The 144,179-nt window shown below is 38.6% G+C and overlaps 6 protein-coding genes and 2 long non-coding RNA genes across 19 annotated transcripts; 5 read left to right on the forward strand and 3 right to left on the reverse strand.

The window, feature by feature from the left end:
• The first annotated feature begins 34,113 nt into the window (after positions 1-34,113).
• LOC145791291 (uncharacterized) lies at positions 34,114-34,578 on the forward strand. Its single transcript, XM_082871635.1, has one exon. It carries the CDS (start codon positions 34,114-34,116, stop codon positions 34,576-34,578), a length of 465 nt encoding a protein of 154 aa, XP_082727761.1.
• An 8,611-nt stretch (positions 34,579-43,189) lies between these two features.
• Positions 43,190-48,870, forward strand: LOC114292062 (uncharacterized). Of its 11 annotated transcripts, none has more exons than XM_082868468.1 (6): positions 43,449-43,489; positions 43,623-43,692; positions 44,804-45,135; positions 46,157-46,261; positions 46,348-46,395; positions 48,381-48,870. In XM_082868468.1, the coding sequence occupies exons 3-6, from the start codon at positions 44,869-44,871 to the stop codon at positions 48,618-48,620; spliced, it is 660 nt and encodes a 219-aa protein (XP_082724594.1). In that variant the 5' UTR covers positions 43,449-43,489; positions 43,623-43,692; positions 44,804-44,868; the 3' UTR covers positions 48,621-48,870. The 11 variants fall into 11 exon arrangements, with proteins under 11 accessions (XP_028091768.2, XP_028091771.2, XP_082724595.1 ...); XM_082868473.1 differs by having other exon boundaries at positions 44,857-45,135; XM_028235967.2 differs by lacking the exon at positions 43,623-43,692 and having other exon boundaries at positions 43,190-43,459.
• An 866-nt stretch (positions 48,871-49,736) lies between these two features.
• Positions 49,737-59,763, reverse strand: LOC114292064 (C2H2 and C2HC zinc fingers superfamily protein). The gene is made up of 5 exons (XM_028235973.2): positions 59,545-59,763; positions 59,309-59,373; positions 51,475-51,538; positions 51,078-51,137; positions 49,737-50,066 (listed from the first exon to the last, which is right to left on the reverse strand). The coding sequence occupies exons 1-5, from the start codon at positions 59,687-59,689 to the stop codon at positions 49,957-49,959; spliced, it is 444 nt and encodes a 147-aa protein (XP_028091774.2). The 5' UTR covers positions 59,690-59,763; the 3' UTR covers positions 49,737-49,956.
• Positions 59,764-63,996: 4,233 nt separating this feature from the next.
• LOC145791292 (uncharacterized) lies at positions 63,997-69,660 on the forward strand. Its single transcript, XM_082871637.1, has 2 exons — positions 63,997-66,730; positions 66,773-69,660. Exons 1-2 carry the CDS (start codon positions 63,997-63,999, stop codon positions 69,658-69,660), a joined length of 5,622 nt encoding a protein of 1,873 aa, XP_082727763.1.
• A 3,014-nt stretch (positions 69,661-72,674) lies between these two features.
• On the forward strand, positions 72,675-73,353 carry LOC114305761 (uncharacterized). The gene is made up of 2 exons (XM_028250892.2): positions 72,675-72,764; positions 72,949-73,353. Exons 1-2 carry the CDS (start codon positions 72,675-72,677, stop codon positions 73,351-73,353), a joined length of 495 nt encoding a protein of 164 aa, XP_028106693.2.
• Positions 73,354-90,262: 16,909 nt separating this feature from the next.
• LOC145790515 (uncharacterized) lies at positions 90,263-90,724 on the forward strand. The gene is made up of 2 exons (XR_014329289.1): positions 90,263-90,526; positions 90,568-90,724. It is a non-coding gene; the product is annotated as an uncharacterized LOC145790515 (long non-coding RNA).
• Positions 90,725-90,941: 217 nt separating this feature from the next.
• LOC114292060 (shaggy-related protein kinase alpha) lies at positions 90,942-99,622 on the reverse strand. 2 transcript variants are annotated; one of them, XM_028235964.2, is made up of 13 exons: positions 99,391-99,622; positions 96,089-96,255; positions 95,895-95,987; positions 95,659-95,718; positions 95,282-95,554; positions 94,684-94,758; positions 94,006-94,062; positions 93,761-93,901; positions 93,585-93,635; positions 93,137-93,232; positions 92,964-93,047; positions 91,397-91,499; positions 90,942-91,294 (listed from the first exon to the last, which is right to left on the reverse strand). In XM_028235964.2, the coding sequence occupies exons 2-13, from the start codon at positions 96,200-96,202 to the stop codon at positions 91,212-91,214; spliced, it is 1,230 nt and encodes a 409-aa protein (XP_028091765.2). In that variant the 5' UTR covers positions 96,203-96,255; positions 99,391-99,622; the 3' UTR covers positions 90,942-91,211. The 2 variants fall into 2 exon arrangements, with proteins under 2 accessions (XP_028091765.2, XP_028091766.2); XM_028235965.2 differs by having other exon boundaries at positions 96,089-96,258; positions 99,391-99,566.
• Positions 99,623-134,024: 34,402 nt separating this feature from the next.
• LOC145790062 (uncharacterized) lies at positions 134,025-134,680 on the reverse strand. Its single transcript, XR_014328702.1, has 3 exons — positions 134,601-134,680; positions 134,312-134,473; positions 134,025-134,218 (listed from the first exon to the last, which is right to left on the reverse strand). It is a non-coding gene; the product is annotated as an uncharacterized LOC145790062 (long non-coding RNA).
• Between the last annotated feature and the right edge of the window lie 9,499 nt (positions 134,681-144,179).

The raw sequence follows: 144,179 nt of genomic DNA on the forward strand, positions 1-144,179 counted from the left end.
CCTCCGTTTGCTCCGGTTTTTGGCATACATCTTATTTTCTCCCTTTTGAGGGACACTGTGGCTCGAAAAACCAACTTCGTGATCGAACACCACTTCCGGTGCCTAACAGTCAGTTTTCGGGGCCTCGGGCTGCGCGTTTCGGCCCCCGAACCTTCATTTTCCATCGGTTTGGGTTCATTTTTGGCAGGGACCTCTGTTTCATTGTTAAGAAGGTCGTAGAAGGGTGGGAGGCCAACAATTGTTCTGACAACCAGTTTTATTCCTCCGTCGCCCTCTGTCGCCCGTTTTTTCTCACTTGAAAGCCAATGTTGACCACCCTAAGGCCACTTTTTCTTGCCCCAAACCACATATTTGTGTTGTACACACCTGGGAGGCCACCAATATCATATGGCCGGCCAGTAATTCTATGTGACCCTTTTGAACCCCTCCTAAAAGTGGCCTTTTCTCTCTCCTGGTTCACTTTCTCCAATTTTTGACCACATGGTTGTGTTGTGCACACATGGGAGGCCCTCTTTCTGGGGTGGCCGGCCACTAATCATGATTGACCCTTTTGACCCTTGGCCGACCGGCCATAGGGAGAGCCGGCCGGCCACCTAAACCCTAGAAAAGCAGCCGGCCATGATCCTCTCTCCAAGTACTTTACAGATATGCATTCTGTTTCCCCCCAGATTTCGTATCCGGGGGGCTGCACTTTTGGGGGGAAACTTGAATTCTTTCCCCCCCATTTTTCCCCCTTTTTCTCCCCTCTTTTGCCTATATAACAGCAGCTCCAGCTCCTATCTGAGGGTTACAAAAATTTGCCCTAAGCCTCTTGCATTGATCCTCCATTTTCTCCTCTTCCAAGCACCAAAACCTCTCAAGTCCTACACCATTTACCCTACACCCCTTAGCACAAGGCCTCCATACTCCATACCAGTAGCTTGAGGCTGTTTTTTAGAGCTTAGGAGCACCCAAACTTGGTCCAAAAGGCTGTCAAAGATTAGTCTTCAAGGGTAAGTCTCTTTCTCCTCTTCTTGGCTCTTTTTTTGCATACAATCTAAGCTATACTTGCTTGCATATTTGGGCTCCGACCCTAACTGAAAATAGTATTATTTTGAGCTCCTTTTCATGTTTTTTTGAGGGCCTCTCCCTGTTTGAGGCTTTCTTTTAACACTTGCTTCTTTACCTCTCTTGTATGCCTCTTTCTTGCATAGTATTTTTGGCCTATTTATAGACTGTTTTGAGCTTGGTTATAAACTATGAAGTGGCTTGTTTTGAGCCCTTCTTCAACATTGTTGAAGGTATCTTCACTGTTTGAGGCTTTTTTTTGTCACTTGCCTCTTTATCCCTCTTTTGGCTTCATTTTTGCATGTTTTGTTAGCCCCTTGTGCTTGTGTTTTTGGACTCTGGTCCAAACTGTAAATAGCCTTATTTTGACCCCCTCTTCATGTTTGATCAAGGGATCTTTTCTGTTTGAAGCTCCCTTTTTGCTCTTTGTGTTTAAACCTCTTTTTAGGCCTTATTTTGCATAGTATTTTAAGCTTGCATGTGTACTGTTTTGGGTTTGATCATAAACGGTAAAATACCATGTTTTTGGGTCCCTCTTCAACTTTGTTGAAGGGCTCTCCTATGTTTGAGGCCAGAAACCATCACTTGCTTCTTTATCTTCCTTTTGGCCCATTTCTTGCACATTGTTTTAGGCCTGTTTGTGTTTAGATCCGTGGCTTGTTGTAAACTGTAAAGTGCTTCATTTTGAGCCTCTCTTCAACTTTGTTAAAGGGCTCTTGGATATTTAGGGCCAGAAGCTGCTACTTGCTTCATTACCTCTCTTACGGGGCCATTTTTGCATGCTAGTTTAGTCCTATTTGTGTCCATTGTTTGGCCTTGCTTAAAACTGTAAATATGCTTTTTTTGGGACTTCCTTGAATCTTTCTTCACACTTCATGTTCGAATAATGCATTCTTTCTATAGCTATAGGCCATTGCGTGTGCCTAGTTTTGCGTTTCGGGTCTCATTTCATGCATCGAGTGCCATATTGCCATGTTTCGGGGCTATTTTGCATCATATTTTGGTATTGAAATCTGCATGCTAGTATGCCATATTCCATGCCTTGCCATGTCTTGTTAGAGTGGCATTTGTGCCTTAAGTTCGGTCCTCAGTTTGCATGCATGTGTGCACGCATTTCGAGTGTCTCATTTTCATCTTATGGCCTCTTATGTGAGTGTGGCTGAGGTCCACTCATGTTGGTGTAAGTCCATCATGCATTGTGTATGCCATTTCATTTCATTGCATTGTGTATGCTAGGTTGTATGTTAGCGCATTGTATATGCCATGTTATCTCGTGCATCGTGTATGCCATTTCATAACATTGTGTATGTTAGGTTGTATCTTAGTTGCATTTCATGCATATCATGCATATTGCATCGTTCTTGGGATAGGAGTTAGCCCGAGCACGAGAAACGAGGGACGTTTCGTACTTCGAGTGACGTAACGTGTCTCAATTCCTTGTCACCGACACTCCGGATTATCCATGATGGAGTTTAAGCCTTGTCGTGTTTTCATGTGCATTCATTTCATATTGCGTCGTGCAATTCGACTCCTCAGCCATCATGCATTGATATGCGTGATTGGTGGCACGAGGACCGAGGACTACACTCCTGAAGGGTAGTCATGCATATATATGTAAAAATACTTTGCCATGCCCCTTTCTTGCTCTCTGTTACGGCAAATCAAGAGTCAGCAGCCTTCCAGAGCTTGGCACGCATCCCAAGAACAATTACAAATAGAGGCTAATTGGGGCATCGCAATGGATTTCTGCACAAAGAAACCCGGACATGCATCATTCATCATCCGAAGCAGCGTCGAGGCAGTCCCTAGCTTGCATGCTAGTTTACAGCTTACCAAGTTTAATTTGTTAAGTAATTAGGATTTTGTAATTATTTGGACTGTAATATTTATTCAGGACTGTATATTATTTATTGGGATCCTCTGCGCGAGGACACAACTGTAATAAGTGTGCGTGTGTGTGATGTATGTCTTCCAACCCCACGTCTTTCTCCCTTTTATTTACCCGCTTATGATGGTTAGATTAGGGCATGTTTCAATTAGCATACAGTATGATAGCATGTTTGCATTCATTCATCTGTTTTGCATGCACCGGGCTCAGCGCATCATACTAACTGCATTGAATTTTCAATTCCAAGTTTAATACATGTTAGCTGTAGCATTTCATATGCCATGTCTATAATAGCTGAGCCTGCTATAGTTGCACTTTTGCATGTGTTGCATTAGGCATTTCTGTATAATTAGGATCATGCATGGATTTCTAATTAGTTTCTGTTTTGGCTTGGAGTACTCGGTAAGTTTTACGCTTTAGCATCCTTGTATACGTGTGAGTGAATGCCATGATAGCATGCTTACCATGAGGCTATGTGCTTATGTGATATAAACTGCCTGAATGCCTGTGAGTGAAGGTTGGGTTATTTGGATTGGAACAATTCATTCACTGTGTGTTTTAAAGCCCACTAGATAGTGGTAAAATCATGTTTTCTAAGCCCACCTGAGGGTGGCAAATCCACGTCTTAGCCTACTTGCGAGTAGCACCATCAAACCATTTTCAAACAAACAAACATGAAATGTTTCGTTCCAATTCAGGCGATCCAGTCTATACTTGTATGATGTGCGCATCACATAGTAAATCTAGGCTAATAACCGGAATAAGAACACATAATGTTTTCAAAAATAGATATCATGGTTAGTAGAGGCCGATCTTTGATCGGGCGAGCGGGGGTGCTCACGAAGTGACCTTCCCCAATCGTACCCAAGTTCCCGAGCCAAGGAAACTTTGGTGATGACGGACACGTGGCCTTAGGCAAACGAGTCAGGGTTTCCTAAATTTCTCCAAAATAAAACATTTAGGTGGCGACTCTATATCTGGCAAAGCAGTCCATGTTTGGCACTTCTTTCAAAAATCTGTTTTCTCAAAATGATTTGCCGGATTTGGACTCTTTGGTTCAGACTTAGAACCGTGAAAAATTGAGAGTCCTGAACTGTAGTGAGCCCAATATCGAACGGAACAGGGGGACTCGTTCCTCCCCGGGGCGTTCGGGGACGTCTACAACCGAGATACGTCCCTATGTTTCTCCTCCTTGTTCATAACACTGGGATACGTCCCTAATCTTTGGGATACGTCCCTAATCACTGGGATACGTCCCTAATCCTTGGGATACGTCCCTAATCTTTGGGATACGTCCCTAATCTTTGGGATACATCCCTAATCCTTGGGATACGTCCCTAATCTTTGGAATACGTCCCTAACCTTTGGGATACGTCCCTATGTTTCTCCCTTCTTTCCGAAACACCGGGATACGTCCCTATGTTTCTCCCTCTTCGGTTAAAAGCGTTCGGAATACGTTCCAATGCTCACACCATTCCGAAACACCAGGATATGTCCCTATGTTTCTCCCTGTCCCCTTTCCCCACACGATTTCAGTGTGTTTGGAATTCATCTTAGGTTGCATTGTCATGCATACCTTTTCACTTGCGTTGTCACGCACATTCCACTTGCATTGTTTTGAATTTTCAAACCGGCTTCGCGTAGCATATAAGTCCAATTATCAAAATCTTCCTGCATATCATTCTGCATCTTGCCCCCTGCCTGCGGGCACATCGTTGTCGTCTTGCCTGTTTGTCTAAGTCTTCGGCTTTGTCAAAAATGGGTCGTCTCTGGGCTTTGACATTCACTCCCGCCACTTACGACTTCCGAGTTCTGTCAAAGAGGGGCAACTGCAGACACCCCATTTTTGACCGACCATAAGACTCAGACGTCACCAGTTGAGCGCTCGATGACATTGCATATAGTGCTCGTTCAGAAGTTTCAGAGTCTCGGCTGCGAGCCTTGCCTCCGGACTTCCGGACTCTTTCATGCTTTGCCTCGGTTTGCGAACCAGGCTCTATTTTCTCTGTTTTCTCTTCCCGAAGGGAGGGAGAGGTCTCGTAGATCATTTCTCAGTGGCCGTAGGCTACGTTTCGTGGTCGTAGGCCATTTTGCCCGTTTGGAGTCCGGTTTCCGATTTTGCGGAGCCGTTGGCCGTGTGCCTCGGTTCGGGACCGCTTAACCACCTCCGTTTGCTCCGGTTTTTGGCATGCATCTTATTTGCTCCCTTTTGAGGGACACTGTGGCTCGAGAGACCAACTTCGTGGTCGAACACCACTTCCGGTGCCTAACAATCAGTTTTCGGGGCCTCGGGCTACACGTTTCGGCCCCCCGAACCTCTATTTTGCATCGGTTTGAGTTCATTTTTGGCACAGACCTCTGTTTCATTGTTAGGAAGGTCATAGAAGGGTGGGACGCCAACAATTGTTCTGACAACCAGTTTTATTCCTCCATCGCCCTCCGTCGCCCGTTTTTCCCACTTGAAAGCCAATGTTGACCACCTTAAGGCCACTTTTTCCAGCCCTAAACCACATATTTGTGTTGTACACACCTGGGAGGCCACCAATATCACATGGCCGGCCAGTAATTGTGTTTGACCCTTTTGAACTCCTCCAAAAAGTGGGCTTTTCTCTCTCCTAGTTTACTTTCTCCAGTTTTTGACCACATGGTTGTGTTGTGCACACATGAGAGGCCCTCTTTTTGGCATGGCCGGCCATTAATCTTCATTGAGCCTTTTGACCCTTGGCCGACCGGCCACCTAAACCCTAGCAAACCAGCCGGCCTTGATCCTCTCTCCAGGTACATTACAAATATGTATTTTGTTTCCCCCCAGATTGTGTATCCGGGGGGGCCAACTTTTGGGGAAAAACTTGAATTCCATTCCCCCCCCCTTTTTCCCCCCTCTTTTGCCTATATATCTAGGCCATTCCAGCAGCTTTTGGGGGTTACAAAAATTTGCTTTGAGGCTCCCACATTGTATCTCTCTCTCTCTCTCTCTCTCTACACTCCAACCCTCAAAATCTCCCAACCCTACACCATTTCTACACCACTACATAGCACCACACCACCACCATCCTTTCCAACACTTGGAGCTGGTTTTTCAGGGGCAAGGAGCACCTTTTCTCAAGCCAAGAGCTGCTGAAGCTTGGTCTACAAGGGTGAGTCTTCATTCTCCCTCTTTTGTGCTTTATTTTGTTCTATATCTAAGCCATACTTTCTTACATTTTTGGGCTCCGACCCTAACTGAAAATAGTCATGTTTTGATGTATTTTTCATGATTGATTAAGGGTCCTTCCATGTTTAAGGTCTCTAGCTACCACTTGCTTCTTTACCTCTCTTGTATGCCTCTTTCTTGCATAGTATTTTAGGCCTATTTTTAAACTGTTTTGAGCTTGGTTATAAACTGTAAAGTGGCTCATTTTGAGCCCTTATTCAACATTGTTGAAGGTCTCTTCACTGTTTGAGGCTTCCTTTTGTCACTTGCCTCTTTATCCTTCTTTTGGCCTTATTTTTGCATGTTTTGTTAGCCCCTTGTGCTTGTATTTTTGGGCTCTGGTCCGAACAGTAAATAGTCATATTTTGACCCGCTCTTTATGTTTGATCAAGGGTCTTTTTCTGTTTGAGGCTCCCTTTTTACACTTTGTGTTTAAACCTTCTTTTAGGCCTATTTCTTGCATAGTATTTTAAGCTTACTTGTACATTGTTTTGGGCTCGGCCATAAACTGTAAAATATCTTGTTTTGAGCCCCTCTTCAACTTTGTTGAAGGGCTCTTCATTGTTTGGGGCCAGCACCTGCTACTTGCTTCTTTATCTCTCTTTTGGAGCCATTTTTGCATGTTAACTTAGCCCTATTTGTGTTCACTTTTTGGCCTTGATTAAAACTGTAAATATGCTTGTTTTGGGACTTTCTTGATTCTGTATTCACACTTCGTGTTCAAATAATGCATGCTTTGCATAGCCATAGGTCATTCCATGTACCTAATTTCATGTTTCGGGTCTCATTCCATGTATCGGGTGCCATGTTTCCATGTTTTGGGATCATTTTGCATCAAATTTCAGTGCTGAAACTTGCATGTTTATATGCCATATTTCGCGCCTTGCCATGCCTTGTTAGAGTGGCATTTGTGCCTTAGGATCGGTCCTCGATTTGCGTGCATGTGTGCACGCATTTCAAGTGTCTCATTTTTCATCTCATAGCTACTAATGTGAGTGTGGCTGAGGTCTACTCACGTTGGTATAAGTCCATTTTGTATTGTATATGCCATTTCATTTCATAGCATTGTGTATGCCAGGTTGTATGTTAGCGCATTGTGTATGCCTTGTTACCTCGTGCATCGTGTATGCCATTTCATAGCATTGTGCATGCTAGGTTGTATATTAGTTGCATTCATGCACGTCATGCATATTGCATTGTGTTTGGGATAGGGGTTAGCCCGAGCACGGGAAACGAGGGACGTTTTGTACTTCGAGTGATGGAACGTGTCTCCATTCCCAGTCACCGACACTCCGGATTATCCATGATGGAGTTTAGGTTTTGTTGTGTTTATATGTGCATTCATTTCATATTGAGTCGTGCAATTCGACTCCTCGGGCATCATGCATCGATATGCGTGATTAGTGGCACGAGGATCGAGGACTACACTCTCTGAAGGGTAGTCATGCATACATATGTGAAAATACTTTGCCATGCCCCTTTCTTGCTCTCTGTTACAGCAAATCAAGAGTCAGCAGCCTTCCGGAGCTTGGGACGCATCCCAAGAACAATTGCAAATAGAGGTTAATTGGGGCATCGCAATGGATTTCCGCGCAAGGCAACCCGGACATGCATCATTCATCATCCGGATCAGAGTTGAGGCAGTCCCTAGCTTGCATGCTAGTTTACAGCTTACCTAGTTTAATTTGTTAATTAATTAGGAATTTGTAATTATTTGGACTGTAATATTTATTCGGGACTGTATATTTTTTATTCGGACCCTCTGCGCGAGGGCACAACTATAATAAGTGTGTGTGCATGTGATGTATGTCTTCCAACCCCACGTCTTTCTCCCTTTTATTTATCTGCTTATGATGGTTAGATTAGGGCATGTTTCAATTAGCATACAGTATGATAGCATGTTTCCATTCATTCATCTGTTTTGCATGCACCGGGCTCGGCGCATCATACTAACTGCATTGTATTTTCAATTCCAAGTTGAATACATGTTAGCTGTAGCATTTCATATGCCATGTTTAGAATAGCCGAGCCTGCTATAGTTGTATTTTTGCATGTTTTGCATTAGGCATTTCTGTATAGTTAGGATCATGCATGGATTTCTAATTAGCTTCTGTTTTGGCTTGGAGTACTCGGTAAGTTTTTATGCTTTAGCATCCTTGCATGTGTGTGAGTGACTGGCATGATAGCATGCTTACCATGAGGCTATTTGCTTATGTGATATAACTGCCTGAATGCCTGTGGGTGAAGGTTGGGTTATTTGGATTGGAACAATTCATTAAATGTGTGTTTTAAGCCCACTAGATAGTGGCAAAATCATATTTTCTAAGCCCACCCGAGGGTGGCAAATCCACGTCTTAGCCTACTTGCGGGTAGCACCATCAAACCATTTTTAAATAAACAAACATGAAATGTTTTGTTCCAATTCAGGCGATCCAGTCTATACTTGTATGCTGTGCGCATCACATAGTAAATCTAGGCTAATAACCAGAATAAGAACGCACAATGTTTTCAAAAATAGATATCATGGTTAGTAGATGTCGATCTTTGATCGGGCGAGCGGGGGTGCTCATGAAGTGACCTTCCCCAATCGTACCCAAGTTCCCGAGCCGAGGCAACTTTGGTGATGACGGACACGTGGGCTTAGGCAAACGAGTCAGGGTTTCCTAAATTTCCCCAAAATAAAACATTTAGGTGGCGACTCTGTATCTGGCAAAGCAGTTCATGTTTGGCACTTCTTTCAAAATCTGTTTTCTCAAAACGATTTGCCGGATTTGGACTCTTTGGTTCAGATTTAGAACCGTGACAATTTTAGAGTCCTGAACTGTAGTGAGCCTAATATCGTACGGAACGGGGGACTCGTCCTTCCCGGGGCGTTCGGGGACGTCTACACTTATGTACCATTTTGTAACCTTTAACTATGTCATAAGGTAAGAGGTTGATGTTCTGCTACTTTGGTATGTTGCCTGCGGTCATGTATGATTCGGCCTTAAGAGATATTACTGGAAAAACGGTCAATTCTAACTAAATGACATGAAGGCGAAGGGAAGATCATCTAATATTACACCACTATTGTGTATTCACTGTCGACAACTCACGTCGCTCTATATGAGAGGCGAATTAAGTGTGAATATATTACAAAAATTAAAAGGGTCAAACATACTCTTTTGAGGGATTAGAGATATTTTCTGGACTAGTGTAATTAGATGGGTCTAGGGTATATGAGACACTATTTTTATATTTGGGTTGATATCTCTATGCTGGCCCTTTTTGAGTTTCTAGTGTAGAGCTCCCACATGCAAGTGTTCTCAGGAGCCGCACGGTCCATTGGCTAGTATGATCGTGTTTGATAGATAGATTGAGATAAAGGAAGCACGTTGTCATGCTACCATATGTTCAAGTGGGAGATGTTGGAAATTGGGTCGAGGTTTAGAATCCATACCCGATTAAGTCACCTATGGTGGCATGACCCAAGACCCATAAGGAGAGATCCAGTCAAAGTGGACTTGGATTAACTTATCTTTGGGATAAATGTGATTAACCCACTATCTCATCTGTTGAGGAGATAGAGTTGTGGGTGGTTATAACACTCACATATAATATAAGTATTATATGGTGAGAGTTAATTTTAACCATCTATGATCAGTCTCCTAGAGTCTTCTCTATATTTCTTCTCTCTCCATAGCAACACATAATAGCCTTTGTACTGTAAAAAGTGTAGGTAGTTCTCTAATAGTTCTACTCCATTGTTGGGAATTATTCAAAGATATCAATGGAGGCACGTGGTTCACCCACATGATCTATGGATTCAGTTTAAGCGTAAAAGGTATGGCTAAAGCCGTTTATTTCCGCTGTATATTATTTCTTATTTTTTCTACAAAATTATTAGGACAAATTACAAACACCCCCCTCAAGATTTGGTGAAAATACAGATTCTCTCCTGAGATTTGAGAAATTACATCCCGTCCCCTGAGGTTTATATTTTCATAACAAATTGCCCATTGAGGTTTTTATTTTCATACAGATTCCCCCCTAATTTTCCCTAATTTGTTATGAAAACTTGACCCTCAGGGGGCAATTTGTAATTTCTCAAACCTCAGTGGGGAATCTGTATTTTTACCAAACCTTGAGGGGGTGTTTGTAATTTGCCCAAATTATTATTTTTTAAACAAGTGTAGAAAAAAAATGAAAACGAAAATTTTTTTTGGTTACAAGATATTAGTAAATTATTCGTAATTTTTTGGAGACGAAAATGAATTCCAAATGATTTTTGTATGCAACTTTCAAACCTTTATAAATATAAACAAAAGAAAACTATAAATACAAGCATTGCCAAACTAGCCCTATAAGAGCATCTCCAACGGTGAACTGTTTTTTTCATCAAATCTGATGAAAAAAAAAGGCTCTTTCTTCAATTTGATACGAGTTGCTCCAACGGTGAACACTGTTGCTTGCATCAAATGCCTAGGAACGTCCGATGGGATGACCGGCCAATCTACCGATTACACCACTGAAATTATTTTTTTTTCCCTTCATTTCTGTTCCGATTTTGTTTCCCTTCAAGAGCTTTCCTAAGCTTGTGCCCTTGCAATTTCCTCAAAAATGATGGGTTTCTCTTGATTTCTTCTGTTGAATTGTTAGACCCATCTCTTTTTCTGGTCTTCTTGTCCATGATCACAGCAGCACAGTGACAAATTGGCTTCCATAGTGAAAGACGCATTGAAAGACCTATCTTTTCTTCTGTTTTTCTCAATTCTCACTAATCTTTAACCACATCAAATAGAAACCCTAGATTTGACTACCTTGAAAATCCAGTAACTAAAGATTCAAGCCAGATTAAGAGAGCAAATTTGGAATCCAAAAATGTAGGAAGAAAAAAAAAGTTAAAAAAAAAAGAAAAAAAAAAAAAGAGGATAAAATCTACCCACATATTTTAGGGTTCAATCAGTGAACTAATGGATTAGTTCAACATTTTGGGAAAGTGACAAAAAAAAAATAAGATTAGGAGAAAAGAAAAATAAAAAATAAATAGAGAGAGAGAGAGACTCAAAACTATGAGAAATTCAAGACCCAAGATTCAAAAGATTTATGAAATTACAAAACCCCAAATTCATTGAAATTCGAAAGTCAAAACATTACCATCGAATTGGGGAAAAAAACCCAATATAGAGATGAAATCAAAGCCTCAAACCCTAGAACTCAAAACCCATATCTCAAAAAGATTGGCAAAGAAAACACAGCAAAAAATTGATTCAGCGAAATGTACCAAAAAAAGAGTTCAGAAAAATAAAAAACCGACTTGAACCCCCTGTTCAGAAAGAGCTACAAGCTCTCTCTTTCTTCTATCTCTAACTTTTCTGCAACCCAATTAAATGCAAAGCCTCCACATACAATGCCTCAGTTCTATGTGTACATTAGAGAGAGAGAGGAGTCGAAACTTGAAAGTAGACAATGGTTGTATTCGGAGAATTGTTCAGTTAGCCGGACGACCGGTGGGACAGCCGGCTGGACGTCTGGCCGGTTGTCCGGTGGGGCCACCTCCAATGTAAACGCACAGTATTTTGGTGACAACTGCTCAAGGTTTTCATTTTGGTGAAAGTTTTGACTGATTCTCAATTTGATATCATTTTGGTGAAAGAGTTGGAGAGATAAAAGTTACTTTTTCATCAAATTCAAATCTGGTGATGAATCTGATTCACCGTTGGAGATGGTCTAACACATCAAAAACTAGTTTCAATTCAAAAACTGCTCTCCCACAAAAATAAAAAACAATTGGTGTTCTTTCAAATTTTTTGTTATTTTTATTTCCAAAACATGAAAAACAAACCAGAAAAATAAAAACACAACCAAATAATCATTGTAATCCTCTTGAGCCCACATTTCTCTGTGATAAAAAATGCTGTGGACAAACAATATACATATATATATATATATATATATATATATCTATATATATATTCTTCTCTTGCTTTCACTACTTATCTTGCTGATAATGCTGTCTTTTCAAAAGACTGTATTAACATTTGGATCAATTAACAACCAACCATACATGTTAACATGCAATGTCCATTTTCCATTAGTGTACATATTCTTGCTTTTGCTTTTGCTATTATTACAAAGAGAGCTTGAGGTCTAAGCCTTTATCTTCTTCTAGAGTCTCATCTTGTCTCTTTGAAGGTCCTGCTAGGCTTGCCTGAGAACCTCCTCCACCCTCCATGAAGTCCTCTGGTTGGAACGACGGGTTCCAAACCCCCACCGGCAGCTTCTCTTCCTCGCCTTTTTTCTTCTTCTTCTTCTCTTCCTCTATGTCAGTTATGACCATACGTTTGCGCACGTCTCGCGTGCTTCTGATCAATGCAAAGAACTTCTCCATCTTCTCTTCCTCATCTTCATCTTTCCCCACCTTCCTCTTCCTACTTTCACCCTCCATATTATATCACACACACAGAGAGAGAGAGAGAGAGAGAGAGAGAGAGTTGGTGACTTAGAACACACATAGAAATAGAGAATTGATTGGTGATTGGTGAACTACTTCAAAATGACTCTATATAGAGGGAGATAGAGTTGATGTTTTTATGGCTGTAGTGCATATATGGGGAAAATGAGTGAAACCCTTTTTGAGGATTTTCACAACTTTAAAGTGATCTATATTATTTATGATGTGTGGCGCTCATTTATGTATATGTAAATTTATATTATGAGTGATGTAAATTATTTTAGAGATTATAAGAGTGGGTCTTTATTATTGTTGGTATGTATAAATAAGTCTTAATCACATAAATCAAATATAGAATCAAATACAGAAAATAAATAAATAGATAAAGAATCTTTAATTTTTTATTTTTAAATTTAAAATTTTGGTTTGCGACATTGCCCGTAACGTAATGTTTGTACCCATTATGTGACACCATAACATGACATATACTAGGTGGCGTCTTATCAGGGACTTGTTTTTCTTTATTGGAATATATAATGAGCAATAATAGATTCTTTTAATTTTGAAATTTTAATTAAGTTTTAATTATATGATAGAGAATAAAAAATTTAAAAAAATAAAATCATAGTCAAAATCTCACATCACAGTGAGATCCACTCTCATTAGAGGTCATTAGAGTTTCTTTATTAGAACTCCCAATCATTTTTCATATCTAAAAGCCTCCATTGGGTAGAGAGTTAAAAATTATTTTTAAATTTTTAATTTATTTTAGATCATTTTTTAAAAAAAAAAAATTTAACATATTTTTTTTAAAATAATCAAAAAATTAATTTTTAACCAACTTATCATAATAATCCAAAGTCGGCAATGTCCCTACTATTGTCTAAACTCAACCACTAAGCTACATTGATGTGGTGGTTTACCATGAATATGATGATGATTAACTTGTTTATCTAACTTTTTTTATCAGACTATTTATTAACTTTGAAGTAAATTACAAATATATCTCCTGAGGTTAAATTAAAATACAAATTACCACTTGCAGTTTTAGAAATTATATTACACCCACTAAGGTTTTTAATTTCATAATAAATTGTTCCTTTTATTAATAAGTCATCAAGCCAATTAACAGTTTTTAAAAATATTGTAAATATGTTTTAATTAATAATTTAAGTAATTTTATTATTGTATAGGAGAGCAATTATGAATTTCTTTTTTTTTAGTTAATTATGTTAAGCGCAGGTTTGGCAACTCAAAAAAAGTCAAAAGTTATCAAAAAAAGTTAAAAAATTATCACTATTTACCAAAAAAAATATTAAAAAAATTAATATATAAAATACTAAATACCAATCAACTTCACGGCAGCCTATGTACAAACCTGAAAGCATAAGAGTGAAAGGAAAAAATATATATTACAGGTGTATATTCATTAAATTCGATAGTAAAGTTGGGCCCATGGGGCCCACCACGGGTCCCTTTTTCTAATCAGAACCGTTAATGTGTAAAATTTGTCGAGTACTATATGCCTATAAAAAATCACGTCTATCGGATATCGCTAACTACATGATCAAATCAGTTTTGTATTAAAAAAAATGGATGTTGTTATAGTTAACATGTGACAAACAAAACTAACACGATCAGAGAGCTATCAATATCCAATGAACATGATTTTTTACAAGAATATAGTACTCGACGAGTTCAACACATTGAACGGTTCCGATTAGAAAAAGGGGACCCGTGGTGGGCCCTCACAGGCCGAACAACACCGTCCAATCAAAAGCCAAAAAGTAGGCAATCTTTTCCCATATCCTTTTCAGCCAACACAGTGCCCAACCGTACGGTTTAATTAATTATCTTCTCTTACACATTATTTATACAATATTTTAATACACATTTTTTCATAAAAAGTCAAAAAGTTAACCTAAACATTCATATTTTCTTTCTCAACTTTTTAGTCCAAAAAGTGAACTTATTTAGGACACAAAAAACAACCCCTAAATAAAAAAATTTAATGAGGAGGTATTTGTAATTTTTCAAACTATAGGAAGCAATCTGTACTTTAAGAAATATATTTGTAATTTACCCTTAACTTTGTCTTACAGTTTGGTTAGTTTCAGGGTTTGTACTTAGCAAGATATAATGTAATGGGGAATGGACCATTCAATCCGGTCTAGTGAGTTTACTTTTGAGTCTTGTTTCGATAATTTAAACTGTTCACATTTTAAGATTCTTCGAATATATTATCTTTGTAAAAAATCAAGTCAATCGGATAATGAAAACTATGTGTTGTGTGCGAATTAATTTTCAATAAATTGTTTATTTTCTCAACATTTATTTTTTTTTATACGAAACTGATTTGAACACATGATTACTATTATTTGATCAAGTTATTTTTTACAAAAATAATATAATCGACGAATTCTAAAATATGAACGGTTCAGATTATCAAAACAGAGTCAAAAAGTGGGCCCAATTGACCCAACAATACCTCTTCAATTCAATTTAGGACTAGAGATAAGCTAGTCCCAATATGACAAATACAGATGTGTTAAGTTCACCATAAATATTAAAGGCTAGTTTGGCATATACTAAATAAGCCAAAAAGTCAAAAAGTCACTATCTTATTTAAGTCACATCATCTTATTTAAATCACATCACCTCTCTAACACATCACATCAAACCCAACCCAAACCCAACCCAAACCCACCAATAAGTCAAAAAGTACACTTTTTTAAGACATCCCAAACCAACCCTAAGTTTGACTTGTTTATTTATTTTTATTTTTTAAATGAGAGCAGCGCCTCTCATGTCTTTGATTGGATGGGAGAGGTCTAGTCCGATCCATTGTGGCTCACCTTGGGCCCGTCTTGATTATCTAAGTAGTACATCATGTAGGGCCCGTCAAACACATTATTTATATAAAAAATTAAACAAATTAAATATTAATAGTCACTTAATTAAATCATATTTATTTAAAAAAATAAATGTATTATATGATTTTAAAATATTAGATTGTGCTCAAGATGGGAGAGAGAGGAGTTGCTCCCTTCATAAACTTCTCACCAAGCTTGATTTGTGTCATGGTTCTAACTCGACCAAGTTATATATGTAGCATGGTGATCAAGCGTAACTCATTATTTATTTAGCGAATCTTAACGAGTAATATGCATTGATGCCCAATTGACTAATCTATCTTTTTAAGTGACTTCTTAATTTGTGAATCTTAACAAGTGATATGCATTGATATTCGATTGACTCATTTATCTTTTTAAGTGAATCTCTTAATTTAACGAGTAATATGTATTGATATTCAATTAATTCAGTTACCTTTTTAAGTGAATCTCTTAATTTGCTTGATTGATGTCATGGTCCTAACTCAATCGAGTTATATACATTATTGATTAAGCTTCGCTTTTTTATCTATCTTGAAGTAAATCTCTTAATTTGCTCTATTACTGTCATGGTCCTAACTTAGCCGAGTTATGTGTCTTGATAATTGCTTAACTCATTATCTTTAGACAAATATCTTGGTTGGTGCCATGGACCTAACTTGGCCAAATTGGATGCATGACTTGCGTAGTTTGTAAAAATTAAGATATTTGTCACTTCAGTTGGGGCCAAGAGAGCTTAGAGTCAGATATAAAAATTCAAAGGAAAGGTGTATCATGATTGTGATTTTAGGGCCAAAATGGAATTGATTCGATCTTGAGGGGTCTGAACCAACATGAATATCTGATTTGGCTCCAAAATCCTCCGCAATCATTGGCAGAATGAAAATATCCAACTTAAATAGTCCTACAAAAGTCTTCACAAACAAAAATGGATCCAGTTAATTACAGCTTTAACAATGATTAGTAAGAAGTATAAAATGTCAAAATATTTATAATTTTAATATATTTTTATATATTTATAATTCTAATTTTATTTAATATACTTTATATATATTCTCAACATTAACAACCATGTCAACAAAAATAATAAAAATAATTGAAAATAATAAATTTTGTTTAGAAATAGCTTTTGAATATATTTTTTTTTTTTTGATATTTTTTAAAAAGTGAGTTGTTTTATTCTGTTTGACTTTGAATTTTTAAAAATAATTTTTGAATCTTCGAGTTTTTATTTTTGTATTTTTTGGGTTTTGTTGTCTTCCGTGAGTTTTTTTCCTTTTTTTTTTTTTTTTGATACACTTAATCTAGATTTATTAAAAAATTAAAATATTTGTAAAGAAAATCTTTAAAAATTTAATAAATACAAAATTTTAGTGAATTTATATTTTTTTATTAAATGAATTTTAAAAAATTGAAAAATTTTATATTTTTAAATATATCTAAATTAAGTGAATTTAAAAAGTAAAAAGGATTTGATTAAAATATTTATAAAATTCACTGAATATCTAAAATAAAAATATGAATTGAAATTTTAAAAATCATTTTAAAAAACTCCTAAATCAAATAGGTGATTTTTTTTTTTTTTAAATGAAAAAACAATAAAAGAGCAACAAATCTAAGTTCATAGAGGACTAAATACAAAATAAGACATAAATGTCTTACAAAAGGGGAGACTCACTATTCACCCAAAAAAAAAGAGTGAGACTCACATTATCTGAGAGAATGTATGAAACACACCCTTTATATGAGGCATTTGTGTCCCATTTTATATTTGCTCTATGTGTTGATAGCATTGCTGATTAAAGAGGCACCCATTCCTGAATAGCTTAGAACAGAGCTTAATGGATAAGGATGGCAAAGCAAGCTGACTCACAAACAACAACAAACAATGACATCTTTTATTGCTCATATAATGGGTTTGTTGTTAAAAGCGAAAGACAAAAAACCATGGTATGGGTTAAGAGTAACAAACAGCTCTCCACATAGGGTGTCACGATCCAAATCCAGTATTCAGAAGTTAAGCGTTACGATAGGACAAAAACATAAATCAATACTAAAATATATTAGATGAAAAACACAGCGGAATAAAATAAAATAGACACTCAAACATTTACTTCATTAAAATATCCATTGAAGCTTTTCATTGTATACAATAACAGAGCTAGACTATATTACAATGTGCTCCGTGTCTACCTAAGCCCTAGTCCAACTATACCAACAAATGGACAAGGGAACAAGTCCCTCCTTAAGCTTCTTTGCATGATAGTGGTTAACAACTATAAGCACATACCAGAGTAAAAAATATTATACTAAGAGTATAAGGGTATAAAATCACCATGAAAATTTATTTGAGCTAAACAGAGATTTGTTTGATAACAGAAATATATAAATCATTTTAAATAACAAAAGCATAATATAGAAAATCATATAAGCAAATAAACATAACCATGATACAGAACAGAATAGAGCAGATGTATGGACTCAAGAGGTGGATTGTACGAATTCTAGAGGTGGCTCCCACAATAGTGTAGCACTTAATTTCGCATAACACTTTGCTCCACACCAGAAATCAGAGGGTCAGTGGATCTATGACAACAGATTGTCACTTAAAGTGACAACAAAACAGAATAGAAGGTCACCTAAAGTGACAATACAGAGGGTCAATGGTTATTTAAGTCGCCCAAGACATGGGATCTCCGTGGTAGTACTTACAAAATAATTGTCCAAAACACATTTAATAAATAATTATATCCATGGATTTCCTTTTTTAAGCAAATAGGATTCATTTAACAAATAATATACTTTTAAAAACTAATATGATTTGCAAAACATAATTTACATAAAACAATTTACGGTAACTCAAAATATAATAAAACTCATCTCAAAGTGGATCCTTTACTCTCACTTCTGATTTGCATTCTCTCATATACCCCTCGTTTGTTATTTCTAGGGTTTCATTACCATGCAATTCACTTATTCATAGGTAAGATGACCTTTACTATGCAGTACTATGCTGCACTATGCAAGATTGTGCAGGCATGTGGTGCCATCCATGAGGTTTCTTGAAACAATTGAATAAGTTTCTCTAAATTTGACTATGGCCCAAAAAAATGTTGTAATTACAATTTTTTTTTTCAAAGATTGAGTAAATATATTTTGGGGTGTTACTTCTTTCCTCCTAAATAGAAGTTTGTCCCCAAACTTGACGTACCTTGATTCTCAAACAGATGTGGATATTGGGCTCGCATTTGATTCTCAGTTTTCCACGTAACTTCTTCAACACACCATAACTACAGAATAAAAGGTTTTAATAAACCTAGTCCAAAATTCCTATGCTCCAAAGTGTTTGTTATTAAAATGCAGAGTACATAATATGGAAATCATTTTGAATAATAATCATATAATACAGAGATCATATAAACAAAATAATCATAATCACGGTACAAAACAGAACAGATATATGGATTCAAGAGGTTACTCGTACGAATTCTAGAGGTGGCTCCCACAATAGTGTAGCACTTAGTTTCGCACAGTACTTTGCTCCATATCAGAAATCAAAGGGTCAGTAGATCCATGACAATAGAGAGTCACTTAAAGTAACAACAGAACAAAACAGAGAGTCACATAAAGTGACAATACAGAGGGCCAATGGTTATTTAAGTCCCCCAAGGCATGGAACCTCCGTGATGGTACTTACAAAATAATTATCCAAAACACATTTAATAAACAGTTATATCCATGGGTTTCCCTTTTTAAGCAAATAGGGTTCATTTAACAAATAATATACTTTTAAAAACTAATATGATTTACAAAACATAATTTACATAAAATAGTTTATGGTAGCTCAAAATATAACAAAACTCATCTCAAAGTAGATCCTTTACTCTCACTTTCTGATTTCGGCTCACTCTTTCATATACTCCTCGTTTTGTGATTTCGTTACCATGAAACTCACCTATTTATAGGTGAGAAGACCTTTACTATGTAGCACTATGCAGCATTGTGCAGCCATGTGGTTTCACCATATGGCTTAGCATGCGATGCACGAGGTTTTTTGAAACAATTGAATAAGTTTCTCCAAATTCGACTATGGCCTAAAAAAATGTTATAATTACAAAAAAAAATTCAAAGATTTAAGTAAATAAATTTGGGGGTGTTACATATGGTATGACGTCCTTTTTTGAATTTCACACTTAAGTGAAATAATTGTATCTAATTTTGTAATTGGGTCTGTATAAGTTGAAGAATATATTATTGACCTTGAATGAAATGACACATCATTTAAAATTAGGATTACAACTCGAACGAATCTATCGACTTATCTAACCCCAATTTGAGTTGTACAAAGAATAACCCAAGCCCAACCTTATTATCTGAACTTGTCCATCCCGGATCAGGCTTGAGTTCCCCCCACAAATTTTCGACTTGGTATTTTTACTATGTTGTAGTTAGGTTGATGTTCTTTTTATTTTTATTTTTAAGTTTAACTATTGTTTTGGACTATTAAATTAATTAATTTCTTTTTAGCTTTTACTGTATGTTGTGTTTTTTGCAGATGCTCTTTCTTTAATACAACAAATGTTGAGAGCTCAATACATAAATTTTTTAGAATTACAATAATTTATAACAGTTTATGTGAGATCCTGCAATCTTCTCACATAAATTGATGAGAGGTTCAATGAATAGATGAGTTTTGCCCCATTGATCTACAAAAATAACTATGGTTGACACTTACCAACCGGTGGTTTTTGGCCAGAGATACTCCGATGATAAAGTGAGAACTCTACGTTTTGAGAGAGAAAAATAAACTTGAAGAGTATTGTGTGTGTTGCAGAATAAGGCATACCTATGCCTTGCTTTTATAGTAATGGTTGTGCTTGCCTTAAATATTGGTTTGGTGGGCCTCTTGGTTAGGCTTGGCCCACTTGTTCAGACTTGTTTGGATTGGACTCAAGTGGGTAAATTTGGGGCTCTCTCAATTTATATGTTTATATTTAATTAATCCAATAATTTTAAAACATTATTCTAACCTAACTGTGATTTGTAGTTTTATAAGTAGATAATTGTGTGTGCTAAAAGTATGAAAACACAACCAACTCTGATCTTTCTCCTGGAATTCTGGAAACAAAGTCGAAGAGCTTGTTGTCGAGATCTACGCCTGCAAAACTAAGATTAGTACTAATCCGATTACTTTTCAACTGGAAGGACATTTCGTACTAAAGTCAGTAACCACTCACAAGAAATATATTGCACAAATAACTTGAATACTCTAATTCACCCATACTTCTGACCCTTGGGGGTACCTATCTTTATATGTAAGTGTCCTGCCTCCTCGAAATCACTTTCCTCCTAAGAATAATACATTGTCTAAGATTCTTCTCCTAATTGGGTTAGGATTAATTTGTTAGAACAGTCATAAACACACCCACCTAAGAGTCCTTCATTCATTAGGACTTGGGTCCTTTACTGAATATCTCGACCTAAACATGGATTGTTTCCATATCTTGACCAGTCGCATTCCCTCGCGTGGCACCTCGGCCCGAGGTCATGCCACATGGACATGTTAGAAATTTTTTATCATTAAACATAAAAATAATGAATTTAGCATGTATTTATTTATATGAGTGTCATTATATTTATATCTAGTTAACAATATATATATATATATATAAGAAGTCCTTTTATATATAGCATTACTCTAATTATTGCTATCAGTCACTTCAATTTTTTTTGGAAAAACATTATAAAGCATAAAGAGAAAGAAAATGCTTAAGGCCTCTAAAAGGTTAATGGCTTGAATTGTTCCATGTTAAATATAAATTTATTTAGGAATCAATAAAGTAAAATTTAACAAAAAAACAAAAACTATAAGAAATCCTTTTATATGTAACATTACTCTAATTATTGCTATCAGTCACTTCAATTTTTTTTTTTTTTCTGGGAAAAACATTATAAAGCATAAAGAGAAAGAAAATGCTTAAGGCCTCTAAAAGGTTATTCTTAAATTTACCTCCAGTGGTGTGAATTGTTTCATGTTAAATATAAACTTATTTAGGAATCAATAAAATGAAATTTAATCTCTTATCACGTCAATATGAATAAATTTAGAAGTGATGTTTCCCTTTAATAGACAACCCCACCCCACTAGACTACAAGGAAAAAACATAAAACCGAAGACTCAAAAAGAATCCTTGCATTGATCTTCTCAAATTTCACTACAGAAAATAGTACTACAAATTTTGTTAGGAATTAACTTTTTCTAACTAGAATTGATAAGACACGATATAAGAAATAAGAAAGATAAAACAAAGCACACACAATAACACAAAGATTTACGTGATTCATCCCAGAATATGGCTATGTCCATGGTTGTTAGTATTTTCATTATTTTCACTATGATTAGAAAACAAAACAACTATTTACAATACAAGAGGCGCCCTTTTCATCTATTTATAAATATAAAATTAGGGCTTTAGACCTCCCGAATTAGGGCCTTAGACCTCCCTTCCCTTGGCGAAGACCCCGCAAACCAACCCTTTGGGCCCACAAATTTCACTACGAAAAATTGGAGATTAATGAACAAGAATACCACTACTAATAACAAACAAACGCGAAGAGAAAAATCCATTGAATACTACATCCTGTGGCTCTCTTACCAGAGGCTACCTTTGTTGGATTTTCAGAATTTTAGATTAGCCAATTAAAATTCACATAACTATTTCAATATTTGATCCCAAGAATGGCCTCTAGTCCTGATAATAATATTTTGTCTGTACCTTATTTGGCATGGTCAATAAGAAGTCGTCACGTGTCACGTGATATCATAGTCTAATAAAAAAAGAGTGTACAAGGTCAAGTCGTGATATTTAAAGCTTTAGTCATTACCTTATATAATGGGTAGAAGTTACTTCCTAAATAGTAAGAGGCAATTATAGATCTTATCCCTACTTTCTCTCAGCATATAACAGCAGCAACAATATATTTAAATTTAATGGTTACGCCCATGCTCTCATGTAGTGTAACCAGTGGCTGATACAGGGGCTGAACTACATATACATTTAAAGTTGGCAATAAAGTCCTATAAAAAGAGTATTGTATAAATATATATTTTTTTAAATTGTACAAAACAAAATCAAAAGATCAATGGAAGATTATATGGGAAATGCTTGTGCACTTGCACATTGTGATAAAAGTTATGATTTTTGTGATAATGTTATAAATGATGAAATTATGATGTGCATTTAAATATTATATATAATCAAAGTTTTACTTTTTATGATAAAAATAATACATTTTTGTGAGAAGTAAAAGGTAATATTTTTTGCGACAATGCTACGTAGCTCAAATTTTGTGACTCAAAAGTGGCTCAAATGGCCAAAACGATGTCGCTTTGAGTACAGAACAACATAAAAATGGCCAAAACGACGTCGTTTTGGCCATTTGAGCCACAAAATTTGAGTTACGAGACATTTTCCTATTTTTTGTAACAAAAATTATACATTTTGTGATAAAAGATATTTTTTCGCATAAAGTACATGCCATATACACTTAAAAAATGGTGCACATAGTAACCTTTCCAATATTATATACATACTTTTTTCACAATGATATAAAACAAATGAAAACATAAATAAATAAATAAATAAAAGTTACAAAATATAATGTTTTCGCTATTCAAGACTTTAGAATGTACACCATAAAGTAACATAAAATACACACCACAAGCAGTGTGACTTTCACCACAAGTTTTTTTAACTTCATTACAATTCACACTTTTTTTAAGAGTGAACGCAGTAAATTTCTCATTAGATATATGATAGGGAATATAGAATTTCCATTTTATATTAGTATGGAAACAACCCTTCTTTTCTCTTTTCTTTTTTGGTACAAGCTTTCTTTCTTTTGTCTCATAATGCTTTATAGCTTTTTGACCATAAGGGTTCTCAGTCTATTTGATCTATAACTATTATGGAGGTGGATTGCCTCTACTCCAAAATTTGGATTAGAAGTTGTTATTGATGATTTAAACTATCTATTTTATTAAACATTTTATATATATTATTTATACACACAAAAAATAGGTCTATTCAATAATTATAAGCTATTCAATTTATCGCAGTTCTCACAAAAAAAAAAAATATATGATAAGTGTAATTTTAGGAATAAACTATTTATTTTTTGTGAGAAACACGATAAATTAAATATGTTACGATTATCGAATTGACCTATTTTTTTTATGAATGATATATGTGAAATACTTGACAAAAATAAATAGTTTAAATCATCAAAACAGGACTCGTCGTGGACCTCACAGACCCAAACAGTGCCCTTATCTAGAGGCAATCCGTCCTCAATTATTATAATGGTAAATTATAATAACTTTTCCTTAGATCTTGAGAAAATATAATAAGATCCATAATTTTGAAAAAATTATATTAAGTTCTTTTAACATGACACTTATCTCATTTTTATCACAAATTCATTAGTAATTCAAAAACTGATATTGTTATGTATTTGACATTGAAATGTACATTGTACATTATTTTAGAGGGCTGCTATTAGTAGTTACCTCTTTACTTTGGTCCCCCTATTTCTTTGTGAAAAATCTAAAATCTCGGAGATATTAATTTGTGATTATGTATCAATTTTAAATAATAAATAACAATCCCAATCAAAGACTAAACAACACAATGATTTAACGTGGAAAAATTACAATTAGAGCACCTCTAATTGTGATAAAAAAATCATGGGCCAAAGCCACAAAACAATCCACTAAGAAGACAAAAAGAAATTACACAAGTATACTCTCAATTACCTAGCGAATTCATGTCTGAATTGAACCGACCCCAATGTGTCTCTTCCAACATTGTCTTCACCTTCGAATTGTCTTATCCAACATTGAATCCACAACGCCGATGTTGAATCACGATAATGAGCCACTCTAGAATCCACCAAAGTTTCAGGCCCAAATTCTCCGGAATCTACCGAAGAACAACTCTCTCTTTTGTATTGAATAAATAAAACAAACAAAACAAACCCTTTGATATAATCTACTCAATTCATTATTAAACTCTCATAGATATCAAAGGAAACAAGTAAAGAAACTCCAGATAAAAACCTTAATACCCAAGAAGAAAATCTAGAAGCCGTACCCTAAAAACATATTGAAACGCAGATTTAGAGTAATCAAAATTGCGATCTCCGCTCAAGCGCAAGAATGGCCGCTCGAGCGGATTGACTAAAACGCGTGTTTCAGAACAAGGGTCTACGCTAGAGCGCAGGAAGTACCGCTCGAGCACAAAAACACAACTCCCAGTACTTGTGCAGACAGTTCAGCTCGATCCCCAACATAGTCAGCGTAGTGGCAAACATGATATGATTAATAACAAAAACTTCTCTACTCTGCATAGGCACAATTCGGGTTGGATTCGCATCTAAATACTTATAGCCTCACTGAAATAAAAGAACAAATAAAATTACAACTGAAAAGAGTTTTGTCAAACGGGATTGCTAATAACAAAAACCTAACACTTTGAACACCTATCTAACAAAATGAATCCCTTCCTTTTTCTCTTTGAAACCCCACCTTAATACCAATTATACCAGTAACCCCAAACCTAAATCCAAACCTTAGCTCCAATACCCGACAACCACCTCCGGCACTACTGCTGCTACCTCCAGCAACCAATTCGCAACCCACGCACCAGCGACCTATTCCCCTCTACGTCTGAACGACGAGACCATTCCTTGTTCTGAAACTCACCATACACATTATAACACACAGGGTGTCATTCCTTGTCGAAACAGTGCATGAACACAACCTTTTCGAGATCTTCACCGAGGTCCTCATCGATTAAGGCATCAATATTGAACTCTTTTCTCCAAAGGATTATGTTCTTGAGAATTGCAAGTGCATCCCTTACCTTGAAATCTATGGCTCGTAAGAATTTCAGTAAAATTACATCAGTTCTATTGTCCTTGAGCAAGGGCACACCCCAAATAGAAATCTCCTTAGGTGGGGAATTAGTAATCTCAATCTTCGCAGTCTCAGCAATCTCTTTCTCTACAATTCAGGTGACTTTTCTTTGGGTTTCGGTGCAATTTCTTTGACAATCCTTGATTTTTTGAAGATGTAGGTTTCAGTATTTGAAGGTTTTGGTGCAATATCCGAAGTGGGTTCAATTGTTACTGTCAGAATCTCTTGGGTTGGTGGTGGCTCTTCTACTTTGATCACCACTGGAAAAGGCGGAAGAGGTGAGTAGATGAACTCAAGAGCCTTTCTTTTGGAATGTGAAAGATCTGCAACTTTATTGCTCTCCTCCTTCAATGAAATCAACGATTCAGGGACTTTTGGGGGGTTTATTGGCTTTGGTTTCTCCAATTCAATTACTTCTACTACAGTAGGCTAGGGTTTTGGCCGTGACAAATAGTGATGGGAAAGGTGGGCGACGATTGGAGGTGTTGGGAATGGCTAGGGTTAGGGTGTGGGAAATTAGGATCATAAGGTTAGGGATGAGGGTAAAATGGAACTTCATGTTTGGACAAAATTGAAATTAAAAGGGCAAATCACAAACACCCCCTTCGAGGTTTGGTAAAAATACAGATTCCTTCCTGAGGTTTGAGAAATTACAAATTGCCCCCTGAGGGTCAAATTTTCATAACAAATTAGGGGAAATTAGGGAGGAATCTGTATGAAAATAAAAACCTCAGGGGGCAATTTGTTATGAAAATATAAACCTCGGGGGGCGGGATGTAATTTCTCAAATCTTAGGGGGGGAATCTGTATTTTCACCAAATCTCGAGGGGGGTGTTTGTAATTTGCCCAAATTAAAAATAAAATAAAAGAGATGGGGGATTCAAAAAAAAAAGGTAAGTGCTAATAGCAGCAATCTTGTTTTATCTTAGATAAATTACAAATATATCCCTCAAGGTTTACTTAAATACAAATTGCTTATGTTATTTTAAAAATTACATCTCACCCCTTAAAGTTTATAATTTCATAATAAATAGTTATTTTTATTAATAAATCATCAAATCAAGTAATAATTTTTAATGATGTCAGAAATTTATTTTAATTAATAATTTAGGTTATTTTATTATTGTATAGAAGAGCAATTATAAATTTCATTTTTTTCAATAGATTCTGTTAAATAAAAAATTCTGACAATGAAGTATTTATAATTTTCCAAACCATAGGGAACAATCCATATTTTAAGCAAATCTCAAGGGATATATTTGTAGTTTATCCTCTTATCTTTGTATCTCTTTTTTTTTCAGGATTATTTTATATTTGTCTTTACATTGTTTGCATTAGTTCAAGTTCCGTATTTTAAAAAAAAAATTAATATAATTTTATCGAAATTGTGAAACTTGTTATATATTTCTTAAAGGAGAATTTTTTTAAGGCCCCTAATATGATGATTTTAGAGGATAAAGGACATCCAAAAAGTTCATAGTAGCTCAGGTCCGTAAAAAAAATGTGCATTTGTATCAAGTTTATTTGACCAAAATACCCTCACGTCATTCTCTCTTCACGATCAACAGAGAAAAACCTAGGCTCAATTTCTTTATGTGATGGCCAAAGAAATTTGTAAAACTGAAATTTCTCTGTCATTTTAGAGAAATTTGTGAAAGCGTTACTCCTTGTTCAATTGATTTTCTCTGGAAAAAAGCCATGGCTAAATTTCTCTATCATCATATTGAATTGTAACAATATTACCCAATGTTCTTTTGATTTTCTTTGCTTAAAAACCCAAGCTAAATTTCTCTTTGTGTGATGGCCAAAGAAATTTGTATTCAGTTAATTTTCTTTGGCTAAAAACCTGGGCTAAAATTCTCTGTCATTGTTGTAAAATTTGTGACAACATTACCTCTTGTTTAATTGATTTCTTTGTCTAAAAATCTAGGCTAAATTTCTCTTTGTGTGATAGCCAAAAAAAATTGATTTTCTGCCCATTTTCATGTTGATTTTCTCTAGCCACATTACACTCCCCAAGCTAAAAAAATTGATTTTCATCCCATTTTCATGTTCATTTTCATGGAGTTTCTTTGGTATATTCATTTTCTCTGGCCATCACACACTTACTTAGTACTCTCTTGTGCATTTGAATTTTACTGGATACATTACAACCCCCTTGAGATATGAAATTTATCTGAATTCATGTTTGTTCATATATATGTGGAATTTCACTGACTACTTGCTATTGAGATATGGAATTTCTAGATCATCAAACACTTACTTAGTACGTGTGGAATTCAGATAAATTTAGAAATCACATAAAAACACATTAAAAAAAATACAAAGAAATTCCAAATCAAAATTGTCCAACTCATAAAATAATATGTCTAGAGAAAATTACACAACACAAAAATTTACAAACTTAACAAATAAAACATCTAACATAGAAATTTCTCTCTACTAAAATAACTAAAACTAAACAACTTGTTCAATTTACAATATATAATTGAGAGAGATTTACAAATCATACACACATAACAAACTCACCTTATAAATTTAAATTAACTTCGAAAATCACAAAAACAAAAACATATTCAAATCAAAAAATTACAGAGAAAATTTTATTTGCTAACTATTCCACAAGTTGCAATTAATTTTCCCAATCCATAAATCTAATCCAGAGACTGCTCCAATTCACAGATAACATGTCCAGAGAAAATTAAAAAGTTATAAACATGTCAAAGAAAAATACATCACTACTCCAATACACAAAAACTAATCCAGAGAAATTTACAAATCATAAACATATTGCACACTAAACTGTTCTCTCTGTCAAATTCAATCACCACAAACTATTTTTCCATTAATACAAATAAAAAAAGTTATCTTCCAAAACAAAACTCTCTAACAATGAAATCGAAAGTACGAACACCTCCACTAGAACAAAAACACCACGATCAAAATCGAAATCAACTCGAATAAAGCTTTCAAAATCTGAATTAACTACAAAAAAGCTTCAATACAAATAATAAAAAAAAATACATATCTTCAATAACAGAGAATTAACTATAAAAATACATATCTTCCAAAACAAAACTATCGAACAATGAAATCAAAAGTATGAACACCTCCACTGGAACGAAAACACCACGATTAGAATTGAAATCAATTCAAATAATGTTTTCAAAATTTGAAAACCTAACGTGAAATCCAAAAAATCACAAATTGGAATTGAAATCGGAAGAAATCACAAATCAAAATCAAAATCTTAACATAAAATCGAAACCCAAATGTCAAATTAGAATCAAAATCACAAAAGCTGGAGATACATCGAAGAGAGAGAGAGAGAGAAAGAGAGAGAGAGATACATCTTAGAGAGAGATTGATTTAGAGAAAAAAAAATTAGGGTTTATAGGATTGAAAGGGCATTTTAGTCTATGTATGTCAAAGTTTGTCCTTATTCTTTTACAATTTTAAATCTTAGAGACCTTAACTAACAAACTAATTTTTGTTGTCCTTAAACTCTTATACAAAATGAAAAGTGATTGAGACTCCCTCCAATCATCACCCCCACCCCCCCTCACACACACACGTGGTGGGTGGTGATTGGAGGAGAAGGAAAAAAAGAAAAAGAAAAAAGAAAAACTGGCCAATCAGAGAGAGAGAGTTAAAAGAGGTGCCTCCTTGAAGGGTCCAACTCATTTTCCTATACAAAAGGGAATATGAAGAGTTCTCTTTAATTTTCCCTTTCAAATCTTAAAGGATGTTTGTTAATATATATTTCTTAAATCTTAGAGGATGTTAGAGTAATCTACGCTCATTATAAACAGTGTTTCTAATCGTTCTTTTTAAGAAGACAAACACAACCTTCCTTTCTCTTCTCTTTGTTCTTTATTTTTATTTTTATTTTATTTGTTTCGGCTGCACATGCGTAGACAACACGTCGTCGTTATAATATTGTTTATATATGTTCAATTTCAGTGGGCTTGCCTTTCTAAAAAAAAAAATAAAATTCAGTGGGCTTATATTTATAATCTTACAATGTTATGATAGAGGTGATCTGTTTTGACATGATCGTGTGATTAGTTTTGGGTCAGATATGTGGGGGTTAAACTTATCTTATTCGGTTGTTAAAAAATAGATAGATGAAAAATTTATTCATAAATTTCATGGAAGGGAGTATTGATTCATTTAGTTTTAAGATATTTTTTATGAATTAATTTTTTTTTTGTTTTAAAAATTTTTATTTATTTGATATGGTGTCATTTGAGTTTAATTGAATGCCATTTTTTGATTATTTTTTTAATTTTCTGATTTATTTTTGGAATGAAAATGGAAAGGTAAGATGTTGGAGATTCTTTTTTAGGAAATTGGTAGTGAAGTATTGGTTATCAAACGTGAAAATCTATATTTATGTTAATATGATTTTTTGGTGTTACATTAGAATGTTACATTAGAGAACTACGTTTGGAAAAATTACATTAAGGAGCTTTTGTGTATTACATTGATTGGAGTATTACGTTTGAAAAAAATACACTTAAGGAGTTTTCTAGTGTGTTACATTAGAATATTACATTTGAGAAAAGTACACTAATGAGTTTTTGTATATTAGATTGATTGAAGTGTTACGTTTCATAAAAATATACTAAGAAATTTTCTTGAAATGTTACGTTATTACGTTTAAAAAAAAGTACGTTAAGGAGTTTTTAAATGTGTTACATTAGAGTATTACGTTTGAGAAAAATAAATTAAGGAGTTTTTTAGTATGTTATATTGGAGCATTACGTTTGAAAAAAGCACACTAAGGAGTTTTTTAGTATATTACATTGATTGCAGTGTTATGTTTGGAAAAAGTAAATTAGGGAGTTTTTTTTTAAATGTTGCGTTGTTACGTTTGAGAAAAAAATACACTAAAGAATTTTTTAGTATGTTACGTACTTGGAGTGTTATATTAGAGTGTTACGTTTAAAAAAAATACAGTAAAGAGTTTTTTTTAAGTGTTACGTTTAATAATTTCAATATTATGAGAAAACCCACATTTGTTTTATAAGATCACTATTTGGAATTTATTGATATTTCACCCAAAAATTGATTCTAAAAATATAAATTTTACACATTGAAAGAAAAGAAAATTGACACAATTTTATTTAGGCTTCGTTTGGGAAGTGGGTTAGCTTTTTGGCTATTTTAACATGAGGCTAAAAAGCCTCGTTTGGGAATGACTTTTTGGTTTTTTTAATTTTTTGTGAGAGAAATAATGTAATGATTATGGGTTAGATGTAATGTTTGTCTTATTCGGCTAAAAAGTCTATTTTATCTTTTTTGAAGCTAAAATAGCACTAAACCCAACCCAGTCCAACCCAACCCTTCTTCCCAAACGAAGTCTAAAATGCTTAATTTTATATTTTGAAGCAGTTTCTAAAATGCTTAATGTATTGCTGTGGGTGGAAGCGTTACTAATGGGTTTTTGGTTAGAATTTAAGTTCGAAAAATTAGAGAACTTAAGAAAAATTAAATCCCAAGGGTTAATAAATTTTTATTTTATATCTTTATACTAATAAACTATGGAAAAATTATTTATAAGTCTTATTAGAGAGACTTATACTATGTTAAGTCCTAAGAAATTTCTTATTAAGTGTGAAGTCCTATTTAAATTACAAAGTATTCTATTAAGTCTCATCTATTGTGTTTTAATTGAATTAGTTTACTATTATACCCTTCATACAGCTTGCAATGTGTTAACCGTTTTCTTTCCATATTGTTTGGTGCCGTGATATTCGCCATGATCGCGGAGTGTGTTAGGTTTTCAATTGGTGAGTGTTGCTCTGGTTTGGTTGTTTCATCTTGCCGCTTTCGAGTCAGATTGTTTGAGGGAAGGAGATCAAGTTGTCTGCTTATTCAATTGGTGAGTGTTGATCTAGTTTTTTTCCGAATGTTTTGTTTTCAATGTCCTCATATATCGTAAGAATTTCGCAATCTGTCATAGCAATCCATTGGTAGACTTTGTTATGGTAATCTTGCATCAACTTCCGTGGTAATGATATTGTGTTATAATGTTCACATACATGTCACATTTCGTTTCGTAATAGTATTTTACGATAGCTTATTAGATTAAAAATTGGGAATGTGAGAATGTTGCTGCGTTCTGCGAAATGGTGCAGCCTTACATTGGCGCAATTCTATAGATTCGAAAGTCGTTATGTGGTCATGGTCTGTGTTACATTCGTATGTATTTAGTTTATGTTTTGCAGTTGTGGCACTTTTTCAAAACATATGTGTCACGTTACGAATCGCAAAATTATTGGGCTTCATTTTTTTGTTTATCAATGTCATATTTGCTTGTCTGTGGATACTATTGGAATATATGTGAATGTAGGTAACATACACATGGAGAAGTACTTGGTTTTTGTATTGTGTTGTCTGATTCTTGTATTTTTTGTGGAAATATGTGTCACATTTCGTTTCGCAGAGTCTTTGGTTTCTATTTTTTACAATTGAATGTGAAAATTGTATCGGTTGATGGAATTTATTGGAATGTATATTAATGTTAATCTAACTTCTCTTTGTATGTTATTTAATTTGGGTTGTCATTGTGCAGATATAAAATTGAATGTGATTGAATGTGGGTTGGGCAATGTTGTGATTGCTTTTTGTAGGATGTATGCCACGATTAATGTTTCATTCATTTTGTTGTGCAGGATATGGACATCATGCTTTTTTGCACCTTCGGTTCATCCACGATTGCTGTCAGGGGTGTTAATGGATTGACATTAAAACGTTTGATACAAAATTTATGTGATAGGTGGGTGGATGTGACACCATCATTGATTTCAATATCTTACAAATTGCTGTGTCGCGAGAATCAAGTGATATTGTGTAATGATGTGGACATGGAAAACATGTTTTCCATTGCAAGGTCCATTGGTGTTACCCATATTAACGTTGTGATTGACTTGCAAAATGAGGTGGATGATTAGAATCGAGGTACTCAATTCAGTGGGACTATGTCAGCAAATCATTTGGATCCTGACAGTGAACCATTTACAGGTTCCCAATGTAGTGTAGATTTGTTGGCCAATTAGTGTCACCATAGTGAGAAAATGTTGATGATAGTTGATTGGTCACATGGCATTAGTCATGTCGGCCAATGTTTCGAAGGGGGTGTTGCTGCTTTCCGTTTGGTTTTGTCCAAATATGCTATTGAGTGTGGGTTTGACTTCAAATTTGTTAAAAATGACTCAGTTCGGGTTACGGCAGTGTGCACATTGCGAGAGCAAAAAGGGTGTTCATGGTTGGTACATGGAAGGGTTCAAACATGCAATGGTTATTTTTACTTGAAGAGGTTGAACAACTTGCATAGTTGTGGTGCTGTTGTTCACGCTGGGAAGAATAACAGGCTTAACTCTGAATTGGTTTGCAATGTTATCGGTGATCGGTTACGTGATAAGTCGCTTACACGTCCTACTGACGTCGTGTTTGAGATAAAAAAGGAGTACAGCCTTAATGTTAGTTACCATGTAGCATGGTTAGGTGTGGAGAAGGCAAGAGTCGAGGTGTATGGTGACTACCATGCATCATTTGATTAACTTAGGTGGTACGCGGATACAGTTATGCATTACAACCCTGAGAGTTATGTCAACTTGGATTTTGAGCAGTCTACCGGCCGATTTAAGCGGTTCTTCATTTCATTCAAAGCTTGCATTGACGGATTCAACCATATCTGCCCATTATTGTTTCTTGATGGCACTTTTTTAAAAGGGAGATTTAAAGGCAATTTGCTTGCAACGACCGGGAAGGATGGCAACAAGGTATGTCTCTTACGATGATTACTTTATACTTCCATATAGTAATGCATTACATTGTGGCTAATCTTTTTTTTTTTTAAGTCCACTACAGTAGTGGGTGATTCCCAATTGCAAGTTTGTTTCCAATTGAATGTTATTTTACTAACATTGTGTGTGGTGCGATTCGAATTGTGAACAATTGTTAATGTGGACGTAAACTTTGTTAAAAATATTTCATCTAAGGTAAACCTGTTGAATCTGGCAGGTTTATTCCCATTAGCTTTTGCTATTGTTGACTCTAAAACAACTGCAAATTGGACTTGGTTTTTACAGCAACTGACAAGGGTTGTTAGTAGTGCTCGCACATTAACTTTCATATCGGACCGTAATATTAGGCTGCTTGAATCCTTGCCTGCTGTATTCCCATCTGCACACCATGCGTACTGCTTATAACATCTCCAAGCAAATTTAAGGGACAAATTACGATGGGTTGACAACCATGTACGTTTTGGTTTAATGGCGAAGTTGCGTGAATATGTGTATGCTCCAACCGAGGCTTCGTTTCAGCAGCATTGGAAGAAGCTAAAAGGAACAGGATGATCTGGAATAAATAATTTCTTGGAAGATATGCCACCGAAGCATTGGGCCAATGCATGTTTCAGGTTCGTACGAGACTTACATGTGCTAACATTGCAAGTACCCAATATGTGATAGTATTTTCATTATGTTTTCATAATGTAGGGGCAGATGGTATGGGGAGATGACCTCGAACGCTGCAGAATCGTTTAATAAATGGATACTTGATGCCCATAATTATCCAATCACAAGGTTGGTTGATACAATCAAAAATCAAATAATGACTATGAGGACTTAGCGTAAAGTTTTGGCTACTAATTGGAATGGTTTACTTTGTCCGAAAATGGAAAGCCGTGTTAGGGAGGCGTACTCCACTGGTTGCACATGGATTGTTAGCCAGTCAAATGAAGACACATATGAGGTTCATTCATTTCTGACGGTGTTGGTAGACGTTGGCAAGCGTTCATGTTCTTGCTTCCAGTGGCAATTGAACGGATTCCCATGTGCACATGCGGTGGTTGCAATACAGAGTAATGGAAGGGATTTCAGTACATTTGTTGAACAATTTTTCATTGTGGATCAGTATAAAGCCGCTTATTCTGGATACATTCAGCCAATACCAACAGTTGACAAACCCCCCTTTTCGGAAGACGACTTCATCATATATCCACCAGCAGTTAAACGTCCTCCAGGGCGACCCAAGAAGAATCGAATACCATCTCGGGGAGAGAAACTAAGTCAGTTTAGGTGCGGTCGATGTGGGCGTATGGGCAGCCACAACCGAAAGACATGTAAAGAACCAATTTAGTAATAGGCATTTAACATTCACTTTTGTAATCTGTTTTGAACAGCAGCATCGTATTCTTGTAGTAGCATGTATTGAAGCCAATTGGTGACAGATTTTAATAAGTGAAGACATTGTTTACAACTGATCATTCAGCTATTTTTTCTTTCACACTGTCTCATTCATATGTTGCTGTTACATGTTTACTTATTTGGTGATGCAAACGTATGTTTCAGACCTGCAGAATACGTTAGACAAAATGTGTTGCACACTGGCCTTGTATGTGAGAAGACATTTATTTTGTAACATAGGTGGTGTTGTTATTGTCTCCATCTGACAGGTTGTCGTGCAACCGGTTAGTCAATGTTAAATTACAGCAAATTCTTGACATTTTAAATTGTCAAAGCCAATCAAGATTCCTTATCACATTAAATTTGGCAATATCATTTACACAAACACATTCGCATTCCTCTTTTTCCCACTCAGTAAGAAAAGTGCACGAAACTGTTACACATTCGGCACCACGATCTTGCTATTAAGTGTAGACAACAAAACCTGTTCTAACAAACACAATCACATCGTATTTCATATTCACTATGATATAAACATAATAATTCACATTCAGACAACCACATTCACATATGTATTTCACATTCGCAAAAATAGTGCACAACACAGTCATACATTCGCATTTCCATTTTGGGCGTAATAGGTATACAACCAAACCTGTTATGTTATTCACAATCACATCCAATTTCACATTCACCATGACATAAACGTAACCATTCACATTCACATAACCACATTCACATTTGTATTTCACATTTCCAAAAAAGTGCAAAACACTGTGACACAGTCACATTTGCTTTTTGGGTGTTACAGTTACACAACCAAACCTGTTCTGTTATTCACATTCGCATTCGTTGTCACAATCACCAACACATTTACATACAACTTCACCCTCAGTCAATTACTTTCACATTTTCAATTTCACAGTCCCTAATACAAGTACCAAACACTGACATACATTCACGAACACAATCTGTGTATTAGAAATGAACAACCCTCACTGTTTTGTGGCATTACCATTCACAATCAGCTCACATTATGAGTCGCATTACCAATTACATTCACGTTTAGACAACCACATTCACACTTATGTAGGCAACATTCCTGGTGCCCTTAAATTCCTATTCACATTACTGAATGACACATAAAGCCATATTAAGAAAATAAATTGCATTCCCAAAAAAGTCAATTATCCATTGTTGCTTATTCCCAAAACAAAATACACTAATTAGTAATCCATATTCACCATGCTACGAAAAACATCATAAACTTCCAATTATTCCTATGCCAGCAAGCTTTTAATACCATTCCAAAGCAAAAATAGTGTGACTATATACCCAAAATATCAAATTTGCACCTATATACCACCGTCAGTAGACAGTCAATTGGCAGCCACAAATGACCTTCTCCTGTCATTCACAAATGACTTCACCATACCGGCTCGCATTGTTCTGCAGCTCTCCCCTCCCATTGACTTATCAACATCTACGTGACGCACAAGTTGCTTCATAATGAAGCATACTATAATTCCACAGTCATTCCTATCACGAAAATTTAAGTCATTAGTAACAATGTCAAAAGAGACCACGTGCAATGTACGGAAACATGAATGGCGTACGTTGGAAAGAAACGTAACAAACTTACGAGTCTGGTTTTTGTTGCGAACAATAATCAACCACTAGAAACTCCTTCACCAAGTCTTGTGTTTCAATTGTGCCCACCTTCAGTCTGCGATTTATGTAATCCTCAAAGTAAGATTTCTACATTATTGTCAAATTTATATTACAATAATTAGTATTGTTGTCCAAAATAAAATACAAATATCACTGCAAGAAAGTAATTGATGTTTACTAATCAGCAACGACGCTTCCCAATAATGTTTGTCTTCCCTCCCGCGTCTTGGTTTCATAGAGTTGTAATGCAACCAAAACCCCTCCTTAGTGTCATAAACCATTAGTGTCCAATGGTTATCTAAGTGGATTGAGAATTGAATATATCTGGCCTTCAGGGCATGCGGGCACGCAATGCGAAGTACCTGTCACGTACATCTTTATCGTAGGCTGCAGACATTCATTTTGGAAATGTAAAATGACAAACTAAAAATGGCAATATTCATTTCTTCAGTTGCATGTCTTACCAAACATAATGTGCTGAAAATGTATGATTTTTCGGCATCCGCGGATTTAGGCGACTTCATCTGCTGCTCGTACATCAGCATTTCTGCGTAGGCATCAATGACCTACGTGAAAAAGAAAACAATTTTTATTTTTCCTTGCATGTTTCCTTGCCTTGTATACATGTACGTAAATTGCATTCTATGTGAAGAAGCTTTAGAAGTTTGACGAGTAATTACAAATACCATACTTACATTGTCTCGTAATGTCAGCCCCTTAACGATCGCCCATATGTCATTGAAAGACACAGAGTTGGACACATGCGGTCCAGTCCAGACTTGCACACTGCAATACATTTTTTGAACAATAAATTCATGTACAAATGCATAATGGTAAGAGCAAGTTGCATAACCTACCTGTCACCCCCTTTCTCATATGATTCTTTAAGCTTCTCTTTCTCTTGTGTTGATAACAACTTCCAGATTGGTAGACAATTAGCCAAGTCAAACCGAGAAAATGTCCTATCTGGGTCTACAATGTTGTCAACCTCAATGATGTCATCTTTTATTTCTTATTTACTGTCACACTCACCCTCATTGACCACACCACTATCAGATGGTTTCTTTTGCCTCCGCAAACCCAGTGGATATTCATACTCTGGCAGTTTATGCTCCTTCATATTTTTCTTTTTAATGTTTCTCACAAGCGAGTTTTGCAACGCAGTTGTTCCAGTGTTTTGATTAATACCGGCCATTAAATCCACATCACATGCCATTTGCCCAATGTCGTTGATCGGGGTCACATGAGTATCCACCCCTTGCAACTCTGTCCTCTCATTCACATCAGATGGAAACGATGTTGACAATGGCATAATGGCAAGTACGTTTGCGTCACAGTGGTACATTTCCTCATTACTTTGCTTTATCTCCTGTACACCAGCAGCTGCTTGGATGTATTCATGGACTGCATACTCCTCTAACTGTTCCACGAGCTTCGCGTTTTTGTCATTAAGTTCATCCACTAGCTGCTGCATCCTTTCAATGTCACATTTCTTTTGCTTATTGTTCACTGTGATTTCTTGTTCTAACTTGGCACATTTTTCTTCGTACGCTGCCCTCATTGTTGCCAGTTCTGTCTGTAATGCAAATATGACATCAGATTTACGTGCTACTTTTATCTTAAGCACACCAATATCAAGCAGTGCTCTCTGGTATTCGTCAGACATAGATGCACCCCGAGCACACTGATCATTACTCTCAGCACCAATCCCACTGCGCTTTGAACATTCGACCTTTGCTCCAATTTGTTTAACGTCTTTGGTCTTCATGAAGCGCCGTTCAGAATGACTGATGTGCAGATCTCCTACCACAACCTGCAAACAATTTAAAAATAAAAATTCAAAAATAGTAAATTGGCACATCTAATATTTACACTAACAGTACAGAAAATCGTACTTCCACATCATTTGGCTGCTCAATGTCCACTGCTCTTATCTTTGTGACTAACTTGCTGATATTCCATTTGATAAACCTCGGAAATCCATCTCCACGATCTGCTTGTATCAAGTTGGTGTGCTCACATATCCAAAACTGTGAGACCATGGGTTAAAAATATTAGCTGTGAAAGTTTTTCAAAACAAATACAAAATTATATTGTGGGAAAAAAAAAAAAAAAAAAAAAACAAAGAGCACTTACAAGTAGGGCAGTAACACATCCAGTAACTTTCTCAGGCTTAGAGTAAAATCCCTTAATTGACTCCATCAAAGTTGTGCAGATTGCTCCAGCCCAATCATATGCCTTCATGTTGTCTAGATCCTCTACAACCCAGACGAACCCCCATCCCACGGTCTGTCTTGAAGTAGCAAAGAATAACTTCCCACACAAGCACAAACTCAGTAACTTTGCTACATCCTGGTGATCATGAGTAGTGTCCCCAAGTAATGCATCCATTAACAGTTCCTTAATGGTTTTCAAGTTTATGCGTGCTATTTTGGGACACCTTCGTTGGATGAAGTCAGTCGGGAGTCTTGGCCCATGTGACAGATCTAAACTCTTCTTACCACCTTGAATTCCAAATATTAGTTGCATATCGATGCTTCTAAGCTCAATGTGTTTACCACCAATCATGAAAGCCGACTTATCTGGAACAAATGTTTGAATGATCCTCATTACAATGTCGTCACATTTTTGGAATTCATGTTGGTTTAGATCGGTTTTTCGCATTGCATCCAACAACAAGCAGAAAGGTGTTTTCTGAAGATGTTGCAAATGCTCATCATTCAGTTTTGACACTGCCACCAACTTCACAATTCCAGCAATGTTGGAACGGTAGCAACATGTTGGTTGTTTGTTCAGTCGTTGTTGAGGCTCATATTTCAGCTTCTTTTCTTTTCGAGCACTGCTTTGCCCTAATGCGTTCAAATTCTGTGACGGAGTTTGAGACCGCCGTCTTTTACCAGTTCTAGTCTCTTCACTGCTGGTTACTTTTGCCTTGGAGCCTGACTGTGGTGTATGTTTAATTGAGCCTCCTAAAAAAAATGCCACCAAAAATTCACATTTCATATACAAGCAAGATCCTACTAATAACGTATGTACTTTAATAGCAATACGTAACATTGCATGTCAGTATGTTCGTGATGTGACTAGTGTCACTGAGAAGTACTTGACGTAACTGTGACAAATTACGCGCACACATTCACGGTCATGAATGTGACAAATTACACGCACACATTCACGGCCATGGTTTCAAATGTGAATGAGAAATTACGCTTACACATTCACGGTTTCAAATGTGAATGAGAAGTACTTGACGTACACATTCACGTCCATGACTGTGACAACTTACGCGCACACATTCACGGCCATTGTTTCAAATGCAACTGAGAAGTACTTGACATACACATTCACGGCCATGACTGTGACAACTTACGTGCACACATTCATGGCCACTGTTTCAAATGTGACTGAGAAGTACTTGGCGTAACTGTGACAAATTACACACACACATTCATGGCCATGACTGTGACAACTTACGCGCACACATTCACGGCATGTTTTTCAAATGTGACTAAGAAGTATTTGACGTAACTGTGACAAATTACGCACCATGGTTTCAAATGTGAACGAGAAGTGCTTGACGTAACTGTGACAAAGGTGTGCGTGTAATTTGTCACATTTGTATATCTGAGTGACAACAACCAAACGACATCGTACCACAACGTGGCACTGTACACACAGTCCAACTTACATGTGCTTCCACTCACATCCGACACTAATTTCATATTGGGCCACAATCACATTCATTAACTGTACAACACACAACGACAAACCCCCAAAACAGTCTACCAAACCCAATACTATGCTCGGATCGAGAAAAAAACAAATAAAATCAAATAATGATTGTGACTGTGGCCCCCAAAATAGTCTACCAAACCCAATTTAACAACGAATCGAGCATAAATCACCCACACTGGTCAACCCGCAGAACGTCCATCGTACAACCCCAACATACCTATTATTTCCAATTCGGAAACTGTAAAATCAATTATTCATCACAATTCTCACAAAACATACAAATAACAAAGCAGATTACGACTGAAGGTCACATAAACCCTAGTTTTGGGTTGTTAATAAAAATCAAATAAATTAACATTGCGAAACAGGGGCAAATGCACACTTACGTTTCGGAGTCATGATTCCTGCTTCTCATTGTAAACGGTAACCGTTGTCACCTTCCCGTCGATCATCTCCATCGAATCGCGCTCCTTCTCCTGTTCGTGGTGAGTTTTCGAAATGTATACAACTGAATCAGCCTATTTTGGGGGTTTCGAAATAATTTCTGAATTTCGAAATTAATGTATATGGATATGAAATTAACATCTACTATTAAGGGTAAATGTGTCAAGTAAATTTCCATAGGACTTATGAGGATATAGGTTTTTACTTAGGACTTAACCTATCATAAGTGTATGAAAAAAGACTTATAAATAAGTCTCCTATAAAATATCTTCAGATATATTATATTAACACCACTATATAATTCAAATTTTTTTCTGTGAAATATCACTAACCTCCTTTATTTTAAATTTAAAATGACATAATTTCATTTATGTCAGTCAACTTTGAGTTGCCCTAACATTTTTGCTAATGTAGTCCAAATTTATTTTTAAGTACCCATTTTATCCTTGTTTAATTCAATCTTCTCTTACGATAAACATTACCATCTTCAATCTCCACTTTCACCACCTGTGTTGGAATTTATGATAAATTTATTATTGCATTAAACGGTGAAATCTAATTAGAGAGGTCAATGTAATTTTAAACAAGAGGAAGTTACGGTATGATTTTGTAGTTATACAAAAGGTGCCGATGTAGTTTATCCAAAATTTTAATGAGTTTTTCTATTTACACCACAAAAGAAAAATGCCTAAGACCCCCAGTGGGGGTCACTGGGGGTCATGTACGGAGGCTTTTCATTGGTCAAAAAAAAAATTTGTTTTTTTTTTTTTGTGATTTGGACGAATGACACGCTGCCACCTCACTGGGGGTCTGTAACAAAGTCCCACCACAAAAACACCTCGATGTAGTCCCAATTTTTCATTTTTTGTTTCATTATAATTTTATTACCTTTTAAAATTACCAAAAAACACTCAAAACTTAAAAATTCAAAATCCTAATTTATCATTCCACTCATCACTTCCCCACCATCTGTACCACTCCACCACTACTGTTGCCACTGACCGCATTGATGTTGATGCCACCCTTCAACCCTATTCCCTCCATGTCATCACCCCCATTCCCTTTGTACCGCTAACTGCAATCTACTCTCTCTTTTTTCTTCTTTTTATTGCCACCTGTTCTCTCTCTCTCTCTCTCCAAAACACACAATTGGGGGCTTGGTGGAGGTCACGATGATAAGAGACTAGAGCGTAGAGTTCGCAGTAATGGAGAGTTAGAGATAAGGGATTGTGATAGAGGCTGACTAGGTTGTGATGGAGGGTGATAAGAAGTTGGGTTGTGATAGGGGGCTTCGTAGTGGAAGTGGTTGTTGTGACTGTCAAAGGTGATGGTGGGGTTAACAGTGGAGTTAAGGTTTGAGATTAGTAGGCGTAAAAAGAAAAAGAAAAAAAAATAAGATATTAAAAATTGAGATTGTATTTAAAATCATGAATAACATAATGAAATAAAAATGTTTAAAAATTATGCTAGAATGTCATTAAACGATAGATGTAACAAAGTAAATCTGTTGTATAAATAGCCACACCCAAGTTTAATTTGAGAGCTCTCAAGACATATCCCTGAAATATATTTATGTTTTTTAAAATTTGAAGAAATTACAAGTTTTACTATTTTGTAAGAATATAATGATAAATAAATAAAATATATATATATATATATATACATTTTAATGTGAAAGAGATAACAATATCAACTTTTTTTCATTTACATAATTAATAAATTATTGATAAAAATATAATCAAAATATTTTATGAATTAAAATATGAGATTTTTATTAATAAATCTAATTTAGAAGTGTTTTAACCTAAGTTCATGATAGAATTTTTTAACCCACTTAATCTCATGTATTTATATTTTTTTCCAATAAAAAAAAAATTCTTGATTTACATTATTTTCTTAGCCACTTATGCCTTTATATTTAATATTGATATTTAATGTGGAGAGAGAGTGGAAAAGACCAAGGCATAGAAAATTTCATATACAAATTAAATAACATTGATGTTATTATTTTATATTATTATATAATGTGAATTTATTTTTAATTGACAACACATTAAAAATAATGTGAACATTCTCTCTCATCTAATGTGAACCTTCACAACACTTTTTCGAAAAAAATTCTCTCATCTAATATAGTGATGTGAACGTTCACAGTACGTGAACCTTCTTATTTTTAATTGATAACAAATTAAAAATAATATGAACATTTTCTCTCATCTGATGTGAACGTTCACAACACCTTCCCAAAAAATTCTCTCATCTAATGTAGTGATGTGAATGTTCACAACATGTGATATATTTAATTGACAACACATTCTTATTCACAACATGTAGTGATGTGAACGTTCACATTTGTATGTTTTAGTATGAATATTCACATCATGTAATTGACAATACAATGAGAAAAATTCATTTCAAATTAATATGAATATTCATTTTAATTATATGATGTGAATATTCACATCTTATAATTGACAACACAATGACAAAAACTCATTTCAAATTAATATGAATATAATAACAGTCAATATCCTAATGCATGAAAACTACCAAAACATAATAACAGTCAATATTAAATATAAACATTAATAGAGACATGAGAGATTTAGGATGTTTTAATCTTCTTATTTTAAATAGAATCTAATAAAATAATTAAAAAAAATAAATTAAATAGAATAAAACTCATAAAATGAAGAATTATCACCAAAAAAACTCCCTTAAAATATTAATGAAACTTCTGGGCTTATAATCATTGCTTTATAAATCCACACAATGCAGACATTATTTTAATAATCTTTTTAGTATGAAAACAACCCACCACCATCACGTTACTTGCATTATTTTCTTTTCTTTCTTTATTTTCTCTCATAATAATGATGGTAAGGAATCTCAATCCCTTTATTACTAATTTACTCTACAATCAAAATGACTGTAAAGATAAGACTGTCCTGTGAGTCATTCCTCCTTTTCTTTGAAGATTACAGGTGAGAAAAATAGCTCTTGCATTTTTTAAGGTAACAGGTCCTTTTTTGGAGGTTGATTTCTGGGTTTGTGATCCATTTTCTTAATTGGGTCTGTGATTAGTTCTTAATACTGTTTATCTGTGATCAATTTCAGTTGGGTTTTAGTTATAATCTTTGATTTCAGATGGGTTTGACTAATCCAGTGATGATGATTTGGGGTTCATGGCACTTGAAAATCAGTGATAATTTGAGAGGTTTAATCTGTTTTGACTCGGATGTGTCGTCGATTTCGAATCAGATGTTTGGGGGTTAAATTAATCTTAATCAGTTGTTAAATTTTGGGCTATTGTGTATTGTTCGTCGATTATAATGGGTTTTTAGCTTCTTTACTTTCTCTGTTGCACTGTGTTTGCGTCTATGTTTTCTTTTTCCTTTTTCATTTAACTCTTCAGTATTTCTCGTAGCTAGTTGGATTTATCAGAAAGAGTAGGAAATGTTGTAAATATATATTATTCTACTGTATTTATCAACAAATGTGTTTGGATTATGGATTTAGATTCCTTTCCAAATGCCTATCAAATTCATGATCGAAACAGTCTTAGGATTTTTGAACCATGGATTTGTGGTCTTCATGGAATAGATGTTAATTGTCAAATTGCTTTATTTTGTAGCTGTGGATATAGATATGATCGATTTTATATCTATGGTTGAGTTTGGTTAGGATGGAATGGTGAAAGTGGGGATACACCTTATAACTAAAAACAAAAATGGCATAACTTCAATTTTCTGAGTCATAACTGGAAGAAAAAAAAAAAAAAAAAAAATTCATAACGAAACACAACATCAGGCATAACTAAAGAACTTATGAGGCATAATTAAAGAAGAAAATGGCATAATTAAGGGTGCATATGGTACACCATTTTTAAAAGGGTGTATATTAGAATTTCCCGGTGGAAGCGTAAGAAAAAGAAATTTGATTCTTTTCGTGCATTTGTTTAACATGACGATGGTGGAACAGGCAAGGGAGTTATATATTTCGTACAAGCCAAATCAACATGACAACTTGGCTTTGAGTTTCTTACAAAAAAAATACAGGAAATTTTATTTTCTGAATGAATGTAACTGACTGTTATAACTTTCTTTCAAAAAAATTCATCTTAACCAAATGCATACTGGAAAATAAATTTTTCTTTCACTTTCCTTTCTTCACTTTATATTCTATCACTTCACATCCCATCATATTTTTCACTCCCTATGGTTCATGAATTCTGGTTAGGAGCTCAATGATGGTAGGGGTCCTAGTACGTCATCCTTCTGTTATTTTAGTTTTTTAACAGGTAGCTTATTGCTTTTTGTTTGATGCAGGTATTTAGACATTGTCTGATTTTTTATCCTTTTGCACATTGTTGATTCATCAGAATTGTTGGTAAATGGGATCTGAAGGGCCTCTTGCAGTAACAATCCATGTGACAGGTTTTAAGAAATTCCATGGAGTTTCAGAGAATCCAACTGAGACGATTGTTTGTAATTTAAAAGAGTATATGAAGAAAAAGGGTTTTCCCAAAGGGCTGATCCTTGGAAGTTGCAGCATTCTTGAGACTGCTGGACAAGGAGCGGTTGCCTCCTTATATCAGACATTGCAATCTGCTGTGAGCACAAAAGATTCTGACTCTTCCAAATTGGGGAGAGTTATTTGGGTTAGTTGCTCACCTGTCAAATAACTTATCCAAAAACAAAAATTGCTAATTTGTTAATTAGATCAATTCTCGTCCTTTTGCAAATTGTAGGATTACATTTTTCCAACCTCGCTCTTGCTCTCTCTGAGAAAATATGGCATGGTATTCTGTTATGGTATATATTATGATTTATGAACTTGCTGTTTTGCATGGAGTTTGTGTGAAATGAAATCCCTGGATAGTGTTGGTATATCCCCATTCTCATTGCACTTGAAAACACGTTTACTTTTTTATTACAAGTGTTGACATCTTCAAACATAAAGAGGTTGTGGCTAGTCATTCTTACCATGATTATTTTCATTTTACCAAAATAAGAATTGTGAGTAGAATTGATGGGAGTAGAATTCATAGTTGATCTTATTATTGTTTGCTCCTTCATATTGTATAGAGTGCAATTACGAATAGTAAAGAGCTCTCAACTCAACTACTTTGCGAAGAAAATTGAATTTTTGGACTTTGAACAGTAAGTGATAGACTATGAATTGGGAACAGTATTAGCAAATTGTATAATTGTATTCAAGAACCTTGATCTGAAGACTGTTAAGATATGCGAGGCTTGTTTGGTGCAGCTTCTTGCAAAGCTAAAATCTAATAATTAGAAAGTAGAAGCTAAAAGTATTTTTCCCTCAGCTTCCCAATAATTAACTTCTCAGTTTTTTAAAGCTATTTCTGCCTCATAAAATGTAAGCAAAAGTTGCACCAAACATTTTGGCGTAGACTACCAAAATAATTTATAAAAAAAAAATTAAAAAAGCTATAAGCAACCCCTATAAGGTAAACGTCATCCTTTGGTTTATGTGCCCTGAAGCCAAGTGGAGCATGCATTGAAATTGTCAAGAACGTTTACCTTTATGCTGAGACTAGCATGATAACATCAATATTTTCACAAATTTCTATTTTATCAAGTTTAACGAGTTGTATATTTCCACATCCATGCATCAAACTTTTTCCCTTTTTTGATTTTTTGATAAAACTTTGTCAGCTACACTTAGGAGTTAATAGCGGTGCAACAAGGTTTGCTATTGAGAATCAAGCTGTCAATGAAGCTACTTTTCGTTGTCCAGATGAAATGGGATGGAAGCCTCAGGTCAGATAGAACTCCCTAGGATATTCTCCTTTCCATCTTTAAATTCCATGGTTTCTCATTTAATTGACTACATTTTGTTATTGCAGAAAGTCCCCATTATTCCCACAGATGGTGGAATTTCACGGACACGAGAGGTAGAGTGAATTTCATGACTTTTCTCATTTGTAATTCTTCCACATTTTCCCATTAAGTTCTTGGACCTTAGGTGTAGCACTAAATATGTATTGTTTGTTAAAATGGAATAGCTTTATGATCTGTTATTGTGAACCTCCCCAACATAGGAAGACTGAATATTCAATTGATGTATGTTGCATCTGGCATTCCCATCCCACAGAGAGACTCCATTAAACCCTTAAAATTGCCGAATTAACCCCAAATCTGCAAAACTACAAAATATACCTCGTATAATGAGAAACTTTATAGGTGAGATTTCTAGAAAACGTAAGCGAGATTTTAAGGTTTAGCTTTGCTTCTTCTTCTTCTTCTTCTTCCCTTTTCATACCCTAAGCTTAAGTATTCTAATAACTTCGTGCTAAAAGAATCGTGATTTCCTGCTCTCCAGAGTCCTATGTTTTCTTCTTCCCTTTTCATACCCTAAGCTTAAGTATTCTAATAACTTCGTGCTAAAAGAATCGTGATTTCCTGCTCTCCAGAGTCCTCAGTTTTTCCTCATTCCTTTTCATACCCTAAGCTTAAGTGTTCTAATAACTTCGTGCTAAAAGAATCGTGATTTCCTGCTCTCCAGAGTCCTCAGTTTTTCCTCATTTATGCCACTCTTGCCATTTAAAAATAGTGAAATGTTCTGTTAAAGATCATTGTCCTGTTTATCTATCTATGCAAATTATGCACCTTCTATGAGATTCAAACTATACTCAATCAATCAACAATCCCAAGCATTTTTTAGTCTCCTCCATCTTCAGTTACTGATTGGTTTGATTATGTTTAACCATTATTTACAGATTGCTGTTTTACATTAATTCTTTGTTCAACCTCAGAGAGATTCGAAAATAATTGTACTCCTAAAATCATTTGATATTGCCTTTTGGTTGTTCATCTATTTTCTTTTTGACTTCTTGCCAGTTAACCAGAAAAAACATGAATTATAAGTAATTAGTACTTAAAGAATTTAAACATATTACAAGAGTGTTAGTTTATTATGATTACATCTCATTTAAAACTGTTGTGTCATTCCTGGAGATGATGGCATGACAAGTCACTTTCCCTTCTTACTGCTAACTTGTATACATTATGTCGTCTGGTTAAGCAGATTTTTGTCTTTATTAATGAAAAGTTCTCCTCGAACCATCAGCTGCATTGGGTGTGGGACACAACAAACCCTAGACAGTTCCAAAATAATACTCTTCAATTACTTTTTAGGGCTCAAAAGTTATTTTTTATCAAAAACGTTTCCTTTTCAATACCAAGTCAAGCATTTGTATTCACCCAAAAAGTCAAGCATTTGTAATTTGTTGTAGTGGCAAATTATGCTCATCGGTAAACTTTCTGCAACCTGGATAGGACTTTAAATGTCTTCCAAATGCTCTATCATTTTCTGTCCTGAAGATGTTTTTGCATTTCTATTTCTTTGGCAATGCTTTAGTATTTAAATTCCATATTTAGTTGATCTTAACTTGTGGGAAGGAGCCACCTTTGTTGATCAGGTTGAGCTTGCAATGCCCATATATAAAATATGTGCTTACACATTTGCCACTGCATGGATGTGTATATTTTAATGGCGATTTCCCATGCATTAAATTAGGTTTTAGAAGACAGAAGAAAAATATTAGTTGGAAGTCAAAAGATAATGTGCACAATGTGACATTTTAGTTGACATGTTTTGTTCACTTCGATCGTTGTCATAATTGATACAAAAGAAATGTGAATAATCCTTGCAAAACATTATAGATTTATCAATATTGTTTTTTTTTTTTTTTTACTAGCCTTTATTAGAATGAAAATTACTTGTACTAATATACAAGGAAATAGTGCCCATTTCATGTTGAGCTTGATGTTTGTACTTGTGTATGTCGGAGTGAGCATCATAATCATTAATCATATAATTGAGATGGATAGTAGTATTTTGTGCACAGCGTGAGTGACCTTGGTTCTATATGTGCAGACTGCTCTTCCCGTTGAGGAGATTACAAGGGCCTTGGCAAAGATGGGTTATGAGGTGATGACCTCTGATGATGCTGGTCGATTTGTTTGCAACTATGTATATTACCATTCTCTCCGTTTTGCAGAGCAAAATGGGATTAAATCACTCTTTGTACATGTGCCCCTCTTCTTAGCAATAGATGAGGAGACCCAAATGCAATTTGTTGCATCCTTGCTCGACATACTTTCCTCTTTAAACTAGTATACTACTAATCTCCTCTCATCTTTATGTCTAGATGCATATTTGCTTGTATTGTTATTGGCCATGTATGTGAAGGGCGGTGGTGTGTGTTTGTTTAGTTTTTTTTTTTACAATAAACAGTTTAATGGCACATACATCTCGCGTGTTTTTCTGTGATTTTTTTGTAAAGGCTCGAAGCACTATTCTATTGTTCAAGCAATCTTTCATGCTAAATTGTGAATAAAATTGTTGCTCACAAAACTTACCTATATGATTGTAATGTCAACTCACTTTTGGGTGATACAGATCTTGTTTCTTTGTCCCTAGTTCCACTGATGCTTTTTCCCATCCTGCAGTTGCCCCTAAAATACTATAATGTGGCTTAGCATATGATGGTTAGAGTTCAAATTTATGCTTTTTATAAATTTAGAGCAACAAGGTTGTTCCATCATGGGTGCAGGTGAAAATGGGATTGTCATAAAACGTCACCCAAATTTACATCAGCCTTTCATGTCGTTCTGCACAATTAAAAAAGTCATTTCTAAAGTATATAAGTTTTTTCACCTCATAAAAAAAGTTAAAAAATCGCCGGACTTTTCTAAAATAGCAATGTTCTCCCTTCAACTTATTAAGATCTCAATATGCAACTACAATGATGAAAATTACTACAATTTTTATTCAACAATGATTTCATGATTCCATGGTTTTTGGTTGCCCAGACACTGGCCGGTTGCTATATCCTAATTTTCTTTGACCTCGTTAAAAATAAATCAAGCTGTTTGCTTTAAATCCTTGCTTGTTAGTTCTCCTAATAATTAATTTTAGCTTCCAATAAGCCATGTATGGGGTTATCGCTAAAATGCTGTGGCAGGTACTAGCTAAGTTTAAACCTCCAGAAGCACCAAGTGTAATCTGGGATTCTTGGCATAATTTTATTTTTATGTGCACTATGTTTTATCATATTTTTGTGTTTCGCAAAAGAGAAAAAAAGGCATTTGGCTCAACCTTCCAAATGAAACATACATGAGAGTTCCTTCATCTGGGATACTCAAAATTAACCCAAAATGAAATATATAGACCAGATATTTTCTGGGATACTTTTTTGGGCTACAATTTTTCCGAGTGGATGGAAGAGAATTTCACTTCAAGAACTCCAACATAAATTATAGGGTAAGCGACATACCCATTTAAAATGAAACATACATGAGTGTTCCTTCATCTACAACTAGCTGTATGTTATGCACTGCAAAACGAAATGCCATTGCTAACCATACTGAAAAGAAAGTAGTCTTGCAGAGACAAAGGATTGATGCAAGTGACAAAAAAAATAAAAGTAAGTAAAATAAAAACAGCAGAGCTATCCCCAATCGATATAGGGAAATGGTGGATATCCACCCTCTGGGGGCGGCTTCAATGATGGAGGTAGATTACCCAGTGAAATTCCCATACCTTCCCCGACCACACCACCTGCAATCAGAATGATGCAAATAAGCAGTGGGAGCAAAATCATTGATACCCAAATAAGAATATAACAAGAAAAATGAAGCTGTAAGTATCACAGATAACTCATCTGAAACAAAAATGAAAACATCTAATTGTACTGCTTGATTTGATAATAAGGGTGGCAATTGTGTAGGAATAGCCAGTGTTCTTGTCCTGTCAACACACGATGTATTACATTATATTGGGCCAAGCAAAAGCCAACCTGTTTTTTAATCGTGTTAAAATCTTTAACCCTGACATGGCCCATTTATTATACATGGCATGGCATGACTCATGTAACCCATTCAATAAACAAGTTTGGTTGTGTCCACAAGTATAACCTTTTTAATTTACCCGTGAAGCCAGTGCCACACATCAATTTATATCTTATTTATCACCCAATTATAATAATTAGTAAAAAAACAACGCCCAATTAGTACACATTAATGTGTGTTTGGGAGGGAAAATATTGAATACACATCTAAGCTTTGACATAATGCACAAAGTAGTGGTTCCAAGACTTAAACCCATAACCTCGAAGTTATTAGGCCAAGTCTTAACCATTAAACCAATGGTCACCCTAATTATAATAATTAGTAATATACAAAAAAATAAAATTATGTTACAATCCAATTCCAGGAAAGTGACATAGTAATAGTGATATATTAAATGGGTTAAACATATTTTTGGTTACATGGGTTAATATGACACAATTAAATATTTGGTCAAATCAAGTTAAATGTGTCGGCACTTACGACCCTAACCTGTATACACACTAAATGCATCAACTTGGTTATGACAAGAACTCAGATAAGCCCAATCCAACCCCCATAATTGCATGTCGATTTTGAGTCATGTTGGTGGGTCATTTAGAAAATTGCCATGCTTAGATAATAACAACTGACTTATTAACACATGACATTTTCCAAATAATGACATTAAAGATTTAGTTTCAGACACCAAATAGTTCACACCAACAGAAGTACTAATACTTGCCTGGAAAAGGTGGTCCTCCAGCTAGTTGACTCTCAGGAATAAGTGGTGACTGAATGTTATCTGTTAATTTTTCACAAAACGCCAGGTAAAATTACATGTTAAGAATAAATCATCATTGTTCCCTCCTCAAAACTAAATATGCACATATTTTATATTTGTATACACAAAAACACATGCACCTCTATATTCGAATGAAATGGCAAACCAAATATTTTTCAAATGCCCTTTGCCACATGTTATAAGATATCCCTAGAAAGCATGTGTGTTCAGATTTCCAGAAGCATTGAAGACACCTTAGGAGCATCAAGTAAAGTAGTTTTGGGCCATGAGATTAATAGAACATCGGATAGAACCTTTTGTCAAAAAAGAATAGAAGAGGATTGAACAGATGAATTACCTGGTACGCCTAAGTTTTGCTTGGGGTGGAAATATTTACAAGAATCCCCATACGGGCATGATCCCTTTCAAGTATGAGAAGAGAAAAACTAAAATAAGTGACGGTGATAATCCAATCCAAGTATCACAAAAGTAAATTTTCCCTAATAATTATGTACATAGTATGAATAATTTAATAGTTCAACATTAAACATAATTTGACTAGCCATGAATCAGCATGCAGCAATTAACTGATGTGCACCATTTTTATAAGGCCTAACTTAAGATCAAGCCACAGCAACTATAACAAAAGTAGTTCCAAACTAAGTAAAATCCATAAAGAGAAATAGACCATAGGCAATGAATATATTATAGATATACACAACTCTCTTTCTTTCTTATTTTTTTTAAGGGAATGACAATTGGAGAATGCATGTATGTTGTTCCAAACGGTCATTCAATTCTTCAATCAACATAGTTCTAATCAATGTAGATGAATTGGAGGAAAAAGTACAGTTTTAAGGTGAATACAACCTATTGTGGGATGTATCAACCAAAAGAAAGATTATGAAAGAAGATGAAGAACAAGAAAACAAGGGAAAAGCATCAAAGTGGCTAGGGTCTTAGGTGAAGGATATCATGATAGCTACTTTCAAAACTCACAATTGAAGAACACAACCTCTCTCCCTCTATCTTGCGCGCGGACGCTAGTCCCATATGGGCAATCTATTAGTAACTAATCTTGTTCAAGATATAAGGCAATTAAGTTACACCCTCTCTAATGGCTTAAACTGTTTTAGAGAAGTTTGACATTAACATAAGGTTATTTTGGGAACATCCTACAACAGCCAAAAAGTCACTACAAAAAAGTCACCTCTTCTCTTTATTTTTCTGCACGTCTTTTCGTAAAAATCTGTATGAAAAAGGTCCAAGAATGTCGCCAGAATCAATGGAGATCGCCGGAGCTTGTTTGGTTTAGTAATTTTGGAAAAAAAATTCCAAAATCACTTTTTTCTCTCTTACACATCAATCAATCACTTTTTATCTCTCCTCTCTCCTTCTCAATCACTTTTTCTCTCACACACATCTACTCAATTACAACAAAATATCAAATCATCCCAAACTTCCATACTCCAAAACTATTTCAAAAATATACAACCAAGCAAACTAAAAAAATTTCTAAACTCTCACCCAAAATCTTTTTTGAAAATTTATTTCCCAAAACCAAACCAAACCAAACACACCCAAAGTTTCCTGGAGCTCCAACAATCCCTATGAAAATGGAGGGTGAGGCTAGAGATGGTCAATGGTTGCAATAAGAACTCAAGAAATGGAGATGAAGAAGGATGAAAGAATGGGCGAAAGTAAGGTTTTGAAAAGCGGTTGTGGTCGCCGTTACGGTTGCGGTGATGCTGTAACGGTTGCAAGGTGTAAAGGCTGTAGCGTAACGGTTGCGGTCTAAAAAGCATGGACACTTCTAAGAATGTGACGTATCCGTGTCGCGTCCGTGTCGGACACCGACACTCTTTGGACACTCTTAGGACACGTGTCCGATACTCTTCAAAACGTGTCCTACTTTTAAAATATTTTTAAAGACCCGGACACTCTTTGAACACTTGGAGGGCACACGTGTCAATTGTTTAAACACATGTGTCTATTGATTATACATATGTGAAACTAATTATAAGTTTGAACAAAACAACTTAAGATACAATAATAAAACAAAAATCATATAAATTTATAGGAATTAGTGCTATATTGCATTTTTTATTATTTTTGAATGATATATTCATATATATAACATATAATAAATATATAAAATTATATATTTCATGCGTGTCCTCCACGTGTCGTGTCCTGCATTTTTTTAAAATTAACGTGTCGGCGTGTCCGTGTCGCGTGTCCTTGCCCATGCTTCTTAGGTTGCGGTAACCGGAACGGTGATTTTTTTTATTTTTCACACAATTTGAAGAAAACTTATCGATATGCATAATTTTTTTTTTCAAAATCACATTTACAGGGGTTTAAAATAAATTTTGATCAATTTTGATTAATTTTTAAGTATGATCCAATATATTTCATATTTTCAAATCACTATAAAAGAAACTTTTTACATTTTATTTCAATAGTTAATGATTTTAAGAATAATTGATTTTAAATGTTGAGAATTATTTTTTACCAATAGCTGAACTAACTGAATAAAAAATATTCACAATTATTAAATGAAAGAATTATAAAATAAAAATTGTGCCATAAATTAAAAAAATATATATTATAAAGAAAAAGAATTCATATAAAAAAATTTCTTTGGGTTTGAATCACTTGAGAATTTGTTCTTTTTTTGTAAGCTTTTGGTTTTTTTTTTTTAGAAAATGAAGCTATTCAAAATATTGTTAAAGGGTGTAATAGTGTCTAACGGACCGTTACGGCCGTTACGTAACACCGAAACGGCCGTTATACATGTGAATTTCCATCACACCACTATAGCGGCCGTAACGGATGGCGGTAACCACCACAACCGTTACGTAACAGTGTTACGAAACGGTTGCAGCCGATTTTTAAAACCTTGAGTGAAAGAGAAAGCAAAGAGGCTAGAGAGAGAGAGAATTGGCATAGCTCCCATGGATCGCCCACTTTCATCTCTCAAGGACCAATGAACTATGAAAATTTCTCCAATTAAATTCTAATCGTCCTCCCAAAGCTATGGGTGGGTGCCTATTTATAGGCTATTCAAAAGTTACCTCTTCGAAGAGGTGGTAACCAATTAAGGTTAAGATTCTCTCTAACTTGATAAGACCCCAAGAAAGTTACGTTACACGAAACCTTTGGAATTTTGCAAGTATCCGTGTCGACACGACACGACACAAGTGGGTGCGGAATACGGTCGGGATAAGGCTCTTTACAGATGGATACGGCAAAAGAAACGAAATAGAAGAGAGCAAGGAGAGAACCTGGTCAACTGTCAACTTCGATCTAGATCGTCTTCTCTCTTCTCTCTTCTCTCTTGTCTCTCGATCTCCCTTCTTCTCCTCTCTCCATCTCTCTCGTCGTCCTTATACATCTCTCTCTTTCTTTCTCTCTCTTTTTCTTTCTTTTTAACTGATAACAAAAAATCGGATATAATATAATAAAATAACTCATATATAATATAAATTATTTATATTATAAAATAATTATACACACAAATTATTATTTTATTTATTATATATATATAATAAATCATCTATTTTCAAATATATATATATATATATATAATCATATATAATATAAATTATATTATGCCTAAAATAATTTTTATATTTTATAATAGTGGGATACCTAAAAAATACATAATATTTTTTTGACACATTCATATTTAGCCATATCCACGTATCCTTGTCTAATTTTTGAGTACTTTTAAGACGCACCCGCGTATCCCTCATTTAGAGATTTGTCGAGTCCGACCTCTAGATACATACCCGCACCCGACACTCGTACCCTAGTTCATGTAACATAGCAAGACAAACACCAACTTCTCAGCAAACCTTTCTCTCTAATCTCATGGGGAAATAATGTGAAGACTCATAGACTCCTTGAGTCAAGCCACCTAGACCCGGGTATAGGCTAGTTTAAGCGAAGAGTGAATTTATCTTTGAGCTCACCATCTTCGAGATTGGGTCCTTTGACTCTTGCCACACTCATGGTTATGATGCGTCGATCTCGAAACAACTCCGAGCCCGCAAATATTCTAGATTGCTTATGAATTCATTTAAAGCCATATGCTTCAGAACTATAGGTCTGCTTAGAACCCTTTCAAGTCTAAGCTCAATAGATCTCTGGGTTCATAGATCCAAACCTTTTCAAAACAACACAATTACCTCGGAGAATGGATCTCCCCCGAGGGTTTCACCTCTTCTGAATACGATATCTCTCTTTCCAAGAGTGCAACAGTTAATTCTCTCAGATGCCCGTATCGTCTAGGCCTGTTCGGATGGGCTTGTTGGGTTTTCTTTAGAGATATAAGCTTGTTGGGTCCTCTTTGGCCCAATTTGTTGACTCTCTCTCAGGCCCATTTAATAGGGATTCACTAGGGCTTATTTGGTGAGGATTAGAGAGAAAGATTCGCTAAGAAGTTGGTGTCTTTCTCGAGGGCCTTATCATTCTCAAGGTTATCTAGACTAGAGAAATAAATGAGAGATCCTCGAGAAGCGACTTCCTCGGACAAAGTGGTTAGAGAGAATCTTTTCCCATGTACTTCCATATGCTTGCATATGTGCTCAACTTTGATTGGTTACCACCTCCTCGAAGGGGTAACTTTTGAGTAGCCTATAAATAGGCACTCACCCATAGCTTTGAGAGGACAAATAAAATTCAATTGGAGAAATCTCCATAGTCTATTGGTTCTTGAGAGGTGAAAGTGGGAGATCCATGAGAACTATGCCAATTCTCTCTCTAGCCTCTTTGCTTTCTTTTTCACCCAATCTTTCATCCTTCTTCATCTCCATTTCTTGAGCTCTTATTGCAACCATAGAACATCTCTAGCCTCACCCTCCATTTCCATAGGGTTTTGTGGAGCTCCGGATAACTTCTCCAGCGAGTTTTCCAGCAACCTCCATTGATTCCAGCGACATTCCTAAAAAGCCCACTAAAATAGTCAATTCCTAAAACAACCCGAGGTTTGATTCCAAGAGGTCCTAGGTTCAATTCTAATTGCATTTGTTTGTTCTCCAACTATATTTGGTATTTTGCATTATAATTTTTGGATTTGTTTATAAACCTTGACCCCTATGCATAATTGGTACTACTTGACCTTAAGTGGGAACCTTTTGGTTGACAGAATATACTAATCTAAATGCCAGTTTTGAACTAACTGTAAATTTTAGAATTTTTTTCAAGCCCATTTAGGAAAGTTCAACAAAAAAAATATTATATATATATATATATATTGATAGTTTTTATCAAATTAAATTTGTTAATAGTTCTAAAACAACTAAATAGTACTGGAATATAACCAAAGGGCACCAAAATATTCGATGAATCCTTAAACAACAATTGGGTGTCAACAACCAGCACAAATACAATGCAATTTGTAAAAAAAAAAATGTGTTAATTTCCAAAAATAAAGAATGAACACGAAACAACAAAATACAAGACAAAGTCCAAATTGTCTGAAGACTTATTCAATACAATTATCCAAAACAATTGAAAAAGAAGTGAGCGCAATAATACCAAAGAGAAGGGCTTGCAAGGGAGAGCCCAATTGTTTATATTAGTCAAGCTTATATAAGCATTTATGTAGTGAATGAGATCAATCTGTTTGATCCGATTCACATTTAACCATTTATGATACGAACCGTTTGCGATACTCAGAATCCTTGGCTAAAAAGAGTTGTTTTTCTACTCAAGTCAATCTGTTTAATCTCTAAGAGCACCTCCACCCAATATGCCAAATCCAATATGGCAGTCCAACAACTCAATTTTGACATGAAGAATGAAGTCCACCCGATATGCCAAATGTTGAGTTGGCATTTGGCATCACCCCTTCATGCCAATTTTGACATTAAGTCCCCTTCATGACTTTTCTTTTTTCTTTTTCTTGTCTTAAATTGAAACTTCCAACGGCTCTTTTTTTTCTCATTTAAAACACGAACAACACATTTTCTTGAATCATGTCATGGCTTTTCATTTTTTTTTTTTTTTTTTTTTTTAACCAAGGTAGTATTCTTTCTCCAACGGTAATAATTTTCAATTTTAATTCTTTCTCCAATGGTAGTATCCTTTATTACCATTTGATTTAACATACCAAAAATTATTTATTTTATTTTATTATAATATCTATAAATTTGAAGTTGAGTAATATTTTTTTTCAACCATTCACATTATGGATTCACCATACTCTCAATTTCCATATTTTTCCACCCAACACAGTTTTCTGCTGAAATATCTGAAAATCCTAGTGATGAAGTCCCCAAAAAAAATACATTGTTCGTGGAAGAAGATCGGCTTCTCGTTAGTTCATCGCTCAACACTAGCATAGATGCTGAACGAGCAAAAATTTGAAGCTTTTTGGCAACAAGTGGGAGAATACTATCATGAACATAAGCAATTTACTAGTGTTCAATCACATAAAATGTTAGCACAATGATGGCAAAAAATTCAAGCAACAGTCAACAAATTTTGTGGATGTCTTCCACCATTATCACCATAAATCAAAGCGGCATGAATGAACAAGACAGGGTAAAATTCTGTATATAAATGTTAGTTTCTTTTACAATTTAATCTTAGTTATATTTATTTATTTTTTCAGATTGTTGAAGAAAAAAATTATACAACGAAATTTATGGATCAAAATTCACCATGGATGATGCATGGAATTTGTTGAGATGCAATTGCAAGAAAATGTGGTGAAGACAATTACAAAAAAATACAAATTTTCAACTTTTGGTTATTCGTTGTCTTCTAATCCAAGCACTCCTATAAATATTGAGGAAGATGACTTCAACAACACTACTTACGATCCCTCGGCTATATTACCCAGAAGAAAGGCTGAGAAGAGGAAGATGAAACAATCTGTCAGCAAAGAAGCTACCCCTGTTGTGGATCTCTACCAAAAGACTCACAAATGAGAAAAAAGAAAGAGATGAAAGAAAAATGGAACTTCTTCAAAAAAAGATAAGAGCAAGATGAAAAGAAGTTGAATTTGAAGAAAATACAAATGGAGATGGAAATTATGGGTATGGATACATGTCAAATGTCTGAGGAGCAAAAATTGTATTATTCTACAAAAAGATCGTAAAATACTTCAACGTATCATAAAGGCATGCATTATAATGCACAACATGATTGTGGAAGATGAATGTGGTAAACACATTCCAACCAATTATGATACAATAGAGGATGGAGGTGGTGATGTTGCGGTGTCACGGGAACATACAACAGAATTCAGAAATTTCATTCAAAATTACTTGCACATTCATAACAGAGGATCACATCCACGACTCCAAAAAGATTTGGTTGAACATCTGTGGCATTTTCAGGGGGGCAATCATAGCATGTGATTTATTATGATATTTATGTATTGTCATTTTATTTTTAAATATGTATTGTACTCTAATTTTTCTTTTTTTCACCAAATTGAAAGGGAAAAAAAAATGTTTTAAGTAGAAATGAATAAAAATTTTGAATTTTGTTAAAAAAATATTTTATAAATATAAAATATTATTCAAATGACATCAAACCTCTTTTAAAAATAAATTTATTTTAATTAGTAGAAATAAAAGATTTTAAATTTTAAAAATAATAGAATGATAGATTTGACACATTGGGAGAACTTCCATGTCAAATTGCATATGTGAATTTGCCACATAAGCCTTCAAAAACATTTAACATATCAAATTTTGAAGGTTTAAGTGGAGATACACTAATACCCGTGTACATCATTTACAAAGAAAATTAAATCGATCCACTAAAACTCTTGAAAACCGGTCAAGTCTATACTTAGGCAATGTGGGACTTAGGATCATAACATTTAAATAAATGAACACCCCCGCCCCCCCAAAAAAAAAAAAATTAATTAATTACACTTTTGACCCCTGTAGTTTGACCAAAATTTCACTTCAGTTCCTCTTGTTTCAATTTGAACCATTTGGTCTCTAAACTTGGAAGACCAATTTCAATTTGTTCCTTCCATCTAAATTTCAGTTAATTTTGAGCATGTATATCTTAGAAAATTCACAAGTGTTCCGAAATTATTAATTTTAACCTATAATTTGGACAGAATGACCCAATTGAAACTACAGTAGGGTCCAAATTGAAATTTGGATGGAACAACCAAAGTGTAATTAAATTCAACCAAAAAAATAAGGAAAAAAAAGTACCGTTCTGAGGAAGCGATTGCAGAGTCCTCTCCCAAAGGAGTCCGGATGAAACTGTTGATTGGCATCTGCTCATTACAAAAAAAATATATGCGATCAATTTGAAGAGAGCGAAGTCGGAATTATATGATTGATTGATGATTATATACAGCAGAATAGATATATTATTATATGCATATGTATGTATGTATGTGTTTGTAAATGTGCTAGGGTTTTGGGGAGAGAGAGAGAGAGAGAACCTCGTAAGGAATTATTATTAATATTATTGTACCAGAGAGCTTTGGATCGCTGGTGCTGGACGCCCTGGAGATGGCGCTTCCTAGCTGATGGAGTGTCCTGGAATTGTTTCTCACAGTAATCGCAGTAATACTTCCCCAACGGCATTCTCTCTCTCTCTCTCTCTCTCCCGAGTAACTATAGGAAAGATGGTTGGCTATTCACTAAAAATAAAATAAATTAAAATAATTAATAAAATAAAATGTCATATTTAATTGATAATTATTTTATTTTTACTCATAATTATTAAATTAATTATAAAAAAAAGTTAATTAATTTCTTAAATACAATTATGTGATATTTTGAGAAGTTACTAAAATATTAACTTTTTTGACTTTTTTACTAAAAAGTCAACTTTTTTTTGCAAAAAGCTAACTTTTTTATGAAAAAAAGCCAAAAAATTGATTTTTTTATCAAGTTTTCAATTTGCTGCTATATAACCGGGCTAAGAGGTTAAAAGAAACTTTTTTGATTTTTAATTATCTTTCGAGTCATATTTTCTCTTTATTTTTATTTTTATTTTTTTTTAAAATCAAAAAATTTAATTTTTAACTTACTTTTCAAAATAATTAAAAAATCAAATAACCAGCTAAAATAACTACCTTCCCAAACAAGACCTAAAATGAAATGGTCAGTTCAATGCCAATCAAGTTGGGGAATTTTAATTAAATTTTTTTATAAAAAAATAGGTTTTGAAAATTATAACAAAATAAATTTTTAATTTTATAGATTTAAATTTTAAATTTTTTTTTTATTTTCAATCTATATTATTTTTTATCTATTTACATAGAAAATTAAGTATTTTAATCTTTAAACATGAAAATGATATTTTAAATATTTTGTGTATACTTATATTAAATTTAATGATTAAATTTTTTTTATTGATTTTACTTAATAAAATAGATAAATAATTTAAATTGAAAAAAAAATTAAGAGATCATAATTTAAATTGACAAAATTAAAATTTTAAATATATTTTGTTACAAAATTAAAATTAAAAAAAAAATAATTGCCTTTTTTTTTTTTTTTTTTTTGAATAAGTTGGAGAGTATAGTATTTACCTCCTCAACAGACTCTCTGATTCCATATTTGATTTGGACGATGTGGTTCAGTTCCGTCAATGGCTTGGGAAGTTGGGATTCACTTATTTAGAGATTTTTTTTTTTTTTTTTTAATACTCGTCTTTGATGAATGTTTTTTTTTTTAAAAAAAAAATTAAATTTTAAATTTTTAAATTCAACTTGGTGATATAAATCAAAAAAAATTGAAAATAAAAATAAAAATTTCAAAATAATTTCCGAGAAGATAAAAATAAGCAAAAAATAGTGAATGTTTTTTTGTTTCTTTTGGCTTTTTCTTTTCTTTTTTTTTTTTGGAATTTTTCAAAAAAGATTTACGTTTTAGATTTGTCTAAACAAGATAAACTGAAAAAGTTAAAAAAATAGACATAATTTAAATAAAAAAAATCACTAAATATAAAAATATATATATTTGGGGAAAAAAAAAAGGTGGCTTTTTTATGACATCCCAAACACATCATTTACAAAGAAAATTAAATCAATCAGATAATTGTAATATATTCAATTTATGACGTTTGTCTTAAAAAATGATAAATTACAAATACACTCTCCGAGATTTGTTTAAAATACTGATTGTCCCTTGTGATTTAAAAAATTACAAATATCCATTGTCACAATTTTTTATTTAACAAAATTAACTAAAAAAACAAAATTCCTAATATAATAATAAAATTACCTAAATTATTAATTAAAATATATTTATGACATCATTAACAACTGTTAATTGACTTGATTATTTATTAATAAAATGGGTCATTTGTTATGAAATTAGAAACTTCAAAGGATGGAATGTAATTTCCAGAACCAAATGGGGGCAATTCGTATTTTAAGCAAATCTTAAGGATTGTATTTATAATTTATCCTAAAAAAATAAATAGATGTGCGTTTTTGAAAATAGACCATTATTTTGATGACAAAAGCAATAAATTGAAGGCTACAATTATCGAATCAACTTTATTTTTTGTTTTTTGTGAAGGATAAAACAAAGAACTTTATAAAAAAAACGATTTAAATCATCGAAATGAGACTTATGGTGAGCCTTATAGGTTGGAACAACACCCTAAAACGGAAACCCAACCCTACATCAGATTGATGAATAACGGGCAAATTACAAATACCTCCCTCGAGGTTTAGCTAAATTACAAATACCCCCCTGAGATTTCGGAAATTACATCCCACTCCCTGAGGTTTGTATTTTCATAACAATTTGCCTCCTGATGTTTATATTTCATAACAAATTACCTCCTAATTTGTTATGCAAATATAGCATTCAGGGGGAAATTTATAATTTCTCAAACCTCAGGGGGTATTTGTAATTTAGCCAAACCTCGAGGGGGTATATGTAATTTGCCCTATTAGTTATGATTTGGTTATATAAATTATAATATTAGTTATGGCTCATTGTGATGTTGATTATGATATTATTTTGATTATAATCGAAGAGCTCTTTAATTATATCCTAAGTGGTGTTTGATTATAACTTTTTTCTTTAGTTATAACTTGTAAAAAATTTAATTACGACGTTTGTGGTAATCAACACTACAAATGTAATAACTTACATAAGAGGGTGTGTACGATAACATCTTGCATTCTCTTTTTATTTTACATATAAATTTAAAAAAAAAATCATTCTATTACAAATTGTTTTTATGATATTTAATTTTTTTTCTATGTATATATATATAATCTATATATCGGCCTCGTTTGAAAACTTGACTATTCTAGTTGTTTTTTTTACCTTTTAATTATTTTATAAGATGAAAAAGAAATTGTATTTGAGATGATTTGTGAATTTTTTTATAATTAAATGTTATGAAAAAAAAAATGATTGATTGATTAATGTATAAAATGTGACATTTTATTTTATTAATTATTTTAGTCATTTTTGTCTTTATTGACTATTTTAACCAAAATTCAAGTCTTCAAACACCATCATATTGTAAATACATGTATATTTGTACATAGAGTTTAAAAAATGTATTGGTCTTTTGATCACTCCGGTGCAATTATGATTTATGTGGAAGGCTCCATAATCACAAAGAAACTTGAAAGATTTGCAAAGATGCACACACAGAGAAGAACCATGACTTCCTTTTGTGGTTGGTAATCACTCTTTTGTTTTCTTGTCTCTTTCCATACCTCCCTAACCCACATTTTTCTAGGCTCATTTACAGTTCACTTGCTTGCATGTTGTTACATATGGAAGTTGTCAATCTCGTACCAGATAAGAAATCAATTTTTTAGTTGGTATTGTATATACTGGTATTAGTACTGGTACTGTCTCGGATTTATCACTACAAATATTATATATTTATTAAAAATATTATCCAATATCAAATAATTTTAACATTACACGCCAACTATATATTGGCATCATCAGAGAACATTAAGCTTTAGCTTACTAAGGAAAAGCAAACATGAAGCACACCAAGCTAGAAAGGCCCAATGAAGTGGGTGAAAATTAATCAAGTCTTGGTGCTAGGCCCAATGCAATACTCACTCCAAGATGGAGCTAGGTCGGACCTCAGACCTATGGCCAACACTTGCGCCGAAGCAAGACAATCACAGGAGTTCGGCCCAATGTACGAGCATCACTCAAAAGTGGGCCGAGCAACATGGTGGACCTTCTGGATGGACAGAACCACTCCGAAGTGGGTTGAGCAACATGCTGGACCTCCTGGTTGGACAACCGTTCTAGAGCAGACCAACTTAGAGGAGGCCAATTCACTAAAGACCTTTCTTGGGCCCACAAAAGACAAACAACCCTGCTCCTCCCCCTCTGTATGAACAGAACGTGGAGACATGGAGGCGCAGAGGGACAAGGTGCATATATGACAGACCTGCATCTGAATGGCAGGCGGAGTGGTCGTCCTCCTCCAATGAGAGATGTCCGCTAATGAGACAAACAAAACAGACCTGCACCTGAGTGTCAGGCGGAGTGGTCGTCCTCCTCCAATAGGAGACGACCACGAATGAGACACATTGGACAGATGGCGGAGAGAGAAGGACTTGAACGACAAACAACCTTCTCCTATAAAAGGTGAACACTATTCGCTCTGAGGGGATCCGAAATCCACACACTTAACACATATACACTCTTTGTATTCTCTTCTCTCTTTTTCCTCTCCCAGAGTCCCTGACTTTACCATCGGAGGGGTTTCCGACCAAACCCCGGTCGGGTAGCCTCACCGTTTGTTATTCTGTGCAGATCTTCAATTCCCAAAGCCTGCTGTTCATCCACGAAGTTCAACCCTTCTTCATAGTGCGGAAATCACCCCCGCACAATTGGCGCCGTCTGTGGGAAAACCACTGTTTACTTCGTGACGAACTCCGGCGATGGGAATCGAAGACACACCCCACTCTGGGCTAGCAGAGAGGACTCCAATGACGGAGAGAACCAGAGATAAGGGTCTGGCATTCCCTTCAGCGCACGATGACCCTATGGACCACGACGATCAGACACCCAACGCGGCGGAGCGACGCCGTGTCATTGCTGTTGAGTCGTCTCAACGTTTTTTTGTTGAGAAAGACCACCGTGACCGCATCATTGACTCAATGGGTTTGGAGATCACTGAGCTTCGTACCCAATTGTTGAAGTTCATGGCGACCCCAGCGGAGCCAAGAAAATTTGTTGGTGGACCATCGCAAAGGAGACATACTCCTCCGCCGCCTTACAAGGAGCACTCCAGCCGTGGCCCTGCTCATAGAGGGCGTAGCCGGCCGATTTCGGTGCATAGTGAAGGGGCCAGCAGTAGGACGAATAACCTTAAAAATAACCCGCGAGGGAATTCTCGTAAAAGGCAAAGGACTGTCAGCCGCCTATCTGGAACCTTTCATTGTCGCCACGACGAGCGGCCGCACGATTTGAGAAGTTGGCTGAACGATAACAGAGAAGAGGCACGACGGCTATGCAGGGAAGGAGAACGTCGAGGAGATAGGGAGGAGGACCGCCGGCTCAGTAGGGAAAGGGACCAGTTAGACCGGTCCATACACCAACAAGAGCGTCGTGCTCTAGACCGGTTGGTGTCCACCCCCTTCTCCCCAGAGGTAGAAGCTGTAGAACCTCCACGGAAGTATAGCCCGCCGAAATTCATTCTCTATGATGGGAAGACGGACCCTCTGACCCACATCAGCCATTACCGCCAAATGATGTCCCTCTGGAACCGTAACGACGCACTCATGTGCAAAGTCTTCCCCTCTAGCCTTGGAGAACTTGGCCTCCGATGGTTTGACAAACTCCCCAATGGCTCGATTTATGGCTGGACGCAGCTCTCGGAGGCGTTCTTAGCCCGATTTGTCTCCAACAGCAGAGTCCCAAAGCAGTTAGATACTTTGTTCAACATCCGAAAGGACAGGAAAGAGACCCTACGCCAGTACGCGCGACGGTATTGGGAGGAGTATGGTGACTTGGAGGAAAATGTTTGCAGTGAACAATTAGCCGTGCTATACTTCAAGCAAGGCCTACCTCCTTCACACAAGCTAAGACAGTCGTTGACGAAACGACCTGCCTCCACCATGAAGGATTTGAGAGCTCGAATAGAGCAACAAGCTCGCGTGGAAGATGACGCTGCTTCAGTACATGTTGCGGTTGCTGAAGAAGAAGTCAGACCGCCTAAGACTGAGCAGCCAAGGAGGGATGAGCAACGCAAGAACTATGGCCAAAGGAACCGTTCCACAGCAGAAAACGAAGAGGAAAGGGCCAAGTCTTATGAAGGCATCACCACCGTCTTCAAAGAGCCAATATACAGGCTCGTCGAGAAACTTAAAGGGGAAGCCTTCTTTGTCTGGCCAGCAAAGATGCCTGGAGACCCTGCTCGGCGCAATCAGACACTGCGTTGCACCTATCATCGAGAGAAGGGACACAAGACGCAAAATTGCAGAGCTCTCAAACAACACTTGGAGGACTTAGTTACGGCAGGACACCTCCAACAATGGATAGACGTTGATAAGACGAGGGAAAAGCAGGGACTCGACCAAGCCCCTCCTGAAGAAAACCATGCCCCGAGGTTGGTCATCAACGTTATCCATGGAATGACTGACCCTGAAAGAGAAAACATAATTCGAGGAGAAATCCAACGTGCCACCCACATTCGACAGGTAATGTCGGTAGGACCTCCTCCTAAAAAGTCCAAGACAGAAGCCAGACCTTCCCGGTTTAACGTCGTGTTCACTGAAAAGGACCTAGAGAGAATCCAGTACCCCCACACCGATGCCCTCATCGTTACAGTTGGTGTGGCCAACAAGTTCGATGTGAAGCGAGTCTTGATTGACCAAGGAAGTGCCGCAGACATCATGTATTATGAACTTTTCAAGAAGCTCGGCCTCAGTGAGCAACACCTGACACCTGCCACCTCCCCTTTAGTTGGCTTCAACTCGCAAACAGAATGGCCGCTCGGCCGAATAACTCTGCCTGTCATAGCTAAGTCCAAGGTGGTCTCTGTTGACTTCTTGGTGGTAAACACCCCATCTCCCTACAATGCCATCCTCGGCCGACCTTGGATTCACCAGATGGAGGCAGTTCCTTCCACCTATCACCAACTCGTTCGCTTTCCAACCAAGTATGGAGTAGAGGAGATTCGTGGAGACCAAGTGGCAGCCAAACACTGCTTCATTGCCGCCATGAAAACCAAACAAGTCTGCGACCAAGTACAGATGGTAGAAGTACCTGACCAGCCGGTTTTGGAAGACGTCGGCGGAGTGCCGACTGAGAAGATGGTGGAGGACCTAGAGACGGTCTTGGTAGAAGAAGGAAACCCAAATAAGTTCTTCCTGCTCGGCACTTCCCTCACTGTTGGAGAGAAAGAGCAATTACTGGCTCTACTTCGTAAAAACATCGAAGTGTTCGCCTGGTCGGCCTATGACACTCCTGGGTTGGACCCCAGCTATGCATGTCATCGACTCAACGTCCAACTAGGAGCGCGGCCGGTTATTCAGAAGAGTAGACGATCATCCACGCAACACACCGATGCAGTGATCGAAGAGGTGGACAAACTTTTGGCTGCTGGAGTCATTCGAGAAGTGCAGTACCCAAAGTGGCTGTCCAACACCGTCGTGGTGAAAAAGAAGAATGGCAAATGGAGAGTCTGCGTTGATTTCACTAGCCTTAACAAAGCTTGCCCCAAGGATAGCTTCCCCCTTCCACGAATAGATCAACTTGTTGACGCAACGGCTGGACATGAGCGCATGAGCTTTCTAGACGCCTATAGTGGCTACCACCAGATCCCTATGTTCGGTCCTGACCAAGAGAAAACGGCTTTCATCAGCCCTAGAGGCATTTACTGCTACAAAGTGATGCCCTTCGGCTTGAAAAATGCTGGTGCGACCTACCAACGAATGGTCACCAAAATGTTCAAGGACCAGCTTGGTAAAACCATGGAAGCATACATTGATGACATGGTCGTCAAAAGCAAGTTGGCCGAGCACCATCTAAGGGACCTTGAGCAAGTGTTTGGAATTCTGAAGACTCACAAGCTTCGATTGAACGCCTCAAAATGTGCCTTTGGAGTGGGATCAGGGAAGTTCTTGGGGTATATGGTGACTAGGCGGGGCATTGAAGCCAACCCCGACCAAATCAAAGCCCTCCAAGACCTTGAAGCACCTACAAAGGCTAAAGAACTCCAGAAACTCGCTGGTATGGCTGCAGCACTTAACCGTTTCATCAGTCGGTCATCTGATCGGATGAAGCCCTTCTTCCAACTTCTAAGGAAGAAAACCAGTTTTGAGTGGGGAAGTCAGTGCTCCGAAGCGCTAGAAGATTTGAAGAAGTATTTGTCCTCTCCTCCCCTTCTATCAACACCTGTCGCCAACGAAGAGCTTTTCCTTTACTTGGCTGTTTCTGATCATGCTGTCAGTGCAGTGCTAGTCAGAGAGGATGGGAAGGAGCAAAAACCAGTGTATTACGTTAGCAAGACACTCCTTGATGCCGAAACTAGATACTTGCCATTGGAGAAATTGGCATATGCACTATTAATTGCCTCTAGGAAGCTTGTTCATTACTTTCAAGGACATACCATCAACGTCCTCACTGAATTCCCCCTCAAGTCTGTGTTCAGTCGAGCAAATTTCTCAGGCCGAACAGCAAAGTGGGCGGTGGAGCTTGGAGAGTTCGATATCAAGTTCCAACCTCGAACAGCAATCAAAGCTCAAGTTCTGGCAGACTTTGTTGCAGAATTCACCCCGGGGCCGGCTGTCCCCTCCGAAGGGAGCTCTGCTTTGGTCACTATGACTGCCCAGCATAAAGGGCAATCCCCAGCCGAAGCATGGAAGCTTTTTGTTGGAGACGTATGGAAGCTGTTTGTGGACGGTTCTTCTAACCAAAAAGGCTCTGGGGCAGGAGTTGTCCTTATTTCTCCTGAAGGATTCATGTGGGAGCAAGCCATTCGGTTGGGCTGGAAAGCTTCTAATAATGAAGCAGAGTATGAAGCTCTATTAGCTGGCTTGCGAAGTGCCGAACACTTCAACGCGGAGGAGCTACTCGTCTTTAGTGACTCCCAATTAGTGGTCAACCAACTCTCTGGAGTTTACGAGGCTCGCGATGAACGGATGGCCACCTATGCAGAACAGGCCAAAAATTTTATCAGAAAGTTCCAAGCTATCAGAGTCGAGAAGATTGGCCGCGAGGGAAATGGTCATGCTGATGCTTTAGCTTGCCTAGGTTCCTCGGTCGACTCCAAAGACGCCCGCAAAATATGGGTGGAATATGTACCCCAACCAAGTATTCAACTAGTCGAAATGGTCCTCTGCACAGATTTGGGCCCAAGTTGGATGGACCCACTCCTGGCCTTCTTGAAGAATGGCACCCTTCCTGAGGACAAAAAAGAAGCGCACAGGACAAGGCATAGAGCTGCTCGATTTTGGGTCTCCCCATCTGGTAAGCTTTACAAGAAGTCCTACATGGGCCCTTATCTACTCTGTGTTCATCCAAGTCTGGTGGAGGATGTGCTTTATGAGATCCATGACGGAATCTGTGGGAGCCACACCGGTGGTCGGTCCCTGGCACACCGAGCCCTGACACACGGGTATTGGTGGCCGCGCATGCAAAAGGAGGCCCAACAGTATGTCCGCAAGTGCGACAAGTGTCAAAAGTTTGCTCCTCTCATTCACCAGCCAGCCAAAGCTCTAACCCCCCTCACCAGTCCTTGGCCATTCGCTCAGTGGGGCTTAGACATTGTCGGACCATTAGCTAGGGGAACTGGGAATAGAAGGTTTTTCATCGCTGCAACTGACTACTTCACCAAGTGGGTGGAGGTGGAGGCCTTATGCAAGATCAAAGAAGCAGACACTAAGAGGTTTGTTTGGCGCAATGTTGTGACTCGATTTGGCATTCCCAGAGTCCTTCTCTCTGACAACGGTACACAATTTGATGGCAAGATCTTCAGAAGATTTTGCGCTGACTTGAAGATAGAGTTCCGAAACTCCACTCCGGCCTACCCACAGGGCAATGGCCAAGCTGAAGCGTCTAATAAGACGATCATTGATGGGCTAAAAAAGCGTCTTGAAAAAGCCAAGGGCAAATGGGTGGAGGAGATACCGAATGTCCTCTGGGCTTACCGAACTACTCCTCGTCGGTCAACCGGTGAGACACCTTACTCTCTTACCTATGGGATAGAAGCAGTCATCCCTTTAGAGGTTGGCCTTCCTACCATCCGTTCTGAGATCTTTGAGCCAGCAGACAATGATGAAGCCATCGCCCAGGCTCTGGACATGGCCGAAGAACGTAGGGAAGCTGCCCTTATTCGGTTGGCGGCCTACCAGCAGCAACTCACTAAGAGCTTCAACAAGAATGTGCGTCCAAGGCTATTCCTACCAGGTGACTTGGTACTCAGGAAGGTAATGGATCACAAGAAAGTTCCTGGAGAAGGGAAACTCGGTGCTAACTGGGAGGGGCCCTACAAGGTTACTTCGGCACTTGGCAATGGCGCATACTATCTGGCTGACTTATCAGGGAAGGCAATCCCTAGACCATGGAACGTCGCCAACCTAAAGAAGTACTTCCAGTGATATGATTCCTAGGATGAAGTACTTACAGTAATGTATTTCTCAGAACATGCCTTAATGTAATCAAAAGTTACTAAATATCAATGAATGAAAATTTGTTTTATAGTTTGTCCTTATTTACTTGTGTTGTACATTTATGCTCGGTGGAGCAAATTGGCCACGGGTCTTAACTCAAGCCAATCCCGGATGCTCAACCCTTTGGTTGGAGCGGGGTGCCAAGGGGTATAACTTGGTGGAATTTGTGCCAAGTATCGTTACTTAAAGCACGGTCCAAATTCACAATTCGCGCTCGAAGACGGGCAGAATTACACTCTACGAAGGGTTAAATCACGCCAAAACTTGACCAGGACAGGTGGCGGCCGACCAACATGATAAAAAACTTTCAGAATTTTTTCTCTACGAAGGCATAAAGCATGGTCTGACCGAACAGACAATCTTCCGAGCCACAAAGCTCATGCTCGGCTGGGGGCATCGACAAACTTACTCAATTTTTTCTAAGGCACGAAGCCTGATCAGACCGAACAGACAGCCTGCTAGGCCACAGAGCCTCTGCTCGGCCGGGGGCAAACATGACATATAAGCAAAAATTGAAGATAAGCAGTTCAACACTTGCGAAAATAAAAGAAAATAAAAGAACGAGTGCATTGAAGTGAAACTTCAATTACAAAAAAGAGTTCGGCCTTACAAAAGAAGAGGTCCACCCGACCGAACTCCAAGATAAATAAAAAAGTACAAGTTGCAAATTCAACACTTGGCAAATGTAGAAGGTACTTCATTACAAAAGGGAGCTCGGTTTGTATCATAGCTTATCCAACCGAACGCTAAAGCAAAACTTGAAGATACTTCATTAACTTCCAAGTTTCATTACAAAAGAACTACTAAAGCAGAAGTAAAAGCAAAACTTGAGGCAACCTAACAACTTACTCCTCGCGTTGCTCCTCCTCGTAGTGCCCATCCTCGTGGTGCTCCTCTTCTGTAGGATTGACAGTCTGTCTAACCAAGGAAGAGCTTGGCAGGAAAGGAGAAAGACCAGAAGGATCAACATCCGTAGCTCCACCTTGGCGAGGCCTTCTCATCCTAACCCTTGCAGCGGTCTTCGAAGGGACGGGGATATCGTCAATATCATAAAGAGGAGAAGCCTCTTCCACTTTAGCAGCACGCAGAGCCCCAGTCCAACCCTTAGTAAAGATCTTGTCCCTCAGCTTCAAAATCTCCTCTGAATAGGTCTTTTCGGCCTCGTCATAGCCCCTCTGTTCGGCCTCGTCCACCATCCTTTGATAATTAGCCTTTAAAGACTTCAAAGCAGCATCGGCATCTACAGCCCTCCGCTCGGCCATGAACATTAGTGCTTCGGCCTTCTTTTTTGCATCTTCCATCTTCTTTATATCCTCTCCGGCCGCCTTCAAGGACATATCAGCATCAGCCAACATGTTGATCGTCTTAACCTTCTCTTGCTCCTCACGATGTCGCCTTTCATCCATGATGTGCATCCTCTGAATGCACTGCACCAAACCAAAATGTCATATTCTCAACAACCAAATTTAAGTAAATGACAAAGACATAAAAGAAGACTTACTGCGGTTAACATCTGCACCGAACCCTTAATCAACACGTCACTTGAAATGTTTTGCTCTGCCATATCCAAAGGTAACAGCAATGTCTTTGATAAGTCAAAGGCCAAGTCGCTTGAGTAGATTGTGCTGTCCGATGTAGTGATAGCTCGGCCATTATGCTCCAAGGGAGGCACCCATTCTTCAACTGAGCCCTGCTCATTAGAACCCCCAGCAACTTCTTTACCTTTGGATCTCTTCCTCTTTGAGGCCCTATCAGCAGGAAGAGCAAGAGTAGCAACGGGAGGAAGAGGAATAACAACATGCTTTTGTCCACCCTTAGACCTCTCAATCGGTGGAGAAGAAACTCGTGTGTCGACCGTCGAAACAGCTAGAAGGTCCTCATCATCAGATCCAAAGACTAAGGCATCAAGATTGAGCTTTTGGCGACGAGCCATTTCGCTTGCTAAGTCTGGCGACGGAGAGTAGCCTCTACTGAGTGATCCACTTGATGAACAAACAACAGCGGAAGAGGAAGCTCCGGTAGTATGGCCAACTTGTTCTTCGGTTTCAATCTCAAGTGAGTCCCTCGCGAAGTTGTTTACTTTGGGTTTCCGTTGGATGACATGTCTGTAAGTTCGCACATAGTTAAGCAAATGCGAGGCCGACCGATCTTCGTACCTTAGTGCAACTTTGATATCCCTCGGATGCTCTTTCTCCGGCCTCCTTTTTAGCTTCTTTGAACCTGCAAGTACGAACGATAACACTTTAACAAAAAAATCACAGGCGATAAGTGAATGGATAAAAGGAAGCTAAAATAAAGACCTGGGTGGCCGTTCTCTCGTGGAACCCGCTTCGATCGGCCCACCTCCTCGGCCGCAAACTCCCAATTACCTCCGACTTGAAGGAAATCAGAGCAATGCTTGTCATTATCAGGAAGTTCAGTAACGAGTTGGAGGTCCAACGACCGAACTTTGACATAATAGGTTTTACCACCTTTATTACGACACAAGGAGTAGCAATGAAGGATATCCCAAATACCCAAGTCCAAGTCTAAGAGGTCGTTCAAAACTGAGACACCGTTTACCACTCTAAATGTGTTCATTGATATTTGCATTGGTGTAAGTTCGAAATAAGAAAAGAATCGACACAACAAAGGGTTCAACGGAAACCTAACACCCCCCTCTACGACGGAGGCAATTGAGAAGGGCATTGTGGTTCTCGTACACGACCGATCTGCGTCTACCGCCGCCAATGTCAATGTGACATCATTGGGAATGTTATATCTTCGGCGGAACTCATCCATTCCTGCCGAGGTGTCCACTAGGTTTCGAAACTTACCCATTGGAGGTGTGACGTTCCACCAAACAATTACACTAAGGATGACTTGCAAGGTTGGAGGTACAATGGCCGACCGAGCAACCGTGTGCTAAATGACTCTCAACGTTACACTTAACCGAAAAAGTAATGGTGAAGGTGGAAAGGAAATACATGGGTTCTATGACTTACAGTGCCAAAATCAAGGGGAACTTGATGGCGAGCCTCTCCGATGAAGCAGTCCTACTGTGGCAACCAAGAGAAAAATTATGAGTTGCAAAAAAAAAAAAAAAAAAAAAAGAAAAAAAAAAAAAAAAAAGAAGAAGAAGATTAAATAAAAAAATAAATAAATAAAATTTGTCAAAATAAAGGTTTGGTGATGAATGATAAGATAGGTAAGAATAAAGGTTTTGCATTTGTCCAGTATGCTTCAGCTGCTGATGCTATGAAGGCATTAGCAAAATTTTCCAAAGTTGAGATTTGTGGAAAGCAATGTAGCGCTACACCTGTCGAGGGCAATGACACAATTTTTCTCGGTAATATTAACAAGAAGTGGAAGAGTGAAGATATTGGTAAGCTGTTGCAGGAGTTTGGGATTGAGAAAATAGATCAAGTTACAGTTATGGCCGATCCTAGTAACATTGAGTGTAATCGTGGCTTTGCCTTTCTTGAACTTGAAACTAAAAGAGATGCTAAAAATGCTTACAGGAAACTTCAGAAGAATGTCTTCGGAAAGCTGCCAAATATAAAAGTTGCTTGGGCTGAACCCTTGAGTGAGCCAGATGAAGAAGAAATGCTTAAGGTCAAATCTGCCTTCCTCATGGGATGAAGAGAAAGTGAGGAGACCACGTTGTTGGTGCAAGCTCCAACCTTTCTCAACAAAAGTATGGGATTTATAGAAAGAGGACTAGAGGTCAAGCTCAGATTTTTTAAATTGTTTTAAAGCCCCAACGAAGGAAAGCGTGAGAATAAAAACAAAGTACTCTTCTTTCCGAAAATAGGTCCTGTTATTCCTGGAGTCAAAAAGTGAGGTAGGAAGGGAATGGAAAAAATGGGTCTGAAAATTCAAAATTCTAGAGGGAGAAAGTATTAAACAAAGTGGGTTTGCTTGTTTTCATTAACAAATTCTGAAATGGGCTTGCCTTTATGTCATGTTGACAGCCCCCAAACTAGTCAAATGTGGACACGTGATGGCTCGACAGTCGGAGTAAGGACGTTAGTCAGGGCCGAGCTTGAGGTTCGGTGGCAAGGCCAAGATCATGGACGACCGAGCTGCGATGCTCACGGACGGGTCGGCCGAAGTATTTTAGACCGAGCTATAGGGCACTTGAAATAACGATAAGTGCGAAGTTAACCCAGCTCCGAACTTTCCAGGTGAGCCGTGCAAGGAAGTTGAGTGTCCGAAACCTCACTAGGCAACTCTGTCAAACCAGCGAGCAAACAAGTTCAGGAAGTAGTTCCCTAGTACGAAGAAGATAAGCAAACTAAGTCGTAGATGCGCCGACCGATCTGATGACAACGAAGGCAACAGAACAAGAATGAATCGAGCATAAATTGGAGATCACCGAGCAGCGTGAAAGCTGGTGCGAACCAAGCTACGGAGTAACGACAACCGACCGAACTCATTCGTCGATGACAACGAATCAAGCTAGCGACCGAGCTGCGAATTTGGTGGGTTGTTCTTCTAAGGCCGACCAACGGCAAACCCATAGTCGAGCAACAATCCAGCCGGGCTGAAGTGTACGGGACTCATAAATTGGCCCAACGTTTTGATATGAACAATGGACCAAGCTCGTACCGCGCACGACCTCGGCTGACCGAACAGGCCATGGCAACTTCGAACTACAAACGGAAGTTACACTCTGTGATGATTAAATAACAAAGGCCACGGAAGAAATAATCTGCTGGATATGACAAGGGATGACCACCGAACAAAAAGATAGGATGGAGCATGACCGACCAAGCATTGAGCATCATTTTTTCATTCCTTAAATGGGACCGAGCAGACAAAGAAAACTTCACTTTTTCATTGGAGCATGTTAGACAATTAGTGCAAGAGAGTGATCAGTACGTGGCCTACCAAACATTCCCATAAGCAAACTTGCAAAATTTGATTTGGAGTATCAAGTTTGTAGGGCCCACATCTATCTCACCAAGTGCAAAACAATACCAAGTACCCAGCAAATAATTTTTGCATGTTATTACCATGCATGGCAATGGTATTGTTCGGCCCAGTTGTCCACCTTTAGGAATATATGTATATATATATCCTCAAAAAAAAATATATATATATATATATAATATATATATATTTATACATGTTTTTTTTTTTAAAAAAATAAAATAAAATAAAATAATAATAATAGTAAAAAATAAGAAATAAAAAAAATAAATAAATAAATTTCGTGTATACATATATATTTAATAAAAAATAAAATAAAATAAAAAATTTTGTGGATATATATATGTATATATATATTTTTTTCAAGTCAAGCAGCGACGCTCAGCCGACTGAAGGAGCACCAAGCCAGACAATTACAAGGCTAGTGATGACACATTTGGTTTAGGGGCACAACCGAGCTACAAAACATTGGGCAGACGCATGCGTTAGACCGAACAATAATTTTTAATCCAGCTCATGGAGCTCAAATTAAGTTGTGTTCACCCAAACTTCGAAGTTGGTGACAGAATTGGCTTCCGCTTCGCCAAACGTAAGCGCAAGCCAGGGGGCAAATGAAGTGGGTGAAAATTAATCAAGTCTTGGTGCTAGGCCCAATGCAATACTCACTCCAAGATGGAGCTAGGTCGGACCTCAGACCTATGGCCAACACTTGCGCCGAAGCAAGACAATCACAGGAGTTCGGCCCAATGTACGAGCATCACTCAAAAGTGGGCCGAGCAACATGGTGGACCTTCTGGATGGACAGAACCACTCCGAAGTGGGTTGAGCAACATGCTGGACCTCCTGGTTGGACAACCGTTCTAGAGCAGACCAACTTAGAGGAGGCCAATTCACTAAAGACCTTTCTTGGGCCCACAAAAGACAAACAACCCTGCTCCTCCCCCTCTGTATGAACAGAACGTGGAGACATGGAGGCACAGAGGGACAAGGTGCATATATGACAGACCTGCATCTGAATGGCAGGCGGAGTGGTCGTCCTCCTCCAATGAGAGATGTCCGCTAATGAGACAAACAAAACAGACCTGCACCTGAGTGTCAGGCGGAGTGGTCGTCCTCCTCCAATAGGAGACGACCACGAATGAGACACATTAGACAGATGGCGGAGAGAGAAGGACTTGAACGACAAACAACCTTCTCCTATAAAAGGTGAACACTATTCGCTCTGAGGGGATCCGAAATCCACACACTTAACACATATACACTCTTTGTATTCTCTTCTCTCTTTTTCCTCTCCCAGAGTCCCTGACTTTACCATCGGAGGGGTTTCCGACCAAACCCCGGTCGGGTAGCCTCACCGTTTGTTATTCTGTGCAGATCTTCAATTCCCAAAGCCTGCTGTTCATCCACGAAGTTCAACCCTTCTTCATAGTGCGGAAATCACCCCCGCACACCCAAGAAAAGAAAAGAAAAACAAATCCAGTTTGCAATCCATGCCAAAAGAACAACAGAAAAACATAGATCTAAAATACAGAACAAAAAGTGCAACGGTGCAAGTGAAAGACGGTGAAAAATTAGAGAATCACACACACACAGGTACCTCATGAGACTGATAAGGCTGAAGCAGATTTGGAAATTTGGAGCAGCAAATCATTCATGCGAGTGAAAGAGGAAAGAGGTGAACATTGCCCTTCACAAAGTAAGCTGTACTGTTTTATCAACTAGTTCTAACCCAAGAACATGAACTCACCAAATAAAAGCTGTATTGTTTTATCAACTAGTTCTAACCCAAGAACAAAATACCTACCGGATATACCGTAAAGTTCGCTACAATAGAGTGGGATAGAATGATCATTCCGTCAAAATGTCTATTCCCATATTTGGTTCATTAAAAAAAAAATAATGAAAAATAGATTATAAATAGAATCATCATGCACCAATGTAATGGAATGATCATTCTGTAAGGAAGCCCAAGGAATAACCATTCCATCACACTCCAGTGAATCAAATAGTGCACAAGGGTATTCACAATTCCAGCCAATATTTTCTATTAAGAATGAAAGCATCCAAAGCCGAGAATATAGGCAATACCATATTATAGTTGTGCTGTCGCGTTTTTCTTCTAAACTAGTACCTTTCTAGTCAGTAATAGCCGATAGGTAATGGTATTGACGACATTGGTACACATTGGCTTTTTGACAATTCGAAAGTTAAAAATGTAAATTCATACGTGTCAACAATGATTGAGTCATATCACCTCTTTATTTTTAAACACAACTATGGCCTTGTTTGGTAGGGCTTATTTCTACCTTATTTCAGCTTTTAGCTTAATTTAAGCTATTTTGATATGTTTGGTTCAGCTTAACAATACAGCTTATAGCTTTTTGTAAGTAAAAAATCAACTTATTCTTTGAGTGGGGGAGGAGAAGCTTAATTTATAAGTCAAAAATTAACTTATATTCACAGTTATAAGCTATAAACTATTAAGTTATAAGTTATAATCACTTTCCCACAGTTCTACCAAACGGGTCCTATGTGGTGTTTTAAGAAGTTGGTAAAAAGTTAACTTTTTGACTTTTTTGCTAAAAAAAAGTTGGCTTTTTTATGAATTTTTTGAAAAATTTCATTTTCACACACTTAATTAACTCAGTGTATATCTTTTCTCAATATACACACCTATTAATTTGATTATTAACTAATTTTCTCACTCCACACACTTAAAATTACAATTATACCCTTCACTCATAACCATTGTACACACAACACTTTACCCTTCTTTCCACGCACTTTCTAAGACCCTATTTCTACATTTGTAGTTCCACCCACACAAAAGTGAAGATCAAGTCAGTGAAATTTTCTTCATTGAAGACCTCCATTGAAAATCATTGAAGACCCTTATTGAAGGAAATGGTTTTTACCCTACAGAAATAGTTTCTTTTACTTTTTTTATGTTTTTTTTTTTTTTTTCCATTTTTGTTGTACCGTGTGCATGTCAATTACACAACACAACAATAATGCAGAACAAATATAATGAAATCCAAAAAATCGAGCTGGAAATGAGTTTAATGAATGGAAACCTCTAATAATTTTTATCCTAGTTAACAATAGACCAGTAGAGAAATTTCACAGCCCATGTTGAACAATAGCTTGAAATAATAGCGGTTTTTAACAACTGCCACATGCTTCTACTAAAAAAAGAAGAACAAGAAAATTACAAGATGATAAGTAAGAACTCTGATTGGCATCAATGATGACAATGGCAAAATGTTGAAACTGATGTGTATTTATAAATATATGACACCAAGAGGAGTATTTACAAATCCTTATTAAACGAACTAAAATGATGGAAGGGAGAAAATAAGCAACATAAACACATCTAGAACAAATAAAATTATGAACATACAGATTTGTAACCACAGAAACAAGAATCTATCAGCAAAAGTTGGGCCTTTTAGGATCCCTAAAAAAATAGTAACTACTTCACCAGCAATGTGACAACAATAGAAAAATTAGAATTTTTTATTTTTTAACTCAAAAAGTGTATATTGAGATACTTTTATTGTTAAAAGATATGTACAAAGAATTTTTTGTATAATATTATGAATGTTGTTGAATGTCTATAATATAATTGTCATTAAATTAATATTTCATTAAGTTTGTGCCCTAAGCTAACTTAGGTGTGTGGAAATAAAATTTTCCGACTTTTTTGTGTAAAAAAAATAAAAAAGTCAAAAAGCTGGCTTTTTATCAAGTTTCCAAATTACCTCTTTTGGCAAAAGGTTAAAAACAATTTTTTTTTATTTTTAATATCTTTTAAGTCATATCACCTCTTTATTTTTATTTTTATTTTTATTTTTTTAAAAACAAAAAATTTAACTTTTCACCTAAATTCCAAAATAATTAAAAAATCAAATAACCAACTAAAATAACTACCTTCCCAAACAAGACCTAAAATGAAATGGTCAGTTCAATGCCAATAAAGTTGGGAAATTTTAATTATATTTTTTTTATAAAAAAAAAATAGGTTTTGAAAATTATAACAAAATAAATTTTTTATTTTATAGATTTAAATCTTAAATTTTTTATTTATTTTCAATCTATATTATTTTTTATCTATTCACATTGAGTAAAATTGATAGAAAAATAAGTATTTTAATCTTTAAACATGAAAATGATATTTTAATTATTTTGTGTATACTTATATTTAATTTAATGATTATTTTTTTATTGATTTTACTTAATAAAATAGACAAATACTTTAAATTGAAAAAAAAATTAAGGAATCATAATTTAAATTGACAAAATTAAAATTTTAAATATATTTTGTTGTCTTTTTTCTTTTCTTTTCTTTTCTTTTTTTTTTTTTTTTTTTTTTTTTTTTGAATAAGTTGGAGAGTATAGTATCCCGTCCTCAACGGACTCTCTGATTCTCATCTTTGCTCTTGACCACCATGTCGTCGATGTAAGCTTCCATTGTTCTGCCTAACAATGGTTCAAACATCTTGGTGACCATCCGTTGGAATGTTGCCCCTGCGTTCTTTAGGCCAAAGGGCATGACCTTGTAGCAGTATAGTCCTCTTGGAGTTGTAAAAGATGTGACCTCCTTTTCTGGTTCATGCATGGCGATTTGGTGATAGCCTCTGTATGCGTCCAGAAAGCTAAGTCGGTTGTGCCCCGCCGTTAGGTCCACCAGTTGATCTATCCGTGGTAGAGGAAAGCTGTCTTTTGGGCACGCCTTGTTGACTGTTTTGTAGTCAACGCAGACGCGCCACTTGCCATTCTTCTTTGGTACCACAACAGTGTTGGAGATCCATCTTGGGTAGTGCACTTCTCTAATTGCTCCTGCCTCCAGTAGGTTACCTACTTTTTCGGCCACTATTTCGGCATGGTGAAGTGCCGATCTGCGAGTGCGCTGAATGACTGGCCTGGCGGATGGGTGGACATTGAGTTGGTGACAGATGAAGTTTGGATCAATGCCTGGCATGTCGTAGGGTGTCCAGGCGAACACTTCGATATTAGAGGTTAAAAATTCCAGGACCTCTAATCTCTCAGTGCTGGACAACGATGATCCGAGCAAAAAGAACTTATCCGGGTTCTTTTCATCTATTTTTACCTCTACCAAGTCCTCCACTGCTTTTTGATCCGCTGCTTTGCCGACATCTGCGAATAGTTCATTACTCTTTGGTTCTTCCACCGAATGAACATATACTTTGGCAGCACGGCTGCCATTTACTGTGACGAAGCATTGCTTCGACATGATCTGATCTCCATAAACTTCTTCAATTATACCGGTGTCGTTGGGGAATCGCATTACTTGGTGGTAGGATGACGCCACCGATCGCATGGCATGCAGCCATGTTCTGCCCAAGATGATGTTGTAAGTGGAAGGGACCTTTAATACCCAGAACTCTACTTGTTTTGTCACGCTTCCTGCTCTGACAGGAAGAATTATCTTGCCGACAGGCCATTCTGGCATGGAGTTGAATCCAATTAGGGGAGATACGGCAGGTGCCAAGTCTTTGTCTTGCAGTTTTAATTGTTTGAATGTTTCGTAGTACATGATTTCACATGAACTACCCTGGTCAATCAGAATCCGCTTGACGTCAAAATCCTTGACTGGGAGAGTGACGACTAGGGCATCATTGTGAGGACAGTATATTCGATCCAAGTCCTTATCTGAAAAAGAGATGACGTTTGTTACCTCTGTCTTCCCCTTCTTGAAGGCAGGTTGGGCACTCAACACTTCTCTAAAGTGCTCAGCCTTTTTGATTGATCCCCTGAGCTCGCATACACGCTCAGGTTCAAAAACTCCATGCATCACATTGATAATGCCTTGTGGCGGGGCGTCAATTGGCATTCCGTTAGGGTGGTTATTTTGGTCCTGGGGGGCTGGCTGCGTCCCTCCTTCAATGTACTTGTCCAAGTGGCCTGCTGCCACCAACTCTTCCAAGTGTTGTCTCAATGGTGTGCAATTCTCCGTGCGGTGTCCCTTTTCTTTGTGGAAGGTGCACCGCGACCTTTCGTCATAGTCCTTCTGAGCTTCTCCTAGCTTGGCTGGCCACTTGATGAAAGGCTCATCTCTTATTTCGCTCAGAATCCGATATATCGGTTTCTTGAACACCGTGGTTATGGCAGTACGGATTCTCAACCATCTTTTATCCGGGTCTTCTCCGTTATCTCGTCTGCCACGTCCGTTTCTACTCTGACGATCTACTGCATTGACCTTCGCTGAGGTTTTCTTTTCTGGTATTGCGGTGGCACTAGATTTTGCTTTGGTACGTGCGCCATCCTCTTCTACCCTGATGTGCTGATGCACTCTTTCCATCAGGGCTTCCATAGTGAGGGGTGGCGTCATGGTGATCGAGTCCCTTAGTCTGTTCCCAACTGGAAGGCCTCTTTTATACTGTGCAATGGCGAGATTGGTGGGGCAGTCCCCAATCTGATTGAATGTCTCCCAGTAGCGACTGTTGTAGGATCTTAGGGTCTCTTTATCACCCATGTCGATGGAGAGTAGCTGATCGATCTCCACCGGGGTTTTAGTGTTTGTTCGGAACCTTGTTACAAAGGCCTCTGCTAATTGCGCCCAAGAGGCTATGCTGCCCTCAGGAAGTTTCTTGAACCAAGTCAAGCCTAGGTCGCCAAGGCTTGATGGGAAGAGTATGCACATCAAGGCCTCGTTTCGCCTGTATACAGCCATGACTTGGCGAAAGTGGCTCAAGTGTGAGTAGGGATCCGTCTTCCCTTCATATGTAGTGAATTTTGGTTGAAGGAAGCCTGATGGTAGGGGCGCATTTTCAATCGCCGGAACAAACGGTGAAGTCTGTAGCCTTGCTAATGCCTTGTCCGTTGGTTCGTAGTCAGGGCGCGGTATTGGCATTCCAACCCTGACACTTCCATGCGTCCGAGGAGCCAACCGCTGTAAGGCAGAAACTCTGTGCGGATCCCGCGCCCTGGCATCCTCCTTGCATCATGCTTTCTCTTCGAGCACGGTTCGTAAGTCGGATGATCTGGGTAATTCCGTCTGTCTAGATCTGGTTTGGTGCGAATGCGAGGGCCAATACGTGCTTCCTTCAGTGTATGATCTTTCAGATCTCGTCCTCTTAGACCTGGAGTGACGAGTTCTGGAAGACCAGGATTGAGTGTCGCCTGTCCTGAGGCTTCTACTCTCTCCTTGCGAGGGTGTAGTATTCCTACTACGATTTTCTGAGTGGCGAGGGGGCGTCTTGTTTTTAAGCCCCTCTCCTGTCGCCACTTCTTTTTTCTTCATCTGGCGTTTCAAGGCCTCCATGTCCGCCACCATCTTTCTTATCAATTCATCTTGCTCTTTCACGCGATTTCCAGAGCTTGAGGATCAATCCTCCGTCTTTGCCTATCAGGACTTTGCGAACGAGAGTGACGGGGGCTGTTAGTTCGCCTCCCCCTAGTATCCCTCCTAGTGTTATGTCACTGGGGCTCCAAGTCCGCCATGGGAGGGACAGAGGGTAATCCTCCACGCCTTGCGCCCCCATCTGGAGTTAGCCCGTCGACGGCGGACTGCGACAATTCTTCAATGTGTGCCATTGATCGTAAAGGGGAGAAGCTTTAATCAAGAGGTTTTGTTCTGTCTGTTATTCCCACAGACGGTGCCAATTGTACGGGAAAGAAATAATTCTCCTCGTATAATCCTGTTGACTAAGTCCGTGCTTCTCCGTACGACGTCGCTTTGTCACCTGAAAACACAAACGTGAGCTAGCCGGCGGGTGTGTGCCGGAAACCTCTCTGATGCCTAAGTCAGCAAACTTGACAAATAGACAGAGCTCAATGTATTCAGAAAGCAAAATTATGTGTTGCGTTACCTCCTTCAAGGTGATGTTTGTGAGCTTCTTATAGGTTTCGAGTGGCACAATCCTAGTAGGACTTTTATTCCTCCATGCAGAGTCCTCCTAAGATTCATACTCTCAAAGGATAATGCTTATCCTTTTACACCCCCTCCCACTGCAAAAATCAAGTGGGATGGTTTTTGCCATGGCCGAACTACCATTTGACCGAAGTACCCACGGCTATACCGAGCCACAAAATAAGCCGTATTATCATTGGTTCGGTTCTGTCTCTCGTTACACCTTATCTCGGTTCTCCCTTGTATGAACCATGGTGTGTTGGGACCGAGCTACCGAGTAGCAAGGTCCTGACCGATCTATCCAAAATAAGTCGCGACTGGACTAACTCGAAGACCGGACTAACTCCAAGTTTGTCCAGACCGAAGTAACTTAACAACTTTTCTGGGCCGGAGTAACTTTATCACTCTTGGGACGGAGTAACTTTTCGGCCTTTTTACCCAGTCCTTCATACTTTGGGCCATAAAGTCCATCTCATAGCTCGGCCCAATTTTCACCAAAAATTACCCTCTCATATATATATTGGCATCATTAGAGAACATTAAGCTTTAGCTTACTAATGAAAAGCAAACATGAACCACAGCAAGCTAGAAAAGGCCCAAGAAAAGAAAAGAAAAACAAATCCAGTTTGCAATCCATGCCAAAAGAACAACAGAAAAACATAGATCTAAAATACAGAACAAACCGTGCAACGGTGCAAGTGAAAGACGGAGAAAAATTAGAGAATCACACACACACACACACAGGTACCTCATGAGACTGATAAGGCTTAAGCAGATTTGGAAATTTGGAGCAGCAAATCATTCATGCGAGTGAAAGAGGAAAGAGGTGAACATTGCCCTTCACAAAGTAAGCTGTACTGTTTTATCAACTAGTTCTAACCCAAGAACATGAACTCACAAAATAAGAGCTGTATTGTTTTATCAACTAGTTCTAACCCAAGAACAAAATACCTATTGGATATACCGTAAAGTTCGCTACAATAGAGTGGGATAGAATGATCATTCCGTCAAAATGTCTATTCCCATATTTGGTTCATTAAAAAAAAAATAATGAAAAATAGATTATAAATAGAATCATCATGCACCAATGTAATGGAATGATCATTATGTAAGGAAGCCCAAGGAATAATCATTCCATCACACTCCAGTGAATCAAATAGTGCACAAGGGTATTCACAATTCCAGCCAATATTTTCTATTAAGAATGAAAGCATCCAAAGCCGAGAATATAGGCAATACCATATTACAGGCTTATTTTGGGAAGATGGTAAAAAGTGGCTTTTTGGCTTTTAACCAAGCTTTTGGCTTTTTTAGACAAATGATTTGGGAAGTTGGTAAAAAGTGACTTTTGACTTTTTTGATTAATATTTGTTTATGATGTCAAATCATAATAAAATGACTAAACTACCCCCATTTATTTAAAATATTTACAACTTCACCTATGTAACACATTTTGACTCATGAGGGGTAAAATTGTAATTTCACCGTTGGCTAAAAACCAACTTCCCAAATGAACAAAAAAACCAAAAAAAACCAACTTTTAACTTTTGCTACTAACAAAAAAAAGTGACTAAAAACTATGTTGCCAAAATAAGCCACAGTTGTGCTGTCGCGTTTTTCTTCTACTAGCACCGTACTAGTCAGTAATAGCCGATAGGTAATGGCATTGACAACATTGGTACATGTTGGCTTTTTGACAATTCGAAAGTTAAAAATGTAAATTCATACGTGTCAACAATGGTTGAGTCATATCAGCTCTTTATTTTTAAACACAACTATGGCCTTGTTTGGTAGGGCTTATTTCTAACTTATTTCAGCTTTTAACTTAATTTAAGCTATTTTGATACGTTTGGTTTAGCTTAACAATACAGCTTATAACTTTTTGTAAGTTAAAAATCAACTTATTCTTTGAATGGAGGAGGAGAAGCTTAATTTATAAGTCAAAAATCAACTTATGTTCACAGTTATAAGCTATAAACTGTTAAATTATAAGTTATAATCACTTTCTCACAGTTCTATCAAACGGGGCCTATGTGGTGTTTTGAGAAGTTGGTAAAAAGTTAACTTTTTAACTTTTTTGCTAAAAAAGTTGGCTTTTTTATGAATTTTTTGAAAAATTCTATTTTCACATACTTAATTAACTCAGGCCCCGTTTGGGGACTTACCTTTTTAGCAAAAAAGTCAAAAGGTTACCTTTTTAACCAAAAAGCCAACAACTCATACCAAAAAGTTAAAGATTCTCTTTTCTCTCTACGTTTTGCACATCTTTTCGTAATTAGCTAAAAAGTCATCCCAAACATATACGTTTTTTTACCTACTTTTTTAGCCAAATAGCCAAAAAGTTACTAAATTAGCATATTCCCAAACGAGGCCTCAGTGTATATCTTTTCTCAATACACACACCTATTAATTTGATTATTAACTAATTTTATCACTCCACACACTTAAAGTTACAATTATACCCTTCACTCATAACCATTGTACACACAATACTTTACCCTTCTTTCCACGCACTTTCTAAGACCCTATTTCTACATTTGTAGTTCCACCCACACAAAAGTGAAGATCAAAGTCAGTGAAATTTTCTTCATTGAAAACCTCCATTGAAAATCATTGAAGACCCTTATTGATTGGGTTTATCAAATGAGTTTAATGAATGGAAAACTCTAATAATTTTTATCCTAGTTAACAATAGACCAGTAGAGAAATTTCACAGCCCGTGTTGAACAATAGCTTGAAATAATAGCGGTTCTTAACAACTGCCACATTCTTCTACTAAAAAAGAAGAACAAGAAAATTACAAGATGATAAGTAAGAACTCTGATTGGCATCAATGATGACAATGGCAAAATGTTGAAACTGATGTGTATTTATAAATATATGACACCAAGAGGAGTATTTACAAATCCTTATTGAACGAACTAAAATGATGGAAGGGAGAAAATAAGCAACATAAACACATCTAGAACAAATAAAATTATGAACATACAGATTTGTAACCACAGAAACAAGAATCTATCAGCAAAAGTTGGGCCTTTTAGGATCCCTAAAAAAATAGTAACTACTTCACCACAATGTGACAGCAATAGAAAAATTAGAATTTTTTATTTTTTAACTCAAAAAGTGTATATTGAGATACTTTTATTGTTAAAAGATATGTACAAAGAATTTTTTGTATAATATTATGAATGTTGTTGAATGTCTATGATATAATTGTCATTAAATTAATATTTCATTAAGTTTGTGCCCTAAGCTAACTAGGTGTGTGGAAATAGAATTTTTCGACTTTTTTGTGTAAAAAAAATAAAAAAGTCAAAAAACTGGTTTTTTATCAAGTTTTCAAATTGCCTCTTTTGGCAAAAGGTTAAAAGTAACTTTTTTTGATTTTTAATATCTTTTAAGTCATATCACATCTTTATTTGTATTTGTATTTGTATTTGTATTTTTATTTTTATTTTTTTAAAAACAAAAAATTTAACTTTTCACCTAAATTCCAAAATTATTAAGAAATCAAATAATCAACTAAAATAACTACCTTCCCAAACAAGACCTAAAATGAAATGGTCAGTTCAATGCCAATAAAGTTGGGAAATTTTAATTATTTTTTATAAAAAAAAAATAGGTTTTGAAAATTATAACAAAATAAATTTTTTATTTTATAGATTTAAATCTTAAATTTTTTATTTATTTTCAATTTATATTATTTTTTATCTATTTACATTGAGTAAAATTGATAGAAAAATAAGTATTTTAATCTTTAAACATGAAAATGATATTTTAAATATTTTGTGTATACTTATATTTAATTTAATGATTATTTTTTTATTGATTTTCCTTAATAAAATAGACAAATAATTTAAATTGAAAAAAAAATTAAGGAATCATAATTTAAATTGACAAAATTAAAATTTTAAATATATTTTGTTGTCTTTTTTCTTTTCTTTTTTTTTTTTCTTTTTTTTTTTTTTGAATAAGTTGGAGAGTATAGTATCCCCTCCTCAACGGACTCTCTGATTCCATTTTTGATTTGGACGATGTGGTTCAGTTCCGTCAGCGGCTTGGGAAGTTGGGATTTACTTATTTAGAGATTTTTTTTTTTTTTTTTTAATACTCGTCTTTGATGAATTTTTTTTTAAACAAAAAAATCAAAAATTTTAAATTCAACTTGATCAGATAAATCAAAAAAAATTAAAAATAAAAATAAAAATTTCAAAATAATTTGCGAGAAGATAAAAATAAGCAAAAGATAGTGAATGTTTTTTTTTTTTTTCTTTTGGCTTTTTCTTTTTCTTTTTTTTGTGGGAATTTTTTAAAAAAGATTTACGTTTTAGATTTGTCTACACAAGATAAACTCGAAAAAAAAAAAATTTGACATAATTTTAAAAAAAAAATCACTAAATATAAAAAATATATATTCAAAAAAAAAGGGTAGTGTTTTTATGACATCCCAAACACATCATTTACAAATAAAATTAAATCGATCGGATAATTGTAATATGTTCAATTTATGGCGTTTGTCTTAAAAAATGATAAATTACAAATGTACTTCCCGAGGTTTGTTTAAAATACTGATTGTCCCTTGTGATTTGAAAAATTACAAATACTTCTTGTCACAACTTTTTATTTAACAAAATTAACTAAAAAAACAAAATTCCTAATACAATAATAAAATTACCTAAATTATTAATTGAAATATATTTTTGACATTATTAACAACGGTTAATTGACTTGGTTATTTATTAATAAAATGGGTTATTTGTTATGAAATTAGAAATTTCAAAGGATAGAATATAATTTCTACAACCAAAGTGGGGCAATTCGTATTTTAAACAAATCTTAAGGATTGTATTTATAATTTATCCTAAAAAAATAAATAAAAGTGTGTTTTTGAAAATAGACCATTATTTTCATAACAAAAGCAATAAATTGAAGGCTACAATTATCGAATCAACTTTATTTTTTGTTTTTTGTGAAGGATATAAACGAAGAATTTTATAAAATAAACAGTTCAAATCATTGAAATGAGACTTATGGTGAGCCTTATAGGTTAGAACAACACCCTAAAACGGAAACCCAACCCTATATCAAATTGATGAATAACCAAGTAAGGAAAATTCTATGGTACACACCCCCTAGTTATGACCTTTTGGTTATGATTTATTAAGTTATTAGTTATGATTTGGTTATACAAATTATAACATTAGTTATGACTCATTGTGATATTGGTTATGATATTATTTTGATTATAATCAAAGAGCTCTTTAATTTTATCCCAAGTGGTGTTTGATTATAACTTTTTCTTTAGTTATAACTTGTAAAAAATTTAATTATGACGTTTGTGATAATCAACACTACAAATGTAATAACTTACATAAGAAGGTGTGTACGATAACATCTTGCATTCTATTTCTATTTTACATCCCAAAAAAAAAAAAAAAAAAAAACATTCTATTACAAATTGTTTTATAGTATTTAATTTTTTTTTCTATGTATATATATAATCTCTATATCGGCCTCGTTTGAATACTTGACTATTCTAGTTGTTTTTTTTACCTTTTAATTATTTTATAAGATGAAAAAGAAATTGTATTTGAGATGATTTATGCATTTTTTTATAATTAAATGTTATAAAAAAAAATAATTAATTAATAGGTAAGATGTGACATTTTATTTTATTAATTATTTTAGTCATTTTTGTCTTTATTGACTATTTTAACCAAAATTCAAATCTTCAAACATCATCATATTGTAAATACATGTATATTTGTACATAGAGTTTAAAAAATGTATTCGTCTTTTGATCACTCCGGTGCAATTATGATTTATGTTGAAGGCTCCATAATCACAAAGAAACTTGAAAGATTTGCAAAGATGCACACACAGAGAAGAACCATGACTTCCTTTTGTGGTTGGTAATCACACTCTTGTTTTCTTGCCTCTTTCCAAACCTCCCTAACCCACATTTTTCTCGGCTCATTCACAGTTCACTTGCTTGCATGTTGTTACATATGGAAGTTGTCAATCTCGTAATAAGATATCAATTTTTTAGTTGGCATTGTATATATTGGTATCAGAGCATCTCCAAGGGGATAGTTAAACAAAACTTGTTAGGTTTTTTCAGTCAATGTAAGTCTAATTTTGAGTTCCAATGTGTTAGCTATTGGGCTAATTACTTCACCATCCTATTTTTTTTGTGGTTACAATTGAAGAGCCCCAGAGGCTCTCCAAACGATTATGTATGTATATATTTTAGATTTTTGTATATTTATGTCTTGAATTTGGGATTATATATATATATATATATATATATATATGTGTGTGTGTAGCAATTTTATATGTTCTTTCAATTCTGTTTGATTAATTACGGAATAACTTATTTTGTATTTTGTATGGACAAATTTATTATTATTACAAATTTATATTAGTAAAATATCAACAATTAGTATTTTTTTATTTTAAAAATTAATTAAGTTAGTTTAAATGATTAGCTAAAATAAATAGTGTGGTTGGAGAACACAAAAACTAAAGTAATTAAGTAAAATAAAGAGTGTACTTTTTTTGTACTTTAGCTAGTGAAAAGTAGAGAGTGTGGTTAGAGTTGCTCTTAGTACGGGTACCGTCTCGGATTTATCACTACAAATATTATATATTTATTAAAAATATTATCCAATATCAAATAATTTTAACATTACACGCCAACTATGTATTGGCATCATCAGAGAACATTAAAGCTTTAGCTTACTAATGAAAAGCAAACATGAACCACAGCAAGCTAGAAGGCTCAAGAAAAGAAAAGAAAAACAAATCCAGTTTGCATTCCATGCCAAAAGAACAACAGAAAAACATAGATCTAAAATACAGAACAAACCGTGCAACGGTGCAAGTGAAAGACAGCGAAAAATTAGAGAATCACACACACACAGGTACGTCATGAGACTGATAAGGCTGAAGCAGATTTGGAAATTTGGTGCAGCAAATCATTCATGCAAGTGAAAGAGGGACGAGGTGAACATTGCCCTTCACAAAATAAGAGCTGTACTGTTTTATCAACTAGTTCTAACCCAAGAACATGAACTCACAAAATAAGAGCTGTATTGTTTTATCAGCTAGTTCTAACCCAAGAACAAAATACCTACCGGATATACCATAAAGTTCGCTACAATAGAGTGGAATAGAATGATCATTCTATCAAAATATCTATTTCCATATTTGGTTCATTAAAAAAAATAATGAAAAATAGATTATAAATAAAATCATCATGCACCAATGTAATGGAATGATCATTCCGTAAGGAAGCCCAAGGAATAACCATTCCATCTCACTCTAGTGAATCAAATAGAGCACAAGGGTATTCACAATTCCAACCAATATTTTCTATTAAGAATGAAAGCATCCAAAGCCGAGGATATAAGCAATACCACATTACAGTTGTGCTGTCGCGTTTTTCTTCTGAACTAGTACCTTACTAGTCAGTAATAGCCGATAGGTAATTGTATTGACAACATTGGTGCACGTTGGCTTTTAGACAATTCGAAAGTTAAAAATGTAAATTCAAACGTGTCGACAATGATTGAAAAATTCTTACAGATATTAATTAAGCCAAATTAATAATCAAGTGACTATGAAAAGTTCTTACCTCAATGAACAAGACTTAAATGCTTGTATTTAAGTGAGAACCAATTAATGAATTGAGAGAACTATTACAAAATCATAAGCGAAGAGTGTGAGGGAAAGACTGAGACAGAAATAAGATGATGATTGATCGAATTATGCAATTTGAAGGTGAACAACCGAAAGAGAAATATAAATTCCAAGTTAACGCCAATCCTATGGAAAGTAAAACGCAGAGCAACAGAGAAAACCAAGAAACTGATAAGTTTATGATTTGTTTGGGAGTTTCTCTGTCCTTCTCTTTGGCTATTTATAGGTGTTATTCGAATCCGCAGCAACCATCGAAGTTCAGCCTCACGATCTCTTCAATTGCTTCCCCGTAGCCCTCCAAAGAAGGTTGATTTCTTCAAGCTCTTGCCCTCTAGTAGCAGAAGAAGGTTGATTTCTTCAAGCTCTTGCCCTCTAGTAGCAGTTTCAAATCCCGCGTCTACATTTGTTTCTTCCACAACCTGCCATGTGTTTCCTCTTAATTGGCTGACTCTTATTTTATAGCTTGCTGTCACGTGTCACCTTCTGATTGGTTGGTTTGAATATGGCGCGAACACATATACAAGCAATGCACCAAAGAACACATCGAACACATATGAACACATATACAACCATCGAACACATATGTTTCTTCCACACATATATTAAGGACCGTCCTATGAATAAACCTATAGTTAATAGCTAAGTTCCAAAGATTCAAAAACAAAAAGGGTTAGTTAAATCACAAGCTAAGAACAAATGAAAGCAATCAGGCCTCAATTCATCTGCTGAACTCTCTTAAACTACAATTGAAATCTCAATATCAAATAGATCGTTACAATAAATGCTCATCCTTATCCATGTAATGTTAAAAATCTTTTGGCAATACAGATTGAGGTTTGGGCATGGTTTAGCATATCCTAATCTGCTTTTACAAACAAGGTAACACAAAAAAAAATACCCAAAAAAAAAGAAAAAACAGCAACAACAAATGAGCTTAAACATAAATCGAGGGAAGAAACATAGCTTCTCGTTTGTCACATTCTTCATCATATTACAACCCTAGGAAGGAGCACTGCTTCCGAGCATGCTCTGGAATCAATTTCACCAAGATCTCTGCCGGCACCCCCTTCAACTCTGGATCGCCAATAACAGGCATAGCAGCAACAACAGTATATATCAAAGGCTCGAAATAGAAAACAAAGCAAACGTCAGGAAAAATTGTTTCAAATTTCATACCATGCGGCTTAAAGTTAAATATCGGGGGAAGAAAACGTCCATTTGGTAGGCGAGTGTTCGAATCACGTAGCTCATCGAAGAAGGGGTGGATCAAGGCATCCAACTGCATTGTTAGAAAACATATATCATTTACTAGTCCAGACTGAAGAAGCATGAAGCTCACAGAAAGATGATGACAAAAACCCTGAGGTAAGTTTTTTAAGCTTTATCATCCTGTCTAACCAACCAAAAAATAATAATAATAATTCAAAATAAAGACGAGATGACGGTACAAAAAAACTGTCCCGACATTCCTAGTTAATTTAACATCTATCGAACAACAATCCACAAAATCCTTCAAAGTGTTACCAGAAAATGCTAATACTCTAGAGAATTACATTTTGAAATGCACGTTCCGGAATATGGTGCACTTTGGAACAGTAAATTTAGACATCTAAAACAATTCCAAAATATTTCTCAAAAGTTTCCTACAGAGTCATAAAAAAAAAGAAAAAAAAAAAATCAAATACAATGAACTAAAATTAAAGGCAAGTGAAGTTTTGACAGAACATAACGTGAAAAGTGGGTCTTAATGCTTATAGGAATGTCTTGCTACTTGATTCATTTGGAGAAAGAAAATATTCATTTTATTGGATGTCTAATAAGAAAATTACTCTTAGATGTACCTTAAATTATTAGTCTAATCAAGTCTACTCCTATCTTACCCTCTTTCAGAACATGTGGCATACCACGTTCCTATTCCCGTTTCACGTTTTGGAACAATCAAAGTTTTCAAAGGCAAATGTGTAACTCGAGGTGTTTTACCCCTCATGAAGTGAGGCGTAAGCTTTAAGGCATCGAGGTGTAAGCATTTCAAATTTTAAATTTTAATATTTAGTAAATAAATTAAATGTTTTAAAATAGTAAAAGAAAATATAAAATTGTAAATACTCTTCTCCTTAAGGCGTAATACATTTCACTGCAAAAAATGAAGTTTGCCTCATTGAAAGTGAAATTGATATCCTTAGTTTTAGTAATTGAGCTTCTCACTTGAGAATTAATTGTGTTTTTTCTTGATTGGTCATTTACTTTATTTTTCCTTTTAGAATACAGTTGCAAAATGGGTTTTTTTTTTTTTTTTTTTTTTTTTTTTGGCTTTTTTATGTTTAAACAATCTACTATAACAAAGCCCAAGGTAACCTCATCATATGCGTACTTCTCATATGCTTATGCACAACAGGCGTACAAGGCACACCTAATGCGTGTATCTCAAGCTGTTATGTGTAAGCCTTTAGGGAGTAAATCCTAAAAATCAAAACCTTGATGTATTTTACGTTAGCCTTGAGGCGAGGCGAGCCTCAATAAAGCCTTTTAAAACTTGGGAACAATCCACAGTCCAAGTAACATAGTTTCAACATTACTAATTAATTTAACAACCATCCTACAAGAAGCAAAACATGAATCTCTACACTAGACTAGCTCGTCCTCACTCCCCATGGAATAAAGATGATGGTACAAAAATTCTATTGCTAGTATAGATTACTAGGAATGAGGAAGATAGAATGAAAGAAAAGACACTTTCACTCACGGCTGCACAGCGTAGGTTGGGAGAGTATTGCAGCAGTCTTGAAACCAGATCAACAGCTTCTGGAGGCATGCGTTTATGGAATATCTAATAACGACAAGGAAACAAATGCAAATTAGTGCGTATTGTGAGAAGTGACAATAAAAAACGATGCTAACATTTTTAGCTCCTTGTACCTTGTGCCACGGATGAGCTTTGATTTGAGGGAATTTAAACTCGGTATAGTTAGGATTCATGCATTTAATTTCTTCTCTTGTAGGAGTACCCAAAACCTGCAAAACAATAATGGCACAAAGTGTATGTGAGACGTAAAAAACATTTTAAAAAAATTGAAACCTTACTGTGATGCCTCAGGCCATGAATGACAAGAAATTGCGCATCATTTGTCTACCCATCTAAAAGGGCCTTGTATGGTTCAAAACCAATGCAAACGTGTAAGCAACATTCACGAACTTGTTTCAGGTTATTCATTCAATATCAACAAAGGGCATAACATAAAGTCCTTTGCTCGTTCATTCATCTTTATATTTCTAACTCCACCCCTTAGAAATATATAATAACATATGGAAGCAATGCATAGTTTACAAAGGACATTTTCCTTTATCCAAAAAAACAATTTCTTACCTTGATAATCTCAACAAGCTGGTCAACACCACTCTCACCAGGAAACAAAGGCTGAAACCAACCAAAAAAATAAAGAAAATTTAATTCAAGCCGTATAATAATGATTTTTGTTTTTTGTTTACCCCTTGTAAAATTTAATTCGAAGGACCTTGTAATAGTAGAAACTTAGTATGTACCTGTCCAAGAAGAAGCTCCGCAAGAACACAACCAGCAGACCAGACGTCAATAGCTGTAGTATACTCTGTTGCTCCAAATATTAACTCAGGTGCTCGATAATACCTAGAGCAGATGTAAGAAATATTGGGCTCTCCTTTTACCTGCCAGAAATCAGTAATCAAGCTACATTCTAACCAAAACACCCAAAAAAAATAGCACTACCAGCAAGAGGGAGAGAAAAATAATTACATAGACGATAACATACCAAAACTTTAGCACTTCCAAAATCACATAGTTTAAGTTGGTGGGTATGAGGATTCACCTGCCCAAAAAAATCAAGTTCTTAGCTGCAAATGCTAATGATGTGGTGTTAGAAATGGCATATAAGGAATAGGCATGGGTGCTGATATTTATAACTTAGAAGTACATTGATGTACACAAAATTCCAAACAGAAAAACGCAGACATAGTTAATTCAAAATTTGCTGCAAATTTCAACATGAGATTAGGCATGCTATTTAGAAGATGACATAAGCCCCCCCTGAACATCACTTCAAAACTGTGAAGTGATCTTCCCTCCTTTCTTTCTTATGTCAAGTCGTAAACAACAAATTTGAAATAAGTATGCATATAGTTTCTCTGTTAATTGTTATCTTAAGGCAGCAAATCACTCAGAACAAAGTACCTAAGCTGTACATCTAGAGATGAGAAAACTGACGGAGATGCTACTGAAGCACCCAATCCATCAGCCTTAAATAAAATCCCAAAGGACTCCTGCAAAGCCAGGAGCTGCTTAAGTGGAAATTAGACAACACTAGAGCTGGATCACTACATTTAATTTCAAGCCTAGCAATTCCTCAAGTTGAGTAAGTGCAGCCTGAGAATTACACAAAAACTAATTAATCAAATGAGTACCAAGAAAATAAACACACATCTTTGCATACCAAAAGATTTTGAGGCTTAATGTCCCGGTGACAAACTCGGATAGTGCGATGAATGTAAGACAAAGCCCTGAAGATCTGCCAAATATCAGCAACATATTATGGTCTACAAAAATTAACATAAACCACAACTCTCTTTCAAGAAAAGAAAATATAAAGACCACCCAAGGAGAAACATTAAAATAAGAGTGAATGAAAAGTCTCTATCAAAAGCTAATAAACAAATTTTTTTTCTTAATTTCATTCATGCCATTTCACTCTTCTTGTTTGCCCAGCAGTGTTGAATGATATTGAAAGATCACCTCAAACAGGGGTAAAGTACCCAAACCTCCTAACTTTTTCTAAAACCTCACTTGATGCTTTGAAAAGATTCTTTTTGTAAGTGCAAACACTTGGATAATGTTGAATATGTGGGCCTGTAAGCCTATAATATTGTAGAGAGAAAGAAAGCAATGTTTATAACAGGAAATGTGTGCTGTGGAAAAAAAAGGCGTAACATTTACATTTACACAAAATTGTCATGATAAAAAACACTGTTGACAGATGAGAAAAATAAACACCGTAGAGACATAAAAGGAAGGTGGAGGGTCTAACACCACACCTGATATGCATACAGCTTCACATATATCAGCGGCATCCGTTGGTTCAACTTATTGAAGTGCTTGATTACACGATGAACGGTTTCAGGAACATACTCTAGTACCAAATTGAGATAAAGTTCATCCTTCTCAGTTGTAGAAAAGAAACAATGCTTCAAGGACACGACATTTGGATGGTCAAGAAGACGCATGGTTTGCAACTCTCTATTCTTATATCTCTTGTCTTGAAGAACCTTTTTTATGGCCACAGTTTCACCTGTCTCTAAGCACTTTGCCTAAATAAACAAAAATTATCAGCATAAAAACAGCTTGAAAGTTTTCTGTTCATGAGAAAGAATATACCGCAACTATTTCCCAGTAAAAAGGTATGCAGTTTTACCTGGAACACAACTCCAAATGATCCATGTCCAACAACACGCTCAGCCATGTAGCTAATTGTCTAACAATAGATAAACTCAACTTAGATTAAACCAAGTGAAATAATGAAGATAAGGAAGATAGAACAGCAAGTCTCATAACAATTGTGGCATAACGACCCCCCACCCCAAAGGAAGGGAATGAACAAAATCTTCTAAGTAGTAAAGAAAATATATATATACAACTACTGCAGATTACCTGCTTCGGCTGGCCATTTCGACCACCGATAGTTGTCACTATTATATGACCTGTCTCTGTCCCATTTCCATCAACAACTGTGGCCTCCACTTCCTAGAAAATAAAACAGCCTATGTTAAATTGTGCCAAACAAGCAAAGAACAAATGTAACACTAGAGAGAGAGAGAGCAGTGAAACCATTACAGATGATGCACCTTATCATCCCTAATTTTCATGTCATTCATCTCCTCAGGCAACCTATCAACACCAACAGTATGGCCAACAGATTCCCTCAAACCAGAAGTAGGTGCAACACCCACTGAAGCCATTAGTTAAACAAATGTCCCACTCACTGTTCTACCTTGATAAACAAATCATTAACCTGCTGAATCAATACAATACCAATAAACTCAGGTCAGAAACTAAATTTTGCATAATAGCATATATTTTTTCTTTCTTTGAATTTACAACAAATAAAGAATCAACTTTGAGTTTTTCTAATCTAAATGAAGTAAATTAAATGATGATTATCGACAGAACATATTGAGGAAACTAATAGCCTGGGATTGAATATCAAGCCAAAAAGCAAGCATGTATATCTTGGTATATAAAAGGGCCACTAAAGAAAACATTTAGACGCACGAGGCCCATTGATACCACTGGTAACAGCATCAAAGAAATGTAATTGATACACCACTTATTCTTCACAATAAATAAAATACCACAACACCTAGATCCACTTATCACCAAATATACAAACTACAATCCAACCAAAATAGAAATGTCTAGGTGAAGTGGTTGTTAAAAAAGTGTGTACTGCCTGCCTTATAAGTCACACGTGAAAAGTGTTTTGAAAATAAGTGAAAAGGATAAAATTAGTGATAAAAATTTTGAAATTAGTCAAAAGTGTCATATGTTCTTTCCCCTTATTTTATTTATTTTTGTGTGTGTGTGTGTGTGTGTGTGTGTGTGTGTGTTCTTTTTCTTGTGCCAAGGGACACTTGTTAGCAAGATCCTAAATAAAATTCATCATGCCACCCGCACAATCCAACAAAATCATGTAACAAATGATATAAGGCTATCCACAATATACTCCCCCAATTCTTGAATCTATAATCTCAATCAATATAACTTCCTCATATATTGGTAAAATCAAGCATAACCATCTATTCAAATTAAAATAGATGGTACATATGTCATAACATTTCTCTACACACTCAAGTTCAAACCAAATTAAACTAAGCCTTGTGTCCCAATCTATGAAGCACAAACACCTCTCTGAAGGCAGCGTATGGATGTCCAACACGTGTCGGACATGGACATTTGTCGGACACGTGACCACATGTCCGACACTCTATGGGACGAGTCCCTCTTTTTTTTTTTTGAATTTTTTAAAGTCAGACACGTTCGGGACACAATTCTGAACAAAAACCCTAGCATGTTGGTCGACAAAGAGAAAGAGAAGAGAAAGAAGGTGAAGAAGAACCTGAACATGTTGAAGATTAAGAGGGTGAAGTTGAAGCCCTAGATCGAGGTACGTCCTCCTTCTTCTTTGCTTCATTTTTCCTCTTCTTTCATCACTTCGAAGATCGTCTCTCTCTCTCTCTCTCTCTCTCTGCGCTTTTCGTCTCTATGTCGCAGTTAGTCTCTCTCTCTCTCTCTCGCACATCGTCTCTCTCTCTCTCTTTTTTTCACCGTCTCCCCCTCTCTGTTTTTTGTCTCTCGTTGCTCGCCTTCCTCTCTGTTTTTGCTCTCTCTCTCTCTCTCTCTCTCTCTCTCCCCCTTTTTATTTATTTTTTTCTTTTTCTTCTCATGAAAGGCTATGCTATTCCATTCAGCTGCTATCACTCAACCATTTTGTTTGTATATGTCTATCTATATATTGTTTGATAATAATAATAATAATAATAATAATAATAAATGTGGTCATTATCTATTTGGCTTGGTTAAAATATGTATATATATATATATAGTTAGGCTCTTATTTATTCTCTTACTTTTATCATTGTTTATTTTATATATAATAATTAGTGATGGATTTTTTGTATAATATAAAGTCATTAATTATTAAAATAAAATGTAAAAAGCTTGGTTTATAGTGATTTAAAAATATAAAATATATTGGATCACACTTAAAAATTTACAAAAATTGATCAACATTTATTTTAAACCCAATAAATATGATCATGGAAAAAAAATATACGTATCGGTAAATTTTTTTTAAATTGTGCTAAAAATAAAAAAATTCACGGTTCCGGTTACCGCAACTGTTACGCTACGGCCTTTACACCCCGCAACCGCAACCGCAACCGCGCCACCACCACCGTTACGGCGACCGCAACCGCTTTTCAGAACCTTGGTTATTATGCTTAGTATGATTTTAAAATTAAGCTATAGTTTGTAAATTATTTAATATAATAATATTTAATTTTAGTTTATACATTTACTTTTGGCATTAAATATGAATTGAAGGTTAGATCATAACAAACTAAATCATTTAACTAAGTTTTACATTATTCTAAACAAACGTATCCAACCATAGCCATAGCCACAGCCATAGTCATACACATAACCGTACATGTATTTTTTTTTTTTTTTAATTTTACCATATCATATAGGGTTGGTTTGGGATGTCCTAAAAAAGTGCACTTTTTGACTTATTGGTGGGTTTGGGTTGGGTTTGGGTTGGGTTTGATGTGATGTGTTAGAGAGGTGATGTGATTTAAATAAGATGATGTGACTAAAATAAGATAGTGATTTTTTAACTTTTTGACTTATTTAGTACATGCCAAACTAGCCCATAGTGTACAAGTACCCATACATGTGCTTCATAGGTCCCGGATCACAATCAAGATCCAATCCCTGCCATTATCTAACCCAAGTCAATGATAAATATTTTCATCACCTTAGATTTCAGAAGTATTAATAAAATTTTTAGAACCCTCACTAATCCAATGGCCCATCAAAAAGCAACCTTCCACTACTTCTTGTCAAAGGACCCATAAATCTTTTCCTGGATCTCATTTTGTTCTTAACAAGCAAATGCCCAACAACCATCAATGGGAGCAAAAATAAATAAATAAATAACTAAGTAAATATTTTTTTTAAAAAAAAAATAACCCCTTTTAAGTGTATCTGTGTTATTGTGAAGAGTGATATGGAGAAAGAAAGAAACAGAGATTGACAATGGAATGTTTGTTTGTAGCATCAAATAAAACAAAAATAAACACAAACACAAACACAAACAACAGAGATATAAACAAATACACAGAAATTGAAGGCATATATTAAAAAAAAAAATTCTAAGAACACAAAGTAAGATCTTAAGCATCTTTGGCAAACCCAAAAACAGAAAACAAAATCATCACATACAAATAAATCCAAACAAAGATCTAGCGACCCAAATCAACAACCTCCATTCCCTCCCCCCCAAAAAAATTCATTTCCAACCAACAAGAACAGATTCAAAAACACAACAAACCAGCACAAAAGAGAAGCGTAGAGAAGATAAACGTACCGATCGAATCAAAACCCAGCACCGGACGACAGTCACCGATCTGTGGCAGCGAGAATTAGTGGCGCAGATGAGACCATGGCGTAAGAGAGAGATAGATTCAGGAGAAAATAGAGGAGAGAGAGAGAGATTTGTCTTTAATTGTTGTGGTTTTTTTTTATTGAATTATTATTATTATTATTATTATTTTTTTTTTTAAACTTTTTCTGCTTTGTTTTTGGGTTGCTTTTTGTGTGGGGTGTGTTAATTGGCCGGCTGGTAATAACAGACAAAGTTGAATTTGTAATTTTATTTATTTATTTATTTTTTAATTTTAAATTTAGATTAAGGATTGATTTGACATAAATTAAATAATATAAAAAGTCAAAAAATCACTATTTTATTTAAATCATATCATCTTATTTAAATCAAATTACCTCTCTAATACATCACATCAAACACAACTCAAATCTAATTCATAAAAATTAATAAATTAAAAAATACACTTTTTAAAAATATTTCAAACAAATCCTAAAAGTAATCTCGAAAGCTGCAAGTTAGCCTTATCTTTCTTTTTTTTTTTTTTTTTTTGACCGTTCAAAGTTCAAACGCTCACTCCCCCAAATTTTTATTAAAAAAAAAAAAAAAACATTAGAGAAATGCGTAACTCAAAATTGGAGGGGTTTAAATGTCCCGCATTTTAATAGTATCAAAATGATATTTGTAGTTTGCTTTTTGTATTTCTTTTAAATATGATTAATGTGAAATAAATATATACAAATGAGTCTAGATCTGGTAAATTTTTAAAAAAAATGGATTCAAAAATGCTAAAAAATTGACTATTTTGCCAGATTACAGAGTTGTTACCTAAACATTTTTTAAAAATTTTAGAAATCCGAGACTCATGCCGAAGGCTACTTATTCGTCATCACCAAAGTGTCTCGACTCGGGAACTTAAGTACAAGAGGGGAAAGTCATGAATTGAGCACCCCACTCGCCCGATCAAAGATCGGCCTCTACTAATCATGATGTGATTTTTATTTACATTATATGATCTTGTTCCGATTATTATGTTATCTTTACTAAGTGACGCACACAAGTATAGACTAATTTACAAAAATTGAAACATTTTGATCTTATGTTTGTTTTGAAAAGTATTTTCAAAATGTACCATTTGAAAAAGTGATCTCCTATGTACAGTTATCAAGTTATCCCAACTTAAGCAATTAATCTTCATCCACTAGCATTCAAACAGGTATATCAATTAACTACTTAGCATCGTGGATATGCTAGACATGACAACAATCACACGTATACAATATGCTAAATCAAAACTGCTCACCCCGTACTTTAAGGCAAGCCAAACAGGATAAAATAATTAGAAGAGATGCATGCTTCTAACAATGCAAATGGTTAATGCAACACATGAAAATATGCAACTACTAGGCTCGGTTACTAGCATGGCATGTGGATTAATTTGATAGCATGCAGTTAAGCACGTATTCAAATGAAGAATGTGAAATAACCACAAAGTTAGAATGATGTGTCGAATCCAATGCATGCAAGACAAATGATACAAATCATGGAAAATGCTAATTCAAAACATGATACTCTATGTTATCCATCATAAGCGAGTAAATAAAAGGGAGAAAGAAATGGGGGTTGGAAAATATACACATTATTACAATTTTGCCCTCATACAAGAGGGTTTGAATAAATGAATTAGCTAGCTAGCTAACTAATTATTACAAGACTGAATTTAACTAATTATTCTAGCTAATTAAATAATTACAACACAAAATTAATTAATTAATCTAATTAATTACAACACCAAGTTAACTAGTTATTCTAATTAATTAATTATAATACGAACAATAATTAAATATTACAAGTTCACAAGTTATCGGGCCCCGAGAAATGAGGGAAAGGCTTATGCATGCATATGATTTTCTCCTTCGAAAATGCCTTTATTTTGCTACCGAAAGGGTTCTGTTTTGTGGTTAGAAAATTGAACTATTTTCACCTCAGCCACTGTTCTGTTCTGTGAGGAAAATGGTATTACCTGGTTGAAAAAGGTGGCCGGCCGGTCAGAAGTGGTGGATGGCCATACAGTATAATGGCCTGCCGGCCACTAATTTTGGGTTTCTCTTGCTGCAACAGAAAACAAACAGAACACAAATAGAGCTTTCTTAGGGGATGTTTGTCCATCCTACCTCTTCTTATCATTGGATAAATCAAAGGAGGAGGTAGGCTCAATTCGCAAGCCATCAATCGATGCAAATTCATTGCGTGATGACTTATGAATCAAGGGATATAATTTCAATAAATGGAACTAAAGACCCACAAAAAACCTCTCCCTATCATGGAATTGATCAAGGGAAGTGGTTGACCTTAGAAACTTGAACCATTTTCATCACTAACAAGTATAAAATGACTCAAGATTCCATGGGTTCAATTAACGTCCGATTGAACCCAAAGTTGCTTTTATTATCTTGTTACCTCTTTTAAGCCCCAATTTTATTACCCTTCCATTCATTAGTCCGTTTTGTCCAAAATGAAGATTAAGTCCGCTAATGGAGAGAAGTGTCAAACCAAGGATTGCTTTAGGCATGAGGGAGATTATGTCGTTGGTAATTAGCCTCCAAAGAGATTAAACCATTAAGCACAAGGTCACCTCTCAAGCTTAAACAACACTAATTCTAGAGCAACTCTCAGGACAAAAAGTAAAAGCCAAGAAAGGAGCGAGGGTGCAGAAGTGATTAGAGGTGAATACAAGTATAAAAAGCTTGAAATAAATGCTATCAACTCAAATAAGTTGGTAGCTAAGGCCAAAAACACCAAACCTATGAGGACCATTACACTACAAGCATACTATACAAGGCACAAATGAAATAAACAACCTAAAATAGTCCTAAAACAGTCAAAAATAGGACTGAATTTCACATGGAAAAGCTTGAAAAAAATTTGCTACAATATTGAAGCTAGTAAACAAGCATAAGGAGGGGAGGCTAACCCCTCCTTTTTGGGACTTCAAAACATCATTTTTAGCCTCTGAAATTCAATGGTAAAAAGCTCAAAAGAATGTGGTGAAAATGTGGGAAACACGAAGGTAAAAGCCTAGAAAGCAAGGTTAAAAAATGGGTGGTCAACCTCTCTACCTTTAATGGCCTTAAATCACAAGTTTCAGCCAATAAAAACAGGTAAAAAAATAGCACAAAAACAGTAATAAATGATGGAAATAACTTGGGGAAAGAAGCTTGGAGTTATACCTCTTGAAGAGGGACAACCCTTTTAGTTATAAACCACCAAATTCCACACCCTCAAGAGCTGAAATTCAAGCTTGAGAACCTCAACAAAGAACCTTAGAAATTAGGTTTAGGAAGTGTAAAAAGAGAGTGTGTAGGTTGCAAGATAGAAAGAGAGATATTTTTGGAAATTTTCCTTCTCCAATTTTTTCTAACCTCATTTTATGAGAGGGAGACATCTATATATAGAAATATATGAGACTATCTCGGAAATATCCATACATATACAACTGGTGCAGTGCATGCACTTGTGGAGACAATTGGCACAGTAGGCAAAAAGATCTAGTTTTTTGACACAAGTGGCTAGCAGGTCACTAAAGGGGATGATCGTACACTAATAAGTGGTCGGCCGGCCACTAGTGGGTCTGCAGGCCCCTGGGTGGTCAGGGTTGAAAAATTGTTGTTTTGGTTTAAAAATGGTATTAGGTTTGTAGGTTTCCGAGGCTTAAATCCGAGGCTTTCTGTTGAGGAAATCGAGTGTTTGACAAGTGTATACATTCATCATTGGGTGATCAATCAGTGGTGCCCAAGTCTTAAGGGTAGTTAAAAATGGGGTGTCTACAATGTAGTTTTGACACTTTTTTTTCTTCTTTTTCCTTCTTTCTTGAAACTAGTTTGAGAGAAACAGAGAGGTGAGAGAAAGAGAGAAACATGAAGAGATAAGAAGAAAAAAGAAAAGAAAGGGAGAATAGAAGCTTGATCTTCGGCTGAACCACAATCCAACCCACTGCCATGATTTTCAGCTAAACCACAACCCAACCCACCGCCATGAACGAAGAGGCCGAAGCTTGATCTTCGGCTGAACCACCACAAACCAACCTACCGCCATGGACGGGAAGCTTGATTTTTGGTTGTGGCTACTTTGATTTTGTTTTGATATTGACTTTGATTTTGATTTTGATTCTGATTCTGTGGGTTTGGTTTTGATTTTCGTTTGGGAACTGTCTGTTTTAGCTTAAAAACCAAAAAATTAGTAAAAAATAAAAAAGGTCTATAACCTATACAAAAAAGTCAAAGATTTCATTTTTTTCTATATTTTTTGCACGTGTTTTCATAAAAAATCAAAAGTCATTCCAAACATACTAGTTTTTTTACCTCATATTTTAGCCAAAAAGCCAAAAACCTATTAAAATAGCATGTTCCCAAATGAGGCCTGATTTTGGGTTTGGTTTTGATTTTGATTTTAATTCTGAGTTTTGATTTTGAACAGATGAAGAAGAGGAAAGGAAAAAGAGAGGGGGAAGGAAGAAGAGGAAGAAGAGAGGGGGAAGGAAAAAAAAATGATTTTGATTTTGAGTTCATAGCTGCTGGAAAGAACAAAGGGAGAAGACGGAGGAAAAACAAAGAGGGAAGGAAGAAGAGAAAGGGAAGAAAAAAGGAAAAAAAAAAAAAGGTACTGAAACGACGTCGTTTTGGCACTTCAAACCATTCGGGCAAGAAACAATCGAGCTACCTAGCAGCTCTGAAAAAATTATATATAAACACATTTTTTAAATTTAATGATAGATAAGTGAAATAATTAGTTGGTAATTAAAGAAAATATAAGAGGCAATTGATTTAAATATTTTAGTAAATTTTCATTAGTGAATTTATAAAATGAATCTAATTTTTAGATTTAAATAGCATCCCTCAAAAAGCAAATTGATATTAAAGTTCCATTTGTTTTGACGCAAAACGTTTTTCTCAAAAATATTTTATTCATTTTCTATTGTTTGGTTGAACAAAAAGAAAGTAAAATATTTTTTAATGAAAATATTTTTGCATCATTTTCTAAGAAATGGCTTATTTTTTAAAACTACATAAGTCAATTTTTATAAAGTTACTCTCACTTACTATTTGTAGACACCCCATTTTTAACGGTCCTTACGACTTGGACGTCATTGCATGCACACCCAATGATAAGTCTATATGCTTGCCAAGTGCTTGAAATCCTTAACAGAATGCCACAGCTTTGAGCCCTTTCAAACCTTGCACACATGTTGCCTCATTTTTTGACCAACCCTTGGTTCTTCAAGCCTGCAACCTTTTTGGGTTGCCGGCCATCACTCTTGGTTGCCGCCCACCAGTTTCTTTTGCAGATATTTTGTGACAGTTGTGCCAACTGTTTACACAGATGCATGCATCTGCACCCACATGTAGGGCTGGATGTTCTTGAGGAGAATTCATGTTTCTATATATAGAGGGCATCCCTCTCATGTTTTAAGGTTAGAAAAATTTTAGAGCAAAATTTTTCCTCTCTCTCTCTCTCTCTCTCTTCCAAATTCCTACACTTTAGCCTACATATCCTTAACATTTGCCTATACACCCTTAACCAAATCTTCTCATCTTTGAGCTGAGGTACTTTTGAGCTTGGTTTGAGCTCTTGAAGGGTGTGTTGTCTTGATTTGTTGCCTAGAATTGGTCTTCTCTTCAAGAGGTATAAGGCTTTGCTTCTTGCTTTGTTTTATTTGCTATTATTCTTGCTATTTTCTAACTATTTTTGGGCTATAAAAACTCTTTATTTTTGGGCTGAAGCTTGGATTTTAAGGCCATTATAGGTTGAGGGGTGGTTCACCCTTCTTTGGACCTTGTTTTGGAGGCATTTTCCCTTGTGTTTTCCATCCTTTTACTATCTGTTTTTGAGCTTTTAAACACTATTTTTTAGACTTATTTCAGTGGCCAAAATCATGTTTTAAAGTCCAAATTTAGAGGGGTTAGCCTCCCCTCCTTGTGTCTTGCTTACTAGCCTGGCTTGTGCTATGTTTTAGCTTATTAATCTAGCTATTTTTGTCTTAATCCCAACATGTTTTAGACTATTTTAGCACTATTTTTGGTTGATAGTTGCATTTGAGCATTGTTTTGCATGCTTATAGTGTAATTGTCCTCATAAGTTTGGTGTTCTAGGCCTTAGACACCTTCTTGTTTGAGTTGATTGCATTTATTTATGGCTTTTCATACTTGTAATCATCTTTAATCACCTCTGCAACCTCCCTCCTTTCTTAGCTTTTTTTTTGCTTTGAAAGGGGTTTCAAACAACTTGTTTGTTTAAGCATGAGATTGAGACGTCATGCTTAATGGTTTAATCCCTTTGGGGTTCATTACTAACGGTACGATGTCTCTTTCATGCCTAAGATAACACTTGGTTTGAGCCTTCTTTCCATTTAGAGGACTTAAACTCACCATCGGACTCAATGAATTAAAGAATGGATGATAATCTAAAATGGAGTAATAAAGTGAGGCTAAAATGGTGCAAGATAATAAAAAGTGTTGTGTTCAATTGAACGTTAACTGAACACATGGAAGCTTGAGTCATTTCATACTCAGCAGAACCCAACTGCTCCATTAACACAAGGAAGCCAACTTTCTCCAGTTAATCTTGGAAGCCCAACATCCAGTTCTTCTAAGCCTAAGTCATCCAAATCAAAGATTAAATCCAAGTCAGCAAAGCCCAGTACTGACCAGCCCAAGTCAAAGGATAAGTCCAAATCAAAGGTTAAGCCCAAGTCCAAGTCATCTAAAGATGAGCTCCTCCAAATGGCTCGTCTCCTCATGGCCCAAGCCAAGTCCAACTTAGATAACAACAGTTCAGAAGATGGTTCAGACAGTTCAAACTCTTCTGAAGGTTCAACTACTCAAAATCTATATGGACCCGAGTTTCAAAATGCTCAGGACCCATATGCTTAATTCAGACATTGGATTCTATATAACTATAATTATCAGTTTTAATCAATACTCGTCTTTTGAGAAAAGCTGCTGATATATATATCTATATTGATTCCCTCAGTCACATGCCTCCAAGCAATGAATAATGAAAAAAGTTAGCTTTACTATTCACTATTCATCAAAAAGTCAACATTACTATTCATCATGATTCATGATCCATCCCACCGACAAATTCAACACAGTAAAAGGCAGCCATCAGCTTTAGTCACTCACCGAAAGCAGCAGACAGCTCCCATGTGCTCCTGATACTCCTTCCAAGTTAAGATTATTCACTCACAAGGCTAATAGTATTCACTCACAAGGCTAACAATAGTCTCTTTTGATTATAAAAGGGCCTCTTTAGTCAAGAATAAGGCACAGTTAGAAAAAATTGAGAGCATTCCATCCTCAAAAAAATAGATTTCTCTGTAATTTTATATTTTCGAAAATTGTTTTCAAATTATGTATTTTGAAGAACTGTTTGCTTTATTCCAGTAAACAATAGTAAGTTTTATTAATGTTTGTTTAAATTGTTTTACTGTTTTCTGTTTATTATTGTTTATTTATCAAGCAATGAATAGTGAAAAAAGTCAACTTTACTATTCACTATTCATCAAAAAGTCAATATTACTATTCATCATGATTCATGATTCATCTCACCGACAAATTCAGCACAGTAAAAGGCAGCCATCAACTTTATTCACTCACCGAAAAACAGCAGACAGCTCCTGTGTGCTCCTGATGCTCCTTTCAAGTCAAGATTATTCAGTCACAAGGCTAATAGTATTCACTCACAAGGCTAACAGTAGTCTCTTTTGATTATAAAAGGGCTTCTTCAGTCAAGAATAAGGCAGAGTTAGAAAAAATTGAGAGCATTCCATCCTCAAGAAAATAGCTTTCTCTATAATTTTATATTTTCGAAAATTGTTTTCAAATTATGTATTTTGAAGAACTATTTGCTTCATTCCAATAAACAATAATAAGTTTTATTAATGTTTATTTAAATTGTTTTATTGTTTTTTGTTTATCATTGTTTATTTATCAACCAATGAATAGTGAAAAAAGTCAACTTTACTATTGTAGACACTCCATTTTTGACCGTCCTCAAGACTTGGATGTCACCGTTTGAACAATCGGTGATCCTCCTTGTTTGTGTTCGTCTTGAGTTCCCGGAGGCCTCGGCTGCGCGCCTTGCCTCAGAATCTCTCGGCTCGACTGCTTTGTGTCTGGTTTTGCACCAAGAGCTTGTGGATGTGTTCCTGAGGAAAGGGGGGAGCCTGTCGACCAAGTCTCCTGCTCACCGGCCGCCTTGATTTTCAATTGGCCAAATGTGATGGCCGGCCGGCCCATTTGACTGCTGGTCGACCAATTTGATGGCTGGCCAACCAAATGTGATTTTCAATAGATATTTCTGCAGACAGTTGGCAGCTGTCATTCCAGGCCATACCCCAGCCCATGCCTGGACGTGGGAGCTCTGAGGAGCTGCAGATTGATATATCTCTATATCAATCAAGCTTCTTGAACAAAGGAGAGAGACAAGAGACACAAGGAGAGAAGAGAAGAGAGATACAACTTGGAGAAATAAGAATTTTTCTCTCTCTCTGAAAAATTCTCAGCTCTCTCTCCCTATCTCTTTTTCATCCAATCTTCAAAACACCTTGGTTCTTGGCCATTTCTACATCAACTCCTAGCCTATCAATCTACACTCCATTCCAGCAACTTGCTGCTTTCCAGAGGTGAAGAGCTCCCATACGTGGCCCAAAAGTTGTTGAAGCTTGGCTCTACAAGGGTGAGTCCCTTTTTCTCTCTTTCTTGTCTTGTTTTGCATGCTATCTAAGCCATACTTGCAAGATTTTTGGGGCTCCGACCCAAACTGTAAATAGTCATATTTTAACCCCCTTTTCATGTTTTATCAAGGACCTCCGGCTTTTTGAGGTCTCCTACTACCACTTGCCTCTTTATCTCTCTTTTAGGTCAATTTTTGCATAGTATTTTAGGCTTATTTGTGAGTTGTTTTGGACTTCGTCGTAAACTGTAAAATATCTTTTTTTGAGCCCCTCTTCAACTTTGTTGAAGGGCTCTCCTCTGTTTGAGAACAGAAGCTACCACTTGTTTCTTTACCCCTCTTTTAGGGCCATTTTTGCATGATAGATTGGCCCTATTTGTGTTCATTTTTGAGACTTGTTATAAACTGGAAATATGCATGTTTTGGGACTGTCTTGCATCTATCTTCATGCTTCATGATCAAATAATGCATTCTTTGTATAGCTATAAGTCATTCCGTGTGCCTTGTTTCGAGTTGCGGGTTTCATCTCATGCATCGGGTGCCATTTTTCCATGTTTTGGGGCTGTTTAGCATCATACTTCAGTGCTGAAATTTGCGTGTTCATATGCCATGTTTCATCATTTTCCATGCTTAGTTAGAGTTGCGTGTTGTATCTTAGGATCGGTCCATGCATTGGACATGTTTGTGTGCATTTCGGTTGCCTCATTTCCATCTTATTGGCCACTGATGTGAGTGTGGCTGAGGTCCACTCACATTGGTATAAGTCCATCCTACATTGTGTATGCCATGTTTCAATGCGTTGTGCATATTATGTTGTTAGCATTGTGTGTGTCATGTAGTTGCATTGCATGTTCGTATGTTTGTTTGCATGCTTAGGTTGCATGTGCATCGTTGTGCATTCCCTTGCCTCTTGATCAACCATGATAGGGGTTGGGGCCCTTTGATGTGTTTTGTGCTTGCATTTCATTTGATATCAAAGTTGCACACTTGGCTTTTGGGTCATCATGCATTGAAGTACGCGATTGATGGCTCGAGGGTCGAAGGCCATGCTCCCTTGAGTCCATTACATGATAGGGGGTGTGGCCATGCATACATTTGCCTGAACATTCCATGCCATACACTGCTTGCCCTCTGCTGCTGTCAATTGCAGGTTCTGTAGGAAGCTTTGGCCGGTCAGCTAAATATAGTACCGACCGGCCAATAATCTGTGGCCGACAGGTTAAAAGGCGGTCGGTGATCATCCTATTAGGCCGGTGGCGTTTCTACTTGGTCAGTGGCATTCCCCAACATCCAGAGAGCATGCCCTTGGACTTTGGCAGTCCTCAGAGGAGTAGGGCAGTGAAAGCAGAGGCAGCAGTGCTATGGCAGCGAGTTTCCAGGCGAGACGAGTCAAGAATGCATCATTCACGCATCCCAAGGCGGGGCTGTGGCCGCCTTCTTTTGTTATTAATTTGTTAATTAATTAGAGGGTTTGTAATAATTAATTAGCTAGGATAGTTGATTCATTATTCGGACTGTATTATTCTTTTGGACCCTCCGAGCCAGGGCAATTGTGTAATAAGTGTGCGTGAGTGTGTGTATGTCTTCCAACCCCACGTCTTTCTTCCCTTTTATTTACCCACTTATGATGGTAGACTAGGGCATATTTAAATTAGCATACCTTATGCTATGCATGCATGCATTCATACATTTGTCTTGCATGCACCAGGCTCGGCACATCATGCTAACTGCATTATGTTTCAATTCCAAACTGAATACGTGTTAGTTGTAGCATTTCACATGCCATGTTTAGAATAGCCGAGCCCATTTCTAGTTGCATTTCTGTATGAGTTGCATTAGCCATCTTAACATGAGCTAGGATCATGCATTGATTACTAACTAGCTTTTGTTTTGGCTCGGAGTACTAGGTAAGCATTTATGCTTTAGCATACCGTATGCGTATGAGTGTTGCCATAATAGCATGATTACCATGAGGCTAGCTGCTTATGTAATATAAATTGCTTGAGTGCCTGTGGGTGGAGGTCGAATTACCTAAATTGGAATAATGCATTAAAACTGTGAGTTTTAAGCCCACCAGATAGTGGCAAAACCATCTTTTCTAAAGACCACTTGAGGGTGGCAAAACTTGCATTTTACCCTACTTGCGAGTAGCAAACCATTTTCAAAACAAACATGCAATGTTTTGTTTCAATTTAGGCGATTTGGTCTATACTTGTTTGCTGTGCGTATAACATAGTAATTCTAAGCTAATGAATGGAATAAGAACACATAATGTTTTCAAAACTGGATATCATGGTTAGTAGAGTCCGATCTTCGGATCGAGCGAGAAGCGGTGCTCATAATTGACCTTCCCCAATCGTACCTAAGCTCCCGAGCCGAGGCAACTTTGGTGATGACGGACATATGGCCTTTGGCACCGAGTCAGGGTTTCCTAAATTCCCCCATAATAAATATTTAGGTGGCGACTCTGTATCTGGCAAAGCAGTCCATGTTTGGCACTTCTTTTCAAAAATCTGTTTCTCAAAACGATTTGCCAGAGTTGGACTCTTTGGTTCAGATTAAGGACCGTGACACAAATTGAGTCCGAACTGTAGCGAGGCCCGCGGGCGCGTCTACAGTTTCTGGCGACTCTGCTGGGGATTTAGAGAGCTTGACTCAAACTCGTGATATCCTATTTTGATTTCATTTATATGTCTCTTTGCATTGCATGTACATTGGTGCGCCTAGGACACCGTGTTTGCCATCTGCCATTCCTGAATGGTTTGCCGGAGGCTTGACTTTGTCAAAGCATGCCATAAGGCTGACCGGTTGTGGGTCTGACAGGATGGGAACACAAACCCCAGTTTTACCGAGGCACCCTTTTCGACCATTCGACCTAGTGCATATCGGAATCCATAGTGACCATTCCAAACTAGGACAGGTTGCTTACCCGATCATAGGTTGTTTGAAACCGCTGCGTGCGTAGTGAAACCCTAGCTCTTGACAAAATAGGACAGGGAAACCCCACCCCCAACATAGGGGTGTTTTGGCTCTCTTTGCTTGCTATGTGCTTTTAGAGTGCGTCTCTACAGGGAATGCATGTATTAGTTTGCGAGTTTGAGTATCAGGCCTGTGGGCATCAGGATCAGTATTTGGAGAATCAGTTTTACCTGAGGGTATCAGTTTACAGGCAGAATTTTGGACAGAATTCAGTAGAGAGCACAGTTATTCGGCTGTTCATATCTGTTTTGGTGAAATCAGGCTAAGATGCTGCATGTTTTCTCTTTTGCAAGGTAGTCTTGGAACCATAGCTTCAAAAGGCTCTGAGATCCCCTGGATTCATCGGACTTGTGTTGATAGACTTTGTTGGGTAAGAGATTCAATTTAAGGGCAAATCAGTGTTCCTCCGCCAGAGGCAGGGTAAAAGGGGCCAGTTAGGCATAGATCACCGGTTCAACAGTTACCAGATCAGTGGCCCTTATCCACCCCACCAGTGAATAGTCAGGCTGAGGCCTCAGTTTTTATCAATTTTTAGTCACCCCACCAGTCAGTCAGCCGGAACAGCAGAACATGGCAGGGATGGAGGAAATGATGCGGCAACTCCAAGAAAGTATGAAACTCATGCAGCAAGATACTGCCCGCATGAGTTTTCCAAACAGCAGGCTGCAATCATGGCCCAGCAGGCTGAGCTAATCACCAGGCTGCAACAGCAAAACGGAGCATCTGCTTCGCATCAGGCTCCTCCCCCACCAGGAGCTCCAGCACCTGGGGAGACACCAAATGTCCAGGAAGATACGGACATTCCGACAGGACTGGCTCCGCCCCCAATCCTACCCCAATTACCCAAAACACCTACCAACCTGCTGGATTCTCCCTTTGAGTCCGAGGTGGACCCCACAACATTGAAGGTAAGCAAGCTTGAAAAACTGTTCAAGAAATCTCAGGGCGTCAAGTCCATCTCGGACATTGAGGATGGATATACCGATGCGGTCGTGACACTGCCCGATCGCTTTAAAATGCCACATATCGACCGCTTTGACGGATCTGGGGATCCCCTGGTGCATCTCCAGTTGTTATCAGATATACTACGGCCGATGGGCCTCACCAGACCGCAGAAGCTTTCATTGTTCGGCCGGACCCTGTCAGGTGTGGCCGCTATCTGGTATGCAAAATTAGAAGACGATGTCAAACAGAACTGGGATGAGATGGCCGAGGCCTTCATTGCGCAGTACTCCTATAACACGCAAATCGAGGTCACAACCCGTGATCTTGAGACAACAAGGCAAGAGCCTAAGGAGAGTTTTTCTGATTTCGTAGCCCGCTGGAGGGCCAAGGCCTCAATGATGACCCTTAGGCCCACTGACAAAGATCAAATTCGAATGATTGTGCGCAATCTCCAGCCCAAGCTTATGCAGAAAATGATTGTTCTCCCCTTCCCCACCTTTTCAGACCTACATGAGATGGGAGTACAGATTGAGGATGCTATGAAGCAGGGCCTCATTGACCAGGAGAAGGAGTAGTCTAGGAGGGCATTTTCCCGCGGTTTGAATGCGACCACCAGTGGTGATGCAGCTGCGAGATCTTTTGAAGTGGGCATGGTCACCACTACCGCATCAAAAATAGCTACCCCATTCACCGGTGCGTCCGGAAGTAGCTCGCAAAGAACCAAATACCCACCTCGAGTCAAGAGGGTTTTCACTCCACTTCATATGCCTTTGTCAAAGGCTCTAGAGGTCTTACTTCGGAAAGGACATCTGAAACCGTTGGAACAACGGCCCCTACCCGATCCTATCCCTGCAAAGCATGACCAGACTAAATACTGTGCCTACCATCAACAAACCGGTCATGACACCGATAGTTGCTTTCGTCTGCGCCATGATGTACAAGATCTATTTGACAACGGGGTCATTGCCGCACCAGGTCCTGCAAAGTCTATCGGCACTTGATCAGTGAACTTGTGGGGGATAATGTGATGTGATCAAGGGATGAACCACCTGCGGATAGCACTCAATTTACTCCAGATATGGCGTATGGCACGCACCGTTTTGAGCATTTGGCGAATGTTACATTCTGACTTGGGTATTGAATCAGTCTTGTTGTCTTGTTTTGAGTCTGTCCTTTTGTTTTGAGTCAGTCTTTTCATACTGAGTCAGTTGAGGTCTGTCTTGTCGTATCGAGTCAGTCCTGTTGTATAGGAGTCGGGTGATCCCGGGGGCGTTACCTCGGACATCACTGTTTTGTTTCGTGTTTGTCTTTTTGCTTTCTTTGAGTTTGTTTCTACCGAGGAGCCAGTGGTGCCAACAGATCTCAATGAAACAACAGTGATTTTCACACTCTTGTGTTTGCTTCTGCCTTGCGCCAGTTGTGCCAGAAAGTTTGAATAAAGCGGCAGTACTTTTTACCTACTTTTCTGTGCCTTGAATTCATTGCATTGACCTAAGTTTTTCAAAACTTTTTGAACACTACGGTGAAAACAAAGAGGAAGGAATTCCTCGAGATTTGAAAAAATTTTTGATCAATTGAGAGAAAGAGAGGCATGCTAAGCCTTTAGTGATCGAGATCATGCTTGTTAATGTGAGTACTGAGAAGGATCCTGGCTTGATCCAGATTGGTCCCACACTGTCTTCAACGTGAGCGACTAGTCGTTTTCTTAAAAGATTTCAAAAAAATGTTTTGCGCGATCCTGCGAAGACCTGTGTGGAATCGCTCTTGAGATTGTGCAGCCTAGGATCGCTCTCAGCCTGAAGACTTGACCCCTCATTGTCAAACCTTGGACTTAAGTTCAGAAATGGTCAATGGTCAACTACAACGTGAGGCCTGTGTGGCCAGATTCAAAGCAGCCCTCGAACAAGAGGCAAGAAAGTCAGATCAAGAAGATCAGATGTCATCAAAAGAAGCTTGCAAAGCCAGATCAGAAGCACCCTTCAAACTAGGGGCACAAAATGTCTAATTGTGCTCGAAGAACCGAAGATGGATCATTCCGCAAATCAATGAAGATCGGCAAGAATGCCAAATCCCAGAAGGGAGGAAAGAAGAAAGTATTGCTGAAGGACAACTAAGTTTATCCACAACACTAGGGGCAAATTCAGCCCCCATTAGATGGACTCCCTGCATTGTCAGCGAACGACAACCATTCTCCTGGATTCAGATGGCTTCAGGATCTCAAAACCATTTGACATGGACAAAGCTACACTTTTACCCTTGAGAGGCTCGCTGGGCCGAAAACCCAGAAGGGCGACCCAGGCAAAAGTTAGAGCAAGAAAAAGAACAAAAAAAAAGAAGAAGGAAAATGCAAAGAACAAAAAAAAGAAATGAAGAAAAAGAAATGAAAAATTCTGAAAAAGAATGAACAAAATAGAAAAGAAATGAAAAGAATTGAAAAGAAAAGAAGAACATAGCTCGCAAGGTTGAAAACCCGGAAGAGCGGCCTTGGCAAAAGTTAGAGCACAAAAGGAGAGGTTAATACCCGAGTGTACCTTAACCCCGAACTACATAAGGCTTGATTCCTATCTTTGGGATACGTAGGCAACTTCACTCTGAAGTCCAGCCGTAAAACACTTCAAATCCGACTATGTCCATGTGATGGTTTTGGTCATCTTTGTCTTCTCTGTATCCGAGAATTCGGTTGTGATCATCACCCTGAGGGTTGATTGCAATGCGCTGCAGTGCCATTCAGACAAGGGGCAACTTTCCGTTGCCATACCACGCGCTGTGGCGTTATTCAAACAAGGGGCAACTTTCCGTTGCCATTCAATGCGTCGTGGCGCCGTTCAAACAAGGGGCAACTTTCTGTTGCCATGCAGCTCCCTTCAAGTAAGGGGCAATTTTCCTTCGAATATGAGGTTGTGCATCTCGAGAGTAGGTTCTATGCTCGTTGAGCAATGGCCGTTTGCAAAAACAGTTTTTGAGAATTTTTACTAAGGTTGACTGAGTTTCTCTCGAAAACTATTCTATTTTTCCAAAACTGGACCTTTTTCTTGGACCCAAAAAAGAAAAATTTTCAGTGCCCATAACCTAACTTGCATGATTTCAAATTAGAAAATCGAACAAGCATGTTAATCTAACTCTCATGTCGGTCAAAATTGTTTTAGTCGAAAACCAAAACAAAAAAAATTGGTCAAAATGATGAACTAGGGACACAGTTGAGTCAGGCTTCCTGTCTTTTCCCCGTTGCCAATGCCTTTGCCAGAAAGGGCACCATACTTGCCAAGAAGGGCACTCTCCCTGCCAGAAAGGGCACAACTAAAACTGTCAACAAAAGGGCAGAAAGCTCTCACATCCTCCAAGCAATGAGGTATCAAGCCAAGTGCGAAGTACGAACCGGAATGGATCAAGATATCCCACTCCCTCATCTGGACAGGTCTAACCACGTCCAAACTCCCCAACAGAGCATCATCAACCGATGTTAGCTGCAGATTTGCTACACATCCTGTTGTAGCACAACCCCTCTGAGGGAGGAACTCACTAGCTGGGCCCAGAAAAAGAAGAATCTAGCTGAGTGCTAGGGGCAAGAGTCCACAACTTTTTGTTTATCCATCAACCACCTTGGGGAGGGATAAAAATGAGAGAATAAAGAATAGAGAGATGTGCGTTGAGAGAAAAAGTGAGGAAAGGGGCTTTTTAAGAAAAACAGAGCCTGAGGGCCGAGTGATGTGAGAATCACAAATGAGAAAGGGTGGGAAACAATACCCAGAGAAACAGGCTCCCTGTGCGCGTTTGAGTGTCGTGTCTTTTTGTTTTACCTCGATTCTTGTCTTGAGTCATTTTTTTTGAGTGTTTATATTTGTGTTTAGGTTGTTTACCTTTTGTTTTCCGTTGTTGAGTCGTAGTGCGCTGTGTTCAGTCGTAGGTTCAATACCCGGTCGAGAACTCATTTATCAATTTCAAAATAAAATCGTTTTGTGCTCAGAGTGCCGTGCCGTTCTCCACATCTGTGCAAAACAAGATTCGTTCTTTCATAAAACCGCAGGGTTCAACCCAGGTCATGTCAGAATAGTAAAAATAGGACCTATTTGAAGCTATATGGGTTCCAGACTACAAAGCAAAAGAAAAGAGGAAATGTCGGGTATCTGAGTTTGTTTCAACTTCAGTAAGTTCCGAGACTACATTTCGTGTGTACCTCTTCGGGTCTTGCCATTGCTCTGAAGTACGAGTGTGCCTCTACCTTAAGCTCAAGATCAAGTCTACTTCAAGCCAGAATGGCGATTGTAGACACCCCATTTTTGACCGACCTTAAGACTCAGACGTCACCGATTGAGCGCTTGGTAATGTTGCATAATGTGCTCGTTCAGAAGTTTCAGAGTCACGGCCGTAAGCTCTACCTCCGGACTTCCGAACCCTTTTCTGTGCCTTGTCTCGGTTTGCGAACCAGACTCGGTTTTCTCTGTTTCTTTTCCTGAAGGGAGGGAGGGGTCTCGTAGACCATTTCTCAATGTTCGTAGGCTACATTTGGTGGCCGTAGGCCATTTTGCCCATTTCGGAGTCCGGTTCCCGGTTTTCGGAGCCGTCAGGCCGTGTGCCTCGGTTCGGGACCGCTTAACCATCTCCTATTGCTCTGATTTTTGGCATACATCTTATTTTCTCCCTTTTGAGGGACACTGGGGGCTGAGAAACCCACTTCGAGGTCGAATACCATTTTCGGTGCTTAACAGCCCATTTTCGGGACCCCGAACTGCGTGTTTTGGCCCCGGAACGTTCGTTTTGCAACGGTTTTCGTTCATTTTTGGCAGGTACCTCTGTTTTATCACAAGGAAGGTCACTGAAGGGTGGGAGGCCAGCAATTGTTACAGCAACCAGTTATCTCTCCTCCGGGGCCTCCCGGCGCCCGTTTTTGCAACTTCCGGGCTAATGTTGAATACCTTAGGGGTAGTGTTGCCAACTTTCAACCACATATCTGTGATCTACACATCTGGGAGGCCACTAAAAGTTGGCGGCCGGCCATTAAAGTCACCTGACCCTTTTGACCCCTTTCTTCCGGGCTAATGTTGAACCCCTTGGACCTTTTTTCTTGAACTTTGAACCACATATCTGTGATGTACACACCTGAGAGGCCCCTAAAAGTTCATGGCCGGCCAGTAAGTCAACTTGACCCTTTTGACCCCCTCTTTCCGAGCCATTGTTGAACCCCTTGGGCCCACTTTCTTGGAATTTCAATTACATGGTTGTGTTGTACACACATAGGGCTACCTCTCCAATATCTTGCCGGCCAGAAAATCTTCTTGACCCTTTTGACCCCTAGCCGGCCGGCTAGGGGGTGTGGCCGGCCGGCCACCTCCAGCAAAAGTGTGAGGCCGGCCAGTTTCCTTGCACTGTACCCTTTCCAGCTGTGGGGCAATATCCCCCAGATATTTTCTGTATCCGGGGGATATTTTGGGAGAGAGTTATGCTCTCCAATTCACCCCCCTTTTACACCCCTTTCTTGACCTTATAGCCAGCTGAGGGTCTTCTTCTTGAGGGTTAGAAAAATTCCTCTCCAAGCACAAACCCTAAACTCCATTGTCATCCTTCTCAATTCTCCAAAAAACCCTAACTTCTTAACCTTCATTCCTTCTACACCACCAAGCTCTACCACCACCATCTCATTTCCAGCAGCAAGGGAGGATTCTTGAAGGCTAAAGAAGCTGCAAATCAACCCAAGAAGCAACAAAATCTCGAATCTTCAAGGGTAAGTTACACTTTTACCCTTTTGACCCTTTATCTTGTTCCATTTCTAAGCCCCTCTTTCTTTTTGTTTCAAGCTCCGGCCCTAACTGAAAAGGGCCATATTTTGGGCTCATCTTCACTTCTCATTGAGGGCTCAACCCTGTTTGAGCCCTCCATAATACACTTGCTTCATTGACCATCTTGTATGTCATAGATTTGCATGCTATTTTTGACCCATGAGAAATTTATTTTCGAGCATGTTGTAAACTGATATAGGGCTTATTTTGAGCCCCTCTTCAACATTGGAGAAGGGCTCAACATTGTTTGGTGTCTCCATGTATCACTTGTAGTTCAATCCCTTATTTGGTCCCATTTTTGCATAAGTTGATAGCCCTCTTGGCTTCTGTTTTTGGACCTTGGTCCGAACTGAAAGTGGCCTTTTTTCGGCCTATACTTCATGTTTCATTCACACTTTTTTCCTGTTTGGTGATTATTTTATATACTTCATGTTATAGCACCTTTTGGGCCTTGTTTTGCATTCCATTTTTAGCATATTTGTATACTGATTTTGAGGCTTCCATATACTGTAAATGTTCATATTTTTGGTCCATCTTCAGTGTTGTAGAAGGAAATTTTTCAGTTTGGGTTTATCTTATACCACTTGCTTCATTACCCCTATCTTGGCCCCTATTCTTGTATGCTATTTTTGCCATACCTATATTTGCTGTTTGGCCATGTCTATAACTGGAAAAGTGGTTATCTTGGGGCTGTCTAGCTTCTGTCTTTGCATTGCATGTCCATGTTGTGCATATTTAGCATGGCTATAGGCCATTTCGGGTGCCTAATGTTGCATTTCGGGACATTTCCTTGCATTTCATATCATTTCGCTTCATTTCGGGACTGTTTTCCCCATATTTTGTTGCTGAAATTCCATTATCATGCTTGCATATCATTTTTGCCATGTTTCATCGCATTCCATCATCGCCTCGGTTTGCGTGCCCGTGTGCACGCATTTCGAGGCACTCCATTTTTATCCGACGACATCCGATGTGAGTGTGGCTGAGGCTCACTCATATTGGTATAAGCCCATTTGTCATTTTCATGTCATTTTAGCGTCGCCTCGGTTTGCGTGCCCGTGTGCACGCATTTCGAGGCACTCCATTTTTATCCGACGGCATCCGATGTGAGTGTGGCTGAGGCTCACTCATGTTGGTATAAGCCCATTTGTCATTTTCATGTCATTTTAGCGTCGCCTCGATTTGCGTGCCCGTGTGCACGCATTTCGAGGCACTCCATTTTTATCCGACGGCATCCGATGTGAGTGTGGCTGAGGCTCACTCATGTTGGTATAAGCCCATTTGTCATTTTCATGTCATTTTAGCATCGCCTCGGTTTGCGTGCCCGTGTGCACGCATTTCGAGGCACTCCATTTTTATCCGACGGCATCCGATGTGAGTGTGGCTGAGGCTCACTCATGATTGGTATAAGCCCATTTGTCATTTCCATCTCATTTTCATTGTATCTGTCATCGCCTCGGTTCGCGTGCCCGTGTGCACGTACTTCGAGGCATGTCATTTTCATTGTATCTGTCATCGCCTCGGTTCGCGTGCCCGTGTGCACGTACTTCGAGGCATGTCATTTTCATTGTATCTGTCATCGCCTCGGTTTACGTGCACGTGTGCACGTACTTCGAGGCATGTCATTTTCATTGTATCTGTCATCGCCTCGGTTTGCGTGCCCGTGTGCACGTACTTCGAGGCATGTCATTTTCATTGTATCTGTCATCGCCTCGGTTTGCGTGCCCGTATGCACGTATTTCGAGGCATCTCATTTTCATTGTATCTGTCATCGCCTCGGTTTGCGTGCCCGTGTGCACGTACTTCGAGGCATCTCATTTTCATTGCATTCCGTCATTTTCTCGGTTTGCGTGCCCGAGTGCACGTATTTCGAGGCCTATCATTCCATAGCATTATGTATGTTAGGATTGTATATTAGTTGCATTTCATGCATATCATGCATATTGCATCATGTCTGGAATAGGAATTAGCCCGGGCACGGGAAACGAGGTACATTTCGTACTCCGAGTGACGGAATGTGTCTCAATTCCCCAGTCACCGACACTCCGGATTACCCATGATGGAGTTAGGTTTTAGCTGTAGTTTCATGTGCATTCATCCTGTATTGAGTTGTGCATTTCGATTCCTCGGCCATCATGCCTCGGTATGCGTGATTGGTGGCACGAGGATCGAGACATGCATATATCTGTGCAGATACATTGCTATGCCCCTTTCCTGCTCTTTGTTGCAGCAAAACGAAGAATCAGCAATTTTTCTGGGCTCAGCACGCATTTCAAGAATAGGTGTAAACAGAGGCTAATTGGGGCATTCCGGTGGATTTCCGCGCAAGACAACACGGGCATGCATCATCCATCAGAAGCAAGACAGTCCCTGGCTCGCAAGCCAGTTTCATCTGCTTTCTTAGTTAATTCATTAATTAATTAGAAATCTGTAATATTCTTTTATTCGGGACTGTAATATTTAGACTGTATTATTTATTCGGACCCTCCGAGTGAGGGCGCAACTGTAATAAGTGTGGGTGAGTGTGATGCATGTCTTCCAATCCCACGTCTTTCTCCCTTTTTATTTATCCGCTTTTGTTGGTTAGATTAGGGCATGTTTAAATTAGCATACAGTATGATAGCATGTTTGCATTCATCCATCTGTTTTGCATGCATCGGGCTCGGCGCATCATACTAACTGCATTGTATTTTCAATTCCAAGTTGAATACATGATAGTTGTAGCATTCCATACGCCATGTTTAGAATAGCCGAGCCTGCTATAGTTGCATTTTGCATGTGTTGCATTAGGCATTTCTGTATACTTAGGATTCATGCATGATTTCTAATAAGTATCTATTTTGGCTTGGAGTACCCGGTGAGTTTTATGCTTTAGCATCCTTGCATGTGTGTGAGTGAATGCCATGATAGCATACTTACCATGAGGCTATGTGCTTATCTGATATAACTGCCTGAATGCCTGTGGGTGGAGGTTGGGTTACTTAAATTGGAATAAGTCACCAAATGTTTTCAAGCCTACCTGCGGGTAGCAAACCATTTTCAAAAACAAACAAGAAGTGTTTTGTTCCAATCCAGGCGACCTGGTCTATACTTATGTACTGTGTACATCACATAGTAACCTAGGCTAATAAACCGGTTTAAGAACTCACAATGTTTTCAAAAATCGATATCATGATTAGTAGAGGCCGGTCTTTGACCGGGCGAGCGGGGGTGCTCACGAAGTGACCTTCCCCAATCGTACCCAAGTTCCCGAGCCAAAGCAGCTTTGGTGATGACGGACACGTGGCCTTTTGGCACCGAGTCAGGGTTTCCTAAATTTCCCAAAATAAAATATTTAGGTGGCGACTCTGTATCTGGCAAAGCAGTCCATGTTTGGCACTACTTTTTCAAAAATCAGTTTTCTCAAAACGACTTGCCAGATTTGGACTCTTTGGTTCAGATTAAGAACCGTGACAAACATTGAGAGTCCGAGCTGTAGCGAGGCCCCCCCCGCGGGCTTGTTACAGTTTCTGGCGACTCTGCTGGGGATTTAGAGAACTTGACTCGAACTCATGATATCTATTTTTGACTACACTTGTGTGTTTCTTTGCATTGCATTTGCATTGGTGCGCCTAGGACACCGTGTTTGCCATCTGCTATTCCTGAACGGTTTGCCGGAGGCTTGTCTTGTCAAGGCATGACCATAAGGCTGACCGGTTGTGGGCTCTGCCAGTATGGGAACACAAACCCCGGTTTTACCGGGGCACCCTTTTTGACCATTCGACCTAGTGCATATTCGGATCCATAGTGACCATTCCAAATTAGGACAGGTTGCTTACCCGTTTATAGGTTGTTTGAAACCGCTGCATGCATAGTGAAACCCTAGCTCCTGACAAAATAGGACAGGGAAACCCTACCCCAACATAGGGGTGTTTTGGCTCTCACTTATCTGTTATGTGCTTTAGAGTGCGTCTCTACAGGAATGCATGTATCAGTATATGAGTTTGGGCATCAGGCCTGTGGGCATCAGTTCAGAATTGTCAGTATCAGGCCTGCGGGCATCAGATCAGTATACAAGTTTGAGTATCAAGCCTGCGGGCATCAATTCAGAGTTGTCAGCATCAGGCCTGCGGGCGTGTATCAATATACAAGTTTGAGTATCAAGCCTGCGAGCATCAGTTCAGTATTGACAGCATCAAGCCTGCGGGCATCAGTTCAATGTTGACGGTATTAGGCCTGCGGGCATCAGCCAGTATTTGAGGATTAGTTATCTGCGGATATCAGATTCTGTGTTAGGGGACAGTGATACAGGGATAATAACCAGTGTTTGAGGACAGTATGTTATTCAGCTTTTTGACTGTGCCCGACTGTGTGTCTTGCATTTTATTTTAAGCTGTTATGCTGTCCGTTTATCTGTTTATTTATTTCCTTTTCGCTTTATTTATCTTTTGCTAGGTCAGTTTTAGCACGATTGCTTCCAACCCAACAGGCATTCCCCAAGCACCTTGGACACGAGGTCGTCGACTCCATCGATCTGAGGATCTAATCGACGGACAGCCAGTGTTCCATTCTCTACCCCCTGTTACAAGAAGGAAGCAGAGAAAACGCAGTACATCTGAACAGAGAGCACCTGAACCGTGGTATCCTTCATCAGTGGACAATTGGATTGAGGTCCCCATTGAGACAGATCTACCGGTAGTTCAGACAAATCGAAACAATATGACGGCACCGACAGGGGTTGAGGATATGATACGCCAGATGCAGGAAACCATGCGGGCTATGCAACAAGATGCCGTCCGCCGAGATGAACTCGCTAAGCAGCAAGCTGAAATTATGACTCAGCAGGCTGAACTGATTACTAGACTGCAACAACAGAGTACAGCATCTGCTTCACACCAAATCCCTCCTCCAGCAGGAGCCCCATTACCTGAGAAGGCTCCTGTTATTCAGGACGTCCCTCCCAACACCCAGAATACTGTACCGGCTGTTCAAATTCTGCAAGAGGACACGAGTCTTCCAACGGGGCCTGTCCCGCCCCCGATTCCACCACAACTGTCCAAGGTCCACACATCCAATCACCCGGACTCTCCATCCGAGGTCGAGGTTGATCAAACAGCTCTGAAATTGAGCAAACTGGAGAAGCTTTTCAAAAAATCCCAAGGGGCTAAGGCTATGCCGGATATCGGAGATGGATATACCGAGGAGGCCGTAACACTCCCCGATAGGTTCAAAATGCCACAAATAGACCGTTTTGACGGGACTGGTGACCCCATGGTCCATATCCGACTGTTTGCGGATGTCTTGCGACCAATGGGCCTAACACGACAACAGAAGCTCTCACTGTTCGGCCGAACCCTGTCGGGTGTGGCCTCCCATTGGTACGCAAGATTATCGGATGAGGTGAAGAAGAATTGGGACGAGATGGCTGAGGCCTTTGTCACACAATATTCGTATAACACTCAGATCGAGATCACAACCCGTGATCTTGAAACAACAAGGCAAGAGCCTAAGGAATCTTTCTCGGACTTTGTGATCCGATGGAGGGCAAAGGCGTCGACGATGACTTTAAGGCCTACTGACAGGGATCAAATTCGGATGATTGTGCGCAATCTCCACCCGAAGTTAATGCAAAGAATGATTGTGGTCCCCTTCCCTACTTTCGCAGATTTACATGATATGGGGGTGCAAATAGAAGATGCTATGAGGCAAGGACTGTTTGACCAGGACAGAGAACAACCGAGGAGGACCTTCAATCGCAATAACAATGCAGGCCCGAGCGGCGCTGCAAATACAAGAGCCTCGGAAGTTGGTATGGTCACCACCACTCCCCCTCCCCCTCCAAGGCCCATGACTGCCACACCATTTTCCGGCACGTCCGGAAGTAACTCACAAAACAACCGATTCCAACCTCGGGGCCAGAGAACCTTCACCCAACTATACATGCCCCTGTCCAAGGTTCTAGGAATATTGATCAGGAAAAATCATTTAAAACCCCTGGAACCAAAGCCATTACCAAATCCACTCCCTCCCTCTTATGACCCGTCAAAGTACTGCGCATACCACCAACAGCACGGTCATGATACCGACCGTTGTTACAGATTACGTCATGAGGTCCAAGATCTTATTGACAAACAGGTGATCGCGCCTCCTGATAAACCTAATGTCACAACCAACCCTCTCCCACCACATAACCAACCTCCCCCTCCTAACAGAATTAACTTCATCCAGACTGGGGTCGTGTCTTACGATCCTAGCATCTATATTACGCCCACCCACCTACCCAAGCCGGAGGTGCTCCTCCCCGATTGCACTGACCTTTTGTGCATGGTGGACATCTCCAAAACCCAACTGGAACCGATGGTGGTGATCGTCGAAGACAAGGCAGGGCAGATTTTGGGGGAGAATGAATCTGTTGAATCTGGGACTGGACAGAATTTTGCTGAGGGAACTTATGATCCAAGCAAGTACATCCTATCAACGAGCCGAAATGGGCTAAGTGTAGAATTTCCCGAGACAGGAGAATTATGCATGATCCGAGGGGATGGATCTGGGCTATGGGCAGGTGAGCCGACAACCGTAGAGGAGGACTTTGCTAACTTGCAATTTCTCGATGATCAGGAGCTGGAAGATGCATCCATCAACTGGAATGATTATGAGGGATCCGAGGAGGCCACGGGATGGCTCGAAGATCAACCGGATGCAGTGGGGGAAGCCCAATCAGAACAGAGCCCGGCAGGGGCAGAAACATCAGTTGTGGCCGGAACGGCCGAAAATCAAGTTGTATCGCCGGAGAGCGCCGGTGTTAAGAATTCCGCTCAGGACGTGGGCATTACGGATGTGGAAACTATTGAACAAACAGCTGTACCGACGCAGTTGGAACAAGGAAAGTTTGAGGAAGCTGAGAGAGCCAGAAAGGCGAAGGGCCCTGAGGGGACCGAAAGTGCTGTGTGCACAAAGACAGACAATGCTGCGAGCATTTGGACAGAGAGCACTGAGAGTGCGAGTAGACTGGAGCCGGACAGATGTCTGTTGGCTCCCAGCGGAATGTGGTGGGAAGATGACGATTTGTGTCTTGCCCACACCGATGAAGACTGTGGAAATGGCCAGCCAGATGATACTTGGTATCTTGATGAAGTGGACCACATGACAAGAAGTGGGCGGTACTTCAAGCCCCCACACCTAGACCAACCCGAAGCATCCGGGAAAGACAGAGAATCGGAGAGACAGAAGGAGAAGCAGATTGAGGATGAAGCTGTGCTGAAACAGTTAAAGAAAATACAAGCAGACATCTCCATCTGGGGACTGCTAATGGCATCACGAGTGCACAGAGAAGCTGTCCTATCTGCCATGGACAAGTCGAAACTTTCCATAGACACCACGCCTGAACAGCTGGTTGGGCTGGTTTTTCCGGGAGGAGGTTCCCCGGCATTAACTTTTTCGGACAAGGAGCTACCGCCTGAGGGCGCAAATCATAACAAGCCTCTCTACATCTCTGTGGAATGTAGAGATAAGTGGATACCGGTGGTACTTGTTGATACCGGGTCTGCGATTAATGTCTGCCCAACCAGAACGGCATATGCAATCGGGTTAAAACCCGCGGACTTCATCCCAACCACCCAAGTGATCAGGGCATATGACAATACCAGCAGAGAAGTCATGGGGACTGTTAAAATTCAAACTAAGGTTGGTCCAGGACAACACAGCATCGAATTTCATATCCTGGACGTTCCCGCAACCTTTAACTTACTATTGGGGCGACCGTGGTTGCACCAGGTCAAAGCAGTCTCTTCCACCCTACATCAAATGCTGAAATACCCTCACGGGAAAGGGGTAGCGATCGTTTTTGGGAATTCATCAATCCATCCGCCGCCGGAAGTGTCTACACCTGTCCTAGAGATCGAGCACGGCACGGAGGATGTATTTTTGTCGGGGTTCACTTTGGCCGAGGCTCAAGTGGTGCAGAATGTCATGGCTGCGAATGAGGGCATGTATGTCAGCGCACAATCTATCTACCTCATGAACAAGCTAAAACATACCCCTGGAATGGGATTAGGGAGAAGTGGCCGGAAAGGCGTCTCAATGTTGGCCGAAGTGCCACACAACCCTCACACCTTTGGACTGGGTTATCTGCCCACCAAAGAGGACTGGTTGAGGAAAGGAAAAGAAATGGCCGGAAGAGCCAAGGCAAAGAGGGCTGGGAAGCCATTTGACTTAATGCACAGGCCCATCTGGGGTACCCTAAACGGACGTTTCGTCCGGGAGGGGGAAGATTTTCCGTTCTGCGGCTTCCCGGAACCGTGGCAAAACGCGGAGGGGAAGCGCGTACCTGGTTTTGAAATCTTCTTCGACATACAATTATCTGGGGATGATGTTGCCGAAGCGCAGACAGACCCACCAACTGAGGTTGAGCAATGTGGAACAGTGGATCCCGAGAGTACAGAGCTGGAAATGGGGGTAGCACTGGCAAGTCTACTATCAGATCCTCCGATCGACCAAGAGTGCTTGGGGGATAACTCTTCGGTTTCTGTGATTGGAGATGAAATAGCTGCGGGCTTTCCAGCACCGATCTTAGATGCATCTATCGCACCTTCTCTCATCTGGCAGTATGAAGAAGGCTTTTTATCTAGTAGTTCCGGGTCAGGTAGCGAGCCGGAATCTGATTCTACCGAATCTTCTGCGTCGGAATCAGATTCCAGCTCGACTGAGTCTGAGTCCGGTATTCTTGGGGGTGATAACCCAGATACCACAGTCCTGTCTTGGTCGTCTTTTTCGTTTTCTTTTGAGTCTGTTGTAACAGAGGAATCTGACGGCTTGGAAGTATTTAATGAGAATGATACGGATGTGGTTTCTGAGTATTTTTCTGTGCCTTTGATTTATTGCTTAAATCAGGATTTTCAAAATTTTGATGAAAACAGCGAGGAAGAAATTCCTCCAGTTTTGCAACGATTAATTAATCAAGAGCAGGAAAGATTTGTTAAACCTTTAATGGATGAAATCACTACTGTGAATGTTGGTACTGAGAAGGACCCGCGGCTGGTCCAGATCGGGTCCACGTTGTCTTCAGAGGAGCGCGAGCGCTTAGTCGCTTTATTAAAAGATTTCAAAGAAGTTTTCGCGTGGTCCTACGAAGACATGCCTGGAATCGATCCTGAGATTGTACAGCACCGGATTCCTCTTGATCTAGAGGCCCGCCCTGTCAAACAGAAACTCAGAAGGATTCGCCCGGACTGGGCCCTCAAGATTAAGGAAGAGGTCACCAAGCAAATTGACGCAGGGTTCCTGCTGGTATCTGAATACCCAACTTGGTTGGCCAACATTGTTCCGGTGCCGAAGAAGGACGGCAAGATTCGGGTCTGTGTAGACTTCAGAGATTTGAACAAGGCCAGTCCGAAGGACGACTTCCCCTTGCCACACATCGATGAATTGGTGGATTTCACGGCAGGACACGCCTTGCTTTCGTTTATGGATGGTTTCTCAGGCTATAATCAGATAGTAATGGCACCCGAAGATCGGGAGAAGACTGCGTTCACTACCCCGTGGGGGACATATTGTTATAGAGTGATGCCATTCGGGCTGAAGAATGCTGGAGCTACGTATCAACGGGCAGCAACTACAATATTACATGATATGATCCATAAGGAGGTCGAGGTGTATGTGGACGACATGATTGTCAAGTCCAAAGATAGAGAGGGCCACTACACCGCCTTACAAAAATTCTTTCAACGGATCAAAGAGTTTCGGCTGCGACTGAATCCCCAGAAATGCACGTTTGGTGTTACAGCAGGGAAGATGCTAGGGTTTCTGATCACACAAAGGGGCATCGAGGTCGACCCTTCCAAAATCAAGGCCATCTTAGAAATGCCACCACCAAGGACTGAAAAGGAGGTGCGAGGCTTTCTGGGTAAAGTGCAATTCATAAGACGGTTTATTTCTAAATTAACCTTGACTTGTGAACCACTTTTTGGTCTCCTGAAGAAAGGAAAGAAATTCCAATGGGACGGCCGATGCCAAGAAGCTTTTGAGCAGATCAAAGAATATCTACAGAACCCACCCGTGTTGTCACCGCCAGAGCCGGGGAGACCGTTGATACTGTACCTTTCGGTAACTGAGACTACCATGGGCTGCATGCTCGCGCAGGAGTCAGAAGACAAAGTGGAAAGAGCCATTTACTATCTGAGCAAAAAGATGCTGGATTACGAGACCCGCTATACACCGCTGGAGAAGGCTTGTTTGGCCTTGGTATGGGCAACCAGGAAGCTGCGGCACTACCTGTTAGCCCACTCAGTAATGTTGGTTTCGCGTTTGGATCCCATCAAATATCTCTTCGAGAAACCAGCACTTACAGGTAGGCTGGCTCGCTGGCTGCTGTTGCTCTCCGAATTTGATTTGAAGTATGTAACGCGCAAGTCAGTAAAAGGCAGAGCGGTAGCGGAGTTCCTTGCCGACCACCCGGTTGAGGGGGATGAAGCGGTTGAGTATCTATTCCCAGATGAAGCCATTCTGCACGTCGAAGATGAAACTTGGACAATGTACTTTGACGGAGCGTCAAACCAGTATGGGTATGGGATAGGGGTGTTGCTGATAGCGCCTGATGATTCCCGTATCCCTTTAGCATTCAAGCTCCGGTTCAAGGTTTCCAACAATGAAGCAGAATATGAGGCATGTATTGCTGGCCTGGAAGCAGCCCTGGAACTAGGGGCAAAACGGTTGGACGTCATTGGGGACTCGAACCTTGTTGTGTCTCAAGCAAAAGGAGATTGGAAGGTCAAGGAGGAAAGGATGATAATCTACCACCAAGCCTTGGATCAGCTAATTCCTCGGTTTGAGAAGCTAAATTTCGCCCACCTAGTAAGAGAGAACAACAGGTTTGCAGATTCATTAGCAACTCTATCTTCTATGATAGACATCCCGTCCGGAGTCCGGATGTGTCCAGTCATCATTGATCAGAAGTTCGTGCCAGCATACGAGTCGATTTCCGCCATAGATGAGGTTCAAGACGGCAACCCCTGGTACTACGACATCTGGAACTTCTTGGAAAAGGAGACATATCCACTAGGAGCAAATGCCAAAGATAAGAGGGCTGTCAGAAGAATGGCTGCTCAGTTCAATATCTGCGGAGGAAAGCTGTACAAAAGGGGTCATCTGGGAATGCATAAGCTCTGTGTAGAAGCTGAAGAGTCAAGACGCCTGATGGAAGCCATCCACGGGGGAGAGTGTGGTGCACACATGAATGGAGTAATGCTGGCCAGAAAGATTCTCAGACAGGGTTACTACTGGTCAACCATGGAGGAGGATTGTATTAGCTTTGTTCGGCGATGCCACAAGTGTCAAATTCATGCAAATCGCATGAACATACCGCCGTCAAAACTGTACAACATGACTTCGCCATGGCCTTTTTCAGTCTGGGGAATTGACGTGATCGGAGCTGTTACCCCGAAGGGGTCAAACGGGCATGAGTTTATCCTAGTAGCGATAGATTATTTTACAAAGTGGGTCGAGACCCAATCATACGCAGTGTTGAAGGCGTCGCATGTCGCAAAGTTCATCAGGAACAACATCATCTGTCGCTACGGGGTGCCAAACGAAATAATTTCAGATAATGGCTCCCACTTCAAGAAAGAAGTGATAGACTTGTTGGAGAAATACAATGTGGCTTTTCATAAGTCATCTACATACAGGCCACAGACCAACGGAGCGGTTGAGGCCGCCAACAAGAATATCAAGCATATACTACAGAAGATGGTGGAAACCTATCGAGATTGGCCAGACAAGCTGCCATTTGCTTTGTGGGGCTACAGGACTTCAATCAGAACTTCTACTGGAGCAACTCCATATTCATTGGTCTATGGAATGGAGGCTGTTCTACCCATTGAAATTGAGGTTCCGTCGTTACGAGTATTGGCCGAATGCCAGATAGCCGAAGCAGATTGGCAGCAAAGCAGATTCGAAGAACTCATGCTCTTTGATGAAAGAAGACTGAAAGCACTGTACCACATCCAAGGCTATCAACGCAGAATTGCCCGGGCTTTCAACAAGAAGGTTAAGTCTAGGAATCTGAAAGAAGGAGATTTGGTGCTCAAAGACAACCGAGCTCCCATCCACGACCCAAGGGGCAAGTTCAGACCCAATTGGACTGGTCCTTACATCATCAAAGCTATCTGGTCAGGTGGAGCTGTGGTTCTGATGGACCTAGATGGCTTGGAGTTCTCACAACCGATCAATATGGACAAGTTAAAGAAATACTATCCTTGAGAGGCTCGCTAGGCCGAAAACCCGAAAGGGCGACCTAGGCAAAATTCAGAGCACAAAAAAATAGAAAATATAAAAACTGAGCTCGCAAGGTTGAAAACCCGCAAAGGGCGGCCTTGGCAAAAGTTAGAGCGCAAAAGGAGAGTGAAAATACTCGAGTGAACCTTAGCCTGAACTACGTAAGGCTTGATTCCCATCTTTGGGATACGTAGGCAGCTTCACCTTGAAGTTCAGCTATAACTTTTCCCCGATCAACTCTGTCCATGTTAATCATCTCAGTCATCCTTATCCATCAGCATTTACCGTGACCTCCGGTACAGTGCTGTTCAGACTAGGGGCAACTTTCCGTTGCTTTGGAGTGCCGCATTGTTCTTCAAACTAGGGGCAACTTTCCAGTTGCAGGGATCTGGGGTTGTGCATCTCAGTGACAGATTTTCGGCGTGTCCAATTCTGATCCACATCGAAATTAGTTTTGAAAAGTTTTAATAAAAGTTGACTTTGTTTCAAATTAATCTTTTTACGACTTAGACCATTTTTGGACCAAAAGCGGAAAATTTTCAGTACCACAACTGTCAATTTCATTGATTTCAAAATAGAGTCCTCCTGCTCTTGCATTACAATCGAGGTTGCTTATTTTAGTACATTTATAAAGAAAACTTGAAAATACTAAATAAGCAATAAATTTGGGGCATAGTTGAATCAAGTATCTCTGCCTCCTCGCCCAGAGCTGGACGGAGCATCTGTTGCCAAGCTGGGCCCAACCTGCGCCTCCTCATTAAGCCAATCCAAGTACTCATCGGACAAAGTGCAACTGAAAGTCGAAGCAGGGGCCAGAAGCTCTCTCGTCCTCCATGCCGTGGCATATCAGGCAAGCTGTGCACCCCGTATCGGGAAAGCGGCTGGGTACTCAATCCCCTCCGGTGGACAAGTCTGATCATGGCCAAACTGACGCAGGAACCGGAACGGAAAATAGAATACGCAGTGGGTTAGACCAACCAATTGGATCCCAATCTGCCGAGACATACTATAGCTCATTACCGGGAGGTTGAGCCAAGGACAACGCCAAGCAATGTCGTCTGCGGACAAATTGCACATCCAATCGAACCACCACCGTTCGTCAAGAGCATTGACTAGGCGCTGCCGAAAGAAGTAGCCTCGAGCTGAATAAGCTGAGCAAGAGTCCACAACCTGCAACTTATCCATTAACCATACCTAGGGGAGGGATGGAAAATGAGAGATTAAAGAATAGAGAGATGTACGATGAGAGAAAAGTAAGACAAGGGTTTTGTGAGAAAAATCGAGCCTGAGAGCCGAGTGACGTGAGCAAATATATGTTTAAGGTCGGGTGGGAAACATTACCTGCAGCAGCAGTGGACTCCCAGCGAACCTAGTCGCCTCCCGGCGATAGACAGAATCTAAACCCATCAATGTCTCGGCCAAGGTCATGGCAATACAGCTCTTTCCTTCTCTCAAACCTTGGGCGACTTCAATCAGGCGAATGCTAGCCCCGCCGAAGCCCGAGGAAAGCAGAAAGTGAGACAACAAACATAAGCAGAGGGCGTGTTGCCGGAAGCCCTGCCAATAATGATTGCTGCGGTCACCAGCGTCGGAAAAACGATGGATCAAGCCGAGGATGTCCAGTTCCCCACTGCAAATCAGAGATCGAGCGTCATGCGCTGTGAGCCCACATATTCGCCCTAAAGCCTGGGCGTGACCAAAACGGAGCTGAGGCAAGATCAATTCAAAGCACTCAGACTCCATCAAAACCTGAAAATCTTCGAAAGTGGGACACATTTCTTGGCCGCCAAAGCTAAAAACATGCGTCACTGGATTCCAGAACCTTGCCGCGGCACGGAGAAAAGGAAGCTGTAGCGGAGTACGGCTCAGCGTGAATAGTGCATTCAAGCCGAAACCCCGGAAATTCAATTTTTCCGAGCCATCTAAAGAAGAAATCCAAGATGTGACATTTTCTGCAAGAAACGCCTCCATCTTTGTCTAAAACTAAGATGAAATGAATGTTCCCGGAGTTGAGGCTTTTATAGAAGGAAAAACACTATTCACGCGGACACGTGTCGAAAATCTGGCGGCTGCAGGACTGAATGGCCGGCCAGCTACTTTTTCTGGTTGGCCAGCCATTTACTTTTTGCAGAAATGGCTGGCCAGCTACCTCTTTCCACAGAAATGGCCGGCCGGTTCCCAGGGATGGTTGGCAATGCTACAATGTATCTTCTTGGCCCAGTTTTACCCTTTCAGGGAGAGTTCCAAACATTTCCATGCAACGGGGAAACCAAAGGCCTTTATCTCCCTCTGTTTCGGACGCGTTCCGATGCCCAGATCGTCAGAAGTACACTTTGTGGTTGTTGAGTTTTTGCTTATCGAGTTGTTGCATTTTGCTTATCGAGTTGTCCGTCGAGCGGACATGTTTTGTATTCGAGTCATTGCTCTCTGTTTAAGCAATTTTTGTTAAAGTCTTGTTTATTTGCGTTATTGCTTTTTGCTTATCGAGTTGTAAACTTGCTAAAGATTCTGTTATATCTTAGTAAGTTGAGTTGTTTTGTTTGTTGCGTCGGTTCACTACCTGACTTGGTGATTACACAATGCGTATTACCATTCAATTTCTTTTTTGTGCAAAGTAAATGATGCGATACGATGCTAAAAGTTCAAAATACAAACACTTTTCCAAAAGCTATTTCATTTCATCATGCTTTACAACAAATAAAGGTACAAGTTTTACAAAAATAAAACTGCCTAACAATGTGCAAAGTGCTACAAACTACTAGCAAAAAGAAAAATAAAGCAGGAAATAGCAGCATCAAAATCCTCGGGAACGGGAACGAGAAGCACGCCTGGTCCTCTTTTGTGGGACAACCTCCACACCACCATCAGAGTCGGAGCTGTCATCCTCAGGATTCTCCTCAGCCTCGCCTCTGTTCCCCGAGCCAAAACCGGAGCCCCCCTCCTCGACAGATGTCTCGAACTGACGGTCGGTAGCCTCCTCCTCCTCCTCATCAGGCTCCACCTCCACAACATGAGCCCTACGTCTGCGGACAGGCCCTCCTCGAGCTCCTCGATAAGGCCTAGATGGCCCGGCTCCACGGGTAGGCCCGGATGGCCCAGCTCCCCAATGAGGCCCAGGTGGCCTAGTCTGCGGCTGACCGGACCATGAAGGCATCTGAAAACAAAGAGTTCAATTCAAATGCATCAGTCCAAATATGTACATCAGACGCAGATACAAACAAAAGCTACATGAAGTGGGTGCATGTAAATACAGTGTACAAATGGGGTGTGTGTCAGATGTGCTCTACACAAATAGTCAATCGATGCAGTGGAAATCAGCATGTCATCAGAAGTATGATAAATACCAGAAAACTGAAGGGTACCTGAATGCCTGCGACGGACAACTGTGCCTCCCTGCGCAGGACCATGCCCTCGAGTGTGGCCACCAGCCCAACCACCTCCTCTATGTACCCTCGCGATGGCTGCAAAAATGAGCTCATAATCATCAGTAAACAGAAGAGTGTCTAAACATCTGAATGATGAATGACAAAAGTGGAGCATACCGGCGGTGAGTCCGGATCAATGGCGTATCGATCACTGGGCATCGGAGGCTCTAGTGGAATCGGAATCGGAGAGCTAGTTCCATACTGCCACGCCATCAACTCAGTAGGCATATCTGGCCATCCGAGATGAGGATGAATCGACGGAGTCGGAGGAAACGGTCTACTCCCACCTCTAGATGTGCCAGCCCTGCTAGAAGAAGGGATGTCTGTAGCTCGAGCCTGAGCCTGGTCCGAGGATGACATACCGGCAGGTCTCATCATCGGGATACGAGCTTCTGTCAAAGGAGGCATCAAATATATGTGACGATATGTGGCGTAGTCCCCCTCCGCAACATATAGCAAAGCATCGCTGCCCAGCATGGCACCGACTACCTCTGAGAAAGAGAGCCTGTCGGCAGTCCGCATACTAGCTGGAGGTACCGCGGGAACATCCTGAGAAAGATACCCCCGTACCTGGCGCAGAAAGCGCTCCCCCAGGAACCAGACTCTGCCAACTGGCCCTTCGAGCAGGACCCTATACCGGGAGATGCCTGACGCTCCGGTATACTGAAGTAGGAGATCATCACCCAAGGGTGCCCAAGGCTGCCAAGTAATCTGCGGATGATAAATGCATAAACCAATCAGAAATCAAGAATATACAGAGCAAGTCAAAGATGAAAATGAAAAGAAATGAAAGTTCTGAAGTACCTCTGAGTGTCGCACAGTGTCGAAGTACTGTCGCAAGCGAACCAGGGTCTCTCGAGGCCTCGCCCGGTGCGGGCCCTCAAATATCAATGAATATGGGGTCACGGGAATCCCCACCACCTCCAGCTCTGGGGCTAACGATGGGAAGTATACATAAGCCCATAGCTGAGAAAAGTAGTGCAGAATATAAGTACGAAATGCTGAGAGCAAAATGCAGACTGTAAAAGTGCGCTGTGTGTGCAATGTACAAGTAATGAAGAGCAGAAATGTAAATCGAGGGGACAGAAAATACCTCCCAAGCTCTCCAGTAGCCACCAAGCAAATCGCCCCGCCCGCGGGAGGTCGCGCTCATGTAAAAGTAGAGGGTAGCCAGCCCAGTGCCACCCCAATCATATCTACTGACCTGTGATAGGTCAACCAGAGCGCTCAACAGGTATAGCCCAATGGTGTTCCCTCTGTCGGCGAACAAGGTAGTCCCGAAGAGGAACATCAGGAAACCACGGGCATACTGCTCTGTCTCCTCGGGAGTCTCGGGCACCATCTCAGCCCGCCGAAAATGGGAAGAGAACCAAGTGTATCTGACTCTCCCTGAAACCCTATCAACAGGTGGGCGAGCCCCCAACAAATACATCCAGGCGGCCTCCCACTCGCCCATATCCTCATCATAGGGGATGGGCCAACCTCCGACATCAAGGCCGGTCAATACAGCAAAGTCAAAAGGGGTCATGGTCATGTCCCCGGTAGTAGAGAAATGAAAGGAATTGGTGGTGTCCCACCATCTCTCTACCAGAGCTGCCATCAAGGTCCTCCTGGCAGGACAGCGTGACAACCCGACACAGAAGGGGCCAAACCCCGCCAAGTCTACTAAGTCTCTGACGCCCTCCGGGAGCTCAGCATACCAATCCCGCGCCATGGTGGAACCATATCCTCGCACACTGCGGGAACCACCCTGCATTCAGAATGAATATATGTGTCAATAATGAAATAAATGGGCTGTATACCAATGATAATGAAATGGGCTGTGTGCCAATAAGATGAAATGGGCTGTGTGCCGATGAAGTAAAATAAGCTACATGCAAATTCTATCTACCTGGGCTGCGTGTTCAGAAAATTTTGAATTTTGGGCTGCGTGTTCAATTTTCAGTTATTTGTGGGCTGCGTGTTCACTATCTACCTGGGCTGCGTGTTCAGAAAAATTTGAAATTTGGGCTGCGTGTTCAACTTTCAGTTAATTTGTGGGCTGCGTGTTCACTATCTACCTGGGCTGCGTGTTCAGAGAAAATTTGAAATTTGGGCTGCGTGTTCAACTTTCAGTTAATTTGTGGGCTGCGTGTTCACTATCTACCTGGGCTGCGTGTTCAGAGAATTTTGAATTTTGGGCTGCGTGTTCAACTTTCAGTTAACTTGTGGGCTGCGTGTTCACTATCTACCTGGGCTGCGTGTTCAGAAAAATTTGAATTTTGGGCTGCGTGTTCAATTTTCAGTAATTTGTGGGCTGCGTGTTCACTATCTACCTGGGCTGCGTGTTCAGAGAATTTTGAATTTTGGGCTGCGTGTTCAACTTTCAGTTAACTTGTGGGCTGCGTGTTCACTATCTACCTGGGCTGCGTGTTCAGAAAATTTTGAATTTTGGGCTGCGTGTTCAATTTTCAGTTATTTGTGGGCTGCGTGTTCACTATCTACCTGGGCTGCGTGTTCAGAAAAATTTGAAATTTGGGCTGCGTGTTCAACTTTCAGTTAATTTGTGGGCTGCGTGTTCACTATCTACCTGGGCTGCGTGTTCAGAAAATTTGAAATTTGGGCTGCGTGTTCAACTTTCAGTTAAACTGTGGGCTGCGTGTTCACTATCTATCTGGGCTGCGTGTTCAGAAAATTTAAAATGTGGGCTGTGTGTTCACTTTCGAATTCGGGCTGTGTGTTCGACAAATCAGTGTTTGAGCTGTGTGTTCTAATGTGGGCTGTGTGTTCGCAATTAATTAATGAACCGAGTGTTCAGAAATTTGAATGTTGAAACTACATGTTCAAAGATGTAAGGAAAGTACTATGTCACAAGCTAAATGTTTAAGCATGGCGGGGGTGCGAAATGTAAAATACAGAAGATGAGGTAAATACCTCTCGGGCCTCGTGAGAGAGATGCTGCTCCGGCTCTCTGAGAAGCAGATCCGTGGGTGCTCTCTCGTCAAAACTGGTAAAATGACGGAAAACGGCACGAGGGAGGACGTGCGCTGCCGGACGGTACCTCTCGGGCATGAAAGGTCGGGTCCTCGGAGGTAGAGTCATGGGATCGAAGTCATCTCCGGCACCTGGAAAACCACCACCATGGGAAGAAGTACCCGCCATTTTCAGGAATCTGCAAAAGGGAAGCAAAAATGAGCAAAATGAGCAAAATTGAAAAAAGTCAACAAAAGTCAACTCTCGGGAAATAAAAAAGTCAACAAAAGTCAACTCCCGAGAAAATATTCTAAATACTAAGATGAACTTACCTCAAGTGGTGAAAATGCAAAAAGAAGCTCCCAAGCCGGAATTTAATCGCTCCAAAGTGTTTAAAACTAAGTGTTTTTACGAAAACAATTTGCGCGAGGCGTTGGAAAACGCGCGTAAAACTCAAAACTGGAGAGAAAAGTGTTGAAAGAGGCAAGAAATGAAGTGAGGTTCGGCTGCCATTTATAGGCCTCAAGCCTTGGGTGAAAAGGCATGCAAAAAGGAGGGGAAAAGACCAAAATGCCCCTGGGAAAAGGGCATGGCCGGCCGGCCTCTAATTCTAGCTGGCCAGGCATCTGCTTTTTGCAGAAATGGCCGGCCAGCCATTAGCTTTTGTGGAAACCGGTTGGACACCCCCCCTTGGGAAGATAAGTGGCCGGCCATGCTCCCCACATGCTCACCTAGCTCTCTGCAAATTTTGAGGAAGATCGGAGTTCCCGGGACCTGAAAAAGTTCAAGAAAAGTACACTTCCGGTCGCGAAATTGCTCCGTCGGGACTTCGGTTTCAAGTTCTGACATGTGTCTCATCATCATTCATCAAAATCAAAGTGTATCCTTTTTGAATGAGTTGTAACCTTTCAAAGAAGCAAATCGGAGGCCGTGATCGAGTTACCTTCGCCGAAACACGCGTTTCCGTACTCGTTGTTTCACGACGAATGAACACCCTGATTTATACTCGTTTTGTACTTTCATGAACATATCTTGCATTCTCATGGGCATACTCACATTGTCATGTACATTTCTTGTTATTTGTATACCTCTGTGTTTGAGCATGCGTTGTCGCGCATGTTCCACTCTTGCATTGCGATGCATACACTCACCGACGCCGCGTCTGTCGAAACTTTCGGAATCGAAATATTTGTTGTTAGCATATTGTACTTGTTGCAATTTCTCTCTTTTGCAGGCACGATATTGTATGTACGGTTCAATTGAGGCTGGCGCGACCAGACGAATCATGCAGGTATCGTATCTTCTCCGTGTGAGACATGGCGGAGATTGAATAATCCTCCGCATTCTTAACTGCATGAAATGTAGTTGTTGCTTTGCATTCTTGCTTAAAACTGTTGCATCTATTTGCGAATACTTGCTTCATTACAGCTTGCTGCATTTGCATAATCATTGGGTTACCTTCGGCTTCTTGCATATCATTTGCATTTTGCCCCCTGCCTGCGGGCACATCTCTGTCTATCTTGTATGTTTGTTTGAGTCTTCGGCCTTGTCAAAAATAGGTCGTCTCGGGGCTTTGACATTCACTCCCGTCACTTGTGACTTCCGAGTTCTGTCAAAGAGGGGCAACTGTAGACACCCCATTTTTGACCGACCTTAAGACTCAGACATCACCGATTGAGCGCTTGGTAATGTTGCATAATGTGCTCGTTCAGAAGTTTCAGAGTCACGGCCGTAAGCCCTACCTCCGGACTTCCGAACCCTTTTCTGTGCCTTGTCTCGGTTTGCGAACCAGACTCGGTTTTCTCTGTTTCTTTTCCTGAAGGGAGGGAGGGGTCTCGTAGACCATTTCTCAATGTCCGTAGGCTACATTTGGTGGCCGTAGGCCATTTTGCCCATTTCGGAGTCCGGTTCCCGGTTTTCGGAGCCGTCAGGCCGTGTGCCTCGGTTCGGGACCGCTTAACCATCTCCTATTGCTCTGATTTTTGGCATACATCTTATTTTCTCCCTTTTGAGGGACACTGGGGGCTGAGAAACCCACTTCGAGGTCGAATACCATTTTCGGTGCTTAACAGCCCATTTTCGGGACCCCGAACTGCGTGTTTTGGCCCCGGAACGTTCGTTTTGCAACGGTTTTCGTTCATTTTTGGCAGGTACCTCTGTTTTATCACAAGGAAGGTCACTGAAGGGTGGGAGGCCAGCAATTGTTGCAGCAACCAGTTATCTCTCCTCCGGGGCCTCCCGGCGCCCGTTTTTGCAACTTCCGGGCTAATGTTGAATACCTTAGGGGTAGTGTTGCCAACTTTCAACCACATATCTGTGATCTACACATCTGGGAGGCCACTAAAAGTTGGTGGCCGGCCATTAAAGTCACCTGACCCTTTTGACCCCTTTCTTCCGGGCTAATGTTGAACCCCTTGGACCTTTTTTCTTGAACTTTGAACCACATATCTGTGATGTACACACCTGAGAGGCCCCTAAAAGTTCATGGCCGGCCAGTAAGTCAACTTGACCCTTTTGACCCCCTCTTTCCGAGCCATTGTTGAACCCCTTGGGTCCACTTTCTTGGAATTTCAATTACATGGTTGTGTTGTACACACATAGGGCTACCTCTCCAATATCTTGCCGGCCAGAAAATCTTCTTGACCCTTTTGACCCCTAGCCGGCCGGCTAGGGGGTGTGGCCGGCCGGCCACCTCCAGCAAAAGTGTGAGGCCGGCCAGTTTCCTTGCACTGTACCCTTTCCAGCTGTGGGGCAATATCCCCTAGATATTTTCTGTATCCGGGGGATATTTTGGGAGAGAGTTATGCTCTCCAATTCACCCCCCTTTTACACCCCTTTCTTGACCTTATAGCCAGCTGAGGGTCTTCTTCTTGAGGGTTAGAAAAATTCCTCTCCAAGCACAAACCCTAAACTCCATTGTCATCCTTCTCAATTCTCCAAAAAACCCTAACTTCTTAACCTTCATTCCTTCTACACCACCAAGCTCTACCACCACCATCTCATTTCCAGCAGCAAGGGAGGATTCTTGAAGGCTAAAGAAGCTGCAAATCAACCCAAGAAGCAACAAAATCTCGAATCTTCAAGGGTAAGTTACACTTTTACCCTTTTGACCCTTTATCTTGTTCCATTTCTAAGCCCCTCTTTCTTTTTGTTTCAAGCTCCGGCCCTAACTGAAAAGGGCCATATTTTGGGCTCATCTTCACTTCTCATTGAGGGCTCAACCCTGTTTGAGCCCTCCATAATACACTTGCTTCATTGACCATCTTGTATGTCATAGATTTGCATGCTATTTTTGACCCATGAGCAATTTATTTTCGAGCATGTTGTAAACTGATATAGGGCTTATTTTGAGCCCCTCTTCAACATTGGAGAAGGGCTCAACATTGTTTGGTGTCTCCATGTATCACTTGTAGTTCAATCCCTTATTTGGTCCCATTTTTGCATAAGTTGATAGCCCTCTTGGCTTCTGTTTTTGGACCTTGGTCCGAACTGAAAGTGGCCTTGTTTTGGCCTATACTTCATGTTTCATTCACACTTTTTTCCTGTTTGGTGATTATTTTATATACTTCATGTTATAGCACCTTTTGGGCCTTGTTTTGCATTCCATTTTTAGCATATTTGTATACTGATTTTGAGGCTGCCATATACTGTAAATGTTCATATTGTTGGTCCATCTTCAGTGTTGTAGAAGGAAATTTTTCAGTTTGGGTTTATCTTATACCACTTGGTTCATTACCCCTATCTTGGCCCTTATTCTTGTATGCTATTTTTGCCATACCTATATTTGCTGTTTGGCCATGTCTATAACTGGAAAAGTGGTTATCTTGGGGCTGTCTAGCTTCTGTCTTTGCATTGCATGTCCATGTTGTGCATATTTAGCATGGCTATAGGCCATTTCGGGTGCCTAATGTTGCATTTCGGGACATTTCCTTGCATTTCATATCATTTCGCTTCATTTCGGGACTGTTTTCCCCATTTTTTGTTGCTGAAATTCCATTAGCATGCTTGCATATCATTTTTGCCATGTTTCATCGCATTCCATCATCGCCTCGGTTTGCGTGCCCGTGTGCACGCATTTCGAGGCACTCCATTTTTATCCGACGGCATCCGATGTGAGTGTGGCTGAGGCTCACTCATGTTGGTATAAGCCCATTTGTCATTTTCATGTCATTTTAGCGTCGCCTCGGTTTGCGTGCCCGTGTGCACGCATTTCGAGGCACTCCATTTTTATCCGACGGCATCCGATGTGAGTGTGGCTGAGGCTCACTCATGTTGGTATAAGCCCATTTGTCATTTTCATGTCATTTTAGTGTCGCCTCGGTTTGCGTGCCCGTGTGCACGCATTTCGAGGCACTCCATTTTTATCCGACGGCATCCGATGTGAGTGTGGCTGAGGCTCACTCATGTTGGTATAAGCCCATTTGTCATTTTCATGTCATTTTAGCATCGCCTCGGTTTGCGTGCCCGTGTGCACGCATTTCGAGGCACTCCATTTTTATCCGACGGCATCCGATGTGAGTGTGGCTGAGGCTCACTCATGATTGGTATAAGCCCATTTGTCATTTCCATCTCATTTTCATTGTATCTGTCATCGCCTCGGTTTGCGTGCCCGTGTGCACGTACTTCGAGGCATGTCATTTTCATTGTATCTGTCATCGCCTCGGTTCGCGTGCCCGTGTGCACGTACTTCGAGGCATGTCATTTTCATTGTATCTGTCATCGCCTCGGTTTGCGTGCCCGTGTGCACGTACTTCGAGGCATATCATTTTCATTGTATCTGTCATCGCCTCGGTTTGCGTGCCAGTGTGCACGTACTTCGAGGCATGTCATTTTCATTGTATCTGTCATCGCCTCGGTTTGCGTGCCCGTATGCACGTACTTCGAGGCATCTCATTTTCATTGTATCTGTCATCGCCTCGGTTTGCGTGCCCGTGTGCACGTACTTCGAGGCATCTCATTTTCATTACATTCCGTCATTTTCTCGATTTGCGTGCCCGAGTGCACGTTTTTCGAGGCCTATCATTCCATAGCATTATGTATGTTAGGATTGTATATTAGTTGCATTTCATGCATATCATGCATATTGCATCATGTCCGGAATAGGAATTAGCCCGGGCATGGGAAACGAGGTGCATTTCGTACTCCGAGTGACGGAATGTGTCTCAATTCCCCAGTCACCGACACTCCGGATTACCCATGATGGAGTTAGGTTTTAGCTGTAGTTTCATGTGCATTCATCCTGTATTGAGTTGTGCATTTCGATTCCTCGGCCATCATGCCTCGGTATGCGTGATTGGTGGCACGAGGATCGAGACATGCATATATCTGTGCAGATACATTGCTATGCCCCTTTCCTGCTCTCTGTTGCAGCAAAACGAAGAATCAACAATTTTTCTGGGCTCAGCACGCATTTCAAGAATAGGTGTAAACAGAGGCTAATTGGGGCATTCCGGTGGATTTCCGCGCAAGACAACACGGGCATGCATCATCCATCAGAAGCAAGACAGTCCCTGGCTCGCAAGCCAGTTTCATCTGCTTTCTTAGTTAATTCATTAATTAATTAGAAATCTATAATATTCTTTTATTCGGGACTGTAATATTTAGACTGTATTATTTATTCGGACCCTCCGAGTGAGGGCGCAACTGTAATAAGTGTGGGTGAGTGTGATGCATGTCTTCCAATCCCACGTCTTTCTCCCTTTTTATTTATCCGCTTTTGTTGGTTAGATTAGGGCATGTTTAAATTAGCATACAGTATGATAGCATGTTTGCATTCATCCATCTGTTTTGCATGCATCGGGCTCGGCGCATCATACCAACTGCATTGTATTTTCAATTCCAAGTTGAATACATGATAGTTGTAGCATTCCATACGCCATGTTTAGAATAGCCGAGCCTGCTATAGTTGCATTTTGCATGTGTTGCATTAGGCATTTCTGTATACTTAGGATTCATGCATGATTTCTAATAAGTATCTATTTTGGCTTGGAGTACCCGGTGAGTTTTATGCTTTAGCATCCTTGCATGTGTGTGAGTGAATGCCATGATAGCATACTTACCATGAGGCTATGTGCTTATCTGATATAACTGCCTGAATGCCTGTGGGTGGAGGTTGGGTTACTTAAATTGGAATAAGTCACCAAATGTTTTCAAGCCTACCTGCGGGTAGCAAACCATTTTCAAAAACAAACAAGAAGTGTTTTGTTCCAATCCAGGCGACCTGGTCTATACTTATGTACTGTGTACATCACATAGTAACCTAGGCTAATAAACCGGTTTAAGAACTCACAATGTTTTCAAAAATCGATATCATGATTAGTAGAGGCCGGTCTTTGACAGGGCGAGCGGGGGTGCTCACGAAGTGACCTTCCCCAATCGTACCCAAGTTCCCGAGCCGAAGCAGCTTTGGTGATGACGGACACGTGGCCTTTTGGCACCGAGTCAGGGTTTCCTAAATTTCCCAAAATAAAATATTTAGGTGGCGACTCTGTATCTGGCAAAGCAGTCCATGTTTGGCACTACTTTTTCAAAAATCAGTTTTCTCAAAACGACTTGCCAGATTTGGACTCTTTGGTTCAGATTAAGAACTGTGACAAACATTGAGAGTCCGAGCTGTAGCGAGGCCCCCCCCGCGGGCTTGTTACAGCGATCAAAAGTACTTTCCCTGAGTACCATTCCCTGCCAGAGGCATCTTGGCAGTGTTCGCAATGAGTTCCTAAGAGACCAACTGCGAAGGTGGAAACTAGAGTTCGAATGGCTGATGCCTAGAACGTAAATGTTCGGGATTTCTGGGACTAAAGTCTGGTTTAAATACCCAGAGGCGTGTCCTTGGCTTGAAATCTATATGGAAGCCCCATAGGTTGAGATAGCGTGTATGCACCTCAATTCTGGATACTGAACCAACCTAGTCTGTCACCCCGTTGGAGAATAGAGAAAGTTGTGAATATGATCAGGAAGAAAGGCAACATCCAAAGTGTTCTATGTGAAGAACCCTTGTCAATATTTCAGAGCCTTTGTACTGTAAGATTGAAGGTAAGTGTTCGAAGAGCACAAGGGGAGATCCCCATCGGAGAAGAGCGGTTCACCGCCACTCACCTTATGAGGTGCTTTCTAAAGCGCCGCTATGCTTGTTTATTGCGTTCATTAAACATCATGCATTGTATTGCATTGTACCTATCAAGTTCCTTTCTCATTCATGCATGATATTGTATGTACGGTTCATTCAAAGAAGTTCCGTTTGAGATCCTTTATTTAGTGTATCAATCACACTTCATTCAGTTAGTGTATCAATCACACTTCATTTCTTTAGTGTATCGATCACACCTCATTCACCCTTTGTGTATCTATCACACTTTCTTCATTTATTTAGTGTGTCAATCACACTTCATTCATTTAGTGTATCAATCACACTTCTTTCATTTTGTGTATCTATCACATACATTCTCGTTTTGTGTATCAATCACACTTCACTTCATTCACTTAGTGTATCAATCACACTTCATTCACTTTCACTTTTGTGTATCTATCACACACATTCTCATTTTGTGTATCTACCATGCACATATTCATTTTGTGTATCTATCACATACATTCTCGTTTTGTGTATCAATCACACTTCACTTCATTCACTTAGTGTATTAATCACACTTCATTCACTTTTGTGTATCTATCACACACATTCTCATTTTGTGTATCTACCATGCACATATTCATTTTGTGT

This window comes from Camellia sinensis, chromosome 5, assembly GCF_055761805.1.
Source record: "Camellia sinensis isolate YWXY chromosome 5, ASM5576180v1, whole genome shotgun sequence".
Taxonomy (NCBI): domain Eukaryota; kingdom Viridiplantae; phylum Streptophyta; class Magnoliopsida; order Ericales; family Theaceae; genus Camellia; species Camellia sinensis.

Coding starts and splice junctions, on each gene's coding strand:
- LOC114292064 (XM_028235973.2), bottom strand. CDS start 59,689: ATGCCGTTGGGGAAGTATTACTGCGATTACTGTGAGAAACAATTCCAG. Junction 59,374..59,544: donor TAATAATAATTCCTTACGAG/GTTCTCTCTCTC, acceptor TGTAATGAGCAG/ATGCCAATCAACAGTTTCAT. Junction 50,067..51,077: donor TGGAGGACCACCTTTTCCAG/GCAAGTATTAGT, acceptor TTCTGATTGCAG/GTGGTGTGGTCGGGGAAGGT.
- LOC145791291 (XM_082871635.1), top strand. CDS start 34,114: ATGGAAAGCCGTGTTAGGGAGGCGTACTCCACTGGTTGCACATGGATT.
- LOC114292060 (XM_028235964.2), bottom strand. CDS start 96,202: ATGGCTTCAGTGGGTGTTGCACCTACTTCTGGTTTGAGGGAATCTGTT. Junction 93,902..94,005: donor TTGGAAGTGCTAAAGTTTTG/GTATGTTATCGT, acceptor GATTTCTGGCAG/GTAAAAGGAGAGCCCAATAT. Junction 93,233..93,584: donor AGCTTGTTGAGATTATCAAG/GTAAGAAATTGT, acceptor ATTGTTTTGCAG/GTTTTGGGTACTCCTACAAG.
- LOC145791292 (XM_082871637.1), top strand. CDS start 63,997: ATGGGAATCGAAGACACACCCCACTCTGGGCTAGCAGAGAGGACTCCA. Junction 66,731..66,772: donor CGTGGTGAAAAAGAAGAATG/GCAAATGGAGAG, acceptor GCCTTAACAAAG/CTTGCCCCAAGGATAGCTTC.
- LOC114292062 (XM_028235967.2), top strand. CDS start 44,869: ATGGGATCTGAAGGGCCTCTTGCAGTAACAATCCATGTGACAGGTTTT. Junction 45,136..46,156: donor AATTGGGGAGAGTTATTTGG/GTTAGTTGCTCA, acceptor AAACTTTGTCAG/CTACACTTAGGAGTTAATAG. Junction 46,396..48,380: donor GAATTTCACGGACACGAGAG/GTAGAGTGAATT, acceptor CTATATGTGCAG/ACTGCTCTTCCCGTTGAGGA.
- LOC114305761 (XM_028250892.2), top strand. CDS start 72,675: ATGGTGAAGGTGGAAAGGAAATACATGGGTTCTATGACTTACAGTGCC. Junction 72,765..72,948: donor CGAGCCTCTCCGATGAAGCA/GTCCTACTGTGG, acceptor GCATTTGTCCAG/TATGCTTCAGCTGCTGATGC.